We start from the raw sequence: 144,179 nt of genomic DNA on the forward strand, positions 1-144,179 counted from the left end.
TAAGGTCGATAAGTGAGGGGGAGGTTACACTCTTCTCTTCAAATTTCAACCAACAACTTTCTCCTCAGAGTGTGAAATTATTTTGTTGACGCCCAACTACATGGGAAAAAATGATCATCGTGATAAAATAAGAGAAATCAGACCTAGCACTGAAAGATTTAAGTATTAGTTTTTCCCGCGCGGTGCTGGATAGTGGAAAGGAAGAGAAATAGTTTGAAGTGGTTCGATGAACCCTGTACCAGGCACTTAATTGAGCATTGCAGAGTAATTATGTAGATGTAGATGTAGACAGAACTACAAGACAACCCGTAATATACGTCTAAAAAAACAAAGTGTGTCTAACAAAGAAGGTGCATGGCTCAGTATATTATGGAATTGACAGATTATGTGAATTAACTGACAGTATAAGGAAGGTAGTTGAATACGAAATGGATAGCAAAGATCGTGTTGGTGTCTAATTACACAAATGCATGGATGCATGTGATCAAAATCTCACACACAAGGAATTTAAAGTATGTAAAAGACCATTAATTGACAACAATTGTCCTGTTGCAAACAGATGTGATGATGGAGTAGTATATATTAGTAATTTGTCTATTAAAATGTATTTTTCAATAGTAGTAATACCTGTATAATTTGATGCCCTATGATCCCCGTATTATTTATGTATATGAGGTGTAACTCCACGCTACTACAGCTTTGTTGAGAGACATGCGTTAATTATTTCCTTAAAAAGCACGAGACTCCGAGAATACTTGTACTGAGGAAACACAAACTTTTCAGCGCACTAATGTCTTCGATCCCTAAAGAAAAAAATTGTTTCAGTGCTGCGAATCTCAATGCTCATATAAAGTTGGATAGAATTTATGTGTGTTGTTGATTCAGTTAATGTTTTTTCCTTTTATAATACAATCTTTGTGACACTTATAAAGAAAAATGGGTTCAGTGAAAAGCACATAGCACGTATTGCATAAAAGACAATTATTCACCAAATATTGTCATAAGGTGAACGGATATGATGAAAGACGATTGAGTATTCTTTTATAAAGCACGAAGAATATGTGCGGTATCAAACATTAACAGCTTGTAACATTAGGCTGCCAAAATCATAAATATACTCTGTATATAAGTATATGTTACACTTACATATATATTATTAGAATTTCAATGGCTAAGTATGCAGTATCAAACGTTATCAGTAACGTTGTCAAAAGTCGTGATCAAGTGTCTTTTTTTTCTCTTTACTTGGGCGCCAACAGGAGGAAACTTAATCTAAGAGCTACACACAAAAATGTCTGCTACAAACATCGGTGAATGTTATTAATGAAAGCCTAAATAGCATATATTATAAAAATGCAAGAACTGTGGATGTAGTCAGCTCACATGGTATTTGTGTAAAAAATGAGAAATATATATATATATATATATATATATATATATATATATATATATATATTAAATATGCGTAAATTATGAAATATCTATAGATTTATTCAGATTTATGAAATGTGAATAATGTGTGCCAACATTTTATACAGTATCTTTATAAAACTCAGTAATGTGTATGAATTTCATGCATTCTATACGCAAGTGCGTTATAAAGAGCAATAGACACCACACCCACACACACACACACACACACACACACACACACACACACACACACCTATAAACATTTATATACGCTCTGATTTTATTGTTCTGCAGACATGCCTGCAAATAATTACATTCACCCTCTCACTCATTCAAGTGAAAAGTGTGAATGTGGCAGGGTTCTGATACTATCATCACAAATGAACCAATTATAACCAAGACGTGACAAGTCGATTCTTAGTTCTTCAACCACATGATTCTTAGATTGAAGATTAACTTTTCACATTTTGTGCGGTGGATCAAAGTCGTCACACAAACTCTCCCAGTAAGACTCCATGTGGTTGAACGACTCACACCTTTAGCTCATTGCAGAATGTGACGTGCTTGCGTGCACATATACATTTCGGATTGTAATCCTACAAACACCACAATCTCCGATCTTTTGCCTCGTTTTTCGTCAAGCTGAAAACTGTATTGTGTGCTGGCTGTTTGCCATAATGATTACTAGCTGCATATTCAGATGTGTCGAATACTTCTGGATGGCACCATATCATGAAACCCTTCACCCGGCAAATGAAACTGTCCGTATCTATATAAAGTAACTATGGGTGTACAAAATGAGTTTTGGAAGATTCATAACGAAAGCTGTACATGCTGTACATGTGCAGTTTTGACACTTGTAACGTCCAAATACCGACATAAATAGATTTTGTAAACGTTATTGAAACTTAACTATTCCCAGAGACAAAAATTCTTTGTTTAAAAGTTGGGATGGTGATGCAATGTATAGCGCCGAATGGCCCATCCCATTTTCTGGTTACATGAATTTTGCGACAACTCATAGTATGTTGCATCGTCTTCGCGAAAATCGCGTTGTTCGTTGATTTATGTAAACATTTTTCAAAATTACATGACAGAGGTCCATAGCTCGTGGTCTTGCGGTAGAGTTCTTGCTTCTGGCGCACGGGGTCCTGGGTTCGATTGCCAACGGGTCAAGGATTTCCCCTGCCTCGAGATGACTGGGTGTTGTTGTGTCGTCATCATCATCTAACATTCTGCGTGGTGTATGTTTGTTTTATATCCTGTCTCCCTACCAGTTCGCGCAGCGACGCTCTGAGAGTGTTTTTTAGGGAATTGACTAGTTTGAACCTGGGACCTGTTGCTGGTAAGGAGACTCCAGACTACAAATGACATGTAGAATTAAGAAGAGTTCAGTGAGACTAGCGATGATATAACAAAATACTTAATGATTTCAGCATCAGCTCCATTGCACTCTCTGTAAAAAAATCTTAATACTAACTAAATTTAGTGGAAGGGGTTCAAGGCTTTCCTATTTTTAGTTAGCTGGTAAAATAACGTCGAAAAAGCAGTTAAGTTTACTATTGGAAATTTTATTCTACTCACAAAACATTGTTTATAAATTGCACTATTGATAAAAGAAGATGTTTTAATACAGGATGGTAAAAACCAGCTGCATTCAACAAAAATGTGAACGAATATTCCCTGAATGGAGTTCTACAATGGATCGAAGGATGACCTATGCCATGTCACATCTATAATATAGGTTTAAATTAAGTTTCACAAAAGAGAAAACTATCAAAATGGTCTACAGTGACCCTCAATTATCTTTAATTACTTATCTAACTTGTCGTAAATTACAGTGGCTGATGTGGCTTCTCAATAACTATATAACAGAAAAATCACCGCGTTTCAGATTTTTACTTCAAGTGGCAAATGTGAACACCATGAGCTTTAATTGACGATCGACACTAGTATTACGCAAAAGGGGGTGAAACACATGAGACTTCTGCAGATCTGAGTGATGCTTTATGCGCTGTTATGCGGCATCGCGTGCGTTCATTACCTTGTTGGTGTTCGTCAGGGGGCGGCGGACATCACAGCTCCGCTCACCTCGCTGCCTCGGACGCAACTCCCCCTAACTTCTCCTTACTACAGTTTACGGAAGTTGGTTAAAAAAAAAACTATCTGGCTGTGTTTCCATCTAACCAATCAGGGTCTCAATGTTAACCTTAAGCTCTGCCTACAAAAATTCTGTCTATCCAATGAGAAACGTTATACTTTTCGTGGTGGGGCAATGTTTTTAGAGTTTGCAACGTAACAGAGACGCGAAAAAGTCTCACGCTGAAACTTGTGGATGGTGTGGCCCTTTTTGTGTTATCGTAAGATCTATACTGTTCTTCTGGAGGGATCTAGCTTTTAACATGGGCTGGTGGGTGGTCCTAACGAAACAGAGACGCGAAAAAGTCTCACGCTAAGGCTATTGCTTTTAACATGGTCTGGGGAGTGATCCTAATGGTTAGCTGGCGACGTGGGTGTCCGTCCCTTATCGTAGGGCCTTCTAACTTAACACGGTTCTGCTCTCGTCTTCTTTTCTCGTTTCTCCCCTCGGAACTGCGTCTGTCTCACTGTGGGAAGGTATGACAAGCATTTAGGCATTCTTGTGTTAGCCTGTGGTATTCCATTTGCTCACTCGTTACTCGTATTACTTTGGTTAATTTAATGTCACGATTTATTCGTAGCTATGTGACACACTGCTGGATTTGCTTATCGTGTCGGGGTTTTCATGGAAGGTGTTGGATTTACCTGACACCTTACAATGATTCATCGCCATTACGGTCGGAGGAAGGCAATGACAAACCACCTCCTCTAGGACCTTGCCTAGTATGGCGGTGCGGGTTTCCTGCATCGTCCCCTACGCTCCCCGGAGTATGGGACCTCATCATCATCATGAAGTTCTCATGTTGGTGTCAACATCAATATAAAAATTCAACTGAGATATTGCTTCGGGTTACCATAACAGCTTTGGGTGGGAACTGTTTTGGGGAATCTCATTATCTGGACATAACGGCAAACTGGTGCCCCTGTCACGAAAACAGGATGTGCTTATCTCCAAGACACATCCCCCCACCAGAATTATCTGCCACAGTTGACACAATGTTAATCATCAGACAGCGATCAACACCCTCCAGTAGGTAGACATTGCTGCATGGTAGTTCACATAAAGTGTTAACATCCAAGTACAGATTGTAACTTGAATGATCAGATGTTTTGTCATGCAATTCACACGTTCAAAGATTATTTGCCTCAGGGTGTTTACGTATACATTGGCAAAGTTCCTCACGAACCTGACGCTTGGAAAACAACAGCATGTCGACATTGGTCAAAAGTTTGCAATCGACCTTTGCGTCCTCAATCTTTGCGTCCCCTGATAACGCTGGTGAGGTGTAGTAAAAAGCAGGATACAGATCGTTTGTTGCCAGGCATACACGCTGGAATTTTCTAAAACATCTCTAGGAGGCGTATATCCTTTTCCATGTAAAGCCTAGCCTATTGACCTCAGTCTGAGATATTAAATCCCTGCAAAACACTCACTGCATACATATATTCCACTTCCGGTGTGTATCTCCTCATCCGCGATATCTGAGTACTCGGCAACGGCAGAATATGGCTGTGGTTTGTATCAGGTAGACTGGGTCTTGGGGTCTCAGCAAGTGGGTGGCAGGCAGGCCATGATCGATCTGGTTGTCATGGTTTCACTGAAACTCAATAGACCGTCACTCTCTCTGTTCTGGTGAGATGAACAGAATGGCGCAATGACAGAACGTGTCGTCAAGTCCCAAAAGCCTCATTTATAAAGAGCCGAGCCCATACCTATGATGTGGTGGCTCTTGGTGCATGAGCGAATTTCCTATCGTTTACTGGTCTCGTTAGTGCTCCTACCTTAATGTGGTGGCTCAATAATTTTTATGAGTTGCCGATCTTTGGTTTACGTGCAACGTTTAACTATTGCAGGGCACTCTCCTAATTGAAGTTACGGAGTGTTACTTCATAATACCCTGTTATGTTATATTGTGGAATATGCTCTTTTTGCTCCCTCGCTTGCCCTGTCTTACCTACATCGGTGGTACGCTATTGTTTACATTCTGCTGGTGTACTGAGATATCACACAAGAAGAGTTTGCGACAGTTGGCACAAGAAGTACCGTGAACGTCCGTTCGAAGCAGGACCATCGCTGTGTCCATATCAGTGCGGCAGCGCCACCAGGGTGATGGACGCGCTTCATTAACCGTGCACGAGCAGAAGTTGTTATTTGTAAGTTGCAAGTCAGTCCGAATCTTGCGAGGGAGTTCCTGCAAGAGGTACGTCGTGTCTTCAATTCTTCATGTTGTCGAGTGAAATAGAAACAGTGGCCAATAGACAGACAGTGGTTAGTCTTCAGTAGAAACGAAACAGTGAACAGAATTATAGTGTGTGGGCAGAGATCGCCTGCCTAGAAATTTAACTGAGTACTGTTAGTTTGGAATCGTTCATTCAAATAGCTCATCTAGACAGGAGATTAATTTTTTTCAGACTTTAGTTCAGAGAACACTATTAGTTTGTGTTCATGAAACTGTAGTCGACGCAGGACAGATAGGCTAAAACTGCGTTCTACAATTGCTGTAAGCAACGTTATCAAAGTTGAGTAGCATATCTTACTATTCACTCACTATTCTATATTACTTTCATTGTATGTGTATGCTGTCCTAGAACACACGCATCCGTCTTACAAGGACACCTTTATTAGTCGTTTTCAGCGGTGATGAGATTTTCATCAATGTGGGAGCCTCCGGCCCACAGCGGTTCTGGTCGCCATACCAGCCCCAATATGGTCTCCTAAACTTTGACATTGTTGGTAATACTTTAAGAATTTAAGCAAGCGCACCGTATTTATTCTGGGACGCAACAGTACTCTCTGTAAAACAGACTGACATTCCATCCACACCTGGCGACTTATTTGCTTTCAATTCTTTCAGTGGTTTCTCTAAGTCAGCTAGGAGTATTTCTACGTTCATCATGTGGGCGTGAGCAAAGTTCTAATGATGGTATATCTGTACAATCCTCCTGGTGGAATTAATTGTTAAACTCACGATTTGATACTTTCTTTTTACTTATTCTCTTTAGAACTGACTTTCCATACTTATTTAATGACTGAGTAGTAACATTCGATTTGCTTGACTATTTTATTTACTTTCTGATTTTTCTTGAGTTATCGGCAAGATATTTCACTAACATATGACGATGGAGGCTGTATGCATCGAAAATCGATCTTTTTACAGCAAAAAAATGTTCGTAGCTGCATTATGTGTTCCCATCTGTCATCATTTGAGGGTACGTGCAGGCTGTAGAATATTATCGTTTTAGTAGTTAAGGTGTTAGGTATGGGGGAGGATAATGTTGCGTGGGTGTACTGACCCCCCAAATATGCGATCACAGTACATTCATCGTTCGACGTTATCGTTTCCCTGCGTGGACTTCTTCAGAGATGAATTCTGCCATGTCTTCATTCTTAGGTGTAACAGTGCAAGACTGCATCAAACGGCTTAGTTGGAGAAGCTCTTGGAACGTGGCGACACTCGGGGTATGAACTGGCCTATCTTCTACCACCACTTACATTCCATCGACTACACGTGAGATACGTGGGAACACGTATGCAGGACGTCCACATACAACAACGGCCATACAGAAGTTGTCAGCCGTGCTGTTGGGGGGAGTGGAACGCTCTACCATGTTGTAGACCATGCATTGCCGTGAGTGGTGATCACACACCCTGTTAAGAACCATGTTCTCTCGTTTGTTATGTCCAGCGGGCCATCATGAATCGCGATGACGTCGGTGTAAGTAATGTCTTTGTGTAAATATGACTTCTCTGTTTGTCTCGTTGCATAGTTATTCCAGTTACCTTCTGTACTACAGTGCAGCACTTGTTTGTATGTATAACTATGTTATTTGGTAGTGACGCATCATGGGAAAGTTACTTTTGGTTTTGTAAGCCAGTATTGTTTAGTTCACTAAATGAAGTTACAACAAATTGTTTTGCCTTACTCGTTGTTTCCTGGGATAGGGCCCTGTGTCCTATGGACGTATTAAAAGGTCTGAGTACTACTGCGAATAAAAAATGCACTGTGACTCATAAATTTTTTAATCTGAACGATTTCTCTCCTTTCGAAAACACGTGTAATGTTTTGTTTTGTAGAGTAACCAATTGCTCATTTGCTTTTAAGTTTAGAAACAATAACATTAAAAATTAAGGAGATATAAAGCTACAAATAACTTTATACAATTGTTTCATTGTGGTTGTCAAAGAGTCTTAAATATTGTGTAACGTGAAGTATTTTAGCGTTGTCTTGTGTTTTGTTGTTGAAAATGTACTAAATGTGATTCTCTGAATGATTAAGAACAGTTTTGGTTAGATGTGGTGACTATTTATGCATGGTGACGTGTCAGTATTCATATTCAGTAATAAGCATAGATTTTGATAGTGCAATTTTTTTTCAAAGTTACTACTGGAACTGTCTGAGTTAAATATGCACTGGAAATGGATTGGGATTTTGAGACTAATAAGGAATAATTTTTTGTCAGTTGTGTCTTAGTCGGACTGGCTGCACTACACTTGTCCGTTCTCTTCTGGAGTATTGCTGTGCAGTGTGGGATCCTTGCCAGATAGAATTCACGGAGATCACTGAGGAAGTTGAAGACATTCCTTTTTGCATTATCACGAAGTAGGGGTGATAGTGACGCAGGTAGGGTAAGCGAGTTGGTGTGGCAGTTATTAAAACAAAGGTGTTTATCTTTGCGACTGGATCGGAAGTAGAATGGTCGAGAAAAAGTTTGAAGATGGCTCTATGAGCTCTCTTCCAAACACTTAAGTGTGACTTGTCGAATAACGACCAGTTAAAATATCGTGATTAACTGTCAGATTACCTACTGTCTGAGAGAGTGTAATCCCTTATTAGTGAACTAGTGACCATACTACAATAAATTTCAGTTTTCGTACTACATTATAGACTGTGAACAGCGAAAACAAACTCAATCATAATGTGGTATGCGCAATTTAGTAATTATTTTAACATTAAGAGCAGAGGAAGGGTTACTATCATTTACGATGGTAAGTTTTTGGCTTTCCCCACGTCGATTCTACTTACACTACTGGCCATTAAAACTGCTACATCACGAAGATGACGTGCTACAGACGCGAAATTTAGCGGACAGCAAGAAGATTCTGTGATATGCAAATGATTAGCTTTTGAGAGCATTCGCACAAGGTTGGAGCCAGTGGCGACACCTACAACGTGCTGACGTGTGGAAAGTTTCCAACCGGTTTCTCATACACAAACAGCAGTTGACCGGCGTTGTCTGCTGAAACGTTGTTGTGATGCCTCGTGTAAGGACTTTGATAAAGGTCGGATTGCAGCCTATCGCGATTGCGGTTTATCGTATCGCGATATTGCTGCTCGCGTTGGTCGAGATCCAATGACTGTTAGCGGAATATGGAATCGGTGGGTTCAGGAGGGTAACAGGGAACGCCGTGCTGGATCCCAACGGCCTCGTATCACTAGCAGTCGAGATGACAGGCATCTTATCCGCATGGCTGTAACAGATCGTGCGGCCATGTCTCGATCCCTGAGTTAGGAGATGAGGACATTTTCAAGACAACAACCATCTGCAGGATCATTTCGACGACGTTTGCAGCAGCATGGACTATCAGTTTGGAGTCCATGGCTGCGGTTACCCTTGACGCTGCATCACAGACAGGAGCGCCTGCGATAGTGTACTCAATAATGAACCTGGATGCACGAATGGCAAAACGTCATTTTCCGGATGAATCCAGGTTCATGATAGTCGCATCCGTGTTTGGCGACATCGCGGTGACAGCACATTGGAAGCGTACATTCGTCATCGCCATACTGGCGTATCACCCGGCGTGATGGTATGGGGTGCGATTGGTTTCACGTCTCGGTCACCTCTTGTTCGCATTGACGGCATTTTGAACAGTAGACGTTACATTTCAGATGTGTTACGACCCGTGGCTCTACCCTCAATTCGATCCCTGCGAAACCCTATATTTCAGCAGGATAATGCCCGACCGCATGTTGCAGGTCTTGTACGGGTCTTTCTGGATACAGAAAATGTTCGATTGCTGCCCTAGCCAGCACATTCTCCAGATCTCTCAGCAATTGAAAACGTCTAGTCAATCGTGGCCGAGCAACTGGCTCATCACAATACGCCAGTCACTACTGTTGATGAACTGTGGTATCGTGTTGAAGCTGCATGGGCAGCTGTACCTGTACACGGTATCCAAGCTCTGTTTGACTCAATGCCCAGGCGTATCAAGGCCGTTATTACGGCCAGAGATGATTGTTCTGGGTACTGATTTCTCAGGATCTATGCACCCAAATTGGGTGAAAATGTAATCACATGTCAGTTCTAGTAAAATATATTTGTCCAATGAATACCCGTTTATCATCTGTATTTCTTCTTGGTGTAGCAATTTTAATGGCCAGCAGTGTATTTAGAAACAAATGGCACGTCTCTTATACAATTAAACTTTCATTCACACCGCCTACGGATTATCCGATTGTACGGAAAAAAGGTATGGGGCACATTCTCTGACGTTGTCGGGGTGCATCCGCTTGCTCTTCTTTTACATGTCTGAGTGAACGCGCTTCACCCTAATAATTTGTACACTCAGCGGCGGGTAATGCCGAATGGAAATGGCCAGACACGAGTAGCTTGTCGTCACTATAGACGTTGTCGCAACAGTCGTGTTGCGGTCACAGCCTTTCGATTACTGAAGCCGTGGGTACTGTACGCCAGTCGCAGCGCCCCTGGTAGTTATGCGGCCAGCGGTACGAGCCGAGCCATCGCCGCTCGTCGCCCCACCTTCTGCCGCTGCCCACACCCCTTACCCTCGCCAGACCGCAGCTGCGTTAGCTCTGCAGATGCCACTGGCACCCATTCACATTCAAATGGGCTTCAGCGCGCGGCGGAATTAACGCCGATGGCGTCCGATTTGTTGGGGATAAATCACTCCACAGCTTCTGCATAATGGGAATAAACAAAAACCAAAGCGGCGCGCCGCGCCGATCCGCTCCTTTTTTCTCAGGGAAGGCGGGCTCTGTGGTCTGGAATCGATTTCGCATTATCTCCACCAGGAGTGGTCTGAGCTCGCCTCTTTACGGGAAGAGGAAACATTGGAGGGAGAGGGGAACGGCGACGCAGTTGCCATCGGTATAACTCGAACGACCGTCTCGCGGAATGCTGATCTTTAGCTGCGACAACACGAACTTTTTCACGAAGTTCATCACGTCTATATGAAATAACACTTTCGCATTGTTAGAGGACGCACAGGAAAAGTGAAAAGGGCGAAGTGGGAAGAGATTTAGGTCTTCTCTTGGAACAAAATAATAAATGCGGAGTTTCTGTCCTGGTGATGCGCCTGTAAAATACTATGGCATTAGTGACTTGCGTAATATGTTTGACGTATCTGCGTAAATTTTGTTTGTTTATGGTGTAATATTAATCAATGCGATTATATAGAAGTGTGCTACAGATAGTATTAGTTCAAATGGTTGTTCAAATGGCTCTAAGCACTATACCTATAACTATACTTAGAACTACTTAAACCTAACTAACCTAAGGACATCACACACATCCGTGCTCGAGGCAGGACTCGAACCTGCGGTAGTAGCAGCAGCGCCTAGAACCGTTCGGTCACAACGGCCGGCGATAGTATATGTAAGTGAGGAAGTGAGATATCTGTGATTTAAATTTAGCTGGAGCAACATTTATTAGAAAAATTTGTAAACGTAATTACGATTAGAATCACAAAGCCATTTTCATTTTAAAATCTGAAGAGCAGAACTCACAGCAGCTCAAAAAATATGATTTACATTACTTTGTAGAAATATTCCTTTGACTTACACAGCTGCCTTCTGATTTCTGTACAGGTTGTTAATCACCTTTTGCTCTCTGTGTTTTACCCTTCTTATCTTCAGAATTTCACGAAGTGTATTCAGTCAACGTTGACAAAAGCTTTCTCAAAGTCTACAGAAGGTATAAATGTAGATTTATCTTTCCTTAACCTGTCCTCTATGAGAAGTCGCAGACTCACAACTGTCTCAACGATGATGACTTCGTTGTTGCGTGCCCTGTACATACCATCACCGCTGTCACCAGAATTGCCTGACATGTTGCTAAACTACCCCAAAACCCAAACTGATCGTCCCAGAGGTCAGCTTCTATCAATTTTTCCATTCTTCTGTAAGTAATTCGGGTCAGTATTTTCAAACCATGAGCTACCAAACAGAGAGTTCGTTAATATTCAGACCTGTCAGTACCTGCTCTCTTTGGAATAGGAATAATTTCTTGTTGCAGTCTGAAGGTGGACTAGTTTAGTCATTACTGGTTACGCCAAGGATATCAATAGTCCTGAGAAATGTCATCTACTCCAAGGGCTTGTTTAGACTTAGGTCTTTCAGAGCTCTTTGAAATTCTTCTCATAATAACGTATCTCGCTGCTCATCATCATGTACTTCCTCTTCCCTTTCTGTAATATTGCCCTCAAATTCATTTCTGTTGTGCAGCGCATCTATACATTGCTTGCATCTCTCAGCTTTTCATTCTTTGCTTAGGACTGGTTTTTCCATCTGTGATCTTGATATTCATACAGATACTTCTCTTTTCCCCAAAGTCTTCTTCAATTATCCTGTAAGTAGTGTGTATTTTTCCCCTAGTTATACATACAACTATAGACTTCCATTTGTCCTTTAGCTCTTACAGAAAATTTATTTCCAAACGGCAATGCAGCCTGTTTTATGATGTAATATAAGCGTCTCAGTAGTCAGGATAATCAATTCTTTAATGCTGCATGAAAACTGCAGATAATATTCACTACTGTTTATGATTTAACTGCTAATTTCTTCTTCTCCTTTCCTTATATTGCGGTGAGGGAGACCTGTTATTTTCTGGAGACCTGAGAGGCATCTTTAGCTGGCTCATGACAGTGAAGTTGACACAGAATAAGTGGAGTGTCATAAACTTGTTCAGCAGTGAAAGCCACCCCTGAGCAGTTATTGAACAGGTGTAGTGTATCAATCAGAAAGTCATTTGTGGAGGAGGTCGAATTAATACTACGGCACACACTACATATTAGATCACTATTTTAAATTTGAACAATCTAAAATATTTAAATTGAAAGCAGTACATTTCTACAGGAATTTCGCAATGTATTTGTTAGTGATGCTGAAAACTATGACTATTGTCACTTGGTACAATATAGAATAATAGTCACATTTCATTGTATAATTGACTATAAGCTTTGATACACAGTTCTGATTAATAATTCTGTTAGGTCGCAGTAGGGTCTGCTGAACTAAGATGATGCTGTTCTCATAGTCAGTTCCAGCCGGTGTGGCCGAGCGGTTCTAGACGCTTCAGCCTGGAGCCGCGCTACCGCTATGGTTCGAATCCTACCTCGGGCATGCATTTTTGTGAAGTCCTTAGGTTAGTTAGGTTTAAGTAGTTCTAAGTTCTAGGGGACTGATGACTTCAGATGTTAAGTCCCATAGTGCTCAGGGCAGTTTGAACAATTTTTTTCATAGACACTGATTACAGCATGGGTTGAGTTGTGCTGCACTTTGATGTATGTAAGCTTCCAGCTGTGACATTAGATGGAAACTCTTTAGGAAATGCCAGTGCCAACAACTATCATTCGTTGTTGCGTCTGACAGGGACTGTCTTCAGCTTGTGGTGCTGTTGTGAGGTACCAACTGTACCCTGGGATGTCACCCTTCAGATGGAATCACAATTGGGAGGTCACAGTGTCCCATGTTCACACAGCAGGCACACAGGAGAGCGGTCTGTATTCCCTGAAAATTGCATCATATGAGATGGTAGAAGGAATCCTTTTTAGTGAATGAAATCTGAAAGCCAGGCAAAAAAACTCAGTTTGTCATTGGTCATAGCTGCAACGGGAAGGAATGTTCGTTCGAATCTGTGTAAGAGGCTCTGTGGCTGGTGAGTGAGGTGGCCAGGAGAGATGTGACAAATCATCATGCTCACGAAACCACTCCAGGATGATATGAGCTGTGTGAACAGGGGCCCCGTCGTCTTGGAACACAGCATCACCATTGTGGAACATTGTGTAAGGGTCGGTGGACTGTGACCCTAACAGATGCAGGATGATGAAGTGTGGTGTGCAGTGGTGAGGGCCTGTCACATGCGTAGGTGCTAATGAGACAGCACTAGCAAATTATACATTTATTAGCTTTTGCTTACAATGGAATCGTTCTTCAAAGAAGGAGTGACGGGGTCCATGGACACAGCAGCAGAGTGGACTGCACTGACATACAGGATCACTCTCTTGAGGCTGTTGGGAAGGTCATGGCAGCTCCTGCCATGTAGGAGAGCTGGCGGCAGGCATTGCTTGTCCGGGGATGACAGACGACAGCTCGGCGATGCTTTTGAATAGGGCACACTAGTGGGCTCATTAGAAGTGTCCCGGCAAGCTTCCAGCGGCTCTACATGGGATGATGATAGTTGTGCAGAGATACAGCATGATCTATCCACCCTAGGAAGGGCATGGATGGCAGTGGCCACTCCCAGATGCAGGTCAGGGGCAGCCAAAGCTAGCACATCTCTTGAGTACAGCACAATGAGACGGTGCATCAAGCACAATCACTTTGGCCCTCAGTGAGCCAGTAGCGGAAGGCTCCAAATCTTCACATCTGCAGAGGAGAGGTTGGCAGCTCACAGCAGCTAAGTCCAGCTGGCCAGACAGGCTGCAATCTGTAAAGTTGTAGGCATCCAGTGAATGATAGCACTTCACAGGTTCTGCCTCAATGTTGGATCACTTCAACTGGGAGATAGCAAGGCTCACAAACTGAAGAATTTATAGTTGTCTTTTGGAGGCAATGATGACCGAATGTGGCCTTGTTTTCTCGATTCATATGTGATATTCACCACATCTTGGTGCTCTTCAGCTTGGGACATTTTTGCAAAATCAGTCGGCTAACAGGTGTTCTTGTTGCAGCACCTTGCAGCACTGTGAGACTGACATTCCGTTCCTGCCACAGTAAGGTCATCTTGCTGAACTGCCATTTCAGATATCTTGTTCCAGTAGTGTGTCGCAATGGCCTTGGTTGTGTGCCATGACATTGCAGTATCAGCTCACCTGCCTGCCTGTCACTCAGATTGGGACGTAGTGCTACAGCCTGCCTTGGTGTGGCTCAGTGCTGGCTGACGAAAACTTTAAATTTTTTTGTTATTCTTGAGTTTCTCCCGGCGTATTTGATAATAAAAATATCCATTGGTGTACTGCCGGTCTACAGTGTCCAACGGGCACAATACTTCGGCGATCATACATGTCGCCATCATCAGGTGAACTGAAGGACTGAGCTCCTGTGAACGTGCCGGCACGGAGATCCGTACGCTATGGCGTCTGAGGTGACGTCGGTATGATGGCTCTGTCCGCCTTGATTAATCAAGAGTAAATCGAGCAAACGTATAGTTATGACTACCATGGCGGACAGAGCCATCACACCGACGTCATCTCGACGCCGTCGCAATTTCTTCCACCGCGCGACCGTGGCGCGGGGCGCGGACAGCGGAGGGAGCGGGCCCCGGGCGGAGGGTATTTAAATCGGCCGCCGCCGCGACCGAACCCAGTTCCCCCTGAGCAGCCATAGCGTATGGATCTCCGTGCCGGTACGTTCACAGGAGCTTAGTCCGTCAGTTCACCTGATGATGGCGACATGTATGATCGCCGAAATATTGTGCCAATTGGATACTGTAGACCGGCAGTACACCCGTGGATATTTTGATTTAAAAATTTTTGTTCACTCAGTTTATTTTTCGGCAGTGCAGCAGTACATTATATCATGAGATGGACCTGATCAACAGAAATGGTCACATAATCCTTGACAGTAATGCGATCTTGCAGAGCACCCATGGGCCAATGGAATGCCAAGATATTTCTGACAAATCATCATTGAATCCCTGCCATATTTCACTCTTGGGGCGTTAACTCTGCCAGAAGTTTTAAACAATATGTAACAAGACTCATATCCCTAAATTAATTTCTTTCTTTGCTTTAAAGCGCATGTTTTATGCTTTTGATGCAATGTCTTATTGTTATGGGCATTTGCATCACTCACGAGCGGTTTTGAAATCCCAGCTCGTGCTGTAATTCCCAGCTTATGCTTCATGCTGTTTTGGTGCTGACAGGTTTGCAAGTCGCAGTGAGGTCTTAGAAGGAAGTACATGGGAATTCACGACATCCAGAAACAGTTAGCCTCAGTACGCTAATATCAATAATTTTTGGGAGGTGCATGTGGGGCCTGATGATGTATTGCATTGCCGAAACTGGTAGCAAAAATAAAATCAAATAACTTCTCAATCTGCACAGCTCTTTAGCGAATTTCCTTGTCAATCATCGGATTTTGGTCCGGTGCACGCGATTCGGCGGACACGCCACATGCCCATGCATTTTGTATCCGAGACGTTCCTCACAAAGTACTGAGACCGACCCACGCTGCACCGCCCCAACTCCTGCAGCGCAGCTAGATAATTAAAATAATGCTCCGCCCTGCAAGACATTTCCTCCAACCAGCAAGCGCTTCTGTCCACTTGGGTGCTATCCAAGTTTCAAGTTCCCGACTGGCACGGCCAGTGCGCTCACGGGATAACTGTGTTTCACTCCTTTGGATGTTACCGTGTCCATTTCTCCCACGAGATACGTTTGATTACTCGCCTCGTGTCGCTGAAAATTGTATTGGTGCTGGTGAATACTCGACGACAAGGTAGTGACTTTGATCTGTGTCCTGTGCTCACGTGCAACCTTCGTAGAGCAACTACTTTTGGGCTGAGTCAGCACTGAGATCGCTATTCAAGCAACGCTGCTCTTTTATTCAATGTTATCAAGTCAGTAGGTGCCTTTCGCTACAAACTACAGAGTGGGGGAAATAAAGGTTGCCCAGGGAATAGTTCCAGGATACAAAGAAACACAGTTTGGAAAAGGAAACACAATACTGACTTGACTACAGCAGATTTTGAAAGTGACCATTCATCTCTTGACACTTTTGGTCCCTGATTAACAAGTTGCTGAAGACAGATTGAAGCTGGATTGCTGGGCTTGCTGCAGTCACATCCGAAATGTTCTGATGCAGGTGTAGACTATGAGGTTTGTTGCGATGCACGTTAGACTTGAGGTCTCCACACACAAAGTAATCACACACTGGAGTGTCAGATGACCTGTGTGGCCAGCTAGTCCCGTGAGCAGACTGATCTGTGCTAACAATTCTGTCAAGCGTGAAGATTACGTAAATGTGGTCCAAGGTTCAGCTGACTGTATAGGCAGTTGCTCAATCTTGTTGGAAGTAATTCTAACCTTCAAGGTGTGGTTATATGCATAAATTCACGTCCAATCATAGTCACTCGTCACAGTCACTTTTATTTGCCCGACCCAGTATTAAATTTTGAAATCATGCAAGCTCCCAGTTATAATTTAAGCCCGTCGTTTTTCTTAACCCCATCTGAATATTATTAATTTTGCTGTACCCAACATGCCTCTTCTCACACTCCCCCCCCCCCCCCATTTAGCTACATTTTGGTGTTTATTTTGTTAACTTAAGCAGGGATACTTTCCTTGTAGGTCCCTTGACTCCCCACTCGATGTGGTATCGGTAGGCTGCAGCTCACAGATCATGTATGTTATTCAGAGCAGGAGAGACCTTTTTGGCTTCTTGTGGTGTCAACATTACCGATACCGTTGCAGTACTAACCTTTCTGTACATCTGATGTTCCAAGTCCTATGCCGTCGTTAACAGATGTACAAAGCATAACAGAATTAAAGGATCATTTTTTCAAAAACCCGTAACTGTCTCCCATAGCGACACAAAAGTTTGAAATTCTGAAAGGTGCCTACAAAGTTTTTCTGTAATGATGCAACAGCGTGGCTCACAACGACGTCATCTTCTGGCTCGACGTCACTTCAAACAGGAAGGTGTCGACAGATGGGAAAAAGAGCCCAGAGCGTAGGAGCTCATGCACGTGTAAGGTAGGTTAATGATGTCACGCTGACACCAAATTTCACCATAATTCTGCCCAACGCCACTGTGGGAGTGTCACATGTTGGTAGGTCTTCACAGCCCCTCTTACCAACGTTTCACCCCTTCTTTTGATGCCACTGCGACGCAGGTCGGAACCCTGATGCTGAGCACTAAAATGGCGTTGTTTCCTTAGAGTGGCGGAGGAAAACGTTTCAGACGCACTGCATCTCATAATTGACATGAAAAGGCCTCAGAGGTGGCTTAAAGAGCATCAATGAAATCACCCCATTGCTTTGGGCACTGGTTTCCACACATTTCGAGATCCAAAAAGACAGCTCGCAGATTGATGAGCAACAGAATGACGTTAAAGACAACATTTGATATTGTCGATTTACCCCCTCCACCCTTCTGCAATTTTTGCTCTCATGTACAGGTTGGACCGTTCAAAACAATTCGACGAAATTCAACCATGACTCGAAGCACCAAAGGGTGTTTATGCTTTTTCAGCCTTCTCCGTCTGCGGCTTGCTGTGACAAGGTCACAGGTTATGAGATGGGGCAGGAGAGGGGGGGGGGGGGGGGGGGGAGCTGTGATGTTGACCCATGCATCCATGCATGAATAAAAGAGCAAAGGATCCCTATAAGATTCTCCCACATTCTCCTCCTCCTCCTCCTACAGTTCAGCAAAACCGCAGGTGGCACCTGCCCACCTTTATTTAGAATTTTAATTATCGATCTGTAGAGAGACAGTGTGCAAAGAAATGCTAGGCGCCTGCAGGCAGGCAACCCCCTAACACAGCTCCTATTCCAGCTGATGCCCTTTATGCCAACCCCTGATGCCTTATCGTCTTGATTCTGGGCTGCAGTGTATCTGAAATGTATTTCTCGGCCACTCATAAGAAACCGCATGTTTTCAATGCTGGGCATCGCGGTTCTTACCTCCATCGCAGAGGCATCAAAAGAAAGGGTGAAATGTGCGTGAGAGGGGCTGTGACGCCCTTCCCATCGTCTGACACATCCAAGGTGGCATTCGGCAGAATTGTGATATAATATGGTGCCAATGTGATACAATTAACCCGTCTTACATCTCACGTGAACTTCTGAGCTCTTGCCTTTTTCTCTCACGCGACGACACTTAGGTGTCTGCGGCGTTGTCATGCCTAGAGTGACGTCACAGGGCACCATGCTTTTTCACCATTAGGGAGAAAGATTGTGGTCACCTTTGATCGAAATGGGAGACAACTGTGGGGTTTCGAAAAAGTGATGCCTTAATTGTGTTGTGCAGTGTTCAATGTCATCTTGCACGAAACTTATAAAATGACTTTTATCATCATAATATGAATATATATGTATGTGTTTGAAGAAAGAGAGATTGATTTTGATTGAGACTTTAAGTCGTGACTAGTACCTGAATTTTGGTTGCTGCCTCCTTAAACGATCAGCCTCTGCACCAGTTGGTGATGTGTAATAATTGTTCTTTAAGATCTAAAGTACGTCTCTTTTGGTTACTTGACCGTATTGCGAATAGCTTTGAGGCCAAGTTTTCGTAGCTTATCACACCTAAGAGACCACTGTTGTAAATAAATACGATTAAACAGCAATCTGGTTTTCGTGAGGAATGGAGATTGCTTGGCACACAAACTTCCTTCAAACAACACGTCCTGCTACATCAAAATTGGTCAGTGGAGTTCAGCACCATGCTAATGTACAAGATCATAATCCAATTACTGTAATTAAGGAATTATGAGAGGTTATTACATATTGAATGAAAACGATACAGAATGCATTTCCTTTCCTGTATTTTAGTGAACTTTGATCGCTTACAATTCTGTCGATTGAAAGCCGGCGACGACAATGAAGTTCACCAACTTTTCCAAAAAGAAGATATTTCTATTTTTCACTTCGAGAAAATTTGTATACAGAAATGTTTGGCAACTGCTACACATACTTTAGTCAGTTTTATCACTACAATAGCGATTGAAGGGTTTAGTGCAAGAAGGAGGCAGCTCCACTTTTTCCAGTTTGTGGCAAAATTAAAAAAAAAAAAATGGTTAAAGAATTCAGTTTTCACCAAAACGAAAAAGTAGTCAACCTTGTTTTAGGCTATGGGGTATCTAATACTACTGACGAGAATACACACAAATGCATGAACTCAGGTGCGTGCAATAGAGTTTTGGAGCTGCCTCCATTTTGCTCCAAAGCGAATGAAAAACTCTTTGTAGGACCATTTTCTTCATAATTAACCATATTTCAGTTTAGAAAACATTTATTAATAAAGAAAGTACAACATTATTGGCATAATTCATTAATTCTACAGTTCTTCTTCAGTCTTCTAGCTCCTCTTCTGTCACCTCAGGATCGTTTGAAGCATCTGACGTCAACTGGCTGTAAAACCACATTTCGTTTTGGCCAACATACTTTCTGGCCAGCTCTTTGACATCTTTAAACTTTTTGGCGTTTAAGAGGGAGGATACAATCATAAGTTTGATGAAGGTGGTCCATTGTTATGAGACTCGCAGGTCCTTGGTTGCAAATTTGCGCATTATCTAAGACAGTCATCCCTACGGTCGCTCACTTTACCGATGTATGGTTGTTCATAGAGGAATGTATTGTATTTAGTGATTAAATATTTTCCTCTTTTCTTGTTCGGTAATGATACGTAAGGGCTCTTTAAAAAAAATTTCTTCAACCTGTCAACAAAGTGGAAAATAAATCTCTGGTCCACTTCAGTGACATGAAACGTGCGATGTTTGCACCGGTCTGCTGAACAATACGTAACATAACCTCCTTCCTGCTATTGTTTGGGGGAAGAACGAGGCAGCTCCCGAAGCTGCCTCTATTTTCATGCAAATTCGGAGTACAGGCAGCTCCACTCTGAAACTAGTGGGTGGAGCTGCCTCTTTCTTGCACCAAACGAAGAGGCTTTTTTTTTGTATGTGACAGCATGTTCAACTCAATAGAGCCAAAAAGGTGGAGCTCACTCCTCCTTGCGCCAAATCCCTCATTTTTATTACATGTTACAATACGTTTTGAGCGACGGCCTAACAACACGTCCTCTTTCCACAAGGTACAGATTAACACTCTTCATTTTTTTAAAATAAATCAATTATCTTTTTTTGTCGAGTCCATACTCAAAGATTCACAACTACTATCGTTGCGGGGATTGGGCGCTAAAGAATTTCTTGCTGTCCAGCCGCGCTTCACTTCACGTCAAGTGCTTTTTGAATCACGTTTACATTTACGGTACCTAGATACATTACTGAGCTTCTCAGAATAAAATCAGGCACAAGTTAGTTAAGAAAAAGGGCAGTGAGGCTCACATAACATTACAAACTGTTCTCTTTTTTGCAGGAATATTTTTCGTACCTCTGTACATTTAGCAAGTACCTCAAGACTACACATGGGTGCTTAGCAGGCTCTCCACGAGCCACTGCTTTAGAGTTGTGTGGGCAGCGTTGTTGCCCGACAGCTGAGGCCGTCACGCTGCCCCGCCGTGTGGCCCCAGGCGCCACAACCCGACAAGTTTCCGGACAGAAGCAGCTGCATCCGCAGCCAGAGACGGCCACGCCGCGCCGGCACGGACCCCCAGGGAGCGCTCGTGTGCGGCGCCTCCCCAGGCCGCTATTCTGCACGCGTCGAGTCTGCCGCTAGATTCAGTCAGTCGCTTTACGACCCGCCCGTTCCGGCAGACCTATTCCTAAAGCAAACACAGCGCCTGCGTCTCCGGAGAGACCTGCCCACGGCGCCCGGCTTCGCTCGTCAGTTCCGGTTCAGAGTAGGAGCGACGGGAAAGAAATGGGACGCGGCCCGGGGCGTCGGTCAACCAGCAGGAAAACCAGCATTGGCCCGAGAGCCGTCTCAGCCCTACTTTTCTCACGCACTGCACTTCCCTGACGCAGGCAACGAGTTTTATTTGCACGTGCTCTCTGTTATTCGTGATGTGTTTGAAAAGCATATGCAGATTTGGATGATTTCAAATACATTGAAATCCTTACTCTATAGTACCCTAATACGCTACGATACTAGAGGAGCTGAAACTACACTACTGACCATTAAAATTGCTACACCAAGAAGAAATTCAGATGATGAACGGGTATTCATTGGACAAATATACCATACTAGAACTGACATGTGATTACATTGTCACGCAACTTGGGCGCATAGATCCTGAGAAATCAGTACCCAGAACAACCACCTCTGGCCGTAATAACGGCCTTGATACCCCTGCGCATTGAGTCAAACAGAGCTTGGAAGGCGTGTACACCCCATGCAGCTTCAACACGATACCACAGTTCATCAACAGTAGTGACTGGCGTACTGTGGCGAGCCAGTTGATCGGCCACCATTGACCAGACGTTTTCAATTGGTCAGGGGTCTGGAGAATGTGGTGGTCAGGACAGCAGTCGAAGATTTACTGTATCCAGAAACGCCGTACAGGACCTGCAACGTGCGGTCGTGCATTATCCTGCTGACATGTAGGGTTTCGCAGGGATTGAATCAATGGTAGGGCCACGGCTCGTAACACACCAGAAATGTAACGTCCACTGTTCAAAGTGCCGTCAATGGGAACAAGAGGTGACCGAGACGTGTAATCAATGGCACACCATACCACCACACCGGGTGATACGCCAGTTTGGCGATCACTAATACACCCTTCCAACGTGCGTTCACCGCGATGTCGCCAAACACGGATGCGACTATCATGATGCTGTAAACAGAAGCTGGATGCATCAGAAAAAATGACGTTTTGCCATTCGCGTACCCAGGTTCGTCGTTGAGTACACCATCGCAGGCGCTCCTGTCTGTGATGCAGCGTCAAGGGTAACTACAGCCGTAGTCTCCGAGCTGATAGTCCATGCCGCTTCAAACGTCTTCGAACTGTTCGTGCAGATGGTTGTTGTCTTGCAAACGTCCCCATCTGTCGACTCAGGGATCGAGACGTGGCTTCACGATCCGTTACAGCCATGTGGATAAGATGCCTGTCATCTCGACTGCTAGTGATACGAGGTTGTTGAGATCCAGCACGGCGTTCCGTATTACCCTCCTGAACCCACTGATTCCATATTCTGCTAACAGTCATTGGATCTCGAACAAAGAGAGCTGCAATTGAGCGATACGATAAACCGCAATCTCGATAGGCTACAATCCGACCTTTATCAAAGTCGGAAACCTGACGGTACGCATTTCTCCTCCTTACATGACGCATCACAACAACGTTTCACCAGGCAACGCTGGTCAACTGCTGTTGGTGTATGAGAACTCAGTTCAAAACTTTCCTCATGTCAGCACGTTGTAGGTGTCGCCACCGGCGCCAACCTTGTGTGAATGCTGTGAAAAGCTAATAATTTGCATATCACAGCATCTTCTTCCTGTTGGTTATATTTCGCGTCTGTAGCACGTCATCATCGTGGTGTAGCAATTGTAATGGCCAGCAGTGTACATAGTGCAACTCAAACTCCTACCACACCGTAGCGGAGAAGCGAGGAAACTGCTACTGAAGCGAAGACCGTCTTTTGCAGAATCCGGCCTATGATTTAAAGGATATGAGAAACAACGCAAGGTAACTGAAGAACGAAACAAAAGGACGTTTACATCACAATTCCTATGAGTAATCAAATCAGTCTGAATAAGCAGTATTATATCTCCATCAAAAGACGGGAAGTTAAAAATATATATTGATGAACGAAGGTTCGTTTCTTACAAGTATGAGCGAATATGCCAGTATTCGTTTGAAGATAGTTGCACGAAACTTATGAAGTAGCAGATAGTTAGATTAGTTTATAATTTCCTATGTTTTTCACTTTTTTTCTTGTTTTGCATTTACTGGCACACACTCCACGTGTGTCTTTTGCTATTTATCTATCTTACTTTCCAATTTTATCGTATTTTTCCTTCAGCTAGCTTGGGCTTGAATAATTGCAATCTCCATTATAACCTGAATTAGCCACTTAACTTTCAACAATTTTTTTCTGACAACAGGGCTACAGAGCCTTGTGCACGTTATCTGCATCTGTTGTCATAATGTATGGAAGGTTGTAACATATATATTGACACCATTTAGTAAGTGCGACCACAGCTTTGCACAAGAAATTGCAGCTTAAATACGGGAACGTTACACTAGCGCCAGTGGGGTGTCCAACTGTTTTTAGAAAGTCTGTGGGTGCGTCATCTTGTTTTGTCTCCTCTTGCGGTACATTACGGTACTGTGGCTACTTGGTTAGAATCAGAAAGCTAATACAGTCAACAGGATCGGGATTACAGCCCGTATCCTTGTCCTTCGATGATGATGATGACGATATTGTTTACTGGGAACTCAACGGCACGGTTTTCAGCGCCCTTGCAGCAAGTGAATTAAATATTTGGTGAAAATGAAGTATTACCTTTTAACCAGTCTTTTTCTAACAAAGCATATGAACATACATTAGATACTCCAAAGGCTGTCTGGAAATGACCGCAGAGTGAAAGAGGGCTGTAGATAATTTCATGGGCATTTCTCTAATATTTGGATGTCACGAACGCGTAATCGCCTTGCTACTGTTTGAAATTATATGTACACAGTGTCATCAGAGATAATGTGTCGCCTGGAGGCTTCCTTGGGCCACCTCTGCTTTGCAAAATGGGCATGAGATGGTGTGCACTGTCAGTCGTGAGATGAGGAGAACATTAGTCAGCAGTGGGGAGTCATGAGTTGTATTACGGCATAGGCCGTGTGGTGCGGTTGCAGTTACATCATGAGGAAGTGGGACATGTTGATTCACTAATTAGTTACTTGAGTTGAGGAAAGAGATCGAACCAATTTGGGAAGAATATATTTTGATGATTATTTTCATGGGTAATAGAAGATGATGTAATTTATGGCAATTTATTGTAGATTTTGTGCTTCATTGTGGCAGCTTTTAGTTACGCTTTTCTTGAATAAGAGATCCAGAGACCAGAGTATAGAGAAAGATAAGCAGCCATATATAATTTTCAATTTGAATTTGGGGACAGGAATAACTGTTGAATATTTAATATCATTTTTACGAGTTGCATTTTTGAAGAGATCTCATTTCATGTTAAAGACTACTTAAGTTTGTCCACTGGAGAATTGTAGTTTTTATGTATTAATGTCTGTGAAGCAAAGAGTTAATTTTTCAATACAGAACTTTTCTACTCAGAAAACTAATTACATTTGATGTTGTAATTTATCCCAAGCCATTGTCCGCACCCAAAGTCCATCCAAAAATAAGAGTTATCATTTTTAAGTATTCATATCTGCTCTGAACCAAGTAGGCTTTTTTTATTAAAAAAAGGAAAAAAAGGAGCGCACTGCACCATGCGGATACCGGAAGTTAGTTGCAGCTCAGCAAGTGCGACGCGCTTTTCGCACAAGAGCAGTGTCAGGGTGTTTCCATTGTGTAAGAGGTAAGTCCAAATTAAATAATAAAAACTGATAACATTGAGTTTTTCCTGGGCTAATTTATCAGTTTGAAAGTTTAATGGTACTCAGTGTTGAGTTCAGTCAGTATTGTTGCCGATACGAATGTATAAACAGACAGGGAACCAGATGCACTTTCATCTCAGTTTCTCGCAGCCAAATTTTGCAACATATTCTCGCCATCGAATTCTTATGTTCGAAGTTTACTAATTCGTAAGCTGACAGTTTACGGATGTTACAGACAGATTACACCGCCAACAAACAAAGCTTTTGCTAAATAACAACGATCACATTACTTTTATTAAGCTAACTCTCAGATGGCGACACTGCTGCAAGCATACGACGTCGGGAAATTATTTTTTAGGAAGTCAGATAAGTACACTGCTCTCGTCTTACATTATTCATAATTGTGCTTCGTCGCTGTGCCATTTAATATCAAATTGTATTTCTTTCCAGCTATTAGAAAGGCCAACTGTTGCATTTTTGATCATTTAATCGAACATTGTTTTAATTTGTTTGCTAACATGCAGCGCAACACCGGAGTTTGTAAGCCGCGTACCACAATCAACTCATAGAAAACTGATTTGCAAAATTCAGTAGGCAACAATAATGTGATTTAGGATCAAATACTTGCTAATAACAGTGAGCTTAGTTTAGATGCAATAATGCAGGACGCTGTTACATCCCGTCTGGACAGCCAAGGTACAACTGAGAAGATGAAAGCCAAAATAGTATAACCCAATTTATCCCATATCTGAGAAATGAAAGGTTTTTCGTTTTGTTTAATGCAGCTTGAAGCTTCACAATAATTAGTGATTTACTTGATGAAATGTACAAATGGAATATTATAATTACTTTTATCACAGACATTTTAGTTACTTGTTTCTTATATTCCTCCTGTAACCCCTAGAAGTTGCAGTACCATTTTTCGTCTGAGAAATTTGCTCATAGTGAAAGGTAAAGTGGTATAAATCAAGAGTTGTACCACTCTTCTTATAAACGTATTTGAGAAGTTGAATACCTGAGTAGGCGTGTGCTGTCTTTTAATCTCCATAGTTGCAATTTATTTACAAAACAAACATTATGTGGTACAGTAAATGTGAGTCAGCATTTAGTACTCCCATTATACACTTTTCTCTCACAAACTGAGTTAAAATAACTGTTTTATTGTTGTTAATTATTAGGATGCTACGTACTGAGTCTATCTACTAGTTTAGCGGTGCGTTCATCTATGGATTGTAAACAAACTTTTGTTACTAAATGTCGAAATTTCTTAAAATGTAATTCTTGTAATTCTGGTATTTCAAGAGGCTTTACAATAGCGTTTACGAGTTGTATTTTTGAAAAGATGTCATTTGATGTTATAAGTTACTTACGTTTGTCTACTCAAGAACTGTATTTTTTGTGTATAAATGTTTGTGAAGCCGAGAGATAATTTTTCAATACAAAACTTTTCTAATCAGAAGACTAATTATATTTGATGTTATAATTTATCCCAAATGTTTGGCCGCATCCAAACTCCATGACAAAATACGAGTTACCATTTTTACTTATTCAGATTTGTAAGGAACCAAGTATGCTTTAGCCTTTCTATTTCTTTTACCAAGCGAATATCAGTAGTTATTTGTAGCTCAGCAAATACGACGCGATTTCAAGACAAGAATAGTGTCACGATGCTTCCATTGTCGAACAGGTAAGCCAAACTTAAATAATAAAAAAGGGAACGTTGAGTTTTTCCAGGGCCAATTTATCAGTTTAAAACTGTCTTGATTCACAGTGTTGAATTCAGACAGTATTCTTGCCATTAACAATGTTCAAACCGACAAGGAACCAGATGCACTTTCAAGTCAGTTTCTCGCAGTAAGTTTTTGCAACACATTCTCACTGTCAAATTCAAAGTTTAAAGTCCAAAGTTCAAAGTTTACCAATTCCTCTATTGAAAGTTTACGTAAGCTTACAGATAGCTTATACTGACAGCAGGCAAAACTTTTACTGAATAACGACAATCATATTATTTTCTTTAAGATAACTTTCAAGAGACAGTGGTTGTTTCGCAATACATAAAAATGGGTGGTAAAAACTGACTTGTGAACGTTTTGGTCTACCTTTGAAACGCAGTGCAACAGCAAAACTGTGTGGCATGGAGTTCATAAGTCCTTGGTAGGTTTCCGGAGGTATGTGGCACCAGACGTCCACGCAGAAATCACGCTGTTCCGCTGAATTCCGGGCTAATGGCTTGTGGGCAAGGAGGAATAGTGCCCCAAATGAGTTACTTTAGGTTCATCTCAGGCGAACTTGGTGGCCAGGACATCAACATGAGATCACAATCATGCTCCCCAAATCACTACATCACGCTTCTGGTCTTGCAAAATGAACAATTATCCTGTTGAAGGATGCTATCACCATCGGGGAAGATATAGAAAATGAACAGATCAGATGGTCCCCGATATTGATTACGTAGACCACAGTTGTCAACCTGCGTTTGACCATTACCCCCGATCCTATGCAAGTCCAGTTGTATGTCGCCCATAACATACTGGTCTCTGTCTGTGGCTCAGTGCATGTCTGCAGTAGCCACCACCTAGATGACGACGTATCCGGACAACACTAATGACTTGCTATAACTAGAAACGTTCACTCAATCAGACGATATATTTCCTCTGATTCACAGTCCATTCCCAACGGTCCCCTGCCCACTACACCGCAACTGACGATGTCATTGAGTCAATATCGGAAAACGTTGTGGTAGTAGCTACAGAGTCGCAGGTTCAACAATGTATGGTCAACTCCGAAATACTCGCGCCTGCACCGCCACTGGATTCTGTCATTAGATCAGGCAGAGAGAGTCTTCTCTTCTGGTTTATAGAGAGGTCAGGCCTCCGACCTCCACGTTCTGTGATGAGGCGTAGACGTCGAACACCTTGAGGCCTGTCCGTAGTTTTACCGCCCTTCAACCTGTTTCTATAGATGCTCACGACAGCAGTACGCGAAGAACTGTTCAGCCATGTCATTTTCTCGATGCTTGTCCCAGGCTCCGAGTAATAACAGTCTGCTCCTTGTCGAAGCCGCTTATGTCGGTGCACTTCCAGATTTGGGGCTCACACTGTAACTAAAATGATTTCCGCTTATGCACGTTGTCCCAACTACTTAACGTTCCCCGAAACTTCATCAGGAGGCACTGAATCTCGCTGTCGGTAATGGTTATAAGGTTTTGGCTCATCAGTGTATATCTTACAATAAAGTTTTTATAATGGGGTAATTAATCATAAGGCTCTTTTTCTCTGAGTTTTATTATTATAAAAATCTAAATATTATGTTTCAGAAAACTACCACACCTACCATACGAAAACTATGAATGTAACCTTTACTTTGAAATCTACTATTGTTTTAATGCAATTAATAATGGTTACTGCAATATCAGTACTCACAACATCATGAACTGTATACTGGGGTAGCACAACTGTTACGTCAAACTTCTTGGGGAGGTGATGCTCATCATAAGAATGAACGCATAAATTCAGGGGTACGATGTAGCAGAGGTCGACGATTGGAAAGGAAACAAAAGAGAGATTGATTTGAAAAAAAATATTGGATGTGATAAGTACACATGGTGTACTACATGAATCAGCTCTAATGTTATAACAGATTCTCAACGTATGCGTCATCAGTCGCAACACATGCCTGACATCAACGGAGCATTGACTGCTGAACACCCTCGTACGCACAGGGAGTTTCATTGATGGTTGCAGCTATGCAGACGATTTTTGTGACGAGATACGTGCAGGATTCCACAGCATCGCCATACATGAGAAATGTATTAATTTTGGGCTGGCTGTTGGTAGCATTTGAACATATCGTACCCGTAACAAGAGATTGGGCGTCGTGGATCAGCTCTCTCCCCTCCATGGTCACCGGATTTATCCAGCCTTGATTTCTTACCGTGGGGGTACATGAACTGTCTCAAGCGCTGCGATCCTGTAGAGTCTGAAATTGATCTCGTAGCAAGAACTGGCTGCCAAGCAGCTACAGTGAAATGAACTCCCAGTATATTCGAGCGTGACCGGCATCAGTGCTCCATCAGTGTCAGATATGCGTGGCTTCTGATGGTGCAAATTCTGAACATCTGTTGTAACGTTACTATTGTATTAATGTTGTACACCATGTGTACTCTCAACGTCCAGTAATGGTTTCAAATGAATCTCTCTCTTGTTTCCTTTCTGATATTCAACCTCTGGTATCACTTACCTCTCACAGTTTCGGCCACGGATTGCTATGCAATTCTCAGTCCATATATTGTGTCCCACCTCCAATACAAATTTGTCGCAACATTTGTAGGACAGCCTGTGTAAGCTGAGAAGTCTGTGATTGATCTGTACTTGTTTCTCAATTGAGAATAAGTTCTTGTTTCTATAACGGTTCATAAATCATGTAAAGTTTTTTCTCCTGACGATGTTCATTGAGCAAGCTACGTCAGTCAAACAAACTGCATTTACACATCACGCTTACATTATATTTCAAACAAAACTGGAAACAATCAATGTGTCTAAAACACAATTATAAAATGTTTAAGCAAAAAGAACATTTATAAATTCTGTAATAATTTTGTTTAATTTAATAAATGTCTGCAACCAAGTTATTCAGACCAAGCGTATGCCATAAAAATTGACTAGTATGGAAACTACCATAGATTTGTCAAGAGCAGGAACCAGTAGAAAGTACTGTCTCATTACGTTGGTAAAATTTCAATGAAAATCCCAGAGAAAAATTTTTGAAGATGAATAGACTATCACTCCATGGTCTTCAAGCTGATCTGGATGTTGCACAGGAAAAAATGGGAAAATTTGTGAGGTGAAATCTATAGAGTAATGATACGACGAGCTTAATCTGAATTAAGGCCAGAACTTATACATTAGCGAAACTCATTGAGAGACACGGGGACAAGTCTGACTGCTTCAGTCTGCATACCTAAAATACTTTCGACATTTGGATTATGTGGGCAAAAGCATGCCGAAAACTCGTTAAATCAGTAGCTATATAATTATACAATACGTAACATTCCAAGCTAACTCTAGGAAAGGTATGATCAAGATGACTGAAACTGCCTTTCTCACAGTATTACTGCGTCAAAACCTTCCCTAATAGGCTTGGTAGGAGACACTGTGAAACATCAAGGATCACCAATTTAGTACTGGAGGGAAGTGCGAAGGGTAAAAATCGCAGAGGGAGAGCAAGAAACCAAGAGATGAATACGGTAAGCAGATTCAGAAGGATATAGTTTATGGTAGTTATTCAGAGATGTAAAGGCTTGCAGAGTATAGAGTAGCATGGAGAACCACATGAAATCAGTCTTTGGACTTAAGACCACAACAACAACAAAAACAACAACAATACTAACTGGTTTCAGAAATAGCTAGTGGATTCGAGCCGCTATGTACCCAATTACATTTGTGTAACGTAATGTGCGGACATAGTGCCTTCTGCGTTCAGTAGTAACCTGCAGCGTGTTTTGAGTGTTGAAGGTATGATAATTTTGCCACGGAGTGCGGCAGATGTGCATGGTTGGTGCTCAGTTTAAAGATTAAGTAGTGTTGAAAATTGTTGCAGTATAGCTGATATTATATGGTCTCCCTCTGTCTGTCCTATTGTATTTTGTGCTAGTTTGTTAGATGCAGGCTTTAAAATGAGCAAATCGTAGGAACTAGTGGTTATCGCTCAGAAAGCGGTATTGGAAGTTGTTATATGAGGTGGCTGATATGAGGGCGGATAATGTCGACTTACATAGTTGTCAAGTAGAACAGATCCTCGTCCACTTTATTGGTACCAATCTCAGATGATAATGGCGCTCCATTTTTCGGTATGGCAGGAAAGTGTGTATTAGCGTTTATGGATAACTTGTTGACAGCAGCAAATCTGAGTTTTTGGTGAAGCGAACAGTTGTTACAAATTGCTGAATTATGTTTAATAGGAGATGCGAAAGTATATGTAACTCTCGAGACTGAAGAATGACCTATCATTTGAAGTGCTGAGGAACTGTTTGTGCAACGATATAGAAGAGACAATAGTAGAAGTCACAGAAAGATGGCGAATTCATCGAAAGTTTCTTGGATGGAATAAGAAAAGTCAATTTCAGTACCTATAAATTAATGGACCGTGACGATACGAATAGGGGCCCTTCTGCAAGAAGTGGAGCACAGAGATTCAGATTTATTTTTATGTGGATTACCTCCAGATAAGTTGAAGAAAGTAAAACAGAATTTATGAAGACTTTTGCAGGAACTGTAGGCACATCAAAAACTTTAGAAGAAACATAAATGATGACTCGAGTCCATGATAAAAAAGCTTTTTTCTCGCTTACTTCAAATGTTAATTTTGTGGACATTTGGACCACATACAGCGAGGCTGCCATAAACAATTCTGTAGAAAATGTGGAAAAGTTGGACATCGAGAGTGGGACTCTAGACCAAACGAAGGCATAAAATAGCGGGTACAAAATGAGAATAACTTATCATTAAACAGCAATGGGAGCCTAAGGGCTGCAGGTTGACGCTCTCAGTGAATTTTAACGTGACTGAAACGTGTGCGGTGCCAGACTGGTGTAGTGTATGGAAGGAAACACCAGTTTCAATTGCCCACTGGTGAACACATGTCTATGACAACTTTGGGCCTCATGGAGAAAAGGTGGTTAAACACTTGATGGTATGTGGAATAGGTGGTAGTGACGTATATCCACAGGGCTTATAGATATTAAGTTCGCAGGTGGGAGCAAAACGTTTTCGGTAGTGTGTGGCAGTTTTGCCTGGTACAACTCAGTGGTCCATTTTAGGAACACCGTTTTCAGTAACATACTGCCATATGGTTCATCATTCTGGAAAACTGAATGAATTGAACTGGGTGCAAAACCACTAAGGACTGATTTGTGCAATAAAGTACTGCAAGGTTCAGGTAAACTCCTATGGCTGTATGGGAGGAAGGATCTGCCTGTAAATATGTTTGGTGTGCTTGAGCCACTGGGAGAAAGAGGTTAATCAGATGAATCATGGTGTTCTGTGGACAGGAGTATTATATCTCTATGGGAAATAGGTGGTGAGCAATTAGTGCCCATCAGTATAGATAATTTTGGGACTAAAGACTTGGGTTTGCCTGAAGGATTATTGGTCGCCAATTTAGGTAGGGTGAATTTTGCCCCTAGCTTTAAACAAGCCACCAGTGCAACTCTATTGTATGTGTGGTGTCACCGCCAGACACCACACTTGCTAGGTGATAGCCTTTACATCGGCCACGGTCCGGTAGTATACGTCGAACCCGCGTGTCGCCACTATCAGTGATTGCAGACCGAGCGCCGCCACACGGCAGGTCTAGAGAGACTTCCTAGCAAGCGCCCCAGTTCTACAGCCGACTTTGCTAGCGATGGTTCAGTGACTTCTACGCTCTCATTTGCCGAGACGATAGTTAGCATAGCCTTCAGCTACGTTATTTGCTACGACCTAGCAAGGCGCCATTATCAGTACTATTGACATTGTAAACCATGTATCGTCAAGAGCGACGTTCATCTTTAACGGATTAAAGTTAAGTATTCCACCAGCTACGTCCGTTTTTTTCAATTCTAATTCCCTTGTCACGTTCCAGACCTTAAGCCAGCCTACGTGAGCTAAAACGCGTGCATTTCGGCCTCCTTTAGTAGCAAGGTGTTGGCTCTCCTGCCAACCACAACAGTATGAGAAAATGAAACATTTAAAAGGAACAGACAAGTTAGCTGTGGAGCAACTGTTATTAGAATTTGAGGAACTCTTCAATCCTTTTTGGTCCTTACGTTTGAAACGTCCCCTTAGAACAATTATACATGACTGTGCTTATACTGACACACAATATTTTTTAGCGTAACGCAATCTGACTTTCAAAAATCCCTACGAAAGAATGGCCCTGACTAACATTAACCTATACCTTTCACAAATCACTTACCTCACCAAAAATCTTCGTTACTCGAACTACTGCAATATAGCGGGCTTCACTATTGCCAGCTAAATAAAAGATTTAAACTACTAAAGGCACTAACTACTGATAGGCATAGCTAGCGAATGAAAGATTTTAATAGAGAACAAACAATGTATTTACCTTAATAGTCATAATATATATAGCAGTTCATGACATCCATTCTTACAAATTTCAAAACTCCGCCATCTCTCTCCCCACATCCACCACTGCTGGCGGCTCACCTTCAACTGCGCAACGCTACGCGCTGCTAACATCCAGCTGCCCAACACTACAATGGCGAGTATTACAACAATGCCAACCAGCCACTGACTGCACACAGGACAGCCAGTGATTTTTCATACAGAGCGCTATTTGGCGTTACCAATAAAAAAACCTAAACAGCCTACTTACACGTTTGACACTGTGAGGAAACTACCAGCCCATGCACTGCACCAATGGTGATTATTTCAAAGCTTCAGGTACAGGTGACTCTATGACTGATTATAGAAGGGTATACAACAGAAACACTGGATAATTTGAGACAGTTTAGGTATCTCTACACCATAGGTTTATGGAGCAGCTATCACCAACTGTAAACAGAATACTAAACACCTTTTTCCAAAGCTGTTTCACAGAGGAAGACCGCACTGCAGTTCCTTCTCTAAATCCTCGCACAAACGGAAAAATGGCTGAGACCGAAATAGGTGTCCAAGGAATAGAAAAGCAACTGAAATCACTCAACAGAGGAAAGTCCACTGGACCTGACGGGATACCAGTTCGATTCTACAGAGAGTACACGAAAGAATTTACCCCCCTTCTAACAGCCGTGTACCGCAAGTCTCTAGAGGAACGGAAGGTTCCAAATGATTGGAAAAGAGCACAGGTAGCCCCAGTTTTCAAGAAGGGTCGTCGAGCAGATGCGCAAAACTATAGGCCAATATCTCTGATATCGATCTGTTGTAGAATTTTAGAATATGTTTTTTGCTCGCGTATCATATCATTTCTGGAAATGATCTTCTCTGTTGGAATCAACATGGATTCGGAAACAGCGATCGTGTGACACCTAACTCGCTTTATTTGTTCATGAGACCCAGAAAATATTAGATACAGGTTCCCAGGTAGATGCCATTTTCCTTGACTTCCGGAAGGCGTTCGATACTGTTCCGCACTGTCGGCTGACAAATAAAGTAAGAGCCTACGGAATATCAGACCAGCTGTGTGGCTGGATTGAAGAGTTTTTAATAAACATAACACAGCATGTTGTCTACAGACGTTAAAGTAACCTCTGGCGTGCCACAAGGGAGTGTTATGGGACCATTGCTTTTCACAATATATATAAATGAAGATAGTGTCGGAAGTTCCATGCGGCTTTTCGCGGATGAGGCTGTAGTATACAGAGAAGTTGCAGCATTAGAAAATTGCAGCGAAATGCAGGAAGATCTGCAGCGGATAGGCACTTGGTGCAGGGAGAGGCAACTGACCCTTAACATAGAAAAATGTAATGTATTGCAAATACGTAGAAAGAAGGACCATTTATTCTATGATTATATGATAGCGGAACAAACACTGGTAGCAGTTACGTCTGTAAAATACCTGTGATTGTGCGTGCGGAACGATTTGAAGTGGAATGATCATATAAAATTAATTGTTGGTAAGGCGGGTACCAGGTTGAGATTCATTGAGAGAGTCCTTAGAAAACGTAGTCAATCAACAAAGGAGGTGGCTTGCAAAACACTCGTTCGACCTATACTTGAGTGTTGCTTATCAGTGTGGGACCCGTACCAGATCGGGTTGACGGAAGAGAGAAAGAAGCTCCAAAGAACAGCGGCGCGTTTCGTCACAGGGTTATTTGGTAACCGTCATAGCGTTACGGAGATGTTTAGCAAACTCAAGTGGCAGACTCTGCTAGAGAGTCGCTCTGCATCGCGGTATAGCTTGCTGTCCAGGTTTCGAGAGGGTGAGTTGCTGGAAGAGGTATCGAATATATTGCTTCCCTCTACTTATACCACCCGAGGAGATCATGAATGTAAAATTAGAGAGATTCTAGCGCGCAAGAAGGCTTTCCGGCAGTCGTTCTTCACGCGAACGATACGCGACTGGAACAGGAAAGGGAGGTAATGACAGTGGCGCGTAAAGTGCCCTTCGCCACACACCGTTGGGTGGCTTGCGGAGAATAAATGTAGATGTAGATGTAGAACGGGAGGACCACCTGAAAATGGCATTTACAGTTCCTTGCAGTCACCACCTGTATCAGTATATGTCATTTGTACTGAATACTGACCACAACTTGTTTCAGCATTTGGTGGACAGAGTTTTGAGCGTATTGAAATCAAAGCAGGATGAGATGTATTTGGACGATATCATCACTTTTGCAAAATATATGGAATAGAATGTGCAGCAGGTTAAGGCAAGTTGTTAAGAGGCTGCACACAGCACACTTTAACTCTCAGTGTAGAAAAATGTCAATTTGGTCTACCAAAAGTGAATTACTTGGGATATGTAATTAGTCATGATGGTGTACAAACAGAGCCTACATTGGTGAATCACATACGAAATTTTCCAGCGTCTCAGACAAGAAGATGTGGCAGTCGTTCCAGGGTTAGCAAATTGTTAAAGTAAATTTGTACCAAGGTTTTTAGAGATAGCATGATCCCTCTCGCACTTATTGAATAAAGTTGTGAAGTTCTGTTGGACATTGGACAGGGAAGGTACATCTGGAAAACTGGAAGATATGTTGACAGCTGGTCTGGTATTGGGGTTTCTGAATTATGAAATTTAGTTTAAATTAACATGTGATGCAAGTAATCATGCACTGGATGTGTGTTAAGTCAGATAGTAGAGGAGAAGAAACATCTAGTCACGTACATGTTGCATCAATTAAATAAGCCAAAGAAAAAATTGTCCCTCCACAGAGAAGGAAATGCTGTGTGTGATGAATCTGATCTCAAAGTGAGCTGTAAATCTGATAAAAATCATAGGAATGCAAATCGGTATATTACAGACAGTAGGAAGTTGCCTTAGGGAGTGGTGGATAGAGGAAGCTACTAATGAGGACTGCAAACTATTCACTATGCGGTCACAGTTGACTACACTCAATGGTGTTTTATGAAAGATAACAAAACAGAGCGCCCATGCCGTGGCTCCAGTCACATAGTGGGAAGGAGTGTAAAAATCATTACATGTTATCTGCTTGTAGAAGCGGCAGAACCATAGAGCAGCAAGCAGCCAAACATTGCTGGTAGTGTGTGGAGAGACAAGAAGGGAAGCAACATTATGTGAACGGTGTACAATGTGCACAGCATGTAGAGATGAGTCATTAGGGTATTCCCCTGAAAAGGTTACCAGAAGCAAGTAAGCCTTTTGGAACAGTTGGCATTGACACTTTAGGAATTTTTAGGCATTTGAACAAACATCAGAGGGGTACCGCTATATTGACCATTACAGATCATTTTTCGCTTTGTGCAGCGTCTGCAGTGCAACAGGTCGCACTAGGGAAGTCTCTTGGCTCGAACAGGAATTCGGTGTTTAGTTTAGTTTAGTTATGTCTTGTTCTGTAGATAATTTTCACGACTATTTTATCGATATGATGCGGAACAAGTCAGATAACAAGATATACACATGAATAGTGCTAATATTAATATTACTGAAATTTTTAGTTTTTAGTTTTACACATGCAACTACATTTAGAGGCACAAATTTTTTCCTGTTCTGATACAGAAACTTGTCCATGGAACAGAAGGAGTTGCCCAAAAGAAATGACTTTAAGCTAGGTTTATGTGGGAATGGTGTCCATCTCAAAAGAGGAAGAACACATTAACACAGGAAATGGTAAATAAATGTATGGCAGCCATCAAACATTATGAGTTGAATTGGAATAGTGAAAACACCTGGAGTAAAAAGCGCAAATAGATCTAAAAGGAAAGATATTAAATGTACTATATCATGTGTAAGTAATCTATGTATGTAACAGGGGTCTGTGATTCAGTGGATCAAATCATCTGAAGATGATTGCTCCAGTACATTTCCTAGCAGGTTCACAATCTGCAGCCAGCTAGACGTATTTGTTGCTTTCGAAATTACACTACCAGGGCACGAATACTGCTAAGCCAACATGGTACAAGACACTACTCCAGCGCCGAAATTAGTATGATGTCCCAATGTCAGACTACCAGGGCCTCCCTGTGAGACTCAAGGCAGGCAAGCGTCAGAAAAAAAAGCTGCGAAAATATGATGTGAAAACTAGCTGCCGGAAACTAGTTGTATCTGTCATCGACTTCTGCCTACGCCAAGAACTAGTCCACACCAGTCATTGCAGCGATTTGGGCCTTTCAGTCTCGACTGTAACCAGCTATTTCCTCTGCTAGACACTGGCCTATGGGCTGTGCCTAGATCTGATGCTATTGGAGCCTGAAGTCGTGCCATCCCACTAAGGCTTACTGCAGGCTGCTATGAACTGACTCCTGGGCACCGCAAAGGAGTCCTTGGTTCACAGTCCGCAGCTGATTGCATCCTGCACCTGACCTACTGCGAGCTATGAGCTGGTTGTCATACTCACACTCGTTGCAGGTGGAAAATCTGATGCAGTCATGTGCTCGACAAGGTGGTGGCACTGCCCTCTATGATCGCCATCTTTCTGTCTGGCGTCTTCGAGCCAGTAATAACTTTGCGCTACCATGTGTTTTGCTGCCCAGGCTCAATGCATGCCATCGAAACGATGTCTTCAAGGGCTGTATGAGTACTTGCTGAATAAAATATGTTGTTGATACTGCTACATTTCTAAGTCCATGACTCTGAGAAACTGTTTCTACCCGCCCACAGTTCACCATCCAGAGACGTCTACCTGACATTTTACAATGTCAATAATTATCTGACCATCCTGCCGCTACAAAGTACAGAACATTTAGAGTAAAGAATTTCCAGGTCGCTCATACTCATAATTCTGGAAAAAGGCAAGGCTCAGTAATGTTGCCTGTGTATGATACCGAAAATATCTTGGAAAAGAATGTCATGTTGTAACTACTGGTAGGGCATAGTTTGATTCAAAATTATGAAACTGATGATGATACAAACAGCAAATCTGGTGTTACTTTTCATAAAAGCATGATGACTGTCTTATTCTTCAAGAGATTTGACAAGACTTTGATGATGTTATCTGCAGGGCATATCAAAGTAGAACTTATAGATTCAGCCATGAAAGGGCAACTTTCACACGTCATTGTAAATAGTGCAATAACCCTATCTTAGCTATTTTATACTATTTTATACACGACATTTTGTGCATCTCGGTCCTTGTAACTTGATATTACATAAATGGAATAGCTAATGGGATTCAGGATTACCACAGAAATACGTCCAATCATTGTTACTTCCCTTTGTTTCCTTAGGTCACTTTTTTAAACTAAGTGTTTTTGAAAAATAAAGATCCAAAACAAACAGAATTACAGACAAAATTTATAATGCCATAGCAATTACCTCTGTTAAAGAACTGGTTATACAGTATTAACAAACTCATACAAATCTGTTAGGTGTGGTTTGAAACAAGGATCTGTACTTTAAAAAGCAGCGCCCTTGCACTATTACAATTAAAACTGCAGTTAGTTTAGATAGCAGAAATTAACGACAGATCGCATTTCATGTGATTTAATAATCGGTTTACTACAGGAGTTCATAAGCAATAAGTAACTAATGTTATCGCGGTTGGGGAATGAGAAGATGCAGGTGTTTCTGCATGAATATGATGCATGGTTACGAAACTGTGCAGGATTGTCAGTCAGTTGTAACGGATATTGAAATTTCTTAAATTCTCTTTCTTGCAAGCAAAGACCTTTGAGAACGCTACCTGTAAGAGGGAGTATTCTCCAACTAATTGCCTTTTGCGCGCCAATATTGCCTGCTTAATGCCTTAGGAGACACAATGGAAACCTTCCTTTTGACAGTGCATAAAACTGGGTCACGAATGTCGCGTAACCACTTGAAGTGAAGGAGGTACCTATTATTAACAATAAACAGGCGTTTAATTGGCTCTCAATGAAAAATTTAAGTTACGTTTGTTGAAAACTCCAATATTTCACAAGGCAATTTTCTCCAGAGAAACGTTACTACCTAAATCTAGAAATGTATTAAATCTGATATGAAACAAGATTTATAGTACTTCAAGATCTCATTTATTTTTCTGTTTAAGGGAATCATCAACTTTCACAAAACTTAATTTTTTTTCTTCATTGGACACTAAGAAATAGTCATCCATCGTATAGAAGAAATATTTAATAAACATGTTTGATAAATACCATCACATGAAGTTGTCAACAAACCGAACGCTGTTTTGCCACAACTAAAGACTGAATGCATCTTAAAGTGCCTACTGGTGGTATGAATAGATTTCTCGAAACTAGTCCAGTTGAGTCGTCTTTGATAACCGCCTTTTCTAGACGGGGAAGGGGGGGGGGTGTTCTGTTGCATCTACGCAGCTCTGATAATGCTAATTATTCTTAAACCGCGTCCCATTCCCCATTCCCTGTAGCTATTTCTAAGAAATCTGTCGTATCCTATTTCCACTCAAATAAACAACTTTCTGAGTCGTTGCCAATAATTTTTTCAACATTTCTCTGCTGGGATAAGCTGGAGTGCAAAATGGTGAAGCATGAACTGATCGAAGAGAATTATGAAGCTAGAGGCAGCTGAAGGGCTATGGGAAAGATATATGTTATCTACATGAAAGTTAAAGAAACCTTTGCAGATAAGAGAAGGAACTGTATAAACAACAAGAGCTCTGATGGCTCTTCAAAGGAAACCAACTATTTCCGCAGAATTTTCGAGGTTCTTGGCAGAACCAATCGTGACAAAAATTTTTTGCAAAATATGTGAGACAGTCGAAATATCCATGGGCAATGAAATAATCCCCATTACAAGGAACGCAGGTGCTGACAGGTAAGAATAGTACTGAAACATCTGACACGGAATATTTACATAAAACTGGAAAGACTGGCAGAAGTCGACCTCAGGGGATGTCACTTTGGGTGCCGTCAGAGAACAGTAAACATAAATCTATAGAATTTCTAGGCTTATAGAAACTTTTAGACAAGGAAGATTCGTATACATTCTTTAAAATTGCCAAGGTACCGGGGATAAAATTCAGGGAATGAAAAATGATCTATAACGTGTTCAGCACACAAACTGTAGTGAAAACAGCGAATGACATGAAAGGAGAGCATTTGTTCAGAAGAGAATGAGACAGAGTTGTAGCAACTCCTCTATGTTTAGTAAGCAGTAAGGAAAACAAAGGACTCTGGTAATTGGAATTAAAGCTCAGCGACTAGAAATAAATATTTTGAAAGAATTAAGTCATCAGAAAGCCTCATAGATGGCAAGGGACTTGGAAGATAATTTGAATGGAATGTATAAGCCTTGAAAAGAGTTATACGATAAACATCGACAAAAATGAAACATGGGTGTCGCTGTGTAGTCCAATTACATCACGCGGCGCTGAGGACATTAGATTAGGAAATGAGAAACTAAAAGTCATTGATGTGTTTTGTTATTTGGCCAACAAAAAATTGAAGATAGCTTAGTACAGAGGATATAAAACGCAGACTGCCAATATAGAGAAAAGCCTTTCTGAAAAACAGAAGTATGTTAACACCTAATTTAAAATTAAATGTGAAGAACTCTTTTTTTGAAAGAGTTTGTCCAGAATGTCGACTTGTGCAGAAGTGAAACGTGGAAGACAAACAGTAAAGATAAGCGGTGACTGGGAACTTCTGTAGTGTGTCGCTGCAAAAGAGTGGTGAATATCAGGTAAATTATATAACTGACAAAGATGCACTATATCGATTTAGGAAGAAAAGGAATTTGTGATATAATGTGACTGAAAGAATGAATGAATTGTAGGACAGTTTAATAATGATGAGCGGGGGGGGGGGGGGGGGGGGTAGGAGGATTGTCGAGCGATACCAAGGTTCGAATGCAGTCATCAGGTATAAATAAACGTAAGTTTCAGCACTTATCCAGAGATGAAGAGGCTTGCACAGGACAGACTAGCTGGAGTGGTGCATGAAGACAATCTCAGAATTGAAGACTAAAACCGCAACAATGTTTATAGATTTAATCAATATACAAAATGAGTAACGATTTTACTACTGGCGGGAATGATGGAATTGTATACAACTCTACGTGCAATGTATAGATTTAAATTTCTTTTCCCTTCTTTCAAAACTGTGGCAATGTTCAGTGGTAAGTTCCATTGTAACTGATAAGGGATGATGAAGTTCCATTAATCATTTATACCATTATTGGGTTGCCTTAAACTATGACCCACTAGCTACAATTACTGTAATGAAAGTATCTGAATCATCAATATATTTGTGATGAAGGCCAACTTCCATAAATTTACTTTCTTATTAGAAAGTAAAAGTTGGTGTGTAGTGTGTTAAAGTATTTATGTTTATGAGAGCCTTAGTTATATAGAGACGCCATAATTTGCCTTTATTTATGTTAAGAACGACATTTTGAATTCTAAGATCAAAGAAGATCTAGTTCCATAGTCGGTGCACTTGTAATTTGCTGACTAAACGACAGTGTGATTCTGTATCAGATGTCAACAACCGTGTAATGGGGTATGTCGATGAAATAGTAATTGAGATTTACATTCTTTCGTAGTGGTCGCCACTAATTATCTATAGCCCTAAAAGTCAAGGGGCATGGCATATTAAATACGAGTCGACAGTGGAATATCAGGAAAACAAGTCAGCGTTTAACGTCACAACATTTTAAATACAGTTATGTGATTGCTCAGCAGATGACGAAACTAAACTCGTCTGCAGTTTATAGCTTGGTACGATCACTGCAAATTCATGTGGATTAGTGCAGGCTGAGATATGTATGCCAGTTTGGTTGTACGAACCATTGATTTCTTAGGAAGTGAGGTCAGATTGTTGTCGATTTCTTTCTCAGATTGGGATTGCTATCACTGCTGTATTAAGTAGTGTATTAATCCATCTTGTTGCAGGCTACCTTTTTGTAGGTCAGCAACAGTAATATACATGGTGTTATGGGTATAAATGGAAATGTTGTGATCCTTGGTTCCTTAATATGTATTCACTAAAGAGTGTTAGTTGCTTTTTTTCTGAATCTAACAGTTTTCCTGCAAACACGTCACATAATTTACTACTTGATGTTTTCTGCATGGTTGTAAGTGCCCATTGAGTGGACTACGCCTGTCAATATAGACTAACCATACTGCATCCACATACGCACACTTCAACACCTGACTTGCTGCCCAGGGGAAAATAAGCCTTAATGGCTTACTCTTGCCACATATACTTGGAGATACTAATCAATCTAAAAACATATTTGCCTGTAATCATTTACTTCATGATAATTGGTCAATAGTAAGTTTTTTTAGGTTGCCATATGTCAATCGGTAAAAACGGAACCCTTATGGGTCACTTTGATATCCATCTTTCTGTTTGTTTGTGTGATTTGTTAAGACCCCTATTTCTGAGGAACGGGTAGAGGTGTCAATTTGAAATTTATTTTAGAAACTGAAATCTATGGTCCTATGGTAGTGTAAAATATATGGCCGTTTATGTCACACGTTTTGCTATCTTGCCAGTATCGGTGTCGACAACAGGCAACTATGAACATACATAATTAAAATAATGAAGTTTGTACAGAACCCTCTGTTTGCGTGTCCTACAGATACTTACCTTTTTTCACTGCTGCACTTACACGCAGTGACAGTGGGAGAAATACGACCCATGCTATTAACAGGTCTGTACACCTCTGTTCGAAATACTTATACTATGAGTGCTCAAGACTTTCACCACCGTTCTATCTACATCTTTTTATTTGTTACAGGCATTCTCTTACAATTATCCGCATTCAAAGAGAATTATCATTATTTTCAGGAAGTGGAAATTTTGTGAAAGTTTTTCTATATTTCCTTATGATTATGTAACGGATATAGTTTCCCATACAGAACTGCGATATCAGCGAACAGTCTTATAGTGCTGCCGGTCTTATCTGATAAATCGCTCATGTGCACTATATTGAAGACACTAGACACTATTAGGCGACACAAGGTGTTAATTTAATTTCTGTGAAACATTCGCCGCCCAGTATAACAAACTGAGTTCTATTAGTCAAATTTTCTTCGAGAAAGTCACGAATTTGCGAAGATACTACGTACGACCGGACGTCGATTAATAATTCGGTGATGTGACACAGTGTCGCAAGGTTTACAGAAACCTGGGAAGATGCAGACGGGCTTTTCACCTGCATCTGTTGTTCGCGAGGTGTCGCGTATGAACAAAGCAAGCTGTTCAAATGCTTGCCGGCCGCGGTGGTCTCGCGGTTCTAGGCGCTCAGTCCGGAACCGCGCGACTGCTACGGTCGCAGGTTCGAATCCTGCCTCGAGCATGGGTGTGTGTGATGTCCTTAGGTTAGTTAGGTTTAAGTAGTTCTACGTTCTAGGGGACTGATGACCACAGATGTTAAGTCCCATAGTTCTCAAAGCCATTTTTTTTGTTCAAATGGTTCAAATGGCTCTGAGCACTATGGGACTTAACATCTGAGGTCATCAGTCCCCTAAAATTCAGAACTACTTAAGCCTAACTAACCTAAGGACATCACACACATCCATGCCCGAGGCAGGATTCGAACCTGCGACAGTAACGGTCGTGCGGTTCCAGACAAAGCGCCTAGAACCACTCGGTCACAAGGGCCGGCAAAGAAAGCTGTATTTCACATGATTAGTATTTACTGAATTCGTGCTGATTCTCTGAAAAAAGCTTGTTTTTATGCGGGAAAGTCATAGCGTTTGAGTTTGATGTGTGCTGTGAATGTCTCCACCAGACGGAGCGATATTGGTCTGAAATTTGTAAACAGTAACTGGCTGCACTCTTTTCCAGTCGCCTGGCTCCATTAGCCGCACAAGAAATTCTCGGTAAATAGGAGCTAGCAAAGGAACTAATTCCTTGGTGAGTGTAGTGTAATACCTAAGTGGGATTCCGTCATGGTCAGGTGCATTGCCCACTTTAAGAAGTCTGAATAGTTTCTCAATACTTGGGGTACAAATATCGACATCTGTTATTTGTGAGTCCGTGCCGCAGCCTAACATTGGAGCAGTAGTATCCAGCTGAGTGAAAGTTTTGTTAAATGTGGAATTTGAAATGACTGCTTTGTGTTTTTAGTTTTCAGTTTCGACACCAGACGTATCCACGAGATACTGAATGGATGGTTTGGGTCAGTTCATTGACTTTAGGTAGGCTAGAAATCCAAAAGATTTTGTGAAAAATCTTTCTCCAACGTCCAGTAGTGAAATATATTGAAATCTTCAGACGTGGGCTTCCGCACGGATGCACGAGTTGCTGTTAAGGTTTTTCTGTCAGTATACCTGCAATATCTTTTGTAGCGAGAGCGTATTAGTCTGCTTTCACAGCATTTTACAAATGGTTCTACTAAAACAGGTTGGGTCTGTAGACGGCAGTTTATAGCGTCCATCAGCTTTAAACTCAATTACGATGTTGCAGTGTGTGTGTAGTTCAGAAGTAAGGTGCAAAACTCCAGGAACTGCGGTGACTGCAGCCACTATAAAACACATCTTGTAATATGGACAACCGTAGGCTGTATAATTCAATGACAAAGTGAAAATATATGCCGGAGCAAGACTAGAGCCAGTATTTCTCACATATCGCGAGCGGTCCCCTCACCATTTTTTTTGTTCGCCTCATTTTGTTCGTTGCATTCCTTCGGGGCTGACGCCCCATGACACCCGTTCCATCGTTGTTCCATTCACTCAGCTCTTTTATGTCTGCTGCCGGTAGCTGAGTGGTAGGCCTTCGGCGGTGCTACGGCACGGACGTCTGTTTACGTCCCTGCCGGAGTAGTTCGCGCTCGCGCAGTTGTTTACCTCCTCGGCGTACTCGCGCGTTTAGACGACTCGATACAGAATGGCACATGCATACCGAAAGTCGACTCTCAAGATTAGTTTTTCGAATGTATATGCGAGACCGAAAGCCTACGAAATAGAAAGGTTCCTACGAGACGAAGTTAAACTTGACTACAACGAACTTATCGGAATCCACCTCTCCATAGTGAGCAGTGTCGTTTACGTCAAGCTGATTAACGATGCAGTATGTGACAGAATCATCCGAGATACTAAACATGGACTCAAATTTCGTCACTCTGATGGACATGTTGGAGAAGTAACTATTGATCATGCAGGACTGGGCTTACGAAACATACGCATTTTCGAACTTCCCTTCGAGGTTCCGTCTGACTTGGTCATTGACGCCTTACGCCCGTATGGAAGAGTGCTCAGCCACGTTCAGGAAAAATGGTCCAACTTCACGACTTACCCCGTTCTCAATGGCGTGCGTCAAAGACGATCTTGGGTGTAACGTCGATACAGTGCATCCGGAGGCGCAACGGGAGGTTCTACCCCCCACACAGCAGTACGACGCGAATCACGCTAGACAGGGGTTGAATACAGACACACCGGACGGAAAGCCGACGGAAGGAGACCCTCCACCCACCGCAGCAACGTCACCGCCTTCGGTCAGCCCGGCCGGAGAGACGCGACGGGAGCTGGACCTCCAGCACAGTAACTGGGCCGACGAATCCGATGCTGACCCACACACTGACGACGCACCAGCAATGGCGAGTGCTGCGTCCACCGGATGTTAACCGCGCAGAAGATGCAGATTGACGAACAGACAGCAGGTCACCGGGCAGCAGCACACAAATTAACATAAGCGTTCATGTGCGCTTTACGCACTGAGGAACAGCGGCAGGCATATCGAACAGCCTCTATTAATATTAATACGATCAGAACGCCTGTAAAATTGCAGTTATTACGAGACATGTTGCATGCGTCAGAGGTCGACATCGTTCTGCTGCAGGAAGTATGTGTTGAGAGCTTCCCCGACCTCTATGAGTACGATACGTACATTACACCTACTACCGACGGCGGCAGCGGAACAGCGATACTTCTACGTAGTGGCATAGTAGCCGAGGACGTGGTGTACCTGCCGTCAGCGCGGGGACTGGCTCTCACAGTGCTGGGAATACGGGTCGTTAACATTTACGCACCGTCGGGGTCCGACAGACGGCGCGACCGATCCCGATTTTACGCAGAGGAGATTGCAACACTATTCTTAGGTCGGTATGAAAATGTCTTATTTGGAGGCGACTTCAACTGCGTGCTCGCACCAAAGGATCAACACCCACGTTATACTTCATGCCCGGAGCTGCGACAACTCATACAGGACATGAACCTCATTGATACATGGGAGAAGATACATGGCGACAGACGTGGATACACCTACGTCACGAGTCACTCTGCAAGTCGGCTCGATCGCATTTACGTAACACGTCGTCTCGAACCTGCGATCCTCGATGCGGAATTGTGGCCTGTCGCCTTTTCAGATCACATAGCATATATTTGCACGATCTCCCTGAGTCGTCAACAAGTTTGGAGGAGTCGCAGTGTTTGGAAACTGAATACAGCACACCTCAGGGAACCTGAGTGCAGACGCATAGTCGAAGATGCTTGGCACGTGTGTGAACGACGCCTCCCGACATATCCGACGACGTTGCAGTGGTGGCTGGAATGCGTTAAGCCTGCATTGCGCCGAGCGTTAATTGCATACGGAAGAGAGCAGATGATGTGGAGGCGACACACGACGGAATTTTATTTCACGATGCTCCGCGAACTTTCTGTACAAGCACCTTCACAGGAGCGTCGAGCCGGTATAAAACGAGCACAGGCCCAAATAATTTCCATAACGCGCCGCCGTCTGGAGGGAGTCGCAATCCGTGCAAGGGCCTTTGAACGAGTCCGTGGAGAATCACCGTCGATGTATCACATTATCAGAGAAAAACAACGTAGCCGCAGAACCTTAATACAGACGGTCGTACTGCCAGATGGTCGCCGCATGACAACGCAAAAAGATATTGCCAACGCTTTCGTGGAACACTACGGTCATCTCTATGAAGAAGCGGAACACGATCAGCCAGCCTTTCAGGAGGTCCGACGAACGCTCTCCGCGTGTCTCGACGAGCCGGCCAACCTGGAGTTAACAGGTGAAATCACAGTTGACGACGTAATGGAAGCGATTGATAAGGGAGCGTCGCACAAATCGCCGGGGCCCGACGGGTTTCCGTTAGAGTTCTATCGTACATTTAAAGATCTCATGATTCCACGATGGACTGCCATGTACTGCGAATTGATGTCTCCCAACGTGCCTCTTCCACCCGCCTTCGTGGAAGGAATGATCATCCCCATCCACAAACCATCTGGTGGCACAGGGATACAGGCCTACCGGCCACTGACCCTTCTTAATTGCGACTACAAGATCTACACCAGGATACTTGCAGCACGTTTTAAACGCGTAATACGCCAAGTGATTTCACTCGACCAAACCCAGCTAGGAGGAGACAGCAATATACAAACGGCACTCAGTGACTACCGCGATGTTATCGCACTGGCATCAACATGTCGTCTCCGGGGTGTATTGGTATCGATAGACTTCGATCGCGCATTTGACAGGCTGAGTCATGCTTATCTCACGGAGGTTATGACAAAAATGAAGTTTCCGGAAAGTTTTGTCACCGTCGTTATGAGACTACTCCACGGAGCCGCATCCAAAGTGCTCATCAATGGACGCTTGGTGGGGCCCATCACCATCTCACGATCGGTCAGACAAGGGTGCCCGCTGTCAACGATATTGTATGCCATCGCTGTCGAGCCCCTGCTCTGCGGGCTCCGGAATCGACTCCAAGGAATGACGATAAGGCACAACAAGTTTATATGCCGAACATACGCAGATGACCTAGTGTTTTTAGCACGGTCAGGAGACGAGGCAAGAGCCTCCTTGCATTGGATTAATTTGTATTGTATGGCTACGGGAAGTCGCCTGAACATGGCAAAGTCGGGAGCGATGAACATCGGGAGAGGACTCCCGACAGGAAGTGTAGCACCATTACAGCCGATCAACAAGATGAAATGCCTAGGAATTATCTTCACTACAGACGTTCGACGCACGGCGGCACTGAGTTACAGACATCTTCTGCAAACAATTCGTGCGAGTGTCCGAAGTCACAGGTTAAGGGCACTGGATATGATCCAACGGGTCACCTTTGCCAACACTTATCTAGCCTCTCGCATCCCCCACCTGGCACAAGTTCGTCCTATGCCGGTGGTGCTGGCCCGCCGAATCCTGGCGGCACTAGGATATTTTGTGAGCACGGGTCTGCTTTTTAAGGTAGGATACGAAACCCTCACCCTTCCTCGTAGTCGTGGAGGTCTTGGACTAGTCCACGTACGCGACCGAGCAGTGGCTATTTATGTAACCACAATGATAAAGATGTGGACACGACACCAGACATGTCTGACGGGCACATTGATTGACGAACTCGCTCCACCTTCGCGTTCGGCTCCGGTAGCGGTGGCTCACATCTCACCATCGCTTACCCATATGCGAACCTTTTTTGTGGAACACAGTTATGTACATATGGAACTACCGACTACCAGGACGGCAACGGCACGTGATATATATCACATCTAAACTCGACGACGGCCGAACAATGCCGTGGAGCGCCGCCAACCAACAGTTACGTGGTCAGTGGTATGGCGTACAGTGCACCATCCACACCTTGATACGGGAACGCGCGCACTGTGGTATCAGGTGGTAAATGGGAAATACGTGACTCGTTCCAGGTTGCATACAATTCATATGGCGGACGAGCCACTGTGTCCGCAGTGCAATGTTATAGACACAGAGGAGCATCGCTTGATATGCGGTCCTTCGGCGGACGTATGGTGTTTGGTCAAAAAAATGATCGCCTTCCTCCTTCGGGTGGGGCCGCAAACAGTAGAACCACGCACATTACTTCTCCCAGATAGGACATATTATCCCCGAACAAAGACAAACGCAGTGATTTGGATTCGAGGTTTGACTGTGCGTTATCTTTTCCGAGACGGCAGTAAGAATGTGCTTGACTTCTGGGCCTTATTACAGGAACATCACTCACAGCTTATGAGACATCCGAGATATAGAACATATTACGCAAATTTTTTAGGGAGTGCCTTGCTTGATCCCCCACCCAGTTGGGGTGTCCCGGGTAGGAGAATGTAATTATTACCTATAAGTATTAGAACAAGAAAGGACCAGGACAGTGGAGAGGATCCACAAACACACGTGAAGACGTACCCGACACCAACGCGAGGTATGACGGGATTAGCGAGGTACGCGCCTGAAAGAGGAACGTAGACCGTTGTTGTTTCGTCCTGACGGAAGCAGGATTTTTTTTTTCACACTTATGTAAAAAAAAAGGTGGAAAGTCCACTTATTTACGTTTCCCAGAAAAAAATTTATGTTATGAAGTTATCGTCTTCTATATTAAAAAAAATGCTAGAAGCAGTTTAAGTTTGATATTGCAAAAAAAAAAAAAAAGTGGTCAGCGCGAAGGACTATCGACCTTAGGGACCGGGTTCGATTCCCGGCTGGGTCGGAGATTTTCTACGCTCAGGGACAGGGTGTTGTGTTGTCCTAATCCTTATCATTTCTTCCAAATCGACACGCAAGTCGCCGAAGTGGCGTCAAATCGAAAGACTTGCACCGAACGGTCTACCCGATGGGAGGCCCTAGTCACACGTCATTTGTTTATTTAGTTCTTTTATTACAGAGGACAGCTAACTCTCTGATTGAACACGCTGCGCTATCGTGCCGGTGAAATTAGGCTGTCCGAGCACGACGCCCACCCACATCCAAACTGCCGTATGTCGGCAATCAAGTATCTAAATCCAGACATGGGTACAAGTCCGAAGGAACTTCGCACCATACTTCTGAATTACACAGCCACTGAAGCCGCCGACACCGGGCAAGTGACTTTCAATTAAAATATCTTCCCTGTAGTAGAATATACGTAATAGATTTACATATACAGGTAGTAGATGGTAGGTTGACGACATATGGAAATTTGAGGCTGGCCGTGAGTTGTGCTCGGATAGCCTAATGGTAAGGCAGTCGATCGCGATAAACGGGAAATCCGGGTTCGGATCCCGGTCCGACAAAATCTTTTACTGTCGTAATTTGAGTGTACACCTATGGCTGTCCATATTCGTAATTGAGAATACGTTTCAGGTATTAAAAACTTGTATTCTGCGTCTGGCTAATTTGAACTAAATTTTCTCAGTTTGCACTTTAATACGTTGATAGTGACTATCAGTTCAACAAAGCAGAAGTATTCTCCTAGCTTCCGTTTCGCCTTTGGTGACTATTGTTCCTGTAATGTATCACGGTCGCTACTTCCTCTCTCATTGACGACAATCTCGAAAAGACTAGGCGTGTTTGCAACTCGAACCTCTAGAATATTTCTTTCCGCTAAGAACAACATGTTGAGTACTATCTGCTAGAAAGTAACAAATCTGGTTCGATAGTCAATAAGCCCATGTTTAGTTCACTATACGGCAGTGTGGAAATGTATCGAATGTCAATATCCTGAAATGGCGTGCGTCGACAAAGTACGACGTTATTCCTCAGTATCCCTGGGGTCTCAATAGGCGACTGCACAAATATTATAGATATCATATACATAGTGTCTCTCCAAGTTCCGATTCGTAATGCGCGCTGTGACGTAGCTCCGTCAGAGCACGTACGCAAGTGGTCCACTCTCTACTGCCGCATAGATTAAATGCCTGGTGACAGGTAATCCAATAATTAGATTTCTGTAGTGGGCTGCTGTTGCGCTTTCCTTTGCAATCCGTGTCAGCGTCTTCAACCAATTGCACGCGCGTATTGAAGATTGCCACATCACTCATGGTGCTCGTATTAAGCACCGGTAGTGTGAGTTAACCTCTCCACTGACACATATCGTAGGCATGTCTTGTGCACACCTTGTTTCTCCATAGTCACCTTCTGAAAGCCCGGAGGTACGTAAAAACCACGTTGAGCCATGTCCGTGCAACTTCCTTGGCGCTCTGTAATCGACTGTCTCTCCCCTGTGTATGTCTCTGCCATGTTGCCAGATTGCCTGCAAGTGCCTGCCTGTAAGAGGGCGCGTGAACAGTAGCGGATGGCGATATGGGGGCGTGCTTGGCAAGCCAAGTGGGAGACTGACTTGCTGGCAGTAGTGTAGAGAGCTGAAGGTCCGGTTTTGCCTACGATGTGTGTGCGCTACGTCGCGCCGAACACAGCTGGAAGGCGATTGCCTGGCCTGTGGAGTGTTATTGTCGTCATCGCACCGATTGTAATTCAACTGTCAGCTACTCTACAGTTGCCGGCGGTGTGCCCGTGCGGTTCTAGGCGCTTCAGTCTGTAACCGCGTGACCACTACGGTCGCAGGTTCGAATCCTGCCTCGGGCATGGATGTGTGTGATGTCCTCAGGTTAGTTAGGTTTAAGTAGTTCTAAGTTCTAGGGGACTGATGACCACAGATGTTAAGTCCCATAGTGCTCAGAGCCATTTGAACGATTTTACTCTACAGTTGGATGAAGCGAGCCTGCTTAGGGAACTGTTGCGCTTCCACATTGTGACTATGTGGCGAGGCCTTTTATGATGGGAAGCAATTTCGTTCTTAACTGGTGTGTTATCCACTGCAGCCCAGTTACTTTCCACTCTAGGTGTTATTTGCGGTCGTTCTTTCGATTTCCCACTGTAAGAGCTTTTTTTTGCCTACCCGACTGTTTTTAAACAATTTCATGGCACATATTCGCGATTTGTGGTGAATGTGGATTATAATTTGGTTTTTTGTTGCCTACTCTTTGTGTTACTAGGTAGCATGGTTTGTTCATTTGAGTACGCAAGCCCCGCTATCTGTCAAAATTATCGGTAAAGCCCATGCGGTTCTAGGCGCAACAGTCTGGAGCCGAGCGACCGCGACGGTCGCAGGATAGAATCCTGCCTCGGGCATGGATGTGTGTGATGTCCTAAGGTTAGTAAGGTTTAATTAGTTCGGAGTTCTAGGCGCCTGATGACCTCAGCAGTTAAATCGCATAGTGCTCAGAGCCATTTGAACAATCTGTAAAGCAAATTGTAAACTACTTGTGAGCAAATTGTAAACACTTGTGTGGTATATTATCTGTTGAGTACTTGAATGTTTAGTTCTCCCTTTGTGTGTGTGTGTGTGTGTGTGTGTGTGTGTGTGTGTGTGTGTGTGTGTGTGTGTGTTTTACAGCGTTTATTTAATGTCTTATTTTTTAAATTCAGGAAAGAATCCAGAAATGGGCCGTACTATATCTTTTATTTGATCCTGTGGCATTGACGAAATCAGTTCGCAACATAAATACAGTAAAAACGTTTGCTTTAATGTGATGCCCGATATTTAAACTGTATTTGGTGCCGATAAGGGGACCTTCATATTTATAATTAATTCCCCTTACTATTTAATGCAACTGATTTCTCCTATATCTTGCTTAAGTATATCTAAGCAATATCTCTAGAAGCAGCTTTTAGTGCAAGTTCGGCTCGGCCATTTGTGACACCCATCATGTTCTACCCGACTCGATGTGAAACTCTCACGCACTTCGCGCTTTGTATCTAGTCTTTTGATCAGCCATGACACAGTAAAGCTAACTGTGTTTATGAGCTGTTTATGCTGCTTAGTACTACAACTGTTAAGTTGTGTATGTTTTAATCGTGAAGAGTTTTTACTTTGATAGTAAAGTGTTGTTCAAGTGCACGTAATTTTGTAGTTCCAGTATCTTACCACTCCACAATCAGCTCCCTACCGCTTCATGACTGTTGCTCCGTGATCAAATATCAGAGCAAATTAAATATGAGTTGAGCTTGGAATGTAAAAGCCAAACCAAAGTCTGACGTCAGTTGAAATGATTAGGGAGTAGATAAGCAAACTAAAAGTTTCCAGAGTTCTAAGATAGTACGTGTTTGGCACAGTGTGGTTTTTAGTTTGGAAATAAAACCTCTTCTTGTTGGACATTACGTATTATCTCATGTTTGGTGGATACCTTATTGCAGGCTGAAATCAATATAGAAGTTTGGCGTCCCGGGACACAGATTTATCAGGAAAGGCGTTCAATTGATTGACGATTTCTTTATCAGATTATGCTTAGTATTGTTTGCTATATAACAAAAACGAATTAAGTCATCCAGTTGCAGGTGACGTTTTTGTAAGTGAATGGCAATTACATGTAATAATTTAATAGCAAGTATTCGTTTCTTATTCACAGTGCGGAAGTTTACTAGCCCATATGAGAAAGAAAAAGAAATGCTATGTTGACAATCATTTGGGTGAGTGTGTCTGAAAATGTCCAGACTAACAAGTCCGTTGGCAGGATGGGGTTAGGAGATTCGCAACTGTGTGAGAGGCGAACCAGAAAGACGCAGAGCTCTCGATCTCGTGCAAACGCCCCTCTTGCCGCCCTCGAATCGCCGGCGTGTGATGGGCGAGTTGAGCTGCTGCCCCTTCTTTGTATGCAGCCCGCGGCACGCCCCAGCGGATTTCTAAAGGCCAGTCCGCAGAGTTATGGAGCCCTGGCGCTATCCTACGTGTTCGCGCCTCCCGTTACCTTTGATGTGGCAGTATCCGTCGGATTCCGGAGAGGCGTGACGAAACTATTTTCTCTGTAAGACAGGTCTTTAGAGGTACTTTGAGGTTATGATTAAATTCGCCTTTCCTCTCGGTGGATACTCTGTTGCTAGGCCGCCCGAGTAAATCTACCCACTTTTACATGCGATACATTTTCCTAAGTTTCGTGTTGTATAAAAGATAGCATGAAAATTTTTAAACGAATATGGACGTAACGGATTTTAATTCAAGCTTTTACTTAAGTCGTCTGGAACGCGGCAAAGATTTTTCATGCATGTTTCATCAATATATTTATCATTCTGTGGGTAACAATAGAAAAATCGACGTAAAAAATGTTACTGATTTTATAAAACGCGGTGACTAGCAGTAGGGTGCCCTTCGTAATCTCTTTATTAAGCCGGTGACCGTTTTCAGTGGATTATGAATGATTCTGGAATGCATGCGCATAAGAGCAGTGGACTTGAGACAGAGCAACAGGAGACGCTTCGGGCAAGCACGTCGGTGACACGTGCAACGTGCGGTTGGCGTAAAGATGAGTGACGTCACGTCACGCCGTTGAAACGAATGCTTTTGGCAGTAGGAGAGATTTTAATGTTGTCATTGGAGGCTGGAAAAGATGCAGTGTTTTTTGTGGGATTCCCCATTGGAGGGAATCCTTGTGTTTGATCCGCAGTGGTTCGTAATTTTTCTTTTTGCGACTGGCATCTTTTGGCGGCAAGGAATACGCAGGGGCGTAAGGAACGCCGCAAGGGAAAGACTCGGCGGTAGGACACCAGAGTGTCCGGTTCGACACTCCGTTAGGACGCGCCAGTGTTCTGATCGATTTGGCGTAGCGGCGCGTTAGAGGCCGCCATATTTTGGAGTCCCACAAAGGTGCTGGGAACTCCGTATTCGCGAAGATGCCACCACGTCTGCGGCCTACAGCTCGGCGCAGCTGAGTCGTACTTTCAGCGAGCACAATTCGCAGCAGTGGCAGAGTAGTTCAATCTGATTTAACAGTTGTGGAATCGTTTCCTTTTGCACTGGTAATGAATGGCCGGACATTTTCTTTTAGTCACCTATCACTGTCCCCATAGAGAGTTACAAAAAAATGGTTCAAATGGCTCTGAGCACTATGGGACTCAACTGTTGTGGTCATTAGTCCCCTAGAACTTAGAACTACTTAAACCTAACTAACCTAAGGACATCAAACACATGCATGCCCGAGGCAGGATTCGAACCTGCGACCGTTGCAGTTGCACGGTTCCGGACTGCGCGCCTAGAACCGCGAGACCACCGCGGCCGGCACAGAGAGTTATAGGATTAGATAGTTGTTAGTTATCTCAAACATGGAGAGGGAGTGAACTCTCAAGACGTCGATAAGTAATTTAACTGATAGGAAAGTGACACTGCTTTCCATTTAATTTTCATGCAAGTTTTTATAAATATAAATGTCACAGGGTTTTGATTATTCATTTTCTAAGTTGATCCCGTAATTGCATTCGTGAATCATTGCGAGTATTGCATTTAGCCCGCATCTCGTGGTCGTGCGGTAGCGTTCTCGCTTCCCACGCCCGGGTTCCCGTGTTCGATTCCCGGCGGGGCCAAGGATTTTCTCTGCCTTGTGATAGCTGGGTGTTGTGTGATGTCCTTAGGTTAGTTAGGTTTAAGTAGTTCTAAGTTCTAGGGGACTGATGACCGTAGATGTTAAGTCCCATAGTGCTCAGAGCCATGTGAACCATTTTTTTTTTAGTGTTGCATTTAATCATTGTTTCTGTTCGACCCCATCACTTGCTTTTAAGCTGTAGGCTTGTAAACTATGTTCAGGAAGATATCAGCAGTCATATCAAACTCATAACAAACTTATTATTCCAATCAGATAGCGTTAGTCAGAGTGAGATACTGTAAGTAGGACTGGACACGACAAGGCTATTCTCACAACACAAATCGTGGCCAAAACAGACACCACCCGTATGACAACCGTTGACGGAATAATAGTTACAGAGAAAGATCGCATTTCGTAGTAATGAATATGACAGAGATAACCATAAAAACAGACAATATGGGAACAAAACATTTATTATCAAGGGAGACAGAATAACGTCAGACGCAACAGTTCAGCGTGCAGTTACGATTCAGGGAGAAATTCTCCACCACGTGACCGACAAGAAACAAATAATGGAATCTACCGACATGACGACAGACGATATAATCGTAAGGACAGACCTGAATTTCATCAGAACTGGTGAGATTCAAACAGGGCAGGGCCTTCTCGTCAAGGTGAATTTGTAGAAGTTAGATCCCCAAATCCCAATAACGACGCGCGCCAACAAAGAGAGACAATGACTCGCACCGCGGGCAGCCACGTGCGCCAGCTTTCTCAGAGAAAAATAACATAGACGTTAACCTTGAGAAAAATTTTAGCATTCCTTACCGAAGTATACAACATGATAATTGCTTTGAAGTTGAAACTCTCCACAGTAGGAAGAGTAAAGGCTTGCACCACATTTCACATTTAAAACCATTTATTGAAAGATAATCTGCTTTTTAACTTAGTCTTTACTAAAAAAAATTTCATTTCATGTTACTAGTACGCGTTGTCACACTCAGAAACTGTTATCATGCAACAATGTTTTGAAGTTAACTATCCAGTCTAGAACCTAGGGAACATATTTAGACAGTAATTACCACTGCACTGTGATAGTGAACAGAAGATACAGTGTTACTGTGTATGTACATTCTCGCTTGTTAGTTGCATGATTATGTAACGACTATAAGGCTTACATACTTAGAATATATACCGCTAATGAGATTTTAATGCAACATTTTGGTTTACTTGAAAAGACATTCCTTATTTGAAGTAGTTTCTGTGAGATTAAAGATGACATAGTATTTGGTTTCTTTGACAGCGACACGATTATATTACGACGCTACTAATGTGTGACACAATTTACATTGTTGTTTTTGTGCTGTATCTGCTTTATATCTACACAGTTTTTCTGAACTCATCTGGAAAGTAAAACATGTTTTAGTAGTAACTTTTGTGGTATAGTTACAATGAGGCAGTTTTTTTTTTCTAGCACAACAATACATTACACTGTAGTACTTTCTTGGTCACGGCAATAAGCGTAACAACTACGATATCTATACGCATAGCAATCCACTTTGTTTATTACGAGGTAAGTACATTGACTTCTACAGAACTTTGCTTACGGACGACGATAATTACGACACTTGGCACATTTTTTACCCTTAAGTATGTAAGTAGGCTGTTTAGGTTTTCTTATTGGTAACGCCACTTAGCGCTCTGTATGAAAATCACTGGCTGTGCTGTGTACAGTCTGTGGCTAGTTTGCATTGTTCTCTGCCATTGTAGTGTTGGGCAGCTGGATGTTAACAGCGCGTAGCGTTGCGCAGTTGGAGGTGAGCCACCAGCAGTGGTTGATGTGGGGAGAGAGATGGCGGAATTTTGAGAGCGGACGATGTGGACGTGTCTCATCAAGAAAGAGTAAACTTGTAAGACTGGATGTCATGAACTGATATATATAATATGACTTTTGAACAGTATTAATGTAAATACATTGTTTGTTCTCTATTAAAATCTTTCATTTGCTAACTATGCCTATCAATAGTTGGTGCCTTCAGTAGTTTGAATCTTTTATTTAGCTGGCAGTAGTGGCGTTCGCTGTATTGCAGTAGTTCGAGTAACCAAGATTTTTGTGAGGTAAGGGATTTGTGAAAGGTATAGGTTAATGTTAGTCAGGGCCATTCTTTTGTAGGGATTTTTGAAAGTCAGATTGCGTTGCGCTAAAAATATTGTGTGTCAGTTTAAGCACAGTCATGTGTAATTGTTCAAAGGGGACGTTTCATATGTCGACCCTTAGCCGAGGATACCTCACTCGAATCTTCTGATTTTTTCTTGTAGTTTGTGTAATTAGTGTAGATTTTGCTTATTGCTAGCGCGTAAATGTAGAGAGAATCTCCTTTGTAGTTGCAGTCTTTCATTGTTGTACAGTAAAACAGTTGTGGCAGGCATGTAGATTTGCACCAAGTATTTCGCAGCTGCGCTTGCGATTAACTAGATATTATTTTCAGTGCTATGTTAATGTGTTTTCTTATTTTTGCTCTTCAAATTGTGATTTCCTGTGTTATTGTGTGAAATATTGTGACAATTATGACGTGTAAAAAACGTAATACTAGACTCCAAAGTAAAGTGAGACATGACAGTGCAGACGAAAGCAGTGTTTTAGCGCCACCCTGTAATGAATTAACTAATGTTCAAAGTAGTAATTTGGTAATTGTGCTTAGGGAAATGGAGCGGGCGGCAAACAGTGGTGTAGGTAGTGAAACAATTAGTGAACAGGGAAGCATTATCGATCGATCGATCGGCAACAGCTCGCCTCAGGAATCCTAAATGACAGGACACAATCTTGCAAATACTGTAGATTCAGGTTTTGCGTCCTCACCGTTTTCTCAAATAAGCCAAGACACATTTTCTGCTTGTCAAAATGTGAATGTTGCCGGTGCAACTTCATTGCCGAAAAGCACTGAGGAACATGTTTTAGACACCACTGCATTGTTATTACAGTTAATGCAACAAATGGGACAAAGGCTACAAAAGTTAGACACAATGGAACAACACCAGAGACGAACACAGCGACAGTTAGACGCAATGGAACAAAACCTTCAAAAGTTAGACTCAGTGGAACATACGCTTGAACAAACACGTGAAGATTTAACTACTGAGTTACATAAAATCGGATCGAAATGTCAAAAAGTCTGGGATGACGTAATAACACAATTTTGTGAGCATTTCCAACCTATTTTTTCGCGGCATGAAAATACATCACAGAATCACGAAGCAACCATAAAAGAACTGCAAACTATTGTTCATGAAAATCATGAGACCTTGCAAGCTAAAATTGGCCCAGTTGCATCTACCGATTCGGTTGCGCAACTTGCAAAAACTCAGGAAAACTTAAAGGACACACTAGATACGATTTCAACACAAATGGACACTCTGAAACTTGGTTCAGAAAACCACACTGAGAAAATAAGTACACTATCGGAGAAAGTAGCCGAACTTTCGGATCAGTTCACTAACTTATCTACAAAGGTAGATGATGATCTGAATGACACAAGACCTGTAGCCATCACTGACACAGAAGAGTATGAAAAAATTAAGGAATTCAAACAAAACCAGAATCAAATTAATACGCAACACAAAAGAGAAATCCGTGAAGTACAAGATCAGGTGGGACAAGTAATACAAAAATTACATATTCCAGAGGACACTCGCGCTCCAACACGGGAAGAGGGACTTAGAAATACGGAAAAGCCACAAAATAATAACACAGGGCATTTCGGAAATTATGAAATAAATTAGTAAGGTGCACCGAATTTTGAGATGGAACCGCCGACACGACGTAACAATGATCGATATGCGACTCGCCGACACGATGATTTTGACTATAAGCTGTTCATTACTACACGTAAATTCAAAACATTTAAGAATTCTGTCAACGACATTCATCCACAAGCGTGGCTTCATCAATTCTCTCATTGTTTTCCTCCCAACTGGTCATTAGAGCATAGAATTTATGTGTGGCTACTTAGAGAACGAACCAGCTGTAAGAATGCGATCGGTCATTCACGATTGTCACAGTGAAGGAGAATTTTATCGTGCCTTCCTCTCAGCATATTGGACTCAAGCTACACAAGACGGAGTAAAACGTAGCATCATAATGATGAAACATTTCGAACAATCTGAATTTTCCAGTCTTGTGAAATCAAGTATCAGTACCTGTCAAACTCATCCGCATTTGTTTAATCAAATTGCCTGAACATCTACGACATACTATTTTGGTAGGGCGTTGCAAAGACGATACTGAAGCTTTTCAGGGACTGTTACAAGAATTGGAAATTGACACTGACAATAGCGGAACGCGAGAACAGGAACACAACAATTACCGGTCACATACGTCACAATTCCGCGATGAAAGAAATAATAACTAGACACGACAAGGCTATTCTTACAATGTAAATCGTGACGAAAACAGACACCACCCGTATAACAACCGTTGGCACAGTAGTAAGAGTTACAGAGAAAGATCGCATTTCTGTAGTAATGAATATAACAGAGACAATCATAGAAACAGACAATATGTAAACCAAAACAATTGTTATCAAGGCAGACAGAATAACTTCAGGCGCAACAGTTCAGCGCGCAGATACGATTTAGGGAGAAATTCTCCACTACGTGACCGACAAGAAAGAAACTATGGAATCTACCGACATGACGACAGACGATGTGTTCGTAACGACAGACCTGAATTGCATAAGAAACAGGGCAAGGCCCTCTCGACAAGGTGAACATGTAGAAGTTAGGTCTCCAAATCCTCATAATGACGCGCGCCAATAAAGAGACAGACAATGACTCGCACCGCAGGCAGCCACGTGCGTCTGCTGGCTGAGAGAAAAATAACATAGACGCTAACCTTGAGAAAAATTTTAGCAATCTTTACCGACATATACCACATGATAATTGCGTTCAAGTTGATTTGCTGTGTACTGAGGAAAGGCAAAGGATTACACCACATTTCACATGTAAAACCATTTATTGAGAGATATTCTGTTTTTTAACTTAGTCTTTGCTATAAAATTTTTCACTTCACTAGTATGCTTTGTCAGACTTAGAAACCGTTAACATGCAACAATGTTTGAATTTAAATATCCGGTCAAGAACCAAGAGAACTTATTTAAACAGAAATTACGAATGCATTGTTATAGTGAACAGACGACGCAGTGTTGTTATTTGTACATTCTTGCTTGTTAGTTGCACGAGTACGTAACAACTATAAGGCTCACATACTTAGAACACACTCCGGCACTGCTAATGAGATTTTAATGCAACGTTTTGGTTTACTTGAAAATACATTCTGGATTTAAAGTACTTTCTGTGAGATACCAGTTTATGTGACAGCTACACGATTTTATCACGACGCTACTAATGAGTGACAATTTACAATGTTGCTTTTTCGGTGTTTCTGTTTTATATCTGTACAGTTTTTCTGAATTCTTCTTGAAAGGAAAACATGTTTTAGTAGTAACTTTTGTGGTATAGCTACAATGAGACAGCCTTTTCCGTAGCACAACAATACGTTACAGCACAGTACTTTCTTCATCACGGCAATAAGCGTAATAAGTAAGATAACTATACGCAAAGCATTTCACTTTTGTTTATCATGAGGTAAGTACATTGACTTACGCAGAACGTAGCTTTCGGAGGACGATAACTACGACACTTCCACAGAGATTATCTTACAACAAGACGCACAGTTTAGCGCTACAGTACACGTATTTGACTAATTAATTTTGTACTTAAAATATTTATTTTTAAAGATTTTTGAATTACAATGATACAAAGGTTTTCCGTGACACATTTCATTCCATTGCTGTAATCTGTAACACTTGAGGGTATAATTACATTAATCGTGATGGGGGTACACGCCTACTTTGTGTACCATGTGTTTGGCAAGCACAAGGAGCCCTAGCTAATATGGTATTTGCTTATATAACTTTACACATCGGTACCATATTCCTCTAACACAGAATTACACATATATCTGATCATTTAACCGAGAGAGACAAACATTTATTTTACTACATCAGTGACAGATGTTTACGTAATTACACAGCTGGATAACTTCACACTTATGTAATTGTATCTTGTCTGTACTTTGTGAACTGTTCATATTTTTTCGGAATCATTGTGATAATATGAGAGCTTTGAATGATGTATTTGGTATGGTATCATGATTTTTAAAGTACGTTTGAAGTAGATGACACTATCGAAATGTGCACAGAATTGTTTTTAGGTTTTTAAATTATTGCAGAGAGCTACAACATTTTTGAGACTTGGCTGAGTTTTTATGATATTATTACAAGTAGGCTGTTTAGGTTTTTTTTATTGGTAACGCCATTTTCTGTATGAAAATCACTGGCTGTGCAGTGTGCAGTCTGTGGCTGGTTTGCATTTTTGTTGGCTATTGTAGGGTTGGGCAGCTGGATGTTAACAGCGCGTAGCGTTGCGCAGTTGGAGGTGAGCCGCTAGCACTGATGGATGTGGGGAAGTGAGATGGCGGATTTTCTGAGAGCGGATAGTCTTCAGAAACAGTATACATTTTTGAGAGCGGATAATCTGGACTTGTGTCCATCAGAAGCAGTACATTTGTAAGAATGGATGTCAATTGCTAACTGTGCCTATCAGTAGTTAGTGCCTTCCGTAGTTTGAATCTTTTATTTAGCTGGGAGTAGTGGCGCTCGCTGTATTGCAGTAGTTCGAGTAACGAAGATTTTTGTGAGGTAAGTGATTTGTGAGAGGACAGGTTAATGTTAGTCAGGGCCATTCTTTTGTAGGGATTATTGAAAGTCAGATTGCGTTGCGCTAAAAGTATTGTGTGTCAGTTTAGTGTCGATCAGAATCGGTAAAGAGCGAAATGTCTGAGTACTTTCAGTTTAGCTCAGCTGTTTGAAAATCAAATAACGTAAGGGATTTACCAACACAGTAATTCACTAATTTTTCTAAGGGACGTTTCAATACTTATTTTGTAATTTCTCCACTTTAAGAGCTGCGTCATGGACAGTAATTTTCGCGTTATCCTATTAAATTTGCCCACAAACAAATATAGGTTAGTTTTTTAAAGAGGTGACCTATCCACAATTATTTTTGGAGGGATAAGGGAAATTCTACACCCCTAGATATTGCACACTTACAGCACGAATCTGGAAAGGTACAGTGATCTGGTTCCCAGAAATAAATAAATGTGTGTAAATAAAAGAAATGGAAAATGTTACGAACTGTATGTCAAAGATGTCCTCGTACTTCTGGGCTAAACATATTATTCTACATTTTGTACTAGAGTACTGAAACGTTCCCTTAGAAAAATTGTACACGACTGGTCTATGTGAAACGTCCTCTTTGAACAATTATACATGAATGTGCTTAAACTGACACACAATATCTTTAGCGCAACGCAATCTGACTTCCAAAAATCCCTACTAAAGAATGGCCCTGACTATCATTAACCTATACGTTTCACAAATCACTTACCTCACAAAAATCTTCGTTGCTCAAGCTACTGCAATACAGCGAGCGCCACTACTGCAAGCTAAATAAAAGATTCAAACTACTGAAGGCTCTAACTACTGATAGGCATAGTTAGCAAATGAAAGATTTTAATAGAGAACAAACAATGTATTTACCTCACTAGTCATAATATATATAGCAGTGCATGACACCAATTCTTACAAATTTCAAAACTCCGCCATCTCTCTCCCCACGTCCACCACTGCTGGCGGCTCACCTCCAACTGCGCAACGCTACGCGCTGTTAGCATCCAGCTGCCGCTGCCCAACACTACAATGGCGAGTATTACAACAATGCCAACCAGCCACAGACTGCACACGGCACAGCCAGTGATTTTCATACAGAGTGCTACGTGGCGGCGGCGTTACCTATTAAAAAAAACCTAAACATCCTACTTACAGTACTTACATACGGAACCTATGCATCTGATGCACCATTGTTCCTTCAGTAAATATCGATGCTTCTCCATATTGTCCTTGACGAGTCGGTGATCATCTCAGGAATAATGCTTGGAATGGATTCTCCCGCACTGTCTATCATGGTAAGGTGTGGAGCCCATTTCAAGGCTGCTGCAGATGCTGAACCACGACTGATCCACCGCTTCGAAAGTGTCCATCGAGAAACACATGCACCTGAATGGCAAACAGTGGTTGCGCTCTGTCCTGCCGCACCCACGCTTGGTCCTTGACTCCCATGTCTCGAAGGTAAGGTATGCAACATTCGCAATAAGGGTTTCCATTCAAGTATCGCTCAAAAAATATGAAAGAAACAGGTACTGTGATGATATACTGGCCCATATAATAACGTAATGGAGATTTTCCTAAGACTAGGTAATAAGTGCCGTTTAGCTACACTTTTTGAGAACTGATTTTTTTGAGCCTGCTCCGTGATAGAGAGGCGGTGGCGTTTGTTTCGTATCGCTTTCCCTTGAGTTCACTACAAAGTCTGTCTTTAACATCGCCCGACACAAACAAGTTTCTCCCAATGAAGCAGGTTTGCTTCACATGACTGGGCCTTAAGAAAGAGAGCTCTCTCAATACTTGCCACACTTGTCGACTTCCGTGCAGCCACACACATGCCATTAATCGCTCCTCAACGTTGTTACTATGTCCGCTCACATCAGCCATGACTTCATAGCTGAAACAATGCAGTACTGAAACAAAACAATAAAATATGGAGGACAATTCCTTTCATCAGGTTTAAAACAGGGATGCCAATAATTTATTTTTTTCCTAGCAGTACAAAATCAGGGGAATAGTGGGACTTCGTGGACAATCACGAGTTCAATAATTTTCGTATTTTGATGCTAGAAAAAGTTTAATGGCAAAATAGTAATACTTTCTATATGACACTGAAGAGTTAAGTGCAACTTTAAACATGTCCGGCAGTTTATAATCAAATTTAATGTTAGTGTTCTTATTCAGGTTCGCAACTAGAAACTAAGCCGCACAGAAGAATATAGTCAATTCATAAGTACTTATTCAGACCGTAGTCTCGACAAATTTATGGTACGGGTGTTTATTGCTTCTTTCCTCGTTGATACAAAATATTGTCAACACAGCATGAAACTGACATTGTCATGCGCAAGATAGTAGGCTAAAAGAGCTTGCCACAGCTTGAGAAAGAAATCAGACGGTTCACGGTCGCAGGCAAAAATGATTCATTTCGATGACATAACCAACACTACTAAGTCTGTGCGACGCCATACTGAAAAGTAACGTCAACGAACATTTTTGTGAAAGCTCTTAAAGTGATTTTAAGTAAATCAAACATTATTAACATTGTGCATCTTTATTCTACATGGCTACATATTTGCAGCCCTCTGCCGCCAGACGGCTCCGAATTGTAACGTGTACCATGGCGGTGTGTAACGCATCTATGTCTGTGAGAGAGAAACAGCGTATTGTAATCGAGACCCGAATTCGGAAAGTTCGTCCTCACAAGGAACATCATCTCCTTCAGCATTACAATGCCAGACCACTTAGGAGCGCTGCGACATCTGCAAGAATCCGACTTCCTGAGTTCAGAGTCATATCATTGTCATGTAGCCCGGATTTGGCCCAATCAGATACTCATCTCTTTCCAGAACTTAAAGAACACCTTGTGACCTTCCAGTTGATAGCGAATAAGCAGTGCAAGCAGAAGTGAGTCTGTGCATCCGTCAACAAAGTCAAGCATTCTACAGTGTTGGTATCAACAAACTGGTCTCTGTGGGAGAAATGTGTTCGTCGTCAGGGTGGCTATTTTGAGAAATAAATATGTAGACATGAATAATAAATATACAGAACATCAACAACTTTCGTTTTATTTTACAAGCTTTAAGAGTTTTCACATAAATAATTCGGAGGTGTTAATTTTCAGCACGCCGTCGTACGTTAGCACGTTGTCATTGCATCAATATGTATAACTTTGGCACTTTGTAACTCGAAATCACCTAAGTCACCGTTCACCTGATGTAAGTTAGCAGAGCCTTACGAGCTTCAGACTGGAACGATCGGGCATTTTTGTTCATTAAGTGGAATATGTGTTTTTTTTTTCATGATTGTCTCCAGCCGGAAGTGGGGCATGAAGGATCTCAGAAATGTTTCGCCTGTGTTTCTGATTATTTATATTTACAAAGTACCAATAATTCATCAGTCCTGGGAGTGACTGCACGATAAGAGAAATGTAGAGTAGAACAGAAGTTTCTTATACACTGCTGGAGCTTTTCTAAAAATAAATTACCAGACATTCCAGTAGTCAATAACGATTTTTCTAGTATATAACATATTTAAAAATCAGTTTTTACAACAAAAAAAGAAATTTTATTTTAATTTACAACTTTCGTTTTATTCATTAAGACATGTAATTTTTGCTTATTCATAGATATTTCGTTTCCAGGCGCATTTACAATGTATTGCTATGTTTCGCACTGGTGTTTTCGTCATATTTTCCGTTTGACTTTAAGTACTAAGAATTTCTTGAGATAAAAAAAAGAAATATTGCACTAGTGGCAAGCACGAAAGTGTAATGCATCCAGTCAAATGGAAATTACGCCCAAAAGAGTACTGTCACACGCAAGAACACCGGAAAACTGAGCACGGAAACGATATTTCAGCATGTAAGCAAAAATGAGACGAAAATGCAGTCACTGATGTTGCTTTAAACGAATAAAACTGAATACATATAGTTTCAAATATGGATGTCTAAATGCCTCAAATAATAATGCAGCAACTATGATAACCATATTCACACTAATGACAATTTTTCCATTCTTGTGTGATTTATAAATAAACAATGTAAACGCTTGAAACTTCTTGGGTAATTAAAACTGTCTGCCGGGCACGGACTGGAATCGGGAATTTTTTCTCTCACAAACAACAGTCTACGTGACTGGGTTACCTTTTATTTTTCTTCTTGCTATCCATTCACGCCCCCCCCCCCCTCCCCCATGAACCATGGACCTTGCCGTTGGTGGGGAGGTTTGCATGCCTCAGCGGTACAGATAGCAGTACCGTAGGTACAACCACAATGGAGGGGTATCTGTTGAGAGGCCAGACAAACGTGTGGTTCCTGAAGAGGGGCAGCAGCCTTTTCAGTAGTTGCAAGGGCAACAGTCTGGATGATCAACTGATCTGGCCTTGTAACAATAACCAAAACGACCTTGCTGTGCTGGTACTGCGAACGGCTGAAAGCAAGGGGAAACTACACCCGTAATTTTTCCCGAGGGCATGCAGCTTTACTGTATGATTAAATGATTATGGCGTCCTCTTGGGTAAAATATTCTGAAGGCAAAATAGTCCCCCATTCGGATCTCCGGGCGGGGACTACTCAAGAGGATGTCGTTATCAGGAGAAAGAAAACTGGCGTTCCACGGATCGGAGTGTGGAATGTCAGATCCCTTAATCGGGGAGGTAGGTTAGAAAATTTAAAAAAGGAACTGGATAGGTTAAAGTTAGACATAGTGGGAATTAGTGAAGTTCGGTGGCAGGAGGAACAAGACTTCTGGTCAGGTGACTACAGGGTTATTAACACAAAATCAAACAACGGTAATGCAGGAGTGGCTTTAATAATGAATACGAAAATAGGAATGCGGGTAAGCTACTACAAACAGCATAGTGAACGCATTATTGTGGCAGAGACAGATACGAAGCCCACACCTACTACAGTAGTACAAGTTTATATGCCAACTAGCTCTGCAGATGACGAAGAAACTGAAGAAATGTACGATGAAATAAAAGAAAACTATTCAGATAGTGAAGGGAGACGAAAATTTAATGGTCATGGGTGACTGGAGTTCGAGTGTAGGAAAAGGGAGAGAAGGAAACGTAGTAGGTGAATATGGATTGGGGCTAAGAAATGAAAGAGGAAGCCACCTGGTAGAATTTTGCGCAGAGCAGAACTTAATCATAGCTAACACTTTGTTCAAGAATCATAAAAGAAGGTTGTATACATGGAAGAACAGTGGAGATACTAAAAGGTATCAGATTATATAATGGTAAGACAGAGATTTAGGAACCAGGTTTTAAATTGTAAGACATTTCCAGGGGCAGATGTGGATTCTGACCACAATATATTGGTTATGACCTGTAGATTAAAACTGAAGAAACTGCAAAAAGGTGGGAATTTAAGGAGATGGGACCTAGATAAACTGAAAGAACCAGAGGTTGTAAAGATTTTCAGGGAGAGCATAAGGGAACAATTGACAGGAAAGGGGGAAAGAAATACAGTAGAAGAAGAATGGGTAGCTTTGAGGGATGAAGTAGTGAAGGCAGCAGAGGATCAAATAGGTAAAAAGACGAGGGCTAGTAGAAATCCTTAGGTAATAGAAGAAATATTGAATTTAATTGATGAAATGAGAAAATATAAAAATGCAGTAAATGAAGCAGGCAAAAAGGAATACAAACGTCTCAAAAATGAGATCGACAGGAAGTGCAAAACGGCTAAGCAGGGATGGCTAGAGGACAAATGTAAGGATGAAGAGGCTTACATCACTAGGGGTAAGATAGATACTGCCTACAGGAAAATTAAAGAGACATTTGGAGAAAAGACCACTTGTATGAGCATCAAGAGCTCAGATGGAAACCCAGTTCTAAGCAAAGAAGGGAAAGGAGAAAGGTGGGAGGAGTATATAGAGGGTCTATACAAGGGCGATGTACTTGAGGACAATATTATGGAAATGGAAGAGGTTGTAGATGAAGATGAAATGGGAGATACGATACTGCGTGGAGAGTTTGACAGAGTACTGAAAGACCTGAGTCGAAACAAGGCCCCCAGAGTAGACAACATTCCATTGGAACTACTGACGGCCTTGGGAGAGCCAGTTCTGACAAAACTCTACCATCTGGTGAGCAAGATGTATGAAACTGGCGAAGTGACCTCGGACTTTAAGAAGAATATAATAATTCCAATCCCAAAGAAAACAGGTGTTGACAGATGGGAAAATTACCGAACTATCAGTTTAATAAGTCACAGCTGAAAAATACTAACGCGAATTCTTTACAGGCGAATGGAAAAACTGGTAGAAGCCAACCTCAGCGAAGATCAGTTTGGATTCCACAGAAATATTGGAACACGTGAGGCAATACTGACCTTACGACTTATCTTAGAAGAAAGGTTAAGGAAAGGGAAACCTACATTTCTAGCATTTGTAGACTTAGAGAAAGCTTTTGACAATGTTGACTGGAATACTGTCCTTCAAATTCTAAAGGTGGATGGGGTAAAATACAGGGAGCGAAAGGCTATTTACAATTTGTACAGAAACCAGATTGCAGTTATAAGAGTCGAGGGACATGAAAGGGAAGCAGTGGTTGGGAAGGGCGTAAGACAGGGTTGTAGCCTCTACCCGATGTTATTCAATCTGTATATTGAGCAAGCAGTAAAGGAAACAAAAGAAAAATTCGGGTAGGTACTAAAATCCATGGAGAAGAAATAAAAACTTTGAGGTTCGCTGATGACATTGTAATTCTGTCAGAGACAGCAAAGGACTTGGAAGAGCATTTGAATGGAATGGACAGTGTCTTGAAAGGAGGATATAAGATGAACATCAACAAAAGCAAAACGAGGATAATGTAATGTACTCGAATTAATTCGGGTGATGCTGAGGGAATTAGATTAGGAAATGAGACACTTAAAGTAGTAAAGGAGTTTTGCTATTTGGGGAGCAAAATAACTGATGATGGTCGAAGTAGAGAGGATATAAAATGTAGACTGGCAATGGCAAGGAAATCGTCCCTGAAGAAGAGAAATTTGTTAACATCGAGTATAGATTTAAGTGTCAGGCAGTCATTTCTGAAAGTATTTGTTTGGAGTGTAGCCATGTATGGAAGTGAAACATGGACGATAAATAGTTTGGACAAGGAGAGAATAGAAGCTTTCGAAATGTGGTGCTACAGAAGAATGCTGAAGATTAGATGGGTAGATCACATAACTAATGAGGAAGTATTGAATAGGATTGGGGAGAAGAGGAAACAAATTTATTAACCTGTTCAATGCCAATGTGCCAAAACATAGTAACCACATGCTTAATAGAATATTGCTCTACTTTTGAAATGAATTACTGCACTGTTTGTGCGTTGTGTGGATTCGACAGGTCCTCGGTAGGTTTCCTCAGATATCTGGAACGGCATGTCTGTTCACAGGTCTCGCAGTTCCCGTAAATTACTACCCACTTGTTTGTGGGTGCCAAACAGACACTCGATAGAACCCAGAAATGTTGCATCAGGTTCGTATCTGGCGAATTCTATTGGCAAACAATAAACATGAGTCCAACATCACGCACCTAAGATCACTGTAGTACCAATCTGGCCTTGTGACACAGACAGTTATCCTGTTGGACGATGCTAATGCCATTGGGTAATACATCAAACATGAAGGGCTGTAAGTGGTCCACAATTATGATCACAAAGTGCACTTCTCTCTTTTGCGCCTTCGATTACAACCATTGGGCCCATAGAAGCTTAGGTAAATTCCACCTGTAGGATAAGAATGTCCCCACTGGTCTTTGTCCGTGGTGCAGTGGATTCATCAAGCAATCGTTCACCAGGATGATGACATATCTAGACATGACCATCGACTTGGTGTTACAAGAAATGTGATTCATTTGAGCGGATGGCACATTTGGCATTGATTCACAATCTTATCTTGGTGATTCCGCTCCCACTGAAATCTTAACTGACTATGTCGGCACCACAGTCAATTACGTGAGGTTTTTAAAAGACTGGAGAAGTACGGCCTAGTTTTAAACACTGAGAAATGCCAGCCTGAAGCTGAATTTCTGGGCTACCGCATATCGTCCACTGGTTCTGCACCACGGCCAGAAAAAGTAGATGCCATCTTACAACTGCCAAAGCCCACCACCGTACAAGAGCTACGCAGATACCTTGAGATGCTGAATTTTTACCGGCGTCACTTACCACGTACCGCCGAGCAACAAGCGCCATTAAATGCAGCACTATCAGGCGCGAAGGTACGAGGTAGCGATCCCACGCAATGGAATGAGAGTATGGACGGGGCGTTCAAAGCGACGAAAGACAGCCTTGCTCAGGTCGCTCTACTCGCTCACCCAGAACTTGATGCTCTGTTCGCTTTAGTGGCTGACGCCAGACAGTTTGCAATCGGCTCGGATTTACGACAATGGGCAGACGGTGCATGGCCGCCGCAGGCATATTTTTCACATAAATTGACGCCTTGATAGCAGAGTTGGAGCGCGTATGTAGGGAGCTGTTGGCCATCTACAAATCGATCAAGCACTTCAGACCACAGGTCGAGGCACAGGATTGCGCAGTTTATACCGATCACAAACCGTTGGTGTACGTATTCAGTAAGAACAGTGAAAGTGCTCACCACATCGGTACTCACAACTCGAGTTTATAAGCCAATTCACTACAGACTTGCGGCACGTTTCTGGATTGACCAACGTGGTGGCCGACTGTTTATCCAGAGTATCTGGTGTTTCACAACCATTGAACATGACAGAGCTAGCAGTCGCACAGCAAGAAGACCGTGAACTACAAGCAATATTACTCGACGACAAAACTTCGCTAAAATTACAACTGGTCGACATTGCGGGCGAAACTGGCAAGGTCTACTGCAACGTATTGCACAGCGCGTAGCGACCTTATGTACCGACCGCATTCCTCCGGACAGTGTTGGATAACCTCCATAAGCTGTGTCACCCTGGAGTGCGCGCGACGATTACGCTGGTGTCAAAGAGGTTTGTGTGGCCGGGCATGGACAGAGAATGTCGTCAGTGGACTAGAGCTTGCCCGCGCTGCCAGTTATGCAAAGTTGCTCGCCACGTGCACTCTCCAATAGGGAAGTTCCCGGATGTCAGCGCTTCTTTTGCTCAAGTTCACCTAGACGCGATAAGACCACTGCCTCCCTCAGACGGCCGTCCCTATTTAATTACAATGATCGACAGGTACACGCGTTGGCCGGAAGCAGAACCTACTGACAACCTTTCGGCAAAGACGCTAGCAGCAGCTTTCTCGTCAACATGTCTCGCCAGATTTGGTTGCCCTCTATATATAACAAGCGACAGGGAGAGACAGTCCGAGTCTGAATTGTTCACGCAGCTAGCCAAGTTCTGCGGATACCCGCACCTTAAGACCATTGCCTCCCACCCGGTTAGTAATGGCGTGCTGGAAAGATGGCACCGCACTTTGAAGGCAGCACTGGTGTGCCACGGTCCCACATGGACTTCAGCAATGCCCATTGTCCTACTTGATCTGAGGACTGCATTCAAACAGACATTGAGGCTTTACCAGCTGAGCTTGTAGACGGAGAGTCACTGTGTCTACTGGGTGAATTCGTCGACGCGACACAGATATACGAATGGCTTGTTCCCACCTCTCCCATTATGTGGCTGTGTCCAACATAATCGATCAGGATAGTTTTGATAGCCCAAGTGTTATTGTATGTTTGTGTGTGTGTGTGTGTGTGTGAGGAGGGGGGGTCATAATGTCACGTGGCATACTGACCTCCATATCTTTGAAAATGGCACACTTACCAGTCAAAGTTGCTATGACACTCTATTCCTTCCCCGTATATATGTTTTCGGGTGTGCTTTGGCCTTGACTTCAGTATTATGGATGAAAACGCACGACCGCATCGTGCCGCAGAGACGGAAAAGCTCTTGCCCCGACTTAAATATCGTCGAGAATGTGTGGGGTGCTTTGAGGGAACGTGTTGCAGCACGTCAGCAAGCGGCACAGACCATCCAGCAGCTGCAAACCGAGCGGGTGAGAAATGGAAACCTCCTCCACAAGAACTCTTTTCCAAACTTCTGGCGAACATGGGAGCTCGTTGCAGAGGACGCACTGCCATCCGTGATGGTCACGCACTCTACTACGAGCAACTTCCGGTTTTTTTAATGTCCAGGGGACCAGTACTACTCTCAGTGACATAAGTGTAATTATTGTGTTGAAAGAAAGTGTCATTTCTGTTCGTCTCATCGCGTATTTCGTTTAGTTACTTTCTATGCTATACTGTAGCAGGTGTTTCTGTGTACAGTGCACGATTTATCCGGCTACGTTACTTGTCAGTGACACATCATGCGGGAGTCATTTTCTTCGTTAAATCTCTGCACCATTGTATATCCAGAACGTTAAATGAACTTTCCTTCGGTCTTGGCAGTACACGATCCCAGTATTAAACAGGAATCACTTTCTAATATTGCAGAAGATTTGCTATTTCATATTATTTATATGTAGAACGAGTAAGTATATCGAGATTCAAGATTTCGTTTAGTCATCATGTTACATACTTTTTAGACGCACTCATTTAATTTATTGAGAAATGAAGACTCGTGGCACCACAGGCCCAAGTTAAAGGATGCTTCATTTCCTCGGGAGCGTTACAGCGGCCAACCTATATGCCTTCATGCGTAATGTATACCCTCGACGGCAACGGCATCTTGCAGCAGGATAACAATCCGTGTCAGAAGGCTAGCCGGCCGCCGTGGCCGAGCAGTTCTAGGCGCTTCAGTCCGGAACCACGCGGCTGCTGCGGTTGAAGGTTCGAATCCTGCTTCGGGGATGGATGTGTGTGATGTCTTTAGGTTAGTTAGGTTTACGTAGTTCTAAGTCTAGGGGACTAGTGACCTCCGATGTTAAGTCCCGTAGTGCTTAGATCCATTTTAACCATTTGTCACAAGGCTAGTATCGAGTTACAGTGGTTTGAGGAGCGTGACTGTTGATATCTTGGCCACCAAATTCTCTTGATTCACGTCTGATGGAACACATCTAGGACGCTAAGGGCGTCATCTCCGCTCCACAAGCACTGGTCAGTATTTTATGAATTTATGGTAATTAGACGTGTGGTGCGACATACCAAGGACCTATCGAATCCATGCCACGCAGAATCGCTGCTGTATTGCGCTCCAAAGGCGGGACAACACGCCATTAATGATGCTGCCGTAATGTTTTGGATCATTAGTGTATTTAATCTTATAAATACCGCTTACTTACAAAACCGCACGGTCTGAAATAACCTTAAACTTCATTGGGAAAGATTCTACAATGGGGTATCTAGTGGCTTCGTACAAGGGATCAGGTAAGGGCTCGGTACTGTGTGAAAGTGGGAGTTAATCTGAAGCAGTGCGACGCAAACGGCCCAGTCACATTAAAATGACCAGCGCCTATGTTCGACATCAAAGTGTAATAACCATTCACAAAGAGCAGGTGCCAGCATTAGCGTTGGAGGGAACCTAACGCGTGTCGGAGGACGCGGAAAACAGTACAGTCGTTCTCTTAATGTGGAAATGGAGTGATTTATATGACGGCCAAACTGGTATGATAATAGCTTTCGGGACAAGGCTGGAATCATTACCGAAACTGATAATGCTTGTAAACTGTTAGTTTGCCGCCGTGGTTGAACTATACCATGTATGGCAAAATGGTGCTGTCTAACTATGGTGCACCACGGACTACAGATGACAGGGTGAACGACGGCCGCAGTACGGTCGAAAAGACGTGTAACTGTTGAGCAACTAACCGCCTAGCCCTGCTTGAACCAAGGGACTGTCAACAGTGACTCCTCAACAGCCGTTGAGAGATCGCTGCTACATGTGGACCTCTGGATCAGGCATGTGGTCCATGCACCCATGATTGCTGTTCATCGGCGACGAAGCCTGGAATTTGTAAGTCTGTACCGCTAAACTGGACATCCACAGAGTGGCGACAGGTGGCCTTTTCAGATGAATCACGAATCATATCTCCATCAGGCACATGGTCGTTGGGGTTTACGTCGTGAAAAGTTTGAAAGCAAACACCCAACCACACTCGTTGGAGGGGTCCAGGCCGGAAGAGGAACTATTATGGTCTGGGAAATGGTTTTGTGGCATTCCCTGTGTGATATAATCACTCTGGAAGGCTCAATGGATCAACGCAAGTACGCATCTATCCCCGAGGACCATGTCCACCCGTACATGCAATTTGTTTTTCCTCGCCACGATGGCTTCTACCAGCAGGACAATGCAACGTGTCAAACAGTTTCAGTGAACATGCGTGTTCTGAACAGCACCAGAATGAGTTTACCGTACTCCCCTGGCAATCGAACTCCCCGGTTTCAAATGCTATTGAGAACCTATGGAGCCACCTCGTTCGGCCTATACTCGCCACGGATCCTCAGCCGAGTAACCTATCGCAGCTGGCTGGGGCACTAGTCTGCATCGCCTTCATCCGTCTCGGTGCCTTCCAGAATCTGACTCTTCCTGCGCGTCTCATAGCGGTCCACGCTGCATAGGATGGTTAGTCAGGCATTTGACAGGTGGTCAGATTAATGTGTCTGGACAGTGCATGTGTCGCGTAGATTCTACAATAAAATGAAGAATGTAGAGAAGGAAAAAGTTAATAGTCGGCAAGTTAGTGGTGTAGTGGATAGAAACAAATGTTGAGAAGATAATGGGGATGTTATAACGGACATACACTTCCGCTTAGTTAGGATTTTTGAATGAAACGTGCATCTGAATATTATCTGTTATTTGGGAAGGGCATCTGTTCCGAAGAATAATGACAATCCGGTTAAATACAGATACATTTTTGACCGAATAGTTACTGCCCCACTGCTTTCGCACGCTAACAGTCTACATAAATTTTGACAAAAAAGGCAAAAATAACAAATAGTTAGTGAAATATCGAGTTAATAAACGGAATCTATTGTAATTTTAGACTGCAAAGTTTTAATCAGGCGAGAATGGAACCAAGGCACTGACTCGCATTCAGATGGAAAAACACAGCAAATACCATTACTTTAAGTTAATCAGAAACCAGAAAAATAATTTGTACGAAACACATGCATGTAAAAGTTAATTGCTTGCAAAACTGTTCGGTTATTTGCAAATGTGAACAGAGTTTGGAATGCACACAAAAACATGAAATGTATTATTCTGAACTAATTTTTGGTCAATATTCATTTAAATTATGCTTTTCCTCTTTTACTGTTAATCATTATTCTTTTACTAGTTGTTCTAACAGGCAACAAAGTTCAGTGCTGTTAACTGCAGGTTTTTGAAGTTCTGGTGCACTATATTAATTACCGAAATTAATTGAGCTCATCACTTTCAATACTCTGCTATTCTTTCACTGTTAGTACTCTCTGAGTTGATAATGGTGATATGATATGACCATAAATTATTAGATAAACGATTGACGTTAATTTTATTTACCCTACTGTAATTGTTGCACTAAATACTCTTACTTACTTAAGAAAAACTACTCTGCTGACTAGACTTGTATAGTCTGAAGATAAAACTGGTCGGATCTTACTTCAATGAGTTGCTGCTGGTGAGATTTAAGCCATTATTCGTCGACAATGTATTGCAACAGGATCTTATTCATCTTCACTCCGTATAAAAAGTCTCGGCACACAGTGCGCTTCTTGAATATTAATTCGTCTTAATGATAATGTACTGTGCTCATATGCAATCAGATAATACTCTTCCTGTATACGAGGATTGGAACTTTAATAGTGGCAACTATTTATTTACAACTCGTACAAAACAGATACGTGTTTCAAAGTTGTACTGACGTTCAAAGTAGCCACCAGCATTGGGTATAACCCGTTACCAGCGATATGGAAGTCGTAGGATACTCTTAGAAGTGCCAGTTGTGTTGACATTTTGAGCGGCGCGGTCTATCGCCGGACGAATTTGTAGCAGTTCTGAGGCGAATGCTGTGAAGTGTTTTCTTCAGTTTAGAAATCGAGTTCAACTCACGAGGGCTTAAGTCATGGGAGTGCAGTGGGTGGTATAGCACTTAGCAGCTCCACCTGTCAAACAAATCAGTAACAGCTTGCACCTTACGTGCTTGAGCATTGCCCTGAAAAATGATGGTCAGATCCTGCAGAAAGTGTCATCACTTCTGTCTCTAAGCTGGTCGTAGGTTTTGTTCCAAAAATGAACAGCTTAGAGACAGAAATGATGAAACTTTCTGCAGGACCTGTCCATCATTTTGCAGGACATATTTCAAGCACGTACAGTGCAAGCTGTTACTGATTTGTCTGACTGATGGGACTGCTAAGTGCTATACCACCTACTGCACTCCCATGACTTAAGCCCTCGTGAGTTCAACTCGATTTCTAAACTGGAGAAAACACTTCACGGCATTCGCCTCAGAACTGCTACAAATTCGTCCGATAATAGACCGCGGCGCTCCAACATTCAACACAACTGGCACTGAAACGAATGTCCTACGGCTTCCACATCGCTGGCAACGGGTTATACTCAATGCTGGTGACTACTTTGAGGGTCACTAAAACTTTAAAACACGTAAGTATTTTGTACGAACTGTAAATAATTAGTTGCCATTATTAAAGTTACAGCCCTCATATTAAAAATGCTGAAGATTATTCCGTACTTGCCCGCAGACCGTGTTTGTACTAGAGCACTTGTCACTAGCAATTCTCTCTGCCGACTACTTCTGCCCACTATGACCATACGCGCCCAGCTCGTGTTCTTTGGCTTTGTACATTAGCGAACTTAGCTAACTAGGTTAGCGTTTTTGCTACTTCACAATTACAGTGCTCTTTTTTCATTAACTTGTTTCAATTACTTCTTTAACATTTAATTATATGACAACATTAATAAAATAATAAAAGGTACATATCACAGAAATTACATCACATTAGATTGTAGTTACAGAATTAATTACGCGAAAAATTTATTAGTCGCTATTTTGTTGTGTTACAATGTGAATGGGTGCAATATACGTCAGTGTGTGTGACACAAACAGATTGGAAATGGTTCTGCAACTCCAACTGGGAACACTAGAGGCGTTGTTAAAAATTGTTGCCATCATCAGAACCAATTATACTAGCTTCCTGGTATGTCAAAATAATTTTGGTTCTTTCTGGCGACAGGCGCAATATATGCAACTGGTAGGGATTGTTGGAGGCAGTCTGAAGGATAATCCCCTATAGATTTGTTCCTAGGACTGAGCGTGGCACTCTTGGTTTGGTCAATGCGGACTGTTAACGGTATTTGGACCCTGTTTGCAGATTATAATCTTCGAAGCCTGGTAGCTCGCCAGACGTCTCAACTATAAGCGTCATTGAATGTTCGTTTCAAAAGTTGTCACTCACACGAAATGTTTATCGTCGTTGGCACAGGATCCACCAAGTGAATACAGTCGGCAGCTTAATGGAAACAGGGACGAAGCTGCGAAACAGACGCCAAGGGTTTCCGGAATACAGTTACCTGCACACTTAACAATGCCTCAGGAGTTGAAAGTTCCTGACATATGCTGCACTGGATCTCAGAGAATCGATCCATCACAGATGTTCAGCAGTATGTAGTCTGCAAAACCTGGATGCGATTGAAATCGAATGCCAGAGTATTCTCTTTACAAATGGGTTATTTTCAGTTTGCAGAATGATTCTCGTCGTGGAGAAAAAGTTGTGGTCAGTACAATCACAGGAACATCGTGCAAAGAGACCAGCGTGAAGACAAGGTGGCCATGTGTGTAGGACTAGCGCTTCACATCCTTGGTCTGTAGTCTGTTGTTCAGGTTTACAGAGATGAGGCACTGAAATCTAAGAGGTGCAGTTGGTCGAGACTTCTTCTGTATGCAGTTGCCATTTAGCTACTCTGGTGGACGAGGTCCATACAGCTGGAGAATATCACAGCCATGTGTTCCAAATCCTTATAAGGAATGAGGTCATCTGCCTCCGATCAAGAACTACCTCCTAGAGAACACGCCATACATTTCTTGTAGCTAGGATATAGATATAATTACCGTTGAGTATTCATGGAATGTTTTGTTGGTACTTGGAGGATCATAGACATATTAAACCCAAAACACACAGTATTAATGGTTCCCAACAGTATTTACTTCTATATTTTATTGTGAACCGGTTTTCTAGGCTCTCTAGGACATTATCAGACTTCGGATTTAAAATGCTGTCAACGTAGCTAAATAAAGACTATTTCCAAAGAAACGTGATGATTTGGAGACTATGCATCCATACAAAAAACATTTTGCGCAGCGCTTCTGTTTGACATGGGTACAAAACGAGAAATGTTATGTAATGATAAACTGAATGTTTTAGAGTCTCAAGGGTATCGCTATAAGTACCTACACCCACTGACTGACTGAAGTAGACATATTGTATACACAAGTTAGAGGGGTATTACTTAAAGCCTTCAAACTATACACAAACTTGTAAATGTCGTACACATAATAATAATCACAAGGAACGTGTGTTCAAGTAAACTTCATATCACAAGTGTGTGAAGACCTCGATGTCGATGGGACGTTAGACTGTAACCTCAGATTATTTCTTTCTTTCTAATTTTTTTTTCTAAAGGTCAAAACACTGCACCAAGTGAGTATCAGTGAAGACTAATATGGTACATGGACAAAAATACTGAGGTCTGTGTATGTGATGAACAGGAAAAAGGGAGGCAGTGGGGACAGAAGAAAAGGAGCCGATGCGACGTGGAGTGTGGGGAGTGGGAAACAATTACACAATTTACAAGCATAGAATTTTATGATGAAAACAGTATTATCTGGCTGCTGGTAGTTAGGAAGAGTGAGTAATGGAAATATATTTGCTCATACAGGACAAGTGAGGATTCTGTTATCAATGATTACTGATATCCAGAATTTCCAGTAATGCTAAGTTTCTTTATTTATTTTATTTAATGCGAAGGTCACATTTAATATCATCGGAATTGCATTCAATAAAAGCTTAAACGTTGTTGTGGAACATTGATACGGAGTGTTTGAGTGTGGTATGCTACTCTTGTAAAGAGGATCTGAGATTGGGTAGGAACTTCTTATTTTACTTTTTCTTCACAATCATTATACCATCACGTGAAGATGATCTCTTGGTTTGTTTACATGTCTTCATATGAGGTGATGCTGTTAGAAACGTAAACATTCCTATGAACTACGCCTACTTATCTATCAAATATCTGACTAACACACAGTAGAAAATTTAGGTAACTACACCTGCGTTTGAGTCCTGATTCCCAGAAAGCCGTTAGTGATGTTTTAGCTGTTGAGGTAAGAACGAGTCATCATTGCTCTTCGTTACTACATAGCAATCAAGAGTTTAAAGTCAGTGTAGGAATAACAAGACTATCAAATAATCGTGTCGGTACTTCAAGAAAGATCGATTTTGAAATACAGAAATAGCTACAAAATAAAAACAAGAAACAAATTTTGAATAACAATGTTATCACCATCGACTGTACTTTACTGTAATTACTTTTTTGCAACCCCGTTTTGCGCAGTGGTTGTGCGGACGAAACACTTCATATAGAAAGGTCCGGCGTCCAACATTGAGTCGTCTTTTACTTGCTGCTTCTATCGGCCTTGGCAATGATTTGTCACTGTGAAAAACTCGAGGTGCATCCCGGTTCGGAGCCCATGTTAAAATATGGACCCATTTCTAATCTTCTGGATAGAACACTTCAAAGCAAACAGACCATATACCATCTTCAAAAGGAACAGATCTAGTAAAACAATGATCGAATCAAAGTTGGCCTTGGTAAAAGATTTAGCGATTTGCAACTTCCGAATAGCCTTTTTCAGAGGATTAGATTCTGAGTGGCAGAATCCAGAAGAAGTAAACCGGTTGGAGCTTAGATCGCTCCTGTTGTCATTCTTAGCTTGAGATGGAAATCACATCAACAGAATTAGAACACAGTACAGTAAGTGACAAAATTTTTGTCATTCTAAATGTTTAAAAAGACTGTTTGATGCAAATGCGCTGATAAATAAAAGTAAAGATAGTAAATACCAAGAATTCCTGCGAACCGGCGTTGTCAAAATGTGACAGATGGCAATGTTCAAAATTTCTCGTTTGTAACCACTGATAAGGAAAACACACGATGATAATGTTCTTTACGTGGCTAAAATGATAATAATAAATAACGGGTTGGATGAATATATTGTGCTATCAGTTACGAACGTGAGGATATGTTAAAATCGAAGTTCACCGATAGGTAAATGCGTGTCAGCTGCATCCGAATCTTACTGAAGCTCCTACAGAGCGGGAATAATGCTTGGTCGGAGTAACAGTACTTCCTTTACGAAAGTCTGTTTGCCTCTGTTGCAACTTCGGAATTTTTGTTAACGCAGCGCACGTCTACACGTAGAAACACCCATTCTGTGAGTCTTCTTTAAATGATTCATCTCCATCTTTCAGTACTTGCCATGTGGATGAACAGTTCATTAATTTATCAATATTGATAACATAGACGATCAGAAAAAGAATTATAAGCATCTATCGGCTTGCAACTTCCGCTTGTGAGAAATCGAAATTTGATAGTATCAGTGCTTCTATTTACCTTTATTCCTATCACTATATCGGATCGCAGTTTGCAGAATACTGGCCCGTGTGTTTTATAGTGGACTGTGGGCAGTAAAACTTAAGACAAGATATGGAGAAAGTATTCTTATCTCCGTGACGTCTCCGCATCTTTACGACCTCTTATATCCAGCGCATTTGCGATGGGCTCTTATGTCCCGCGTGTCCTCCCGGCAATAAGCTGCTAAGGCCAGTTAGATTTATAGATTCTCGTATACTAAGTAGTTCTGGCGTAATGCGAAACATGGTACTTTGCGACAAAGACGTTTATTCACTACTATAGAGCTTAAACCCGAACTCCACGGATAAAATTTCAGAGTTTTTTCAGTGGTGTTTTTTGATATTTTTATACAGCGAGAGTTTGCTTTCTTGAGACAACAAAAAATCTCAAAAACTAAGGACCGGATTGAAAAAAACCCGGAAAAATAGTGCAATGTTTTTAAAAATGCTATCCGGTGATACGATTGCTTAACTCCCTGAGCTATCACCGGGGGTGGGGCGGAGGTGAACGTTGAAATCTTAGGGATTAACATCCCATTTTTATTGTAGATTAGGATTCTGTGGGAAAGATTACGTAACATTTGTATGGAACACTTTTGTCGTTGAGCGACAGATGGCCCCGTGATCGACAAACAGTAATTGACAAATAAACAAATTGAGTTCCGAAACTGTATTATATCTACAAATATGCATTAGATGGTTCAAATGGCTCTGAGCACTATGGGACTCAACTGCTGTGGTTATTAGTCCCCTAGAACTTAGAACTACTTAAACCTAACTAACCTAAGGACATCACACACATCCATGCCCGAGGCAGGATTCGAACCTGCGACCGTAGCAGTCGCACGGATCCGGACTGCGCGCCTAGAACCGCGAGACCACCGCGGCCGGCATGCATTAGACAATCCAGACGCGTCCAGAAGTTGTGAAAAAAGGTTTTGTGAGTTGTGACCTCTCATCAACTGCATGCTCGTTTGCGGTATGTTCTCCAACCTCTTGTCAACGGGGTGCCTTTTTGTAACACTTATTTCACAGTAAATGCTCCTCCCTTCTAGCTTTCTTACCGAGAGCCTTTTCCCCTTCAACAACAAACTATCATGGGGCGGGTCCTTCCCGCTTTTGAGCCAGAGAAGTGCTTCTTTTTTAACATCAGCATTTACATTTACATCTACATCCATACTCCGCAAGCCACCTGACGGTGTGTGGCGGAGGGTTCCTTGAGTACCTCTATCGGTTCTCCCTTCTAGTCCAGTCTCTTACTGTTCGTGGAAAGAAATGGTCGGTATGCCTCTGTGTGGGTTCTACTCTCTCTGATTGTATCCTCATGGTCTCTTCGCGAGATATACGTAGGAGGGAGCAATATATTGCTTGACTCCTCGGTGAAGGTATGTTCTCGAACCTTCAACAAAAGCCCATACCGCGCTACTGAGCGTCTCTCCTGCAGAGTCTTCCACTGGAGTTTATCCATCATCTGCGTAACGCTTTCGCGATTATTAAACGATCCTGTAAAGCAGCGCGCTGCTCTCCGTTGGATCTTCTCTATCTCTTCTATCAACCCTATCTGGTACGGATCACACACCGGTGAGCAGTATTCACGCAGTGGGCGAACAAGTGTACTGTAAACGACTTCCTTCATTTTCGGACTGCATTTTCTTAGGATTCTTCCAATGAATCTCAGTCTGGCATCTGCTTTACCGATGATTAATTTTATATGGTCATTCCATTTTAAATCACTCCTAATGCCTACTCCCAGATAATTTATGGAATTAACTGCTTCCAGTTGCTGACCTGCTGTATTGCAGCTAAATGATAAAGGATCTTTCTTTCTATGTATTCGCAGCACATTACACTTGTCTACACTGAGATTCAATTGCCATTCCCTGCTCCAAGCGTCAATTCGTTGCAGATCCTCCTGCATTTCACTACACTTTCCCATTGTTACAACCTCTCGATATACTACAGCATCATCCGCAAAAGCCTCACTGAACTTCCGATGTTATCCAAAAGGCCATTTACAAATATTGTGAATAGCAACGGTCCTATGACACTCCCCTGCGGCACTCTTACTTCAGAAGACTTCTCTCCATTGAGAATGACATGCTGCGTTCTGTTATCTAGGAACTCTTCAATCCAATCACACAATTGGTCTGATAGTCCATATGCTCTTACTTTGCTCATTAAACGACTGTGGGGAACTGTGTCAAACGCCTTGCGGAAGTCAAGAAACACGGCATCTACCTGGGAACCCGTGTCTATGGCCCTCTGAATCTCGTGGACGAATAGCGTGAGCTGGGTTTCACATTATCGTCTTTTTCGAAACCCATGCTAATTCCTACAAAGTAGATTTCTAGTCTCCAGAAAAGTCATTATACTCGAACATCATGTTTTAAATGTCTTTAAACGTACTCTTACTGGGTTCTGTTTTCACCTTTTATTACTACTGTTTTTAACTAATAGCGAAGGAAGTCACATCTCTTATATAATACAACTCCCATTTTATATTCACCTTAAAAAATTTGGAAATTTGTGGTAAGGGCTTATGGGACCAAACTGATGAGGTCATCGGTCCCTAAGCTTACGCACTACTCAATCTAACTTAAAGTAACTTACTCTAAGGACAACACACACACACACCCGTGCCCGACGGAGGACTCGAACCTCCGACGGTGGGAGCCGACCAGATAGTGACAAGAGGCCTCAGATCGCGCTGCTACCCCATGCGGCTCACCTTAAAAAATCTTTAAGTTCATTGTAAATATCTCACCTTTCTGTTTAGTGGTTTCAATCTCATTTAGATTTCTTGTTACTTGCCTGTACGGCTGACAGGCACTCATCCCCACCCAACCCCCACCCATTCCCCCCCATATGACGAAAAAGGGGATGAAATAACAATAAACGGGGAAAATAAAAATAAAGATAACAAGAGACCCTGACTGTGTTATTGTTTAGTATGTAAGCTGTTACGTCACGAATCGGCAACTGTTACGTTCCAACCAGACAGGTGCCATGTCCTCTTTGCTAGTGATAAATCAGTGGAAGGTTGCCAAAAGAATCCACCACCGTAGGAATCTGGGAAGGCAAGCAAACTATTAGTTGACACAAGCTCATTTGAAATAAATATGTTTTAATCTACTTGTTGCTGAAGAAGTGCTGCAATGTTGACAATTTTTGGTAGCCATGGCTAGCCATAAGTAGAGACTGTACACGTGCCTGCGTTTATGTACACTGAATGTTTCCCTGTAGCTCTAGCGATCAACAGCCCGGTCTAACGTTCGGCAGCAACTAGCAACACATCACTGATCTAGAACTAGGAGAGGGGTGCCCAGTTGCCCGCCGCCTACAGCACCGTGTTGGCTGTCTTCATTGGTCGGTAGCTTTGACGTTCTTGATACATCAGATCATCCTATTGGCGCCGGTCGTGGTGCCCACAGGAACCTTGATCGAGATACCGGCTCCAGCAGAATCTATAAGCTACAATATCACATAGGCTATTACGATAGACGAGACAACTGAAGCAAGCTACGTTTATGAAGGAAGTGGCAGAAATGTCAATAACGCTACAACCCTTTAAGCTCAACGTTTCCCAAACAAAGTGCGGTCACTCGCTTCTTTTTATCGAGTTATTCGACACATCTCCACCGGGGGAGCTGTACAAACACGAAAAAGGAACCTTCGAAGAACAGTAGGGAATAATGAAGCTGCGATACTAGTCCCAGTGAACTGTAACCCCCACATTAGCCCTCGGCAGTTAAGTTGCGAATCGGGAACTAGTCAGACGTCTGTTTGCCTAATTTTGAAACGTGAAAAATATCCGTTTCATACTTCCCACCATCAGAAACTTCATGGTGATGAGTTCGAGAACCTTGTAACATTTTGCGGGTGGTCGCCTCAGCAAATAGGGAGAGATCCCAATTTCTTTCCTGGAGTATCGTCCGACGAATCAACTTCACCAGCCACATAGCGATTAATCGACACAACATGCATTACTAGAAGAAGGAAAACCTTTATTGGTTACGTAAAGTTGAACATCAGCGTACGTGAAATGTGAATGTTTGGAGTGGAAAAATGGGTGAGAAATTTATTTTTCCATTCTCCGTTATGGCACCTGAAATGGTGATAAATGTCGTATACTGTAAGAGGACGAACTTACAATATTTCTTGTAGAACTTTTCATGTACTTGGTTATTAGCAGTATCATTTCAACATGATGGTTGTTCAGGACATTATTCTGTCGCAGCACGGGTAGCATTACATCGCGTGTAAAATTGCCGGTGGATCCAGTGTCCAGTGTCTTGACCTGCAAGATAGCCAGATTTTATTTCGAGTTTTGTTTCTGAGTTTGCGTGAAGAGTCAGGTTTATAATTAAGTACCAACATTCCCCAGCGTATCACCAACCCATTTCAACAGATTACATTGGAAACAACCTTGTTTTGTCGAATCATTCCATATGCGAATAAGTGCACTGAAGTGGTCGGCAACATTTTTGAGTATTTACAGTGAAACCCATGAACCCCATGAACCACGGAACCTGCCGTCTGTGGGGTGGCTCGCGTGCTTCAGCGATACAGATAGCTGTATCGTAGGTACAGCAACAACGGAAGGATATCTGTTGAGAGGCCAGACAAACGTGTCGTTCCTGAAGAGGGGCAGCAGCCTTTCCAGTAGTTGCAGGGACAACATCTGGATGATTGACTGATCTGGCCCTGCAACATCAACCAAAACGGCCTTGCTGTGCTGGTACTGCGAACGGCTGAAAGCGAGGAGAAACTACAGCCGTAATTTTTCCCCAGGACATGCAGCGTTACTGTATGGTTAAATGATGGTGACATCCTCTTGGATAAAATATTCCAGAGGTAAAATAGTCTTCCGTCTGGATATCCGGGTGGGGGCTACTCAGGACAATGTTATCTGGAGAAACAAAACTGGCGTTCTACGCATTGGGGTGTGGAATGTTAGATTTCTTAATCGCGCATGTCGATAAGAAAATTTGAAGAGAGAAATTAACAGGTTGAATTTAGATATAGTGGGGATTAGTGAAATTCGGTGTCAGGAGGAACAGGACTTCCAGTCTGGTGAACACAGGTTTATAAATACAAAATCAAATAGGGGTTATACAGGAGTAGATTTAATAATGAACAAGAAAATAGGAATGCGAAAAAGTTACTATGAATAGCATAGTCAAGGCATTATCATAGTCAAGATAGACATGAAACCAACACCTACCACAGCAGAACAAGTTTACATACCAACTAGCTCCGCAGATGAAGAGTTGAAGAAATATATGATGAGATAGTTAAAGAAGGCGAAAATTTAATTGTGTCGGGGGACTGGAATTAATAGGAAAACGAAGAGAAGAAAAAACTGTAGGCGAATACAGACTGGGAGAAACGAATCTAAGAAGAAGCCGTCTGATAAAATTTTATTCCGAGCATCATTTAACCATCGCTTACACTTCGTTTAAGAATCATAAAAGATGATAAGAATACGAGACACAGATAAATTGAAGGAACCAGAGGTTGTTGAGAGCTTCAGAGGGAGCATTATGGAAAGGTTGGCTAGAACATGGGAACGGAATACGGTAGAAGAGGAATGGATAGGTTTGAGAGATGAAATAGTGAAGAAAGCAGATGACCAAATAGGTAAAAAGACAAGGCCTAGTTACAGAATTCAATTGATGAAAGGAGAAAATGAAAAAAATGCTGAAATGAAGCAGGAAAAAGGAAGTACAGACGTTTACAAAACCAGATTGAAAGGTAGTACGAGACTGCTAAGCATGAATGGCTAGAGGACGAATGTAAGGATTTAGAAGCACATTTCACTAGGGGAGAGATAGATACTGCCTAAAGGAAAATTTAAAAGGCCTTTGGGGACAAGAGAAGATGGTAAACCAGTTCTAACAAAAGAAGGGAAGGCTGAAAGGTGGAAGAAGTATATAGATGGTCTATACATGTGAGATCAACTTGAAAGCAATATTATAGAAAGGGAAGTGGACGTAGATGAAGATGAGATGGGAAATATGGTACTGCCTGAAGAATTTGACAAAATTCTGAAAGATCTGAGTCAAAACAAGGCCCAGGAGTAGATGACATTCCGTTAGAAGTACTGATAGCCTTAGGAGGGTCAGCCATGACACAACCTTTCCATCTAGTGTGCAAGATGTATGAGACAGGCGAAATACGCTCACATTTAAAGAATAATGTAGTAATTCCAATTCAAAAGAAAGCAGTTGCTGACAGGTGTGAAAATTACTGAACAATCAATATGTCATGGTTGCAAAATACTAACACTAATTTTTTACAGAAGAATAGAAAAACTGGAATAAGCCGTCCTAAGGGAAGATGAGTTTGAATTCCGGAGAAATGTAGGAGCACTTGGGGCAATACTGACCCTACGACTTCTCATAGAAGATAGGGTAAGGAAAGTCAAACTTACATTTCTAGATTTGTTGACTAGCTTTTGACATGTTGACTAGAATACTTTCTTTGAAATCCTGAAGGTAACCGGGGTAAAATACAGGGAGCGAAACGCTATTTACAACTTGTACAGAAACTAGACGACTGTTATTAAAGTCGACGGGCTTGAAAGGGAAGCAGGGGTTTAGAAGGGAGTGGGACAGCATTGTAGCCTGCCCCGATGTTATTCAATATGTAAATTGTGCAAGCAGAAAATGAAACACAAAAATATTGGAGTAGTAATTAAATTTCAGGGAGTAGAAACAAAAATTTTGAGGTTTGCCGATGACATTGTAATTTTATCAGAGACAGCAAAGGATTTTGAAGACCAGCTGAACGGAATTGAGAGTGTCTTGAAAGGAGGATAAAAGATGAACATCAACAAAAGCAAAACAAGGATAATGGAATGTAGTTTAATTAATCAAGCTGTGCTGAAGGAATTAGATTAGGAAATGAGGCACTTAAAGCAGAAGATGAGCTGTTATTTGAGCGGTAAAATAACTGACGGTAGGTGAAGTAGAGAGGATATAAAATGTAGACTGCCAATGACAAGAAACGTATTTCTGAAAAAGAGAAATTTGCTAAGAACAAATATAGATTCAAGCATTACGAAGTCTTTTCTGAAGGTATTTGTCTCGAGTGTAGCCATGTACGGAAGTGAAACAGACGATGAACAGTTTAGATAAAAAAGGACAGAAGCTTTTGAAATGTTTTACTACAAAAGAATGCTGTAGGTTAGAAGGGTGGATTACGTAATTAATGAGGAGCTGCTGAATAGAACTGGGTAACGAGAAATTTGTGGCACAACATGACCAAAATAAGGGATAAGTTGACAGGACACATTCTGGGACAATAAAGGATTACCAGTTTAACATTCGAGGGAAGAGTGGGTGGTAAATATGGTAGAGGGAGACCAAGAAATGAATACAGTAAGCACATTCAGAAATATGTAGATTGCAATAGTTATTCGGAGATGGAGAGGCTTGCTCAGGATAGAGTAGCATGGTGAGGTGCATTAAACCAGTCTCCGGACACAAGACTATAGCCGACCGCTGTGGCCGAGCGGTTCTACGCGCTTCAGTCTGGAAGCCCGCTGCTGTTACGGTCGCAGGTTCGAATACTGCCTAGGGCAGGGATATGTGTGATGCCCTTAGGTTAGTTAGGTTTAAGTAGTTCTAAGTCTAGGGGACTGATGACCTCAGATGTTAAGTCCCATAGTGCTTAGAGCTATTTGAACACTTTTTTGAAGACCATAACGACAACAACAGCAACAACAATTGTGAAATAGTTGTTACAAACAAGTACTCATTGCTGAGAGGTGAGAGGACACTTCTCAAACAAGCTTTTTGCAAAATTGCTAAACACGTATGGTTCTCGTTTTTTTGATGCAATGCCTCTTTGGAACGCAATTCCGTTATTTCTCGATCACAGTGCCATCTATCGAGCAATGACAAATGTGTGGCATAACAAAGATACGTATTTTTTCCCGCACAACCCGAATCTACAATAAAAATGGGATATATTCTTCCGACACATCTTGTAAGGTGTCAGGCAAATCCAACACCTTCCATGAAAACCCTGACATGATAAGCAAATCCAGTAGTATGTCACATAGCTCCGAATAAATCATCACATTAAATTAACCAAACTAATACGAGTAACGAATGAGCAAATGGAATACCACAGACTAACACAAGAATGCCTAAATGCATGTCGTACCTTCCCACCATGAGGCAGACGCAGTTCCGAGGGGAGAAACGAGGACAGAAGCGGAGAGCAGAACCGTGTTAAGCTAGAAGGCCCTACGATAACGGACGGAGTGGACACACACGTCGCTAGCCTACCGCTAAGTCTACCACCCGCACGTTTTAGCGTGAGGCTTTTTCGCGTGTCTGTTACGTCAAGCACCACCCCCCAGCCCATGTTAAAAGCTAGAGCCCTCCAGAAAAACAGTATAGATCTTACGATAACACAAAAAGGGCCACTACCACCCGCAAGTTTTAGCGTGAGACTTTTTCGCGTCTCAGGTACGTCAAGGACCACCCCCCAGCCCATGTTAAAAGATAGAGCCCTCCAGAAGAACAGTATAGATCTTACGATAACACTAAAAGGACCACACCAGCTGCAGGTTTTAGCGTGAGACTTTTTAGCGTCTCTGTTACGTTGCAAACTTTAAAAACATTGCCCCACCACGAAAAGTATAACGTTTCTCATTGGATAGACAGAATTTTTGTAGGTGGAGCTTAAGGTTAACATTGAGACCCTGATTGGTCAGATGAAAACACAGCCAGATAGTTTTTTTAAACTAACTTCGGTAAATTGTAGTAAGGAGAAGTTAGGAGAGTTAGTTCCGAGACGGCGAGCTGGATGGCTGGTGCGCCGGCCGCTGTCGCCCTGACGCTGCCTAAACACCGACAAGGTAATGAACGCACGCGATGCCGCATTTTTGAGCGCATAAGGCTTCACTCAGAACTGCAGAAGTCTCATCTGTTACACCCCCTTTTGCGTAATACTAGTGTCGATCGTCAATTAAAGCTCATGGTGTTCACATTTGCAACTTGAAGTAAAGATCTGAAACGCGATGATTTTTCTATTTTATAGTTATTGAGAAGCCACATCAGCCACTGTAATTTACGACAGGTTAGATAAGTAATTAAAAATAATTGAGGGTCACTGTAGACCATTTTGATAGTTTTCTCTTTTGTGAAACTTAATTTAAACCTAGATTATAGTTGTGATATGGCATAGGACATCCTTCGATCGATTGTAGAACTTGGAAACCCATTTAGGGAATATTCGTTCACATTTTTGTTGAACGCAGTTGGTTTTTACCATCCTGTATTAAAACATTTCCTTTTATCAATAGTGCAATTTATAAGCAATGTTTTGTGAGTAGAATAAAATTTCCAGTGGTAAACTTAACTGCTTTTTCGACGTTATTTTTCCAGCTAACTAAAAATAGGAAAGCCTTGAACCCTTTCCACTAAATTTAGTTAGTATTAAGATTCTTTTACAGGGAGTGCAGTGGAGCTGACGCTGAGATCATTTAGTATTTGGTCATATCATAGCTAGTCTCACTAAACTCTTCTGAATTCTACATGTCATGTGTGGTCTGGCGTCTGCTTACCAGCAACAGGTCCCAGGTTCAAACTAGTCAATTCCCTAAGAAACACGCTCAGAGCGTCGTTGCGCGAAAGTGGTAGGGAGACACGATATAGAACAAATAGACACCACCATGAATGTTTAGAATCTGTTCAATCTTTACGTTGAAGAAGGAATGACGGAAATAACAGAAACCACCATCTGGATGTGGACCACAGAGGTCGATATTTCCATGAGCGGGTAGCATGTTTTAATTGAACCCTTATTTATCCGTTTTTTAGTCAGGTGCATAGTTTTAGAGATATTTAGTTTTTTCAGGATAAAAAATGCATCCTGTGTGTATTGTAATAGTGCAGTTAAAAAGGGTTAACTCATGCATGGGTACCTACATGACGACTGCGGGTGAGCAACACGTAACATCGTCATTATTCGCTCTTGTGCAATCGATTCTTTGTAAGTCATGACTTATCCTTGGACATTGTTCGATAAGACATTAGTGAATGAAAACATGCAAATCTGTATCAATAGTTTGATTCGATTGTTACTAAAACCAGCAATTATACGAAGAGAAAAAGTACCTGAAATCAAGTTTTCATCAATATATACACAAAAAATTTGGGGTATTCTTCAGTATTTACTGACTTCTATTCTGTGCTACATGTTCAGTGTTACATCAAATGCTGCGGTATTATTTGTTAAGCAGATCTAAATATAGTGTTCTTTTTCAAATATTAGGGCTAGTCCTTTTTCAGAGAATCACTTAATAATTCTTTGTAAAATATTATTAACAATGTCTTCTGTTATTTTCTCTCTCTTTAATTTGATTTGTTATAACACCAGTACCTTCTGAAAAAACTAACAATTCTGCATGATGAATGTTAAATGGAGGGTCATTCACATATATAATGAGTAGAAACTGAGCCAAAATTGAACCTTGTGGAACGCCCTATGTGATGTCTCCCCAGTCACTAAAATTTTCTCCCCTTCCAACATTGTTTGTACTTTTCAGCACAACTCTTTGTTAAGTAGGATTCAAACCAGTTGTTTGTGAAGCAATCATTTTCACATTACTTTTGTTTTTCTAGGAGTGTAATATGGCCTACAGAATTAGACGCTTTAGAATATTCACAAAAATACCACCTGTAATATTTTATTATTTAACGTTTATAATACTCTGTTTTAAGTTTGTAACGAGAAATGGTTATTTACGGTGCTGTTACTGAAGGTACGAAAAGACATGTTGGTGCAAGCGTGTAAGGGATAGTAAACTGACAAATAAAACACATTTTTCAATTTTTCTTTTCGTGTTCTCAATCAGTGAGACACTGACTGCAACTAACGAGAATGAATATGCCAAAATTTCACCCTTATGTTGGATGAAACGATTTTGCAACTAAGAAGCGAGTAACTTTCCGCTCTTCGCTCCGAACGACATGCGAAACACTGACACGCAGTTAGACTTTAAGTCGTCTTTGCCGCCAGAGTTAACGGACGCTTCCATTCTGCTTCCTCATTTCCTGCTAGGGGGCCGTATCGGTTTTCCAATTAGCCTTCGCCGGCAATGAATGCCAACGTCGTTCGAAGCAGGAACGGAGAAGTTTCTCAATTCACAATTGGACCAAATATCCTACAATAGCGGATGTATGAAAACAGTCATCGTCTTCACTCTGTGTGCGCATGAACAATGTTTCACATACAGTGTGCTACAAAGTTCTACTGTCCATGAGATATTGTGCCCCAATTAAATTGAAAATTGTTCTCGTTTCTCGGTTCTGACGAAGATTTGCTGGAGGTTTCCCTTAGTTGTAAGACAAATGGCACAACTGGAAATCGCTGGGCACACCAAATTGGGTTTCCCGCTGCCAATTCATCTGCTATTTAGATGAAAACCTTTTACTCAGCAATGAGTCATTGATCGAATTGACCACTCTACCAAGAGAATGAAAATAATTCAAAAAGTTTAGCACCTCTAATTTTACCTACTTCCACGAAAACCAACCGTGCGATTGTATCTGGTAGTCTGTCTCTTAGTTGATAGAAATCTACATACAGTCCTAGGCAAGGAAAAAAAATCTTCCGCACGAAGGGATAGTAATAAAATTCTTTTTTCCCGGAGGTGTTAAGGAACAATTTACCCAGGTACGAGACTCTACATTTTTTTGTGGTCATCTGTCTCCTGACTGGTTTGGTACGCCCCCCACGAATTCCTCTCCTATGAAAATCTTTTCATCTCGCAGTAGCAATTGCAGCCCACATCCTCAATTATTTGTTGTATGTATCCCAATCTCTATCTTCCTCTACAGTTTTTACCCTCTAAAACTTATAGCATCATGGAAGATATTCGGTTCTAGGCGATCAGTCCGGAACCGCGCGACTGCTACGGTCGCAGGTTCGAATCCTGCCTCGGGCATGGATGTGTGTGATGTCCTCAGGTTAGTTAGGTTTACATAGTTCTAAGTTCTAGGGGACTGATGACCACAGATGTTAAGTCCCATAGTGCTCAGAGCCATTTGAACCATTTGAGCCATGGAAGATCTTCCTTGATGACTTAACAGATGTTTTATCTTTCTGCCCCTTCTTCTTGCCGTTTTTTTCTATGTATTCCTTCCCTAACCGATCCTGCGGAGAACCTCATCGTTCCTTACCTAATCAGTCAGCTTAATTTTCAACGTTCTTCCGTAGCATCGCATCTCAGATGCTTCATTCTCTTCTGTTCCGGTTTTACCACAGTCCATGTTTCACTCCAATATAATGCCGTGTTCCAAGCCCCCTCACCCAGAAATTTCTTCCTGAAATGAAGGCCTATGTTTGATACTGGTACACTTCTCTTGGCCAGGAATGCCCTTTTTGCTAGTGATATTCTGCTTATTATGCCTTCCTTGCTCCGTTCATCATGCGTTATTTTGCTGCCTATGGGGTAGAATTCCTTAATTTAATCTAGTTCGCGACCACCAGTTATGATGGTAAGTTTCTCGTTCTCATTTCTGCCACTTCTTATTACTTTCCTCTTTCTTCGATTCAAGTCAACCCGTTACATTGTTCATTCCATTCAGCAGATCCTGTAATTCTTCTACTACCCACTGAGAACAGCAATATCATCGGCGATTCTTAGATTGATATCCTTTCACCCTGAATTTTAATTCCACTCTTGAAAGTGTCTTTTATTTCCGTTTTTGCTTCTTGGACGTACAGATTGAACAGCAGGGACGAAAGATTACATCCAAATCTTATATTCCTTTTAATCTAGCACTTCATTCTTCGTCTTCTACACTTACTGTTCCCTCTTCGTTCTTGTACATATTGTATATTACCCGTCTACCCCTACAGCTACCCTTATTTTTCTCAGAATTTCGAACATCTTGCTCCCTTTTATATTGTCAAACGCTTTTTCCAGGTTGTCAAATCCTATTAACATATCTTGATTTTTCTTCAATCCTGCTTCCATTATCTACCGTAACGTCAGCCAAACTGATCATCATCTAATAGCCCCTCAATTTTCTTTTATATTCTCCTGTAAATTACTTTTGTCAACTACATGGAACCATAAGCTGTTAAGCAGTTTGAACGATAATTCACTTACTTGTCAGCTCTTGCAATCTTTGGCATTGTGTGGACGGTGTTTTTCTCCGAAAGTGTAATGTTATATAGTCAATCTCATACATTCTATACAGCAAAATTGCCAATTCCCTCAATTATTTTAGAAATTCCGATGGAATGTTATCTATTCCTTTTGTCTTCTTTAAGTATTCCAAAGCGAATCTAAATTCTGTTTCTAATAATGGATCTCCTACCTCTTCCCTATCGACAGCTGTTTCTTCTATCACGTCACCAGATACGTCCTCCCAATCATAGAGGCCCCTCAATGTACTCTTTCCACCTACGCGCTCTCTGCTCAGCATTTAACAGTAGAGTCCCGATTGCACTCTTAGTGTTACCGTCCTCACCTTTTATTTCTCCAAAGGTTATTTTCACTTTTCTGTATGCTGAGTCAGTCCTCCCGACAATTATTTCTTTTTCGATTCCTTTATATTTTTCATGCCGCCATTTGGTGTTAGTTTCCCTGCACTTCCTATTTATTTCATTCCTGAGCTACTTGTATTCCTGAATTTCCCTGAACATTTTTGTACTTTAATCGATGAACTGAAGTATTTCTTAGGATACCAGTTGTTTCTTCGCAGTTACCTTCTTTGTACTTCTTTCCAACTTCTGTGATTGCCCTTTTTGGAGATGTCCATTCCTCTTCAACTGCACTGCCTATTGAGCTACTCCTCATTGCCGTATCTATAGCCTTAGAGAACGTCAAACTTATCTCCTCATTCCTTAGTACTTCCGTATCCGACTTCTTTGCGTATACATTCTTCCTGATTAATGTCTTAAACTTCAGCCTACTCTTCATCACTACTGTATTGTGATCTGAGTCTATACCTGCCCCTCGGTATGCGTTACAATCCAATATATGATTTCGCAATCTATGTCTGAGCATGATGTAATCTAACTGAAATCTTCTCGTATCACCCGGCCTTTCCATGTATATCTCGACATCTTGTGGTTTTCGAACAGATTAATCGCTATTATTAGCCGAAACGTAATACAGAACTGTATTAGTCTTTCTCCCCTCTCATTCCTTGTCCCAAGCCCATATTTTCCAGTAACACTTTCTTCTACTACTTTCCCTAAAACCGCATTCCAGTCCCCCATGACTATTAGATTTTCATTGCCCTTTAAGTACTGAACTACCCGTTTAGTATCCTCATAATTTCTCTATCTCTTCATCTTCTGCTCTTTGCGATGTCAGCAAAGTATACTTAAACTATTGTTGTTGGTGTTGGTGTGCTTTCGATTCTGATGAGAACAAGCCTATCACTGAAGTGCTCAAATTACTCTTTATCTGTCTTCCTATTCGTAACAAATTCTGCTTCCCTTATACCATTGTCTGCTGATGTTGATATTACCCAACACTCATCTCCCCAGAGACTGTCTTTCCTCGCTATTCACTGTACTGACGCCCACTATATTAGATTGAGTTTTAGCATTCCCTTTTCAGATTTTCTAATTTCCCCAAACTTCTAGCATTCTACGCTCCGACTCGTAGAACGTTATCATTTTGTTGGTTATGGAATCTTTTTGTCATGATCACGCCCCCCTTGGCAGTCCCCACGCGGAGATCCGAATGGGAAACTAGTCCGGAAACTGTTGCCAATTCAGAGATTATCGTGGCACTTTCAGCTACGGGCCACATGTTCTATTTACATCTGTTTATTTGTATGTGAGCGAGGGATACACAGAAGACGTACAGACCTCAAATTTTCACAAAAACATTTTGTACGTTACTGTGTCTGGAACAGATGACAATAAAATTCAACGTTTTCTGCCAAGTATTTGATAAATTAAACGAAGTGTAGTCTTCCTTTCCACAATAATTTCTGTTCGTGGATAATTCTGACAAGGATTACTCGCTACGTAGTACATGAGAAACAGCCTTCAGCCCAGCGGTGCCTCTACTGTATAGCTGTATTCTTACCAGTTGTACTGAATCAAATCTTTCAGAAAGTCAGCAAATGCTACTGGCTCCTAGCAACCTCTATTCATGGCTTTTAGAATGCCGTATGTCAATAGCAAGAGCTCCTTTTTACATTTGCACAACCATCCACGTCCATGAATTTATATTTTAAACAGTCCAACGACAGCCCTGAATACGGAATGTTTGTAGGAAGGACCATTATCAACACAGCAATTTCATCACCCAGCAGAAAAACTCTGCTAGCATGGTTGACAGTCGGTTTTGTTGAGTGGTTTTTGGGACGACATCCAGAACTCGAATAAAATAATTTTGCGATTGACAGACCGCAATGGCCCTGTATAGTGTTGCTGGAATGTAGACAGCTGCGCTACACGAGGCAGTCATGTACCTGAAAAACAAGCAAAGCGCTCGAGAAACAATTGCGATTGTCTGGCGACTGGTCCCTATCTCTCGACGAGTCCAAATATAGGCAGCAAAGTTATTTCAGTCTAAGTGTAATGCACAAAAGAATTTTATTCAGAGTGGAAATGGCCGCGAAAGTCTACAAACTTTAATATATTCGGTAGAACCCACAGCAACAACCATCCTACTTCTGTTAGTACATAAAGGACCGCTTCCTAGAGGAAAAGATAGGACTTCAGCGGCTTACAGTGTAAGCCTAACAGAAATAAAAGCAGCTCCAGAGTCATAGCAAAGACATAACTACCACTGTTCCTAGCTAAACATGAACTGGTTTTCCGTGGAAAACATCTATGTGTGGACGAACTCCTAACACTCTCATCTCGTCGTCCACATCAAGGAGCCTTACCTTTAGTCAGATTTTACACTCTTCAATGTAGACAATCCGAACATCCACAAGCTGGACGTTGAGAAGGGCAGAAAATGAGATATTGCTTTATTCGTAATATCCGGATGTTCACTTTTGATTGGGATTCAATAAACATCGGGAGCATTTTCTTTATTTCGTTCTCAGATTTTTATTCGATGATATTTCGATAAATTTCTCTTTTTCGGAGCTGTTTAATTCCGTTTTGGGTACTTTCTCGTCGTCAAGTGCAATCGACCACAGCCGACCGGTCGTCGTCATCGAGAGGAAGTATTTGGACAGCCCTTCTTGGAATTCAGATAGGTGCCACTTTATGTGTTCCTTTATATGATTTGTTTTCTTCTGTATTCAAGTCACTTGATGCGGCATCCGTAGCTGAAGCAGCAGTTAGATGGTTCCTTCCTAACGCTGAGACCCAAGGGGCGAGTTTTCTGATTCAAATGGCTCTAAGCACTATGGGACTTAACTTCTGTGGTCATCAGTCCCCTAGGACTTAGAACGACTTAAACCTAACTAACCTAAGGACATCACACACATCCATGCCCGAGGCAGGATTCGAACCTGCGACCGTAGCAGTTTCGGACTGAAGCGCCTAGAACTGCTCGGTCACAGCGACCGGACAAGTTTTCTGCAAATGCGATGGTTTTCACGCTTGATGTCATGACCATTTCATATCGTCCCTGCACATTTTAATTCAAAGCATTAAATTAGTTGAATAAATCGTAAATGTACCCCAGCTCAGCGCACCGACGGGATTTTTAAGACACTGAAAGTAATCATATAGTTTCAAAACATGCAAGTCGTTTGTCTTTTAAGTTATAGAACTCTCGTATTTCTTCTTTCGAAAGCCAACGGATTTGGCTGTGTAATAACAATGCTTTGCGATCTGCACCATTTCCTTGCACAGGTTCTCAAACACTTGTGACTTTATAGAACCAATTTTTACATAGTTGATCATTGAAACAACCGTTTAAATAACATCGCACAAACGATTTTCATCCATATTCTTCACCATTAAAGCTTGTCTATGAAAAAAAAGATTAATTATTACTGACGTGTTTCTATTCTGCACGAAAGTTCCTGTAATTTCAGCGCAATCATTACATATAGCAACTCCGTTACCTCAAAAGAAACTGAACAACAGCAAATATAGAAGCTTCAGTGATGTTTCCAGTTCTCGAAAAACGCTTATTGCTAAATAATATTTGATCCGCAAAAAATATTACAAAAGAAAATACATGAGCTTTTCTGGAAATATCAGTGCTTTCATCTAACTGCAGAGGAAACTGCGTGTTTAAGTTTTCTGTAACATTACTTTGAATATCAACTGACATGTCCATAACGCGTCGGTGAACTGTATTATTGGATAGAGGTGCTTTTGACATTTGTTCGACTGCTTCGAGACGCCACATAGTAGCTACAATTTCTGTAAGTGCCGGTAAAATAAACTCTTCGTGAAGTAATGAGGTTTTTGTTCCTTGAAATTGTATTTCAGAAATTCTGAATGCTGCCAAAAGGGATTTATTTGACAGCTCTATTAGTTTTTCCATTATGTCGAAAGATACTTGAGTGCAAGTACACAGCCGCGCGGGATTAGCCGAGCGGTCTCGGGCGCTACAGTCGGGGCCTGTGCGGCTGGTCAGGTGGAGGTTCGAGTCCTCCCTCGGGCATGGGTGTGTTATTTGTTCTTAGGATAATTTAGGTTAAGTAGTGTGTAAGCTTAGGGACTGATGACCTTAGCAGGTAATTTTTTATGTTCTGGATATTTTAGTTCCGTAATATTAGAAGACATTAAAAATTTCGCGACACACGTGACGTGTATTCGAGACACCACTGTGTTGCGATATGGTGACTGAAGAACGCTGCACTTTTATAATATCTGATTTCATATGTTGAAACGTTCCCTTTGAAAAATTTAAAAATGACAGTGATGGAAAACCTCTTACGTTATTTGATTTTCAAACAGCTCAGCAAAACTGAACGTACTCAGACATTTCTCTCTTTACTTATTCTGCTCATCACTAAACTGACACACAATATTTTTAGCGCAACGCAATCTGACTTTCAATAATCCCCGAAAAAGAATGGCCGTGACTATCAATAACCTACATCTTCCATGAATCACTTACCTCACAAAAATCTTCGTTACTCGAACTACTGCAATACAGCGAGCGCCACTACTGCCAGCTAAATAAAAGACTCCAACTACTGAGGGCACTAACTACTGATAGGTATAGTTAGCTAATGAAAGATTTTGATAGAGAACAAACAATGAATTTACGTTAATAGCGTTCAAAAGTCATCATATATGTATCTATCAATTCATGACATATGCTGTACAAATTTCCTTTTATTGGTGGACACTCGTCCAGGTTGTCCGCTTATCCCCTGCTGGCGGCTCTTCTCCAACTACCCAACGCTACGCGCTGTTCACATCCAAGTGCCCAACATTACAGAAGCGAATATTCCAACAATGAGTCCAACCAGCCACAGACTGCACACAGCACAGTCAGTGATTTTCATACAGAGCGCTACGTGACGTTACCAACATAAAAACCTAAACAGCCTACCAGCCTACTTACAATGTGCGCCGGCATTCAAAGTCCGAAATCGCTGTGGTTATAATACACAGTTCGTTACGAAGCGTTGTGTTAAATACATTATTAATCCTTGGTTCAGTTTGGAATCTTATTGAACTCAAGTCCAATTGACGTCAGTGACATTTTATGATCTGTATTTTACAAGCAAATTATTCATAGTGATGCCACCTCATTATCAGTGCAGCTCCACCGCAGCATACCCAACGTCCAGAGGCTATTTGTCGCTGTCACCCATTGGTACCAAAGAGCAATATCTGGTGAACGGTATCCGGACACAGTACGTAACGTGGAACTGACCACTAGATATCACGAGAGCGGACGCGGTAATATAAAAGGAGGCGGGGGTTACTGTCTTATAGAGAAGCAGCAGCAACAACAGAATGGATCGGCCAGGAGAGATACGTCATTTCGATGATGGACTAGCCATTGGATGTCACATGAATAACAAATTCATCAGTGGCATTTCAGGCGTTCTGAAGTTGCCCACGCTACAACCAGAACTAAACCAAGACCAGGGTCCGTTGATCATTGCGAAATCAACAAAAATAATTACTCGTGAGCACGAAAGTACCAGTAGTGCAGCTGTAAAGTCACTGTGCGTATGGAGTTGAAAATAATGGGGTACAATAGTTGAGTATCTACCCATAAGCACATTTCTGTAGTTGCCGGAGCATTTAAAACGCCGTACCTTGGAATGAAAGGCTGATATGCGGGCACCTAATCTCGCAACCCTACCCTTTTTTCTGGGCTTAGCGAGAACCCAACTCAACATCTGACTGTCGGTTTCGAAACAGGTACTCTCTGTTCCAGGTAAAAATTGAACTTTTCAAGGGTGATTAGAACAGCTAAGGCCTCACACTCCGACACTGAATACCTAGGTTCCGGACCTGTCAGTCTCCTCGAGGGAAAAACTAAAGGACGTCTTTCGCCCAGGTCCTATTGTAGAAGAATCGCGACTAGACCAGCGTTCGAAGCGTCTAGTCGAAGTCAGGCGCAGTCAACACCGGAGGATCAGTGATGCCGGCCTTAATAGCCTAAAAAGCACGCTACTGGCTTTCTCCCCACGCAAAACTCTCTTCTTTCCTGCGCAAATTATTAAGGGGAGCAGCAAGATGGGCGAAATTGGGAACGAAGTACTATGAAAATAATTAGCCATTCCTATAAACCTGGCCAACTCCTTTTTACTTCTAGGTGGAGGAAATTTCTTCAGGTCTGTTGTTCGTTCCTGGTCGATCCTAATGCCATCACCTGAAATGAGATGAGCCAAAAATGCGATCTGGCACTTGACGTCGGTAATCAGAACGACGTCTGGACAACACCTGACCAAGGTGAGAAAGGTGTTAGTCGAACAAATGGCTATAGACAATCACATCATCAACGTAATTGTAAACAGACAAATTTCAAAATTTCCAAAATACGACCCAAGGAAAGAGAAAGAACAGAGGTTCCAGTTGCCAACCCGAACGGCATTCTATTAAACTCATACAGATTTCAGACCGTGCAAAGGCGATGACGTGCTTGGATTCTTCGGTCAAGGAAATCCGGTAATAGGGGACAAGGGATATTGCTGACGCATTTGGTGAAGCGGATGGCTTAATTACCCCATCCCGCAACACAGCACTGATCTTCTGTCTCAAAATTTTTATTTTAGGTCTCGAAAGACGATAAGGCAGTTGTCGAACTGCAGCATTATCAATTAGACGAATATTATATTGAATCAAATCAATAACACCCACTCTGTCAGACAAGAGATCCGAAAACTACCGCAACAACTGTCTCGCCTGTTCTGGCCGAAGATGACCAACTGGGAACTCCCTGGTTTCGCAACCGACAGAATTAATGAAGCTTGGAACGCGGCAAGATGAGAGTGCTATCTTCTCCACTGGAGAAAATTTGACGAACAAGATACCACTCGACAAATGAAGGACCAGTTGGTCCGCCGAATAAAATCACAGACGAGCAATAAGGTGACCGACAAACTACGAGAGGTCTGACCGGCCACGAAAAGCTACAGAGGGTTGAACTGTAAGTACCACGTACCTCGTCATCCAGAGGCACCCCTTGCCCATTGGACGCGCGGCATCTCTGGAAAGACGAGCGCACGGGAGATAATTTACACAAACTCCAGGTACCATTTCTAATGAAGTAAGGAGACTGAATTACCAGAGTCCAGTAATGCACAAACTGGTTCCTGTGCAACACTGGCACAAACATAAGGAAGGGAAGATCTTTCCATAGCACGAATACGCCTACAACGAAACGCTAACCTCCTCTGACACGTTCGACCTTCCTTACCCCTCAAGGCGTCTGCTGTTGGGCTTCTCACAAAAGGGCACTCTCGCAGAAGGTGGTCACTCGCACCGCAACGAAAACAACTCTTGCGACCGGATCAGTCAGGTTTGGATCGTGGTTTGTTACCCCAGGGAATTAAAGGCGTCAATGGTAAACTTCCATCTGACCAGCGTTGCTCATCAGAAAAGGTCAGTACCTCAGTTGACAGTAGCAATTCCTGAAATTCATCAAAATTAGTCGGACGGTGCTCAAACACCAAGCGAGACCGAACCTCTGCGCGTATGCCTTCTAAAATGTTGGAGATACTGTCATATTCGGTAACCCCCATATCGAGTGCTGACGCAGCCACACGCACTCGTTCAGCATATTGGCTCAATGTGCCGGAAGGTGCCTGCACCCGCCAATAATACCTTCGGTCAAGCTCATTGCGCATACGCGACGACAACTTTCTGTCTATAATTCTGAGACTGAGCTGTCCTATCGAGTCATGATGTCTCAGACTTTAAAGAAACGAAAGGATCGCGTGGTGCGATATGCGCAAAACACCAACACGAGACTGAAACCGGACAAGCAGCCAGAGCACTTGTTGTACATTATGCAAATCGTCAATAGACAATTCTGATATACCGGTAAGGCGATACATAATAGGGTTGGGCAATTTGGTGCAGTTATCAGAGGGCGCGCTACCAAGATCTAGGGCGCCAGACTGCTTATCGTCAAGGAGCTGATTACGACTTCAAACCTCCTGCTCCGACCCCAGTCCCTCGCTCTCTAAACTGAGGGATGCCGCCTTTACCTGCAAATCCCTTACCCGATTAAGTAACGATATAACCCCTCATAAACGTAGGCTTCCTCGGAGACTGTCACAGTCAATAAAATGTTTATGGTTTTGTGTGCGCATTGTCAATATGTAAAACTACCGACGATTCCGTCACTGTTGCTAATGACCTTCTGGGTGTTTTTGTTTACAGTAAATAAAAACAACGTCGGTAGTTCTACATATTGACAATGCGGCCACAAACCGAGAAAAATTTTATTGACTGTTTAACCCCTTGCTTCCCGGAATCCCTGTTCAGTATGACTGAAATCCATTAAGCAATTCTTCCAATGTTCTAGGTTCGTCTGGATCCTACAAGATTGCTTATAGGTGGGATGGCTGGCCTGTAGGAAAGACACGTTTCGTTGCTCGTCATCTAACGCGGCTGAAATAATAGGAAGAGAGGCACCTATCTACCCTCCGAAGAAAGGCCAGCCGACTGTCCACTGCCTCGCGAAACCTGGCTACCGATTCTGGGATGCTACTTTCTGTACGTAGGCCACCATACTTGAATACATACTGTAGGTGCTCCCTCTTAAGATGCGAAAACCCGCCCCCCCCCCCCCCCGGAACCCATGATAGGTAGTGACCTCATGGAAACAACACCAAGTATTAATTTAATACCTCCAGAAATGAAAAATGGATTAGCACAATAACTCAAAGGAACGACAAACGACGTCGAAGGGTGACAACTGTAACCCCCCACCCTGCGAAACGGAACGTAACAATGCTCTGAGACTTCCTACTGAGACCAAAAGCAAGGATCGGAATTAGTTTAAGGGGAGCACGAGGAAGGATGGCCCAACTTGATGCGACATTTATCACGTCCAAACAAATACATTTATTTAAAAACAATTCTGTCATAAGCCAACTGACAGTCCCCATGATTCTTGCGAAATACATACAAATTATTAAGATTTTTAAATTACGTTCACAATCTGTAACGACATTTGCATTATAAATAAAATTACAAATAGTACTCAAAAAGTGTCAACTGTAGAACACAGTTGTGGCCGGATTACAAACAGTTAATTAATTAAACGAACCTGCCGTGGCACTCTGTCCCCACAACAAAATGACAACTGAGGGCGAATCCCACAAGACGACTTAAATAAATTTAACAACCATTAAATAAAAGACATTAAATGCATACATCTCCAATGGTTATTCTGCTCTCATTTAGATAAGGTATGGTGAAGCTTTCCAAACGCTACCTACATGTAAGACCGAAGCAATAGTAATACTTCACTGATTGGCCACAAGACTGTTCCACGTACATAATGTTAAGTACTTGAACTATTGGACTCATAAAACACCATTAAAATGATAATGACAATTAAACCCTTAACTGTTTAAAGAAATCAAGAAACACAATGGTCATTTTGTCAAAAGACATTTCATCACGGGTCCACAAGGGCTTTACAGTAACGGAAATACTGAGTCAATTACTTCCCAATTCGTCATCACCCCCGCCGTGGCACGATACCAAAACAATGAAAACAAAGTTTTCAGCCCGAGGCTGGAATCGGAGATCCGCAGAATCGGGTGTGACCTGCCAACACTTAGACCTCGTGTGACGACGGGAAAACTGCCGAAGAAGAACTGCAACGGGTCAATCGGTGCCGATGCAAGGCTGTCAACGTATCACAAACAACAAACAGCAAACGAATTAACATGCACATCAGTACTTAAATGGGCTATTAAAGATTCAACTGTTAAAACTTCAGTATGGGAGTGGCCCGCTCATAATGTTGCAAGTTAACCTTCCCAGCAAAAACAAGGAGCAATGTACAAGATTATTTAAAAAAATAATTCACAGCAGTTCAAACAAGATTGAAAAGGTCAAGGTACAACTTTATCGTGGCCTCTTAGTGGCTAATAGTCACTGTAATTTGGGTACGCACCAAATGGCAGACGGTTGGTTGAAGTGTACATCCATAAACCGACGGGCTCCTCAACACGGAGTAAGAGAGTGCGCAGATACAAGCAGGAACGCACTCATGGCCAACACGTGCATACCTTTAGAAGGAGCACACACAACTTTACGTACAGGTCAAATCCAATAACTAGCCCCGGGAAGGGCGGTCTATGACAAACAGAAATTACAATAAGTAGTGTTAAATGATAATAACAAACCATGATTACCATAGGAAAATACTGGCTTGCAACGTACAGAAACCCTCTGATTGAGACACACAGTCCCAAATAGGTGACTAAAAGGCAGAAAAAACTGGATCCTTGGCCAGCTCACTCTGAGAAGGATTAACAAAGTACAGTAACTACTAAACAGTCTTCATCGATAATTTGAAACTAATGCCAAGGGGGCTAATAGTTTCAGGACTGCCCTGCTGCTCGTGGCTTCTAATAAGTTGTTCAATACATCTTGGCGTATTTAGCACACCGTAATTGGCTGATGCACCTCATAACCAGGCTGCACACGACGAGAGCCACTCCTTGCCCTCTAAACTCGCCGGCAGCAGCGGTCAACGCTGCAGGAAAACGCGGGCCTCATAGCCCAGCAGTTAACGATGTTAACTCGCTGCAACTGCCAGGACGCCGAGTAGTCAAGCACACCCATTCAACTCCTCGTCCGAAGCACCACTCACCACCACACAGGCCGAGAGGGAACACATAACGCAGCAAAGGCGATACGACGAGGGCCAGAGTCGATGGAACGCGCGCACATGTGGCGCAGGAGGATCACACGCGTCCTCACGGAAGCCGCTATGGCTGAACAAGTTTCCTCTATTTTCCAGTTTCACGTAAAAATCATCGCATACGAGGTAAATTTCTATTTAGTCAATGGTTTGCAGGACGTCGCACGCTTAAGTTTAGGCTCCTCAAAGATATAATTTCCACTCTTTACCTTCACAGTTCTACTGTGAAGGCGATCGGTAGCATACTAATGTGTGCTTGATATCGAGAACACACACGTAAATGTTATGATATTCCTTGAAACCATGTGAAAATACTTGAAATTCTGGTAATTTTCATATGCTACTCGATGATTTCAGTGTAGAAGTGTTACTATTATCCTCGTTTATTGGATAGTAAAATCAGATGTTGCAGCTGATATCGGTAAATTCTCATCGACAGAGCTCAGAAAGCAACTAGTCTTGTAACCCCAGAGTCTGGAGATGGTCGCAACTCGTTGTTACAGAAACCACGACAGCAAACTTGCCAGGCTGGTAACAGTATCTTTAGCGGATGCGTTTGTGCGGAGGAACCAGCCCAGCTTTACTACACCAGTTCAGAGCGGCCACTGTCCGCAGAGGGAGCCCGAATCACGAATAGCCAGTGCGTGTGGGGGCAGTTGCCCCATGGGCTTTGGCAGTGTCGGATGACCGACCAACTTCGTGGGGGATATCTAGCACTGCGACTATATATGGTGCATGTTCTTATCTTTTTGGGATCTGTGTGTCTTTGCATAGTAGGAGTGCCTGCGATCGATAGTTACACGCAGAAGTGACGATTTTGTGTGGTGCAGTGTATGAATTGTGTTTATTACAGTGATCAAGTGAGATGGCATGGTGGTACAATCGATTATGGTGATATAGTCTGTCTGGAGATCACGCCGAAAAATTCAAGCTTTCCTCGACAGTAGCGGAGCAGTACAACTGACTAAGTGTCTTTGGCAATAGTTTTCATATTTGATGATCTGTAGACCACTTTTGCAGGATTTAACTGTCAGTGAAATATGACTACTGCATGCATTTTTTCAATCTGTACAAAAAATAGCTTTGTGTTGAAACTTCCGTAATTTTGTCCATCCGTAGAAAGTGGCAGACAGTGCTCCCATACCAGCAGAAGCAATTTGGCCGATGTATTCAATAAGAACCAATCACGATGTTTCAAAAAAATGGCTCTGAGCACTATGGGACTTAACATCTGTGGTCATCAGTCCTATAGAACTTAGAACTACTTAAACCTAACTAACCTAAGGACATCACACACATCCATGCCCGAGGCAGGATTCGAACCTGCGACCGTATCAGTCACGCGTTTCCGGACTGAGCGCCTTAACCGCGAGACCACCGCGGCCGGCCACGATGTTTCGTTCGCAGGAAGTTCCATGACGTCAGTGAGTCACATATGTGACACCAGTGAGGGACGTGACGTTTTCCTTGTTCACGAGTTCATAGACAAGTCTGGGCAGACCAGTCTCCTCTGGCTGAGACAGTGGCTTTAGAGCATCTCCAGATCAGCAGGTGTAGGGGATCGAAAATTCACCGAAAATAGCCTCGTCTGTGAGTTAGTGCTTTGAATTGTCTTTTAGCCACTGGATCTGGTGTGTGTCTTTGTTTTTCAAGATCTGTTGTGAGTTTCGAAATATGTCATCAACTTTTGATATATAATTGGTCTGATTTTCCCACCTGTGCTTAGACACCAGTGTGCGTTTCCCATTGTAGAACTGTGCTCCAAAAAGTGACGAAAACAATATCTCTGACTCCAGCAGCAGATATAAATCTGCCAGGAAGTTTCATATCAGTGCACACTCCATTGCAGAATGAAAATCTCATTCTGGGGATATAATCTCAGCCCACTCAGCATTTAATTTATTTCGACTTGTAAGTGAAGGGAGCGTCCTATGTAGAGTTACTATTTATTTTCAGTCCTCCTGCTTCTAGTTTCCAGTGATATTGTGATTTTTTTATCTTCCAGCAGGATAGCACCAGTTGTGTGAGAGTGCCAATTTTGAGCTGCATTGCGATTTTAGGCACTTGTTGTGTATCAGTAAGCATATAGATGTGTAATTAGGAGTCTTCTTTATTCTAGTGTTGTCCGAAGATTAATAAAGTCCTCTTACATAACCATCCTCTCAGGCTGTTGGGCAGAGACTGACCATTCTCCACCATTTCCTGGGCAGGGGTTGTGATGGGTTGTGAGTGACATCATAGGAGTGGGGGCAGCGGTGAGGTAGGCCGACAGAGCCCTTTGGTAGATGTAGTGCAAACTAGCCCAGTCGGTCCCTGCATGTCGATGTGAACACATACCCATCTCTCAGTTAGGTTACTAGAGATGACGCAGTTGAGGCATAACTAAATAAATAAATTAAGTATCCTGCCTTCCTCTTCAGCACAGTGTTCCCTACAAGAGATAAATAAAGTACACTAACCTAACCTAACCTATCCTCCTCCAGCAGCTGGACAGAGACTGATCATTTTCCGTAATTTCCAGGGGTAGTGTCATAGAACTGGAGGGATGGGGGGTGGGGAGTTTAGTGGAGGTAGCCCATTTGACCTTTTCCTGCCCAACTTTCCCGTCATTTCCAGGGCTGAAGTGGGCTGTAAAGTCATAGGGGGGAGGGAGAAACCCTGTCGCCACTTTGAAAAAGTATCTGTCCCAGAAATCGCTTTGTTCTGCTACTCAAGGACGTCATCCCGATACTTCATACTAGTCATCCCCCCATGTACAGGCACAAGAGGTGTCCTGTGGCCACACACGATTCCGTCACAAAACATGACTGAACCACTTTGCTAAGGGTTGTGGTCTGTGACTCAGCTGGGGTGTAAACGTTATCCTCGTTGCCTCTGCACATAAATATCAGTATTGTCCGGGTGGAGACTGATATGGGTCTCATCAGAAAAGAGCGGTGCGTTCCACTGCTGCCTAATCCACAAAGAGTGGTTTTGTGCCCAAGTAACACGAGCCCCTCTCCGAAGCCAGTTTATAGGAGGAGCCTTGTGAGGTCTTCTGGCACATAATTCCTTCTCATGGAGCCAGCTGTGTATTTTTTGTGCTGACACTTGCACTTCTTTATGTGTTTGAAACTGTCGCCACAGACATGTAGCACTGCGATGAGAGTGTCTGCTTGCTGTGATACTCAGCTATCAGTCCTGATCACCTGTAGTTTTTCTTCTGCGACCTCTTCTGGGCCTGTCCTCAATTTGATTCCAGAGACATCACTTTGAATCCAAGCTACGTTCGCTACAACCTCCACCTGTCTCATTCCCACTCCATTAGGGTGAGTATGCTGGGCCTCTGATAGTAAGTTACTGCTATCTGAACTATCCTGAAGCAACAGAGCTCTGATAGTGACACGCAGCCTAAGTACTGCAGTGATCATAGGCGATACGGTTTCCCTAGACTGCATATACAGGCCCTTCACGGTGAAAATGTGCACTGTTTCAGGTAGGAACTATAACACAAAGAAAAAAAATAAATGCACAGGTATCATAATTTACGAGGGTTGTAACTTAAATAGTGGCAACTATTTATTCACCGCGTATACAGAAGAGTTACAGGTTTGCACCTTCAAAGTAGTCGCCAGCATTGTGTAGAACCCGTTGCCAACGATGTGGAAGGCATAGTATACTGTTAGTAGAGCCTGTTCTGTTGATGGTGCGAACGGAGTGGTCTACTACCTGTCGAATATCTGTAACAGTTCTGAAACGAATGCCACTAACTGGTTCTTTCAACTTCGGAATCAAATCAGAGTCACAAGGACTTAAGTCCGGGGAGTATGGTGGATGGTACAGTACTTCCCAGTCCCATCGACGGATCAGAGCAGCCAAAGCTTGCGCTGTATGCGCCCGCGGATTATCGTGCAAAATTATGTGTGGGTTACGCAGCAAGTGTCGCCGCTTCTTTCACAAAGCTGGTCCCAGGTGATGCTCCAAAACTGAACAGAAATACTGTGCATTGGCGGTCTGCCGTGGAGCAACGTAATGCGTTACGATAATACCATCACAGTCGTACACGAGAATCACCATACTGGGGCTCTGACGCACATTCGACTTTCGCAGCGATCCATAACGACGCCATTCGTTGGATTGGCGTTTCAGTTTTGGCTCGTACGATGTGGCCCATGTCTCATCCAGTGTTACTTTAACGCGTAAGAAAGTCTCTCCTTCGCGCTCATAGCGCTCCAAGTGCGTCTGAGCAGCGTCGTAACGCTCAATTTCTGCATTTCCGACAAGTCTTGCGGAACCCATTGTGATGCAATTTTTTAACATGAACAGGCGATCCTTCAGGATGCGAAGCACAGTCGTACGCGCTCATTCGATTTCATGGGCGAGCTCACGAATCGTATGCCGTCGATCACTGTCTACTAACGCGGCAGCAACATGCACTTCTTCAGAGACGCTAGGACGACCTGCCCGATGCATCTCTCCACAGTTTGCCGACCTTCCTTGAAAGCTTTTTTACCCAACGTGCCACTGTTCTGTACGTCAATGCCGATTCCCCGCACGCCTCTTGAAGACCTTGATGATACTGTCGTGCTGTCCGACCTCTGGTACATTGAATCTTAATCCGTCCCCGCTGTTACTGTTTCTGAAACATAGTGACATGACACCGTTAAGTTGGACCGCTCGCTCACAAGTGATTGTGTTTCCCTCGATTGTGTGCACGCCGGTGACGTGGGACGGGCAAGTCCATTTGCTCGGAGGGAAGGCAGGTATGTCAACAACGTGTGCTATCAGCGACAATAGTAAATTCTATTGTATAGTGTCTCCACAGCAGTGTTGGATTTAAAGGTTTTGTCAAAATGCAACATTTTTTTTGACCACTGTATATAGTCTTTACGATGAGTGATCGAAAACTTTTGACATCTAGTGAATGTTCTACCGAATGCGATCAAGGAATTTATGAATAAACACATATTTTTCAAAACACATCGCATGCTCCTGTGCATGGATGTGAAATTTCACCGAGCAGACTTGTCTGTAAGACGCAGATGCTGGTTCGAGACGGTGCACCTCCCCCACTGCAGCGCTGCAGAGCGTTCCGCGTGCAGCCGCCGGATTTACGGCTCTGCGAGAGCTGTGCGCGCCGGTTTTACGATCGCAGCCGCTGCTGCGGCTCGCTGGCCGGGCGTTCGCTTCTTATACGGCCGCAGCCGGGAGCGGGCGGGCACCTGCCGCTCCCATCACCAGCGGCGCCTGCTGCACCCTCTCTCCTTGCTCTGGTCGGCGTTCCTTATTGTTTTAAAAGTGTCCTTGCGCATAGAGTGAAAGAACACACACACAAGGATCATACGGGAAATGAATAGATGGCCAATGATTGCAATAACAAGAAAAAAAAATTGGATGATTTATTCAAGAGAAAGACTTTCACAAATTGAGCAAGTCAGCAACATATTGGTCCATCCCTGAAAGTTAAGCAAGCAATTATTCGGCTTGGGACTGATTGATAGAGTTGTTGGGTGTCCTTCTGAGGGATAACGTGCCCAGTTCTGTTCAATTTACGTGGTACACCGCCAAAATTCCGAGATAGTGGTGCAACACCCTCTGTGGCACTGTAGCGAGAAGGAACCGACTCTGCCTTACTTCTCTGGTTTCTGTATCACTAAGCTGGTGTCTTGCTGCTTCGGTAGTCCGTCCCTGGTCGCACAGTAGTAGCGCTCAGGCACCAGGTTCAATGTAGGTGATCCTGCTAAAGTGGAGTGTTTCGGGATGCCAGTTGTTGAATGTCAACAACGATTTGCAGTATACTCGTTTTAATAAAGAAAATACTTTGACACAAACACTTCACTGAATTTCCAATATGGAGGCTCTTAGCTACGCCGTTATTCAACCCTTTACAACACATTAACACCTTTCTGACTTTCCATAATCGTGATACACACTGCCCACGACATGCGGCGTTCACTGATAACTAACGTCCACTTTATGTCATGTTTCACAGCTGGAATATTTACTCGCGACCGTTCTTTTGGAGCCGCCCCCGGTTGCTCGACCGTGCTTTTTGTGTGACACCTCGCTACTTACTCGCCCTGTTTTCCCGAAGGAAAAGAGAGGCCCCCATTTCTCCGTCAGCCAATAAGGACACTTCTCTCGTTTCATATATATACAGTATATACATTAAACTTTCAGCCAATGGCCGTTCAGATCGCTGTTGCTAGGCAGAACAGCGTCATGTTTGTAGACATTGTGACGGAAGTTTGTCTCGGAACACTGTCTCGGATTGTAAGATCCTATTGCCGAATAGTCGGATCTTGTCCCTACTATCGTTGCACAACATTGCCTCCTATGACTTCATCACTAATGCTCCTTGCTGACGCTTAATTGTCAAATGTACATGTAGCCTGGCTCTATTGAGCATTCCCGATTGCAAAATATGCGCAATACTTGGCTTAAACACTTGGATGGAATGCAACTGGGGAGAGATCTGGTGACTTTGCTGGCCAAGGCAGGGTTTGGTATGCACCAAGACAAGCAGTAGAAACTCGTGCCGTGTACAGGTGGGCATTATGTAGCTGAAATGTAAGCTCAGGACGGCTTCGAACGAAGGGTTACAAAAAGGGGCATAGAATATCATCGACATATCGCTCTGCTGTAACGGTGCCGTGGATGACAATAAAAGAGGCCCTGCTACGAAAATGAACGTCACCACAGCCCGTCACTGCTGACAGTCGGTTCATGTGGCGGGCGACACCGCTGCTGGGGATCTCCCAGACACCTCTTCGTTACTCAACGGGGCTCAGTTGGAAGCGGGACTGCTCGCTGAAGACAATTCTACTATACTCAGTGGGATTCCAGGCCGAAGACGCGTCTGGAGATGCGCTGGACAGTGGTGGGATATCGACCTGACAGTCGCCCGCTGTACATTCCGACAGCCAGAAGTGATGGTGTGGAGTGACGCTCGTTCACACAGCAGGACCAGTTTGATAGCCATCCGCGGCCCCCTAAGATTCTCACCAACATCTTCACTTTCGGAAATTCTTGCATTTTTCCAGCAGTTCACAATCAAATTCGGCTGTACACTGTTCCAGGAACTAGCTATCATGTCACAAGCCTGCTCCACATTGAAATTGTAGGAATTGCACACCTTTCTTTCAATGTTTGCGATCACGTGTTGAACTAAACGTGAACGGTATTTTGTCTTAAAGTCCTTAATTATCTCCTATCTAGCGGCTGAAGAATCGAAGTACAGTCCGGGGGGCGGCGGAACGTTTCGGAAGTACCGCGGGTTTGCTGATCGTCCGATCACCAGTGATTTATCCCTGAAGCATTGCTCCAGAGAAGAACAGTTAGGCATACTTTAGACTGCTTTCGTCCTTTACACTTTTCTCCTCTAAAGGGCATCGTCTGCTCTGGCATCAGTTGATAAAAAAATCCAGTCTCATCTGAATTTTGCTAGTTTTCGGGACTGTGTTTTTATAACAGTTTACACGTGGAGTAAAAATTCTGCATCACCTAAAGGTTTTGATTTTTCTTCTCCTTAAACCACTTTAAAAATGATCCCATGCCTGTCCTTGCATCTTTGCAACCATCCGCTACTTGCCTTAAAATTAGAATCACCAATCAACTGAGCGAAATCTAAGGCTTTCTGACATTTCAACAGACCACTAATTGGTACAGTCTGCGCACGCATCTCATTAAACCACCGAAGTGTAGCACTGGTCCACATCGTCAGCAGCAGCCATCTTCATTCTTCTGCTTGAAGAGTTAAATTTGCCACCAACAAAACTTTCTTTAGTTTCTTTTCGTTTTTTAAGGAGTGTAGCTAACATTGATTGTGCAAGTCCATACTTCCTCGCGACGTCTATTTGTTTTATTCCGTTACCATTTTTGGTTCCAACCTTATTTGTTTCAGAGTTCCAACCATTGTCCGAATCTTAGCGAAGTCCAAAGCGTTTACATCAACTAGAAACATTCACAGGTTGCAAAAGTCACGGAGAAGAGCTGCGTATGAGCCTAACAAAACACTTCTGTCTGCTGCTGAATCTCAACAACGGACAAACAAAGGAGGTCTTTGACGTTTGCCGCTCAGCACAGCTCGCCAGCGGCTATACGCTATTCTCTTTACCGCTAGAATAAATACAGTACTGTAGTACCTAGCGAGGCTTCTGGAAATAAAGCGCCGAAGGTCTAGTAGCTAAATAAACAATACCTACCACTACAGCGAGCTTCTTAGGAGTAGGAAATAGTAAATTCCTCGAAATTTTGTCTTCGTTATAACAGGGTGTTGCTAAATTTACTTCATCGTTGTAATGAGGAGTAATTAAAATAGTACATACAGAAAATCAGCCGGGGCCATATAAAATTATCGCTATACCCGGGTTTATCATTGTATTGGTAATCGTTATACGGAGGTTTGACGGTATATCAGGAAAGTTCAGATCGACCCACTGTTTCTTGATTTTCTGGAAAAATTGCTTTCAGTATCACAGTGACGCGCTGTAGTTACGATTGTAGTGGGCATGGGAACCTCGAGATTGGACTGAGGATAAATGCCGAGGATAAATGGGAACGTGTCGCCTGGTGGGAAGAATGAAGTTTCTCGTTATACTACATCTACGTCCGTGCCCGCATTTGCCGTCATCCAGCCGAGCGACAGCTCGAAACGTGCACGGTTTCTTGCAGTAAGGTGTCTGTTACAATTAGCTTGTGAACAGGTTGAGCGGAGCGAGGCCGCAGACATTCTTGCTAATCATTTCTGTGTAGCCGACTGTACCCCTTTCTGCATTATGGTGGAGGCTGCAATCAAAGTACAGGAAGATCTCATGTAGCTATTGAGAAAGGTCGGGTTCTCATTACGGAAATGGTGCAGCAACACTGCGGAACTACTCCAAAACCTCCTCCGCTCTCAGAGTTGCGAGAAACACAGCTACCATCACTGCTTGATAATGACGAGGAGATTAAAACTTTGAGTTTACTCTCGCATCCACGTGGTGCTTAGTTTCAAATTGTCAACAATGTCAAAGCAGCACGTAATGTCTACTGCTTCACAAAGCACACTGTACTGTCTCTCGTCATCCATTTTTGATCCGTTGGGATTAATTATTTCTATTCTGATCATATTCAGGATATTTTTCCAACGTCTATGGCAGCATAAGTTAACATGAGACGAACCCTTGTCTCCAGAGTTGCACTGCTTGTGGCAGACACCATGCAGCAAAATTCGTATGACAGCCAACATTCGTGTTGATCTGTAAGTCATTGCTGGGGGGACACGTTTCAGAATACAACTGCATGGATTCTGCGAAGCTTAAGAGAAGGCTCATGGCTCTTGTATCTATGTACTGTCAACTAATCAGCATGGAATCACATGTCTCAAACTACTGAGCTCCGAAACACTGGTGGCTCCACTGAAAAAGCTGTCATTACCTCACTTGGAATTCTGTGGGGCTCTCTTGCTTTCACAGCTGCAGCATTATGTTCTTCATAGTATAGGTACAGATATTGAACGAAAGTACCTGTGGACTGACTGATCCATTGTGCTGGCTTGTCTCGCGGTCACACACTTGCGGTGGAAGACGTTCGTGGGGAACAATGTTTCTCAGATAAAGGACGCCACAGCAGCTGCCGTACGGAGGCATGTATCTGCAACGGAAAAGGCAGCTGATCTGACGTCATGAGGAGTGTCTATAGATCTGCAGCCTTTGGTGGGAAGGACCAGCCTGTTTTAAAGAACACTTCATGGGTTCTAGAGATTATGCATCTCAGGAGATGACAGAAGAAAGTGCAAAAGTCCTCTGTCAAATCAGCAGAGAAATCCAAGATGATCTCATCTGTCGATTCTTGAAGTTATCACGATTACAGCGGATAATGTCATACTGTATCGGATTTATTAATAGTTACGAAACTGGAAGGGAAACAAGAGTACCTGCTGATTGTCTCGCAATGAACTGTAGCATGCCTTGCTATAGTACGTCGGAATAGCACAAGAAGCCACATTTGCAACAGAAATCTACCAGTTGGTGACTAACAACCTAGTGGACAAGAATAGCAAGCTCAAATCATTGCATCCTACCCTCGATGACACGAGATTACCATGGGTAGGCGGCAGACCACAAAATACTAATCTGTCATCAACTCATACTGCCACCTAACCATCATCTCACAAGATTAATAATGGAAAGCAAACATCGTAATCTTTCCCACGCTATGTGTGAACTGTTGCTTACATCTCTCAGGAAGCGATACTGGATACCTAATGGACGAAATGCAATCCGACGTGTTTTGAATCAGTGCTTAACTTGTGAGAGATTAAAGGCAAAGCTTAATCAGCTTTTTGGAGACTTGCCACGCCCACGTGTAGAAGCATTTCTTCAACTGCAAAATTGGCTACACAGGACTATTCCACTTGAAAACTGACTCACATTGACCCAGATTGAGAGAAATGTGCTATGTCGCCCTGTCTGTGTTCCTGGTGACACGAACAGGGTATTTGCAAGTAGTTGGCAACGTGAAGGATTCCTGGCGGCTCTTAGAAGATTTGTGTCACAACGGGGTAGGTGCCAAAACTTGTATAGCGACAATGAGACAAACTTTTTCATGCATGAAGAAGGGATCGAATGGCACTTCATTCCTTCTCCGTCGCCACATTTTGGCGGAATATGGGAAGCAGGAGTGAAGTCCTTCGATTACCACTTGCGACGAACGATGGGAACCTTATGTCCAACATTTGGAGAGCTGGCAACCGTGACTTGTCGAACTGTTGCTTCCTTGAACTCTCGTCCATCACTATCTTGCGATACTTCTGACACTCAAGTACTCACTCTAGGCCATTCCTTGACTGGAACCACTATTACAAGTATCCCTGAGCCAGATCAGTTTACAGCCAAACTGAGATTGCCCACATGGTGCGAAATACTGCATCAAGGGTTCCAGATATTTTGGCTGCGCTCATCCTCTGACTATCTACATCATCTTCAGCAAAGGTATAAGTGGGTGGCCCCCAGTCAGAACGTGCTGCCTGGCGCATTGGTCATAGTAAGGGAAGAAACCTACCATCCTTGTACTGGAAGTCGGCTATAACTGAAGGCGTAAACTCTGGGAGCGACGAAATCGTGTAATAGCCACTATTCGCATACCACAAAACGTTTTCAAGACACCTATCTGTAAACTACATCCTTTACTGAGTGAAGTGATACAGAGGTGAACAGTGTACTTTTCTTTCTTCTTTTCTTGCACCCCTTACTTCTCTTGTTCTGTGCTTACTTCCCAGCAGACTTAGTGAATTTCATCATTTTTTTAAATGGTTCAACGTATTCCTTGTTTATATCATTGTGTTTCTCAGGCGCTAGCTATAAACTGTACAAAAAGAAAAATTGGTTGAAATACGCAATGATATATGTATTGTCATACGTTCTTCTTTACACTTTAACAGGACTTGTATCATTTTCGAAAGAAACTTACAGTTCTTTGACAGCCGGTATGTTCAGTCGCTACTCTGAACCGAGTCACTGGAGAGTGCTGCCTTCTGCCGAGTTATTTTTACCTGAGGGTCAACGGACAGGGCTGCTAACGGGACATTCGCCATGGCGAAAGGGGAAGTTGTGAGTCAGCACTCGGTCAGGTGATTGTCGTAGGTCATGACAGGCGCAAATCGAATACCAAAGGGCGAACCACAAACAAAAATTGAAAAACTACATGGATATAACAATCAAAAAACAAAACAAAAGCATATGTTCGAAATTTCTGAAAACCCACAGCAACGGACATTATCAATCCCCAATCCTTGAAACACTAACACTCACAAAAGAAAGTAGCACTTCGACACATTCTCCATAGACTCAACACAATGACATTCACCAAAGAAAATTACCAAAAAGAACTTAACATAATAATACAGATAGTACAAAACAACGGCTACAATTTTAACATAGTCACAAAGCTAAACAACAAAATTAAAAGTAAAATATAAGCAGAAAGCACCAAACTACAGACGACAACGTAACAGAACCAAACACAAACACTCAGTACCATAACAACTATACAGAGTAATCAGAAAAATATGAAAAGAACACATAATGGTGCACAATAACATACAAACACAAACTCACACGTAAAATCACCAACATTTTCAAAAGACAGGGAACAGACATAGCATACATAACACACAATTCTATCGAAAAAATGCATCTCAGAACTGACAAAAAACTGAGGTGTATACTAGAAAGCACATAAATGTCAACTACAGTGTAACACTTATGATGGCAGATACATAGGACAAACAGGTAGAACATTTGATGTGAGATACAAAGAAGAGTCTGGAAGTATGGAACAAGCCACTCCACATTTGCAGAACATCTGAGAGAATGTAACCACAAACCAGTCACTAGAGAAGAAGACACGAGAGCAATTAGCATCGACAATAAAAGAACTCCTCCTAACCCTGCAAGAAAATTACCACATACAGAAAAATAATGGATGAAATGATGTTGGTTATGTATCAACTACGTACCCTCTGACTTAGAGTTGAAATATTAAAAAATTTTGCTGGTTTCGTTGTCTAGAGGCTGGGATTCGTAGTTTCCTCATTGCAAGCCAAATACTGCTGAGTCTACAGTATACAACATGAATACACACATAAATCGAATGGTCGAAGATTCCTATCACTCAGTAATGCGAATTAATATAGAAATTTATAAATGAAAGATTGCAATTAAATAAAATCTGCAGGTGCTATTTTAACGACTTTAAATGGTGAGTACGATAGCAGAAATACTTTTGAGAATGCCGTATATTTCTGCAAGATACTTATTCATGTTGATGGTCCAGCAATAAAATAAAATATAAGTTGAATAACAGGGAAACAGATTCCTACTGCACGTAATTAGTTATGAACAACAACATAGCTCGCGAGATATTCACTTCTAAATGCACTCAACGTCTTCACTACAGAAGCACCGGAAATCACACAAGGGGACAAGTCCGCACTCCGAAATATTTCTATTTTCCACGACCACGCACATATTGCTCCACTGTCCAAGTCTTTCCCGCAACTCTGCGTCCGTCGCGCCGTCGCGTCCAGCAATTCCCGTGTCCTCTGCCTTACTGTACCTCGCGCCACCCTGTTCCAAACTCCCTTCGTGTCCTATCCGGAAACGATGCTCCTCCCCAATCTTCATACGTCTCTCTTAGTAACGATCGTTGTGATTGGCCAGAGCGCTCCCTCCATGTCTGCAAGCCAATGCTCACAAACATAAAAAACTTTCGAAATACTGGATTTACATTTAAATAACTTGAAATTAAATGAATATTCCTATGGCTGGACAATAAACACGCTCTAGCATACATGATTAAATACATAAACAAATTAAATAAACATATATCAAAGGAATAACAAATTTCTTCATGTGTAGTAATATCGGATATAAACAAAGACATAGACGAATAAATATATTTATAAGCATGATGCAGCTGTTTTTTCGTGTAACTGTGGAGTACTTATGGCCTGACGCGATCGGTAGTATTCGGCCACTTGGACCTCCAATAACTCATGTACTATTTAAGTTAAACGCCTGTAATATATACCAATTTAGTTTTACACTAATAGCTTTCTAAAGACACGTCGATCGAGAAAATCGGGTGAAGCCTTTAGATTTTGGAAATTCGTTGCTGGGTGTTACTTGTTGAATTTACTGTCAGATACTAAACTTTAAACTAATAAAGATATTGAAGATCTGATTACACCATCAGAATCGTCATGCAAATACTGGTAATGTACATGATCCTTTTTGGGGTGTCATCATTTATCTGGCTACTATTAATTTCTACACGAACTGTGAAATGTCTGCTGTTATGGTTTCACGAAGTCCGCCATCTTTGGCACTCCCAGCATAGACATCTCCTTCATCTACACAAAGCACCGTGCTCGCCACAGCGTCGACATGGAATTACGTGAACTTGCACATGCCCTTGTCATTGACGCCAGCGTTAACAGTTTCTTTAGACGTCCCGACTCAAATAATCGAGGAGTATTCTGTCTAGCGAAAACCACATCAAAAGCTATCTTAAAATTGGTGTTAGTTCCCACAAGATGAGCATCTGCATTGTGGCTTCACCTGTTAATGAACTAAGCAAATGGTGATATTTAGCAATGTCCTCTAATTCCTCATTATTTAGCACAAGACTCACAAATGTGTCATAAAAATACATTGACTGAGTTACATCACCATTAAAATGATGTCAGTTTCATGCACTCAAGGAAGTTCCAGCATCCGACGAAACCTTGTCAGTGGCGTTGGCATGAATCGTGTGCATTGCCCCCAGTTTTTTTCGAAATTTCAAAGACCATATTTTCGAAGGTTTCTCTGTCGTCATCATGAAGGTTTCCTTGTCATGATCACGTACGTCTACGTCTTCAAACAATTCGAACTGTGACTGCACGCATTAACACATTTCCATGATCTTTGGCAACTGTTCCAGCCTGACAGTAATAACAGTAATATCCAATGTATCCGATGTCCCTGCTACGTCAAATTCGTTAGAAAACTTTAACAACCGATTGAGGCTTGCTTTCGCCACCGAACGTGTCGTAGAAAGTTTCTTTCAGAATACTGCATCCATCACGAAAGGTTAGCGGTGGAATCCAGGAGCTTAAGCAGCAGTTAGGAGAGTGGGAATTTACATGAAGCAAGACAAGCAGATCAGGGACGTAGCTTATAGATACACCGTATCTACGCCAATGGCTGCGTCCCTGCGCTGCTTCGCTAAGACTCGCCGATGCCGTTCCGCCCATGGATGATTGCCGCTGCGCGCTACTTCATCGAATCCATCACAATGCGACCCGGGTGTTAGCGTCAGTAGACAGAACTTTGAATCGTCAAGTATACCAGAGGACCAGGAGTTTAAAGGACTGTCCGATGGTACGGATCCCTTTGGTTTGCAATGAATGACAAAATGTGTACAGAAGTACTTATTATTTACAATTTACACGCGCAAAAGAAAATATACATGTTCGCCTCTTAGCGTTCGAGGCGCGCGGGCCCTGATCTACGACAGCCACGCGACAAAGTGCTCACTCACAACTGCCTTGGAGGAGTGGCGTCGCCGTGCTGGATTAGCCGAGCGGTATAGGGCGCTGCAGTAATACACTCCTGGAAATGGAAAAAAGAACACATTGACACCGGTGTGTCAGACCCACCATACTTGCTCGGGACACTGCGAGACAGCTGTACAAGCAATGATCACACGCACGGCACAGCGGACACACCAGGAACCGCGGTGTTGGCCGTCGAATGGCGCTAGCTGCGCAGCATTTGTGCACCGCCGCCGTCAGTGTCAGCCAGTTTGCCGTGGCATACGGAGCTCCATCGCAGTCTTTAACACTGGTAGCATGCCGCGACAGCGTGGACGTGAACCGTATGTGCAGTTGACGGAGTTTGAGCGAGGGCGTATAATGGGCATGCGGTAGGCCGGGTGGACGTACCGCCGAATTGCTCAACACGTGGGGCGTGAGGTGTCCACAGTACATCGATGTTGTCGCCAGTGGTCGGCGGAAGGTGCACGTGCCCGTCGACCTGGGACCGGACCGCAGCGACGCACGGATGCACGCCAAGACCGTAGGATCCTACGCAGTGCCGTAGGGGACCGCACCGCCACTTCCCAGCAAACTAGGGACACTGTTGCTCCTGGGGTATCGGCGAGGAGCATTCGCAACCGTCTCCATGAAGCTGGGCTACGGTCCCGCACACCGTTAGGCCGTCTTCCGCTCACGCCCCAACATCGTGCAGCCCGCCTCCAGTGGTGTCGCGACAGGCGTGAATGGAGGGACGAATGGAGACGTGTCGTCTTCAGTGATGACAGTCGCTTCTGTCTTGGTGCCAATGATGGTCGTATGCGTGTTTGGCGCCGTGCAGGTGAGCGCCACAATCAGGACTGCATACGACCGAGGCACACAGGGCCAACACCCGGCATCATGGTGTGGGGAGCGATCTCCTACACTGGCCGTACACCTCTGGTGATCGTCGACGGGACACTGAATAGTGCACGGTACATCCAAACCGTCATCGAACCCATCGTTCTACCATTCCTAGACCGGCAAGGGAACTTGCTGTTCCAACAGGACAATGCACGTCCGCATGTATCCCGTGCCACCCAACGTGCTCTAGAAGATGTAAGTCAACTACCCTGGCCAGCAAGATCTCCGGATCTGTCCCCCATTGAGCATGTTTGGGACTGGATGAAGCGTCGTCTCACGCGGTCTGCACGTCCAGCACGAACGTTGGTCCAACTGAGGCGCCAGGTGGAAATGGCATGGCAAGCCGTTCCACAGGACTACATCCAGCATCTCTACGATCGTCTCCATGGGAGAATAGCAGCCTGCATTGCTGCGAAAGGTGGTTATACACTGTACTAGTGCCGACATTGTGCATGCTCTTTTGCCTGTGTCTATGTGCCTGTGGTTCTGTCAGTGTGATCATGTGATGTATCTGACCCCAGGAATGTGTCCATAAAGTTTCCCCTTCCTGGGACAATGAATTCACGGTGTTCTTATTTCAATTTCCACGAGTGTAGATCATACGGCTGGTCCAGGCGGAGGTTCGAGTCCTCCCTCGGGCATGGGTGTGTGTGTTTGTCCTTAGGATAATTTAGGTTAAGTAGTGTGTAAGCTTAGGAACTGATGACCGTAGCAGTTAACTCCCATAAGATTTCACACACATTTGAACATTTTTTGGAGTGGAGTCCTGGCCATTGGACCTCGGGTACGAACAACTCGAGAGAGGTCAGCACTCTCCAGAAACTCGGTCGAATGTAGCGACCGATCACTGTCTAAGAAAAGCTCTCCTATATCAGGATTCAAACGGCTACCTCAGCATCGAGCGCCACAACGCTAGTGTGAGTCAGCAACCACGCTTACAGAGGATCAGTGTAATGAGTATTTTTATGCCTGAAGCCCAGATAAATTGGAAATTCTTCAAATGATAACCTGTGGTGAATATCTAAGATTGTCAAGGAATTAGTGACCACATGCACAGATGAATCGTTAAGTCTTTACGGATGACGCAGTAGTGTCTAGTAAGCATTGTGTCTAGTAAGCATAAGGTATTGGTGATGAGTGAGACATTTTTGTTTCAATTGGCTGTTGTACGTAAACGTGGGTAAACGCAAGGACGTGACAGAATGACAAAATGGGACAGTCGCGTTTGGCTGTGCCCATGGTCATACGGTTTGTGAATTTCCTACATTCGTTGGTTTTTTGTAGCGGATTGTTCAACGTGTCTACAAGCAGTGGTGTGACAGGATCGGCCACGAACACAACGTCAGAAATGCGGCCGGAAAACGGTCCTGACTGAGAGGGAACGGGGATGTGTTTCACAGGCTGAGAGTCACAATCGCTTCCAAATCCGACAGCAATTGCTGCAGGGAGTGAATAAAGGTCCATCCCAAAAATATTGTTAGGGAAACTGCATGTAACAAACAGAAGCCGTTGCTCACAAATGCACACATAAAGACGACAATAGCAAATTTCATCAGGGTGGAAGAATACACGACTAGTTTTATGAACACTTCCCCGTGCTATCATATCTCGATTGGTTTGCAAAAACAGCTGACTTGAACCCTATAAAAAATTTGTGGAACATGTAGGAACAGCGAGTAGAACGTCGACATCAGCATCTCCATAATTTGGTGGAATTGCGTGATATCAGATCCCCATCTGGATGCGACGTACCTGCACAACCTTGTGTATTCACTTCCTAACCGAATCCATGTAGATGTCAAGTCCCGGGGGACAGTTTCACGGTGTTAATTGAAGCTTATAATGATTGCAGCGAGAAAAGTACTACATAATGAAGACGTATAGTTAAACGCTTCATCAATGTTAATGACAAAGTTTCTCTTCTATGCACCACACAATGAATGTGAAAATCTTTTGAACTTGTCTTATAAGATGCAGAAATGCAATAATATTGTAAATAAAATGCAGGATATTTCATAAAGATTTTTGCAATTTCACAAGACTGTATGTCCTACACGTAAGAGGGTAAAAACTTACATACTAGTATCCATTTTCCAGTGCGTTTTGAATCAATATTATGGTGACTCATCAAAGAAAGGCATTTTCATTCTACAGGATGCGGAAAATAAAACTGGTCCAAAAAGTATTTCGTGGATCTAAGAGAGGCAACCTAGCTTAAATCATCCGCACGTGGAACGGGTAATGTATGTTGGGTTGCATAGTTTAAGGTGCATGAAACATTTTCCAGACCGGTTTTATTTTGTTCCGTCCGACTCCATAGACGAGGCGTCAGCGCGGCCGACTGCTGTGAGGAAGAGCACGGTTTGATTCCCGACACTGCCAGCGATTTTTCATTGGTGGAAGGACTGGAAGCGGGGGGAACTCCTCTTCGCGAGGTCAATCGAGGAACTACTTGAATGAATAGTCAGGTCATGGGAACAGACAACGAAGAACGGTGTGCCAACCCGAACCCTACCTAATGATGACAGTGGCAGAGGATGACACAGGGGATGGTCAGTAACGACGCGTCCGCCATCGTGTGTCGAAGGACCTTACGTTTTTTTCATATATATTTTTTGTTTTTCCCATCCTGTACGTCCAACATGTGTTATTCAATTACAACTGTGTGGCGTGATAGTTGTCGATGATAATACCTAAAAGAGAGATAGACTGTAACGGACTTTAATGGAAGTTGCATTCCACCATTGGCCTCAAAATTCGCCTGACTTCACGCAATTTTTTGTAGTTGTTGTGAAAGATTCCGTCTATGTTCTACCCCTGCAAACAACTTAGGATGAAATGTGATGCAGCACGGAAGCAGCAGTGAATGCTGTAAGTCTAATCGTGCTCGTGGAAGTATGGGAATAGTTTGTCTATCGTCTGGATGTTGTCGGCGTCTAGTGGTGTGTGCATTACAAATTTGTGAGAGGTAAATTGAAAGTTGGGTTCTAAATGTAATATCGAAAAGAACCTCAAAATAGTATGTGGACGCGTACAAAACGGTAGTTACCAATCTTTTTGAGAACGTTACCCCAAGAACAATCAAATATTATGTTGCACCCTTCTCCCCCGTCTCCTCCAACCACTTTCGTCATCCTTCGCGCATAACTGAACTTCATCTACATCTGCTACATCTACATTCATACTCCGCAAGCCACCCAACGGTGTGTGGCGGAGGGAAAATGTATTTCCTTTGAATACTTTCATTTTTAAAAATGACGGATTATACATATTATTTAGCGTTGTCAGTATTTTTTTAAACCATTAACTATTGAGCTTAGTAAAGCTGGTACTGCTTATTTCTAACAACTTTGTTTTATTGAATGATGAAGAAATTGTCAGTGCATCGTGAGTGCTACAAATAACTTCGTCAAAGAAGAGAAATTTATCTGGATTAAGGGTAGACACTTTTTACAATAAATACTTCCTAGTGACACTTGCTACACGTTCGCCCTGCACCCCAATTTAAAATCAACCACCTGAAAATGTATGCACTTTAGTTACTGTTTGTAAATCACTTAATTTCTGGACTTCTTACATCTGAAATTGCAGTACCTGGAAGACCTCAGACTGCTAATCCTTTTCTTTTTTTCTGACGTGTTTGATGCAATCCTCTGTGAGCTTTTCTCCTGTGCCAATCTCTTCATCTTAGTGAAGCACTTGCAACCTACATCCTCAATTATTTGCTGCATGCATTCCGAACTCTTTCTTGCTCTACAGTACTGTAAGGTAGCGTGGTCTCCTGATCTTCATTTTGTACATATTCAGACCTCACCATCGTATTCTACGTATCACAACGTTTCATTCGAGCCCAAATTCGAACGGGCAGAGACAGTTTTACATATTTCTATGTTATCGATATGCAAATCTAATAAATAAATCGCAAGTTCGCACCGAGATTAAAAAGTCAAGGCTGGCGTACACAAACATTCAAGACACGACGGCCACAGGAGTTTTTGTTCGGCGGAGGTATCCAGCTCGAAGGAAAGTCCATAGGAGAGTGAGTTAGCATGCAGCTGGGCCGGCCAACCGACCGCCCACAGGCCAAAACAGTTTTGCCAGAGAAAAGTGATAAAGGCCTGCGTGTTCACCTTAAAAGCGAAACCTGGTGTATTGTTTGAGAGAGCCCCATGATAGGCATTCTTTTGACAGACCTAGTGCACAGTTTCAGAGTTCTCACAAGTAAATGCCTAACACAGACGCTATATATCTCTGGATTGGTCGGCTTAGCCATTCTCCTGTTTGTAAGAGTAACACTGATTGGTGGGTTACTTCTGACGCAATGAGCCGAAGGAGTGAGTAAAAGACAGTGGATGATATACTCTTTCGTTTTTTGTGTGGAGGGAAGTCGTTCCGCTGACGCTCTTGTAGCGGGAACACGTAGCGAGAGCGAGCGCGCTCGTGCATGTACGCAGAAAGCGAGGAACAAAGTCTCTACTTAGTACTGCTCTGAGATAACACCACCGTCGCTAGCGAATCGGTGTGATACTCTATATTGAGTCGGTCGCGATAAAGCGTTTGTTCAATGTGTTGGCCGCCACACTCAATGTGTGGTGTGAACACAGAGTATTAGTTAACGCCTGCGAGCGAAGATTGAGTGGCATTGCGGTGGACTGGTTATTTGACCATTGTACCATGCCAAAAGTTAGACTAGGGGCAGATAGGAGTCCTAGACTTCATCAAGGCGTAGTGAGAGTTCGATTGGCGAAGGTCAGTCCAGATAGAAAGAGATAGTTTTGTTATATTGCAGCGGCGAGCAACGCTGGCAGCAGTCGTCGCAGCTCACCGTATTGTGCGCTACAGCGTAGGCGAGCCCCATCTTTCCTCTATTAGAAATAACATACTTCATTCACGTCACTCCATTACATTTCTCACGCGACACCCTCGACTGTACTTAGAAAAATTCAATTGGATCATTATTCAAGTTGAGTAGGTGCAGCTCTCAGCCATTCTGTCGAGTAAATAACATTCTTAAAGAAAAGGGATAATATAGCTTTCCCACACTTTGTATATAAATGTCATTAACAGGATTCCTGTCCATAAGAAGTAACCTCCTATTCCTAAAAGAACCCGGAAATTTGTGTATCAGTTTATAAATAAAAGTTTCACTTGATTTTTCTTAAATTTTGCAATAAATAATATTTTTCGTTCTTTAAATTTTTTTTTACACTAACTAGCAATACTCCAGTACCCAAGTATCCCACTAGTTACGTACGAAAATAGAATATTTTTGTGTCTTTTCCTTACAGCGAACGACTCCAGAAGATATTTATTGCTGAAAGTTTTTCAGGCATTTCGTTTTGGTACGTTAGGAGCGTCTGTCTGACTGTTGTAGTAGTGTGGGTTGGAAATTGCTTGTTACAGGAGCCAAAGGGTACTTGTCAGATCAATCCTCTACCCAACTCGTCAACATAACATCCACACACTGATAGTATTTACTCTCCACAGCTCACTCCAGTATCATGGAAGTTATTCCCTTATGTCTCAACACATGTCCTGTCATTCTGCCCTTTCATATTGTTAGTGTTTTCCATGTTTATTTACACACCGTTTCTGCAAATAACCTCTTCATTCCTTATCATTACCCCTGATTTCCTATATTATTATGTAGCGCCACATCTCAAATGCATCGATTCTTTTCTGTTCCGGTTTTCCCATAGTCCATGTTTCACTGCCATACAATGCTGTATTCTAAACGTACGTTCTCAGAATCCTTTTTCCTCAGATTAAGGCCTATGTTTGACATTAGTAGACGTCTCTTGGCCAGGATTTCCTTTTTGCCAATGCTAGTCTAATTTGTATGTCCTCCTTGTTCTGTCCGCCATGGAATACTTTGCTGGCTAGGTAGCAAAATTCCTTAATCTACTCCGTGGTCACCAGTTTTGAGGGTAAGTTTCCCGATCTTCTCATTTCGGCTACTCTTCATTACCTTCGTCTTTCTTTGATTTATTCTCAGTTCATGTACTATACTCAGTGGGCTGTTCATTCGATTCAGCAGATCTTGTAATTCTTCTTCACTTTTACTGAGAATAACGACGTCATCAACAAATCTTATCATTAATATCCTTTCACCAAAATTTTAATCCCACTCTCGCACATTTTCCTTTATTCCGTCATTGCCTCATCGATGAACAGAATGTACCGTATGAGCGAGTGACTATTTTCTTGTCTTACACCCTTTTTAATCCGTGCACTTCGTTCTTGTCATCCATTCTTATTCTTCCCTCCTGGTTCTTGTACATACTGAAAAATACCCGTCTTTCCCAATGGCTTACATCCATTTTCTTCAGAAAATCAGACGTGTCTTGACATTTCATAGACAACTAAGCGTCATCGAACAGATCCTCAATCTTTTTGGATGTTTGTATACATTATTCTTGTTAGCAACTTGGACACATGAACTGTTCAGCTGACTGCGATAATTCTCCTCGCGCTTGTCCTGGTCTTGCAATCTTCGGAACTGGGCGGGTGGCGTTTTCACGGAAGTCTAACGGTACACCGGCAGTCTCATACATTCGACACACAAACGTGGATAGTCGTTTTCTTACTGATATCCCCAATTATTTCAGAAATTTCGCTAAAATTTTATCAATCCCTTCTGCCTTATTTGATTTTAAGTCTTTCAAAACGGTTTTAAATTCTGTTTTAAAAATTGGATCTCTATCTGTTCCCTATCGACTCCTGTTTCTTCATCTGTCACGTTATCAGACAAGTCATTCCCCTGGTAGAGGCTTTCATGTACTCTTTCCTCCTATCCACTCTCTCCTCGGCATTTAACAGAGAAAAACCCATCGCCCTCGTAATGTTAATTGACTTTTCTATATGCTGAGTCAATCTGTCCGATAATCATTTTCTTTTCGATTTCTTTATATTTTTCCTTCAGGCGTTTCACCTCAACTTGCCTGCATTTCCTATTTATTTCGTTCTTTAGCGAATTGTATTTCTGTATTCCTGAATTTCTCCGTAGCTTTTTGTACTTCTTTCTCTTGTCCATCAACTGATGTATGTCTTCCGTTACCTATGGTTTCTTAGCAGTTACCTCCCTTGTACTTCTGTTTTTCTTTTCAACTTCCGTGACTTTCTTTTTAGAGATGTCCAATCCTCTGTAACTAAACATCCTACTGAGCTACTCTTTATCGTAGTATCTATGGCCTCAGAGAACTTGAAGCCTATCTCTTCATTCCTTGTTATCTTTCTATCCTACCTCATACATTAATTCTTCCTTACTCCTCATCATAACTAAACTATGAACTGAGTCTGTATTTGCTCCTGGGTAGGCTAACAATCAAATATCTGATTTCCGAAACGGAGAAGACGTAATGTAACTGAAATGTTCCCGTATTTTCGGTCGTTTACCAAGTATACCTACTTCTCTTGTGTGGTTGGTGAAGTTAGTGTTTGTTGCTACTACCTGACATTTATTGTGGAACCAAGTTAGTCTTTCTCCTCTCTCATTCCTACTGCCAAGCGCATATTCTCACGAAACCTTTTCTTCCCTACCAAGTTCAAACTTCTAACAATCCACGCTCCGATTCGTAGAGTATTATCCATTCGTTGGTTATTCAGTCTTTTTTTCACGGTCACCTCCTCCTTGGCAGTTCTCTCCTAGATATCAGAGGAAGGGCTGGTTCGTAAACTTTTGCCAATGGAAAGATTATCATGGCACGTGCCTGTTGCTGACCACATACAATGAGGTGACGAAAATAGTGGGATAATGATATGCACATACACAAATGGCGGTAGTATCATGTGAACAAGGTATAAGACGGCAGTGAATTAGCGGAGCTGTTATTTTTACTAACATTATTCTTGTGAAAATGTCTCCGAAGATATTACGGGCGCACGTCGGGAATAAATAGACTTTGAACGACGAATGAGAGTTGGAGCTAGACGCGTTAGACATTCCATTTCGGAAATGGTTAGAGAATTGAATTTTACGAGTCCCACAGTGTCAACAGTGTGCTAAGAATACCACATTTCTGGCATTCCCTCTTACCACAGACAACGCAGTGGCCGACGGCCTTCACTTGACTACCGAGAGCAACGGGCTTTGCGTAGATATGGCAGCGCTGATACACAAGTGGCCTTAAAAAACTCCAATAATCAATGTAGGACGCACGAAGGACGTATCCGTTAGGACAGGGCACCGAAATTTGACATTAATGGGCACGTTCTCGATTCTTGGTTCGAACCCAGCCACTGACTACATTTTGAATACAAATCTTCAGCAATGGTAGTCAAGATTTCCGGCCAGTAAATTACCCTCATTATGCCAACAGTCGTGTCAAAGAGAGTGCCTTTGCTAACAGCAAGATGTCGCCTGCAGCGCCTCTCCTGGGCTTCTGACCATATCGGTTAGACCCTAGACGATTGGAAAACCGTTGCCTGGTCCGATGGGTCTCGATTTCAGTTGGTAAGAGCAGATGGTAGGATTCGAGTGTGGTGCAGACCACACCAAGTAATGGACCCCAGCTGTTAAAAAGGCACTGTGCAATCCAGCGGAGGCTCCATAATGGTGTGGGCTGTTGTCCCACTGCACCGATCGTTGACTGAAAATGGTTATATTCGGTTACTTGGAGACCATTTTTTCCCAAACAGCGATGGAAATTTTGTAGATGAGAATGTGCCACGTGACAGGGCCACAATTGGCGATAGTTTTGGCCACCCATATCGCCCGACATAAATTCCATCGAACATTTATGTAAAAAAATCGGGAAGTTATTAGGTGCACAAAATCCTGCACCGGGAAAATTTCACTAATACGTACAGCTATAGAGACAATATGGCTTAATACACTCATGGAAATGGAAAAAATAACACGTTGACACCGGTGTGTCAGAACCACCATACTTGCTCCGGACACTGCGAGAGGGCTCTACAAGCAATGATCACACGCATGGCACAGCGGACACACCAGGAACCGCGGTGTTGGCCGTCAAATGGCGCTAGCTGCGCAGCATTTGTGCACCGCCGCCGTCAGTGTCAGCCAGTTTGCCGTGGCATACGGAGCTCCATCGCAGTCTTTAACACTGGTAGCATGCCGCGACAGCGTGGACGTGAACCGTATGTGCAGTTGACGGACTTTGAGCGAGGGCGTATAGTGGGCATGCGGGAGGCCGGGTGGACGTACCGCCGAATTGCTCAACACGTGGGGCGTGAGGTCTCCACAGTACATCGATGTTGTCGCCAGTGGTCGGCGGAAGGTGCACGTGCCCGTCGACCTGGGACCGGACCGCAGCGACGCACGGATGCACGCCAAGACCGTAGGATCCTACGCAGTGCCGTAGGGGACCGCACCGCCACTTCCCAGCAAATTAGGGACACTGTTGCTCCTGGGGTACCGGCGAGGACCATTCGCAACCGTCTCCATTAAGCTGGGCTATGGTCCCACACACCGTTAGGCCGTCTTCTGTCTTGGTGCCAATGATGGTCGTATGCGTGTTTGGCGCCGTGCAGGTGAGCGCCACAATCAGGACTGCATATGACCGAGGCACACAGGGCCAACACCCGGCATCATGGTGTGGGGAGCGATCTCCTACACTGGCCGTACACCTCTGGTGATCGTCGAGGGGACACTGAATAGTGCACGGTACATCCAAACCGTCATCGAACCCATCGTTCTACCATTCCTAGACCGGCAAGGGAACTTGTTGTTCCAACAGGACAATGCACGTCCGCATGTATCCCATGCCACCCAACGTGCTCTAGAAGGTGTAAGTCAACTACCCAGCCAGCAAGATCTCCAGATCTGTCCCCCATTGACCATGTTTGGGACTGGATGAAGCGTCGTCTCACGCGGTCTGCACGTCCAGCACGAACGCTGGTCCAACAGAGGCGCCAGGTGGAAATGGCGTGGCAAGCCGTTCCACGGGACTACATCCAGCATCTCTACGATCGTCTCCATGGGAGAATAGCAGCCTGCATTGCTGCAAAAGGTGGATATACACTGTACTAGTGCCGACATTGTGCATGCTCTGTTGCCTGTGTCTATGTGCCTGTGGTTCTGTCAGTGTGATCATGTGATGTATCTGATCCCAGGAATGTGTCAATAAAGTTTCCCCTTCCTGGGACAATGAATTCACGGTGTTCTTATTTCAATTTCCAGGAGGGTATTTCTGCAGCGCACATCCAACGACTTATTGAGTCAACGCCACGTCGAGTTGTTGCTGCACTACACCGGGCATAACGAAGGCGCGACACGATATTGGCAGGTAGTCCGTGAGGTTCTCACTGTCATCTGCATCCTGGTGCCGTTGGTCGCTGCTATTTTTCCCGCCTTTTAGGGGCAGTTTCCCTACCCAACGGCAAGAGAGTGCTCCTCCACTCTGACGAGGCGGTTGGCATAATGAGGGTAGTTTACTTGCCGGAAATCTTTGACCACCATTGCTGAAGATCTGTATTTAAAATACAATTGATTACTAGTCAATGGCGCTATCCTTTTTTTTTTTTTTTTTTTTTTTTTTTTAGAAAAAATGAGTAGAGCGGTCAGCTTCAAGCCGGTGGAGACAGGGTAGGCAGGGGTCTATACCCAAGACATAACCGTGATGCCTCTTCCTTCCCGTCTCTGAACCGCACCTCTCGAAGTTTTTGGATTATTTTTATTTTTTTTTATTTTTTTTTACACACGTGATTCCACTAGCGACTATATGTCCACGGATCATTCTGCCTTTTTTTTTGGGGGGGGGGAGGGGAGGAGTCGAAATACACACATGTGCATCCTTAAACAAAAGGAAATTGAAAGTAAGCTAGAAAGTGTGGTAAATACATGTCCTGTGACTAGGGCCTCCCGTCGGAGGAGGTGCAAGTCTTTAGATTTGACGCCGCTTCGGCGACTTGCGCGTCGATGGGGATGAAACGATTATGATTAGGACAACACAACACCCAGTCCCTGAGTGGAGAAAGTCTCTGACCCATCCGGGAATCGAACCCGGACCCTTAGGACTGACATTATGTCGCGCTGACCACTTTTTTTGCATTTTGTTCGTTGTTGATCGTTTTGTTTGGTCGTTGCGGACGTCACATGTCATCCGTTCACGTTCGTTTGTTGATTCTTCCACTCAGTTTTTTATTGCAGTGGCCAACCAGCTGTCTGACGGAACTTTCTGAGCCACAGTGCCGGCTGCCACTCAGTTACCGGGAGAGGTCAGAGGTGTGGTGCCGAAGACGAAAAGGAAGCAAGGGGCGGGGACGTGGTAACACTTGCTGGCATCCTCCTGCTCGCGGCGGACGGGGCGTTGGGCGGTGGCTAGGGGTCAATATGCGAGGCTCGGCCACTGTATCCACGGCACCACCACGAGGCAGAAGCTCACGAAAGGATGACAAAAGCTGTTAGGGGGATGACGTTAGAATTGGGGCAATACCCGTCTTGGTTTGGTATACACATGAAAGAAACGTGCACGAGCCTAAGCCCTTACCTCGTGGGGTGGTACGATGTAGAATGTAGCGCGAGAGTCTCAGGCGTCAGCAAGAAGGGCGAGAGTGCCGACCGCGCGTACCACCTTCCAGCTGAGCGGGGATGACGTAAAGATCCGACGGAGGTAACTGGCGAAGAGGGTGTGGTACTGCGGTCAGCCTTCGATTTCATTGTGGGATTTTTTTAAGTACTGTCAGAAATCAAGGCGTGATTTATCGTCATCAGTATACAGGTAATTGATCGTCCATTCCTTTACCGATACAGTAGTGTGATTTCTGGTGGCGGGGAAGTGAGTGTCCTCAGGATGGTTAAGAGTTCACACATCACTCGAGTTCGGTGGAACGCGGGGGTGGGAGGCGTGCTGTCGACTCAGTTTCCAAACGTCACCGAAGGCAGCACAAGTCAGGTGGTGGGCATCATCGTCCACGAGGTGGCAAATTATACAAAGCAATCCGATTGTGTGAAGTCGTTAATTTGTCGTGATTTTCCCACCTTCAGCATGGTACTGTGTTACCCAAACGTTGGAGGGAAAGGAAACTGTGGGCCACCGCGTCGATGGATATTTGAGTTTGGTATCTTTGAAAGATAAACACTGTACCAGTGAGGTATAGAAATCTTTGGTTCGAAGAAGGCTCGTATTCGGTAAGTGAGTGTGGGCATAACTGAAGGCGACGATGAATCCGGAAATGTGCGCCAAATGGAGCATGATGTGCTATACAGCCAATGGCGGGATTTGGACGTGGGCATAATAAATGTCCAACAAGCTGCGTTTCCTCTACTTGAGCATGGTGGCCATGTATAAAGTCGCCGGTCGGAGCCATACAGTTGCCGAGGGCAAGGCCCTCTTCAGCGGGGAAGTGGGAGGGGGAGGGATATGAGAATTTCGTAACTAACCTTAAAGATTGTACCAGACGGTTCAATGTGGCTGAACACGATCTGGAGGCTGTGTCCAACAGTTAACGGCAGTGCGGTCACTTGTGCGATGTGGACCGTCTTGGACGACGCATGCTAATCGAAGTATTCGAGGCATTGTTAAGGAATCTAGTCGGGGTAGGAGATTTTGTCGTTCTACCGTGCTCGTAAGTTGGAGGATACACCGAGAATTGATGGCAGCGGAGTGGTGCGCGGTTTCGAAGGGGTGCTAAGTCGTCATGTGAGAGGCCGTGTCGGATAGGCGTCGCCGAGTATTTAAACACATTCATGGGTCCTAGACCACGGATGATAACATTACCTAGTTACCGATTTCTTGTGTTGCCAATTTTTTATTTATTGTTACAAAGTGAATAGAGAAGTAGTAGTTCAGCTTGATTGCGGCATCTATCTACAATTCAGGGAAGGCACTCCCATGAAACACATAAGCACATGAATGATATCCACCGTCCATCCAAAAAAGATCCGAGACTGATTTCATTCCTGGCATACAAGCGATGTCAACACTATAACTACGCTGGCAACATGAACTGTCAATACGAAAAACATATGTGTACTCGACCAGTCGCTTGTAAGCAGGCAACGTTAAGTAGAGGACATTCCGTCGTAATGTATCCATGTTGTTGTGTCACAAATCGCAATAGAGGAAACATCTGTACATAAAGTGTTCTAAACATTCTTCACGATGTTTTGAAGAAGAGAAAATTGTGTACAAAGTTTGTCCCGCGCACCTCGATCCCCGAACATAATCGACGAAGCTCGAACGCCTGCAGCGAGTAGACTGAAACGCAAGAGGTGGACTGTTATTTTCTGGAAAAATTACGTGTGGCGGAACTTGCTGTTGTCAGTGTGAACATGACGCGAAATGAAAAAAACGCAGAAATTCACATGAAGGGTGAAGGCTTTGACGAGATAACCGACAGTCAAATCAATGTGGCGTGGGAGTTTAATATCGAAAACGATGACTTTTTTCACAGTTTCACGTAATTGTATGAACAACGTTCTGTGCGTTGTACGCACCTAGGAGGATACTAAGTAGAACACTGGAAGCATGGATGTGTGTGATGTCCTTAGGTTAGTTAGGTTTAAGGCGACTGATGACCTCAGAAGTTAAGTCGCATAGTGCTCAGAGCCATTTGAACCATTTGAACAAATTTACAAAATTTCCTCCCATCTTGCACACGAAAGCAACGGACTGACAGCTATACACATGCGCTTATATACCGGTGAGTACGATCTCCACGATGTATCACTGAGAAGTAGCACCGACTTTCTAAAGGTTTCATCCAAAGGAATGGAGAGTGCCAAAGCGCTGGAGGACTGGAGTATCGTGGGTCCGCCCTCGCCGACGGCGCTGAGTTTGCAGTAAGCAGAAGGGCCGCCTTTGCCACAGGATGTCTGCTCTTTCAGATCACGTTCCTCACGCGTCAGGTACATCGCAATCCCGCGGCAAAGCCTTCTGGAATGAATAATTTATGAAGCCTGCGAGGTGGTTCCGCTTAACCCGACCCGTATTGGGAGGGAGGACGTGATACTGTTTTATTTGACGCATCGTTTCTGTCTTTGAACACAACGTAAGCTCTAACAAAATATTACACCAGCGCTAAAATTAAATGGCGAACAGAAATGTCTTCCGAGTGATGTCCCCAGTGAAGATAAAAACATTTCCGACAATGAATGTACTGGGTACACGTAATTTTCAGACGCTCGTTCGTGCACTTGTTCATGAGAAAAAAGAGGAAAAAATCCTTTTGATGTCTCGCCGCCCACGAGGTCATTATAAACCAGTGGCAACAATTGCACTCGAAGAGATTTGGAGAAACTACATGAAAATACAGAATGATGGACGTGTATTTTAATGGCTGTAGGTCGCTGCAATTGTGCCGACATGAAGAGCCTTACAGAAAGTAGACTAACGTGAAGTGGTGCATCAAACCATTCTTTTCACTGATGACGACAGCAACAGCAACAACAACAGCAACAACAAAACAGCAACTGTAGAAATTTACTTGCCCGTACCCGTAACGAAATATGAGGAGCGAGCAAAATGTTTCCATTCGAAGACCGCACAATCCAGAATCGGTATGCCAGTCAGGTAAAATCACTGCGGGCATTGAGGCAATCATTCTACCGACGCACCAGTTTGAAGGTACCTTTTTGGTAAAATAGCGTCTCATGCTGCGTGAACAAGTCCGTAACTGGCTGCTACACATCCTCGTTCGGCAGGGAGGCTTTTTTACGAGGCCGGAGGCGTGATAGTCACATGGGGAGAGATCAGAACTATATGGCGTGTGCTCTACTGTCTCCCACTGGTTCGTAATGGTTGAGGTTGGCCTCCAAGGTCGACTGACGTCTTATGTCTAATCGCGACCACCACGAAACTTGGCGCACCATTCTACAACCGTTGTTGTCGACAGACATACTACCCCATTCTATTCTCCAATGGTTTTCTATCGGTGTTTGTCACTCGCCATCAAAGGAAAGAATAACACCACGTTGGTGCACGCAGCTCGTGGTCTCGCGGTCGCGTTTTCGCTTCCCGAGCACGGGGTCCCGCGTTCGATTCCCGACGTGGTCAGGGAGTTTTAACCTGCCTCGAGATGACTGGGTGTTTGTGTTGTCCTCATTATTTCATCATTTATGTAAGTGGCGAGATTGGACTGTGAAAAGGTTGGGAATTTGTACGGGCGCTGATAACCGGGCAGTTCAGCGCCCCACAAACAAAAAATCATCATCATGACCAAGATGATCTTGATTGGAAGCATTTGGTAATAACGTCAGTATGGTTCATGTTTCTTCATTTATCACATGCACGTCGGAAATACAACAAACACCACACTAATCCCGTGCCTACATATCAGTGCTCATACACTGAGGTAACAAAAGTCATGGAATATCTTCAAATATTGTGTCGAACCTACTTTTGCTCCGCAGAGTGTAGCAACTCCACGTAGCACGGACTCAACAAGTGGTTGCAGAAATAATGAGCAATGCTGCCTCTGTAGCCGTTCATAATTACCAAAGTGTAGCTGATGCAGTACTTTGTGCCAGAGCTAACCTCTCCATTATGTCCCAAGAATGTCCGATGGGATTCATGTCCAGCGACATGGGCAGCCAAATGACCCGCTCGAACTGTCCAGAATGTTCTTCAGACCATTAGCGAAAAATTGTGGCCCGGTGACATGGCGCATTGTTATCCATAAAAATTCCACAGTTATTTGTGAACATGACGTCCAATGAATGAATACAAATGGTCTCCCATTAGCCGAGCACCCAGAGGACCCGAACCATTCCATGCAAACACAGCGCACACCAAAATGAAGCTACCACGGGCTTGCGCAGTGCCTTGTTGACAATTTGGGTCCATGGCTTCCTGGTATCTGTTCCACAATCGAATCCTACCATCAGCTCCAACAGCTGAAATCGGGGACTCATCTGACGACGCCACGGTTTTCCAGTCGTCTAGGGTCCAGACGATACAGTCTCGAGCCCATGAGAGGCGCTGCAGGTGACGTCGTGTTGTTAACAAACGCACTCGCTTCTGTCGTCTGCTGAGATAGACCATTAATGCCAAATTTCACCCCGCTATCGTATCAGACACGTTTATCGTACATCTCACATTGATACCTGCGGTTATTTCAGGCTGTATTGCTTGTCTGTTACCACTGAATTATCTAAGCAAAAGCCGCTTCTCTCGGACGATAAGTGAAGGCCTTGGGCCACTGCGTTGTCCGTGATGAGAGGTAATGCCTGAAACGTGAAACTCTTGACACTGTGGATCTCATAATACTGAATTTCGTGACAATAGCCTAAATGGAATATCCCATGCGCCTAGCTCCAACTACCACCTCCCGTCCAAAGTCTGCAATTCCCGTCGGGCGGCCGTAATCACGCTGGAAACATTTTCACGTGAATCACCTAAGTACAAAAGGCAACCCCGCCAATGCATTGCCCTTTTATACCTTGTGTACATGATACTACATCCGTCTGTATATGTATATGTCCCTATCCTATGCGTTTTGACACCTCAGTGTGGGGCAGGCCGTTGTGGCCGAGCGGTTCCAGGCGCTTCAGTCCGGAACTGCGCTGCTGCTATGGACTCAGGATCGAATCCTGCCCCGGGCATGGCTGTGTGTGATGTCCTTAGGTTAGTTATGTTTAAGTAGTTCTAAGACTAGGGGACTGATGACCTCAGATGTTAAGTCCCATAGTGCTAAGAGCCATTTGAACCATGTTGAACCTCAGTGTAGATCCATATCGTAGTCGCGCTACGTTGCACGGACGCTGCAACAGCACCCTCAGACGGACACTCTGTGTTCAGTCCTTCTACTAAAACGTCATTCATAGCTACTATTGCATCTTTACTTATCGATCATGACAGTATGTAATCATTAGCTGTACTTTCCGTTCAACTCAAATCTTTTGCCGAATATTTACAATTTAGAAAAAGAGCCGTAACACTATTTGTATGTTAATACCACTAACTGAGAATGATAAAAGCTTCATTTGGGAAACAATGAGTTAGTTATTGTGTGAAGGTTGCCCATATGATCTTAGAAACTGTGTAGTTCTGATAGGAAGCGATAATCTTATGAGCGACTGCTAATGCTACTAACAGTTCGTTTCTACACACTCATTGCGCGTCTTCATGTTACCTCGTGACTTGATCATGTTTTGATGATTCCACCAGTTTTAGTGATTACAAACGTGCAATAAGCCGTCGGCAAATGTTCGAGACCGTTTTCACTCCCACCCAAGGCATCCTCCAACGTGTTTCTTATCGCTGCAGAGGTATCTGACTTCGGAAGTGTGGAAGCGTATAGGAGGGCCTGTACGAAACACCATGTGAGTGCGGCCAGTATTTATTAGTCGGGCAGACCGTCCACACGACTGAACATTGGGCACTGCGTGTGAGAAATGTCTACTATTCCTTCATCAGTAGCAGCTTTCCGCAGGTGAAAGTGCATCCGAAAACAAGCACCATGTACTGAACCACACCTTCCTTTTCACTAAGACTAACCGATTCTGATATAGAGTAATTAAGGAACCGACAGACGTCAAAATGTCTCATAACAACATAAATAAAGGCAACGATTTTCAGGCGAGTACAGCGTAGATTCTGGCCATCTCGATGTTGCAGGAATTGCAGACGCGGGGTAGAACCATAGCCTCGCAATGCGATAAACTCACACTAGTAGCGGCAGCCAGTTGCCCCTGACAGATATCGATGATAACTCAGACAAAAGCTACTGACGCTGTTGGAAGGCCTAGAAGATATGACACGGTTATATCGCCAAGAGACTATAACTCCATATGGGAGAAAATTCAGACGCTGAGAGTGTTAGTGGCACCAGTGCTTGCTGAAGCACAGTAACTGATTGCCACCGTTAAGTGGCTATCTATAAATTGTGTGAGATAATATCGAAACGTCATTTATTTTTTTCCTAAGGGCCAGTTAGTCTTACAACTATAGGTATCTTTGTGGACTAGTACCCCAGCATTATCTTTTAGAATAAATTATAATTGCTTATACTCGTTGCGTCTTACAACTTTTAGCAGTAAAACATATACAAGTGCAAAAACGTTTTATTTAATGTGCTCTATTTTTAAGAGGTTTTGTTTCAGCTCACCTGATACAAATAATACTAGACATGTTCATTATAAGAAAAAGGATATGGAGTAATCAAAACGAAATTAACATAACAAGCTGAAAAAATAATAGCTAAATAGCAAATGAAATTAAAATGTACTGGTGTGGTAACAACATGTACTAGAAATTATTCATAGTCTCTTTCTATAATAACGTCACACTGTGTGCCTATAGAATCATAACCACTTTCTTCTCATGTATCTCTAGAAGAATATCCCTCGTAGGGGAACACTCGTGATGCTGTACCATTGTCTTGTCTTTTCAGGCTACCTCATCCCCTTCTTTGACCACATCCTCTTCTTTCTCCACTTCCTCTTCTTATACTCCTGTTAAATGCTGCCTGGGATTGCGATATATTGGAACTCATCCTAAAGTGGAGGGAAGTAGATCTTCATCTCCTGGGGATTTATTTCTGTCTCAAATTTTATTTCAAACTCAACTTGATCCACTGTCTGCGGAAGAGGTACCGATAGGACACCAATACTGGACGTTCGAAATTCCGCTTCTAAAAACTCAAGATCACGGATTAGTGAACACTTCAACAGCATTGTTTTAGGATTTTCTTTGCTGCTTCAGATCCACCTGGTGTTTTTCGGTTGAATTTTGTTTCTTTCTATGTCTTTGCAACATTATCCTTTGATTATTCGTTGACATCGATGGCTTTAATTGAAAGAAAATTTTGTATTTTAATTTACACTACAGAAAACGTTATGCTGGCCTGGTTCATTGCTTCCATCGTATACGGGGAAAAATACATCTTTGTTTTGCAGGAACACCAAAATGTTTATTACAGTCCACAAAAGGTATGTATTGCCAGGTACAAGGACCTTATGATCCATTATGTCAACAGGCTAATTTTGCCTTAAGAAGTACAAGCAGTATTTCAAAATATGCCCTATTTAAACATGTATTAAATATTAATTAGTACAAGTACTCTTGAAACCATACGAGACATTATCTTGTTGCTGTACTTTCAAAAAACACACATACCTGAACCTTCATTAAACATAACAGCAATTCCCCTTCTATCCTCCACCTGAATTACATAATTTGTGTTCTACACTCATTCCAGGCAATGGCTTGGATCTTAAAAGTTTGTCATCACGGACTGCTGCATTATGTAGAAAAACGATTGTACTTCTTTTACTCAAGAGAGATCTGCACTTTAGCTTTACGAATGTGCATTTAGATCTTTCCCTTGTGGAATGTCTCTTGTACCACTTTTAACACAAGCCCACCACTTGCAAAGTTTTGAGTAACAGCACGGTAAAAGAACTAACTATTTTTTTGTTGGTTACAGACACATTTTTGCATTTTTGATTCACAATGAAAACGCCATTTGCTGTTAGCGGCAAAACGAAATTGCGCATCGTATTGATCAAGTGAAATGCCGAGCTGAAATTCATTTTCTGTATTTGAAGGGGACCAAGGTTGCAACAATTCATGCTGAGTGCAACAACAACGCAGCATATGAGCTGTAGCGGCCCATGAAGAAATCCACTATTCTGCAATGGGAATCCCTGTACTTTGCGCAAGTGTCCACAAGTGTTTTTGTCTCATAGTGTCTCTCTTTGCTGTCCATCTGACTCTATTCAGAGGGAAGCAAACGCTTAATTTAAACTGCAGATGTCTGGCCTTTAGGCAGATCCCAGACATCCAGGTCGCGGTTTACATGTCTCCCCTTGACACGAGCGCCTCGCAGCGAAGTGCTCTTGTAGGTATAATCAATTTCTTTAGTAAATGTGCAATACTTGTTGCTTACGTATAATTGTTTTACTCAGAAACCCAGGACTGATCGTTTATAACCAAAACTGGTGTAAAAATATCCTGATTCATCTTACCAGCTTCTAGCGTTTATAATATGATTCTCTTTAAGTATTCAACAACGACAGAACTCTGCCATAAATACTGCATAAATATATATTGTTTATCGTTTGTTCCTGACTATTATGAAAATCTAATGTGAAAATTGTCATTACTATTTCTATAATGATTTTTACTGGATGTTCCTACCAGAAACTTTTAACAGATCGTCGGACACTGTCTAAAGACACTACTTCCTCAAGGCAATAGCTACACTCCTGAAAGAATTACTGTACAAAAATCGAAGACTGTTTTCTCCTATCTCTCATAAAATCGAGTGAACCAGCGGGTGACAAGAACATTGAGGGCGAGAAAGAAGTGTTTGCAACGCGTGGAATGGTTATTTGGTTGCGTGTTTTTCTTGTCTGACCTGTCCATTCGATGTTCTCGCTACAACAAAACACTTCGTGTAGAGCTGTGTTCACCATGAAATACCCCCATGAAACTGTTGGTGCTTGGAAATACGCCAGCTTCATGTTTTGCTGCAATACTATGGCCAGCGTCCAAGTCCATGTTCTCATAAAAGCTCTGCTTATTATTAATTACCCATGCGATCTGCAGTCCTAGCCTAAGCCCTTTACCACCTGAACAGTTGACTCTTTAACTGTGCTGATCCTCAACTTCCAAGTACACATGTTAAATTCGTCCGGTACTCTTTTCAGCACTATGCCTTTTAGATGATGATCTTTCTTTGTCTTACAGACTGCGTCTACTCTTATATCAATCTTTCGTTCGTATCTTCAGTTATTCACTTCTTGTGTAATCTGTTTATTGTCCACGTTTCACATCTGACTTTTATGACTGCAAGTGGTTTCTGTGCACGTTGTAGATATCCTATCACCCCCTCTACTTTACCCTTGTTACATTTAGAATTTCAAGGAGTGTAAGTCACTCAATACTGTCGAAAAAAGATTCCTCTAAATCTACAAATTATATGAACATAGGTTTCCTTTCTTGAACCTCTATTAAAAGATAGGTTGTAGAATCAATGTTATCTTGTGTTCCTAAATTTCTCAGGAATGTAAACACATCTTTCATGAGATCGTCCTCTATGTTTTTGTGTTCTTCTATAAATAATTCGTGTCAGTATTTTACAACCATGACTTATTATGACACATTTCAGCACGTGCCTTTTTTTGGAATGGGATTATTACTTTCCTCTGAGGCTATTTTCCTGTCATCTTTATTTTACAAAATGAGTGGAAAGGTTTTGCCATTACTGGTTGTCTCAAGAATCTCAATAATTCTGAGGAAACATCGTTTACTCCAGGGGCTTTGTTCAGCCTTTGGCATTTTAGCGTTGTATCAAGTTCTTATAGCAGTATCATATCTAATCTTCATCTAATTCCGCTTTCATTTCTGTCATATTGTCTTCAGTGCCATTGGTTTTTTAGAGTCAGTCTATACACATTCCTTCCAACTTTCAGTCTTTTCTTCTTTGCTTAGTACTGACTTGCCATCTGACCTCGTGATATTCATACAACTGTTTCCTCCCCCTCCCCCCCCAAAAAAAGTCCCTTTAGGTTTCCTATAGGCGGTTTTTCTCCTAGGCATGCAAGCTCTGACAGCCTTTTGTTTCTCATCTAGCTGCTCTTGGTTATCCAGTTCGCATATTCTGTCAGTTCCATAGTTTAGAAATCTTATAACATTTTCACCCACTTCTTTTGTTGCATTTCTATACTTCGTGTTTTCGTCAATTAAATTCAGTATCCGATTTATTATCCAACGGTTTCTACTAGGCCTTGTCTTTTGACCTATTTGATTCTTTACTGCCTTCACTATTTCATCTTTCAAAACTACCCACTCGTTTCTACTGTATTTCTTTCCATGCTTTCAGTCAATCGTTACCTGATCTTCCTCTGAAACTTTCAACAACCTTTGGTTCTTTCCGTTTATCCAGATCACGTCTACATAATTTCCCACCTTTATGTAAACTCTTCAACTTTAATCAGCAGGTCATACCCAATAAATAACGATTAGCGTCCACATGTGCCCCTGGAAATATGTTTTAATTTAAAATATAGTTTTCAAATATCTGCCTTACCATTGAATAATTTACCTGTCATCTTCTGGTGCCTACAGTCTCTTACACGCATGTACCCTTCATTGATGATTTCTTAAAACCAAAAATTAGCAGCATTTAATTTGTGGGCTGTGTCAAATGCTACCTCGCGGCTTTCATCTTCGTTACCTTCAGCCAGTTCATGTTCTACTACCAATTTATCCTTCTCATCCTTAACCTACTACTGAATTATAGACACTTATCAACTGTCCTGCACTTCACTGCTTTTCGCTTCATGCAGTTTCTTTTGTCTTTCTTTCTTGCGTGTTAAACTTTTTTGCTTTAGAATTTGGCAATCTTTTGTGGTGACTTTTGTTTATTTACTAGTTTTCGTAACAATTTCTTTCTTCTTGGTTCATCACATAGTTGGTAATTATGATATTTCTTCTTAAATTATAACGTGTATGCATCATCGATTATGATATACTATAGGAATAAGCAGTGTACTTAAATATTGGTAATGTGTAGCAATGTTAGCTGTAGATTTCTTAAAAGCTACTAAAATTGTCTGGACTATTATGCCATGAGTCCGCCTCCATGGCTAAGAGGTCAGCTCTTTGACTGCCATGCGGAGGACCGGATTTGATTCACGATAGACTACTTCCAGTGATTTATCCTTGGTCGGACGGTTGGAACGGGCTGCGCTCAGCTTTGTGAGGCCAGTTGAGGAGCTAACTGACCGAGTAGTAGCCGCTACAGGTTACGAAAACTGACAACGCCCGGGAAAGCGGTGTGCTGACCACACCCCCGTCCATTTCGCATGCAATGACGTCATTGGCAGAGGATGACACAGTGCTCGCTAAGTAGCGATCAGACGCTCAGCGCTTGTGGAAGGAGTTCACGATACATTTATTTTACTATGCTGTGGAGTTCTAGAATCAGGTTCATCTGTGGACGATGAGGAGGGGAGGGGAGTCAGGGAGTTGGGAAGGGTGACTTCAGTGTTGGTCCTGAGTAGATGGTGACTTGCCACTACTGATTCTTTGGAGAGACATCAAAGCCACACCTTAAAAATATCCTCTGAAATTTTACATTTGAGAATAGAAGCTATTAATTATAAATAAAATTATTCTTTCATATATGAGCAGCTACTGGCTTATCGATTAGCATACAAAGTCTTTTATAGTTGGCTTATAAAACACTGTGCTTTCATGTAATCATAGTTTTTGAAAGGACTTGGAGTAATAACTAACAAAAATAAGTAACTCCGTGATGAGGCACATAGAGCCATGAAAAGCTGACAAGCCACCGCGTAATTCATTTGGATGGGATATGGAGGGACAAAGGGACATCACAGTGCTTTCCAGGTCGTGGAGCCGCTACTTCTAATTCAAGTAGCTCCGAGGCTGAATGCACGCCGTTCAAGTCCTACCACCAGGGAAAAGTCCCGAGAAATGCCGAGAGTTGAGCTCGTACAAGCTGACCGCTCAGCCACATGGCAGAAAACTACGGTAATTAAAAAAATGCTATACGTACAAGAGAGGTTGCAAAGATTTATTTGAAAGTTTGCAAAATTGTAGTTCAAGTTCAATATCCACTATGATGATTCTGATCCATGAGCTCACAGCTAATGTAATACAATGCCTTTATAATTTTAATTGCTAAATAAAGAAGTATTTGGAGATGATAGACACATACAATATACCATTTTAAAGTCCATTCAAATGTTATTGCGTTGTA

Source organism: Schistocerca gregaria, chromosome 3, assembly GCF_023897955.1.
Source record: "Schistocerca gregaria isolate iqSchGreg1 chromosome 3, iqSchGreg1.2, whole genome shotgun sequence".
In the NCBI taxonomy this organism is placed as follows: domain Eukaryota; kingdom Metazoa; phylum Arthropoda; class Insecta; order Orthoptera; family Acrididae; genus Schistocerca; species Schistocerca gregaria.